The sequence below is a fragment of the Mercenaria mercenaria genome, chromosome 18, assembly GCF_021730395.1.
Source record: "Mercenaria mercenaria strain notata chromosome 18, MADL_Memer_1, whole genome shotgun sequence".
Lineage (NCBI taxonomy): Eukaryota > Metazoa > Mollusca > Bivalvia > Venerida > Veneridae > Mercenaria > Mercenaria mercenaria.
The window spans coordinates 13,055,794-13,199,972 of record NC_069378.1 but is presented as its reverse complement, the minus strand read 5'-3'; the positions used below and the strand labels follow the sequence as shown (position 1 = coordinate 13,199,972).

The following is a 144,179-nucleotide window of genomic DNA, read 5'->3' as shown; positions in this document are numbered from 1 at the left end:
TTCCGTGCATTATTTCATCACGAGCGGGCACCTGGGTAGAACCACCGACCTTCCGTAAACCAGCTGATTGGTGGGATATTTGTTAACCGTTTTCAGACACATACTTCTGTCATACAAATACATGTGATGTATGTTTTCTATGATATCATTTATTAAATAAACATGGTCATTTCATGATCATTTAATCACAGTTTATGTTTATTGATCTCTCCCATAATCGGTCATACATACTAGCTATGCTCCCGTAGCATCGGCGAAATTTATGAGTGGCATTGGGAGGATCGATCTCTCGCGGATGATTTCACAATACCGATTACCCAGAGTCCTGTTACGGTTTATTCTGCTCGAAACCAGTTCATTACAGGGTCGAGAGATACCAAAAACGTTTTAGATTTTACCCACTACCTTCCCAAACACCACTCTTCCTTACATAAAATAAGAGAAGTACCCTGAGTTGCAATAAGTTTGTAAAATATAGAAATTGTTTAAATTATAAGCCATGTTTTATAAATCTTGTTTACTTTCAGGAAAATTTCTTTCATATAATGTTATTTCTAAACAAACGACCATTTCTAAAGAAAACTCAACATTCTATTAACTTTACGTTCATAGATTGATTTCGCTTTCCAAACAACAAATTCTGAAATTTTTTCTCTCAGACATATATATATATATATGCTGTACGTTTTTTTCTATATTATCATTTTTTAATAAATTTCATGACCATTTAACCACAGTTTATGTATGTTGATTTCTAAAATAATCGGTCATACATTTGTTTGTTTGTTTTTGGTTTAACGCCGTTTTTACAGTATTTCAGTGATGTAAAGGTGGGCAGTTAACCTAATCAGTTTTCCTGGCTTCTGTACCAGTACAAACCTGTTCTCCGCAAGTAACTGCCAACTTCCCCACATGATAAATATTTGTTAAAGCAGCATGCCTCCAGATTTGGCTAAAAAATAATCTTTCTTTCAAATTGACGTTTTGGTCATATTATGAACATTAGAATATGAATTTTTGTTTCTAAAATATTTTAAAAATTCCAAATCAAGAAAAAAGATGACCGCGTTGGGAATCGAACCCCGGACCGCCGCGGCAATAAAGACATTTTCCCGTCGTCGTAACCAATAGCGCTTTAGCTGAAGTAGTGAATAATGACTTCAAAATATAGATATTTATAATCGAGACAGTTTACCTGGAGTGAAAGCGTGACAAACGCTTTTCGATTTTCGATTTTCATCGTAAAAAGTAGTAAAAACAGCAAATTCTCATGTGTTTCCGTAACATAAAGTGTGTCAGTAATTAAGTTTTAAAGCCTTCTTAAGAAATATAGCATTTATTTCAAGATATCTAAAAAAAAATATTTTTGTTGTCGAACGATCTGGAGGCATGCCACTATAAAACTTGTTTTTCGGACTTGATATTTTGTGTCAGAAATTATCTATTTTCCTCTTGTTAAAGTAAATAAGTATTGTGTAGGGCGTTTAAAGTAGAGAACCGGTTATGACAATCGCAAGTTTCCATTTCATACGTTTTCTCCATAACATCTGGTTCCGGTATCATCGGGGGATTACGGAAAACACTGCTATCACGAAGGTAATTTACGCCGAATAATGTAATTCGGTGCAAAGAAAATCTCTTATGCAAAACATTCATTGTTTTTTTTTTAGATATAGATGAATGTGTAATGTACCGGTTTTGTCAAAACGGAGCCACTTGTTTGAACACTCCGGGAGGTTTTTCTTGCTCATGTGCTAGTGGGTGGAACGGGACGCTGTGTCAGACTGGTAATGTTATGTCATGATATATTTCTTTATTATAGCTCTCTTTTGCCTACAATGATAAAATCCAATTACCCGAGAAAAAGATATTTTGACTATCAAAAACATTTTCAACGTTTTTGACACGTGACCAAGCGAAAGTGACTGTCAGGTCATGTGACCGCGCTGATATTTTGAATGTCATGTAAGGGCAATTAACTCCTTCAATATTTTAGCCATATGATATCCTCCCTTGTACACATATAGTAGCGACGTCACTATTCAATTTGTACACAGGCGTTACCGCGCTAAAGATGAAGTGATTTTGTCAACCCTCAAAACAGAATGTCACCACTCGGCTTTCGCCTCGGGTGACATTCTACCCTCGGGTTGACAATATCAAGGTCACACACGCTGCCATATGATATTTATATAGTATCCCTTTTGAACGTAGCATGTAATGATTCATGTACTCTGTAACTGACGTTCTTAATTCGCTGATGTAATTATCTTAAAAATATGAAAACAATACAGTAATTGTAAAACCTATGTTCATTGAAACAACATTCAGGTATGATTAACTGTTGAATGCCCTTTGCATATCTGAATACGATTAATATTTTCATCCTTTTTTGTAAATGTTGCCGATTTTTTTTTTCAAAGAATCTTCTAATTCATGGACTATTTTTCTAATATCTAGATATTATGTTATACAATAATTGCCATTTAGAGAGGCCGATAAATCCTCATAAATGAGCCGCGTCATGAGAAAACCAACATAGTGCGTTTGCGGCCAGCATGGTTCCAGACCGCAGTCTGGTCAGGATCCATGCTGTTTGCTAACAGTTTCTATAATTGCAATAGGCTTTGAAAGCGAACAGCGTATGCGCAGGCTGGTCTGGATCCATGCTGGTCGCAAACGCACTACGTTGGTCTTCTCATTGTGTGGCTCATATTCATCGATCCCTAAAGGCCGTACTTGTTTTAATATTATTTAATCCAAAACTTATGCGAGAAAATCTAAGCATTTGCATCGGTTAGTCATTTTTGCAGTAGTGATTAGCTTTTAAGTTCTGCAAGACTCACCTTATTATGACGTCAAAATGTCAGAGCTTGAGGTCATTTTATGTTTAGGCTCCGACGACAGGTCAAAGTGCCTTTTTATCATTAATCATGCGGCTTATTTATACCAATGGAAAATATCTTTTATTTATACTGCTCTTCTATAGGTATTTAATAGCATCATTCTGTTAGTATTTTGCTCGAAAATATACCGTATCTTAGATTATTTTTTATAATCCTCCCATGTATGAGATATGATTAAGCCTGTGCTGAAGATATAAGTGTTTTTCTTGTGACATGAACAATTACTATAATGTATAAATATTGCATATTTTTATTATAGTTCATGAAATTAAATATACATTTTGCATTGCAGTTGTACCAATATTTGAATTAACAAATTATTATAGGACTAAGAATCAGTATATTCTCACAGTAGCTGGGCGCTCACACTGAAATTATCTTAAAGCAGCATGCCTCCAGATTTGGCTAAAAAATAATCTTTCTTTCAAATTGAAGTTTTGGTCATATTATGAACATTAGAATACGAATTTTTGTTTCTAAAATATTTTTAAAAAGATGACCGCGTCGGGAATCGAACCTCGGACCGCCGCGGCAATAAAGACATTTTCCCGTCGTCGTAACCAATAGCGCTATAGCTGAAGTAGTGAATAATGACTTCAAAATATAGGTATTTACAATCAAGACAATTTACCAGGAGTCAGTTGTTCGAAACTTTAACAGTTGATTAAGCTAACAGACGATTAACTCACAGAGTAAAATTTCGACTATTTAGAGAACTTAGAAATACAAATATATGGCTTAAGGATTATGAATACTAAAACGTCTTTACAGCAAAATTAAAACATCATACTAGTGTTTCCCACCAAGACTAGTATTTTGAATCAAAATTTAACAAGCAATTAGTTTAACAGTCTGTTAAAGTTTCGAACAACTGGGCCCTGGAGTAAAAGCGTGACAAACGCTTTTCGATTTTCATCGTAAAAAGTAGTAAAAACAGCAAATTCTCATGTGTTTCTGTAACATAAAGTTTGTCAGTAATTAAGTTTTAAAGCCTTTCGAACGGTCTGGAGGCATGCCGCTTTAAAGCATCAGAACAAACTGGTTCACTAAAAAGTGTAAATATGTATTTTTGAATAATAATGTAAAAATAAAAACATTTAATCTTAAGCGACACTTTTTAACAAACTACAAAAATACTGTTAATTTTTTCACATACTAGTAATATGAGTGAATGTTTTATATTTAACACATTTCCAATCTTGCCTGGTTTTAGAATCATCTTAGTTTAAGTTGCTGCATGTCTTATCATTACCATGACCACCACAATAGTTTTATCTTGGAAGCTGGCATATTATTCTCTTGAAAGGTCAAACAAGACAGAACAACCTGTTATGGGTTTTAACCGATTAGAATACCTCAGCCTTCCGGTAACATTTTGGAGTCACTTAAATAGTGGTTCTGGTCATGAGCATTAAACGAATTACCTTTCGCTGACACGATAAAAATGTTTATCTTTCATTTGTTATCCATTGTGGGAAAAATCTTTTTCCAAGGCAAATGCTTTTCAGATGTCAACGAATGTACGAACAACCCATGCAAACATGGTTCATGTACAAACACGCGAGGATCATATAGCTGTGTTTGTTCTCCTGGATGGACTGGTTCCGACTGTGATACAGGTTAGACTTGTTGAATTACTGTGAACAATGGTTCCCTTCGTAAGATTTCAGTAATAATTATTGCAGAGGGCACATTGTAAATGCAAAATTCTATAAAAATTCTATAAATACATGTAGCAGTAGTTTATTCTTTTCTTCAAAATATATAAGAGACAAACATTGAAAGTTACCACGGAATATTTTTACCATTTACCAAGACAATAGCAAAATTTGCCAAATTTATTGATGTAGTATCATTTACATACTTATTTAGATGAAAACGAATGTACGGGTAACCCATGCAAGCATGGTTTATGTACCAATACTAAAGGATCATACAGCTGCGTTTGTCTTGATAAATTATCTGAATTCTTCAAGAAAATCCGAAACTGTATGAACCAACAAAAAACGGACTCTTATTCACAGTGTGATATTTTATAAAGAGTTGAAAACCCCAGAAATTCCGTTTCTAGTTTTTTGTATAAGTCGACTGTGCCGATAATATGTTAACGAAAAAAAAATAGACCAAGAAAACGCTGCCATTGAACGTAATAGCTTTTTTTTCTGTTTCACGTTTCGTCGTGTTCAAACGCAAAGCACCTATATAGTAAATGAACAAGCTGTCTATCAACCCTACAACATGATATACAACAGTTTTTTAACAAGTACTCTGAATTTTTTACAATATTTTGGTATATGACGTGTGTGCTTCCAGTAATCCATGACAAAATGATGCCAAGGTACATAACTGACCAGGCTGGTCAGTACACGTGTACATGTGTGTCTGGATGGTCAGGTTCAAAATTGGCTTATTTCCTAAATTTCGAAAGCAAATAGTTTTTGCTGTGTTCTTGATTACATTACATGTAAGCTTTGGCAGTACTCAGATCAGATAAGACATTGTTCCCTGAGAACTCTGTGAAACAAGTCAGATTTTTTTTTTAAATTTACCTTCAGATGGTCAACCAAAGGAATGCAACCATATATGCACTCTTGAATCAGTTGTTAAACAGAGGCCAGTTAGCTACAACAATGCCTCTACATGCCCAGGGTCTTCCATTTATGCTTCAAATGAGGCTCTTCTTAGGCAATGTTGCCAACTTGGAGAACAGTCTACCTGGACTAAAGGACTTGAGGTAACGCTTGCGGGAAGGTTTGTAGTTTTCGTTGTGTTTGCCTTTAGCACCCGTTTAACATGACATGTTTGGTGTTTGTAACATAAACACCTCATTAAATTGTTAAAGTATTACAACTTTCATACAAACAACCTCGAAACAAATGTTATCCCAATACTTACCACACTTACTTATGTCCATACATTTGCGTGAGTCAGTGTGTCTTTTATTGATCTTATAAAACGTTCTTAGTTCTTACGATATAGACTTAAGTAATGGTCATCAAGTAGTTTTTATTTCAGACCATGAATCCCATACTAAATGTAATGTTAGGTTTCATTATTGTCGCGTTGAGCGACAGGCGACTTCCACTTTTCATATTTTAATAATATTTATTATAGGTTATGCCGCAATGTAACAGTGGAACAATTAAACCATACACTCCCATTTTTGCCTATAAGAATGGAATGATTGAACCAGACACAGCAGGTGTGCTCACGGCCTGTCTTCAAGACGGAACGGGATTCATTGTACGTATCAATCCGTACATAGGTGTACGTCTATAGCTATTAGTGCTCTATTTTGTGTGAATAAAGACAGTGCTATTCACAATAGTTATAAAAATCAGAGTCCAATATGAATATATATTTGAATAAATAGAAGATCACTCGAACGGTAAATCCATCTCATTTCTTATGCCTACGTTTGCATCCAAAATTAAAAAAAAAGTCTGAAGTCTTGCATGTTAGGATAAAATTAAATACCTATTGAGCGTGTGACACCGAATTAACCTATTTTAAGGACACTATTCATTTGTTAGTGTTTGCACTAAACGATTCTAAAACACAGCCTCAGAGCAACGCATTTGCAAAGTAGGCCCACATCAAAAAGAAGCTGTAACAGAAACATATTACAGATGGGTTGCTTCAAAAATCTAACAAGTACAAATAAATTTATACCAAATATAGATAGAGGGGGGAGGAAGAAGTAAGGTGTAGAAAGGGTGTGGGGGAGGAGGTTGAAGGGCAAAGTAGAACAAGTATGAATATACAAAATGAATGCCACCTTCCTTAATCACTGTTACACTACAACCTAAACCACAATAGCGCAGATCATGCAGACTCATGTATCAAAGATAAACACACAGCAACACCAAACTAACTAACATAAACACCGCTTTAGACACACAAGCACACAAACAAGCAGGATAAAACAATCGTGCACCGTCCCTGGACCTCGGAAGCCAAAATAAAGGGGATACAACCGAGGCGTTGAATGCTTCATGTGAGGAAGCCTTCCAGATGGCTTACGGAAGGTTAGTTGTTCTATCCGGGAACCCGTGATGAAATAATGCACGGGGGGACACCTCCACCACCACAGCTGGAGATTCACCATATGACCATTCATTGTGTCGGTGTGACGTTAAACTCAAATAGAACAAAACAAACCAATGGACGTGTTTCGAATGCCTGATATAACATTATTGTTTTTTTATTGATAAAACACAATATACAGTTAAATGATCATAATTTTATTTTTTGTCAGTGAAAAGGAAGACCGTTGCTACATATAAAAGCTGTAAATAATTTGATCGAAATTGATAAAAATACATAGACACGCAAAAAGACGTTTCATCACTTGTATAATTTATTGAAACATTGACTGTTTTGAAAGCAATAAAAGAAAGTTACTAATAGCTCATCTTGCTTTGTTACATGTGCATATCAATGTTGCTAAGTTGACAACATAAATTTGACTTGTGAATATACATCTTGCATCCTTGTAATGCAATACCTCTGTCGGTATTCAAATAGATTAGATCGTGCCTTCACGGTCTGAGATTCGGACGTGCTGCAATTTTACATACTACATTCGATATACTGATGAATAATTAAAATTATGTTCTTGTATCTAATTTGATATACTGTTAATTTAATGACATTGTGCACCAATGAAACGTTCTTACCAACTTCCATATGCTCACTTCAGATGATACGCCAGGGATGTACATCAACTCCGCACGTGTATAACGTGAATGGCACAAGTAATGGGAATGTGGACAGTGACCCAGCCAACTATTTCGTAATTTTGTAATTTTTGGAAATTAGTTGCATCTACTGAATGTAACTTTGAAGAAAATAAATCAAGCATTTTAAGTAAATTTAATTCTGCTTGGTGATTCGTTCAGTGCAATTTTATTTTTCTATCATAACCTTTTTAAACTTTGTTTCATGTAGTCATTTCCTATATTGAATCTTATACCTGTCTAGTATTAAAGGTTCACGTTTCCCATTGCTTAACTTTTGACAACGGAGCCAACTCTTATTACGGATACAAACCAGTAATATTTAGGTCAAACAAATGATAAGAATGGTCAAACAAATGATAAAAATATGAACAGAAATACTATTTTTGACTTTACAAACAGAAATACTAATATCATAAGTAAAATGTTCATGCTGAAAAAATACTTGCCAAACTTCACTTACAAAATCATGCTTTGTTACAACATACTGAGCCATATGCGGCAGTAAGCCATACATACGGCTTACTGCCGAAGTTCATATGGCTTAGTGCAGCAATATGGATTAGTGCTCAGTTAGGTGTAACGTAGTTCTTCATGGCTTAGTGCATCAGTTATTTCGATATTTCCATAGATGTGTTAACAAGATGCTGCTGCAAATAAAAACTAAAACGGTTTATTTGGCAGTAGTTATATTAAGTTAACCATAGGCTATTGAGTTTCCTTTGTAAAGGACGAGAAATGTTTCCACTTATTGGAAGTTTCAGCTATCGATAACTTAAAAAATATTTTAGAGATTTTTGGTTCACTTGCTAACCCAGTAAGCTATACGAAAGTTTTAAATGGAACTTTTACATATGACTTACTGCATGGGGTATTTTCATGGCTCTCTGCACTGCGTCGATAATGCTGGCAAACTAACTGATCTTATTGTTTAGAGAACTTTCTTACAAGAGTAAAATTAAGTATACAGTTGCTGAAACAATAAAATATATTATAACTAGAAGCAACTTGTACCCACTGGGGTTACGCTTTATATTCCGTATGTACAGATCGATAGATTAAACTTTAAAAGTGTGGGTAGACGACAAAAGTCCAAACCTGTCATGTATGTAACAACTATTTCCAGTCGAACCCACGGAAGTAGTCATATCTACCTCTGCTGCATCCACTCTAGGCCGATATTCTTGGAAACTGATCCAATTTAAGTAAATCGCCCAGTACTGAACTCTGTAGTCGTGATATCAGTCACAAAAATTGCTGTTCGATACAAAAACTTCATTACTGCTAAACATAAAAATATGAGCGAATGAATTAAACAGATGCAATTTATTTATCAGTTCGTATTGCAGCTTTTAAACTGGGTTCAGGTATTCAAATTAAATCAAAATGAAAATTGCAAAATTTGGTTTCTCTTTACTTTTAACTTGCTTTTAAGATATTATTTTTTCAAATGCCTGTAATATTTCAAGTGTTTAATTGAGTAATGAAAAAATTGCTAAAGCCTAAGTGTTGCATTAGGCGATATGTTTCGTGTATAATTATTATTTGAGCCCTTGATAGATCTGGGGCCGTATTCATAAAGCATCTTAAGTATAAGTTTTGACTTAAGTTTAAGATTTTACTTAAGTTTGTGGTGATTTCAACTTAAGTAAAAACTTAAGTTCTAGTCATAAAACAGCTAAAACTTAAGATACGTAAGAAATGACTTAAGTCAGAAAATAAAATAGCGTGGTGAGTACGATTAAAGTGTTGTTTTCAGATAAAAGCACTTTAAACATAATTGTGCATGTTGTATCTGTCTGAAATTAATGTTGTTTTTTTTAAATGTTTTCGTCCTAAATAAAAAACAAAAAATACTTATTAAGTTGTTTTATGAATAACAAATATACTTAAGTAAAATAAATTTCTAACCTAAGTAATACTTAAGTAAATAATCAATTTCTTATACTTATACTTAAGATGCTTTATGAATATGGCCACTTTAATCGTACTCAACACGCTATGTTATTTTCTGACTTAAGTCATTTCTTACGTATCTTAAGTTTTAGCTGTTTTATGACTAGAACTTAAGTTTTTACTAAGACTTAAGTTGAAATCACCACAAACTTAAATAAAATCTTAAACTTATGTCAAAAGTTATACTTAAGATGCTTTATGAATACGGCCCCAGGATTCATTAAGACTGTCAGTGAAAATTATATATCTGTATGTAATATGTAAAATCTTCCGGCTCGATTATTGATATCCATTTTTCAAAGTAAGATATGGATCTGTTTTACCATACTTTTTTTGTAGATATCCCCCTCCCTCAAAATATTCGTTGAAAGTAGGGTAGGTATTCCTTTCAAATATACCAATGTACGGTCTTTGCATAAAATGCATGCTCTTAAAGAAACTATATATTATATACTTTCCTCAAGGTATACATGTGTAGTAACTAAATCACCCGCGTAGGGATTCGGGCGACACCTAAAAGTTGCCCATATTCACCAAACATGATCACAATGTTAATATGCATACTATCCCGGCCAATTTTGATAACCTGCTAGATCTGCTAAGAAAATGTAGAGATTTCGCCATTTTATTGACAAATTTGGACAAATTGGCACTGTACGCTTTCTTACTTGGAATTTAAAACCTTGATTTGATCTTCATCAAAACTTGGTCAGAATGCGAAAAGACTTAATATATCGGCCAAGTTCGCTAACAAATTAGATCGCTGGTACTTTATTTGCCGTATTAAATATTTTAGAGTGTATTGAAGAGTTGTAAGACATAACCATTACTTACGAAAGTTCACGTATAAGGAACTAGAGGAACAATCTCAGTCCGACACAAGCAATTGCAACAATTAAAATAGCAAATATTAAACTTACGCAATGCGTTTTATAGACATAAACACACTAAATAGATGAGTTTTTTTTTCTATTCTACATGTATATAAGGTTAACAAACTTCAAATGACTGCGACAAAATATCACGGAACAGAACGTTATGCAGAGAAGGCTTGACACCAATCACTACATGGAAGTGTCAGTAAAATCCGACAAGGTGTAATGAATCAAATTCGGACGAACAGCTTTACGTAAAAATATATATACAAAAATTGTTAAGCTCTTGCGACGAATATATAGTTGGAAGAATGAATATGATAGCATACTGCCGCATGTCCTCGATAGTTGTTTTTAACTTTTGCAGCATTAAGCTATATCAAAAAGTCGTATGACGTACTGAAGCAGTCATTTCCCAAATATCAGCATAAGCGCTGCGATAAGCCATATGTATGTCTTACTATCGCATGTGATTCAGCGCATTGTCACAATGTTTTTTGTTTTTGTTTTTTTTTTAAGTTTGTCATAATCAAATGCCTAACACACCTAACACGGTAGATAGGGAAGTGAAAATTATACTTTTAAATATAATTGTATTGTAGACAGTTCTAGTTTTGATTTTTTTAACATATAAGCAGACGTCTCGCAACTGTTATAAAGATCAGGAAAATATATTTTGTAGAGCATGTTCTTTTTCATTTGATACCATTTACGGCCAGATAAAAAAGATGCAAAATCGCGCGAAAATGCAAACGTCTATAACTTCGTTCTAAATCGTAACCTTTCTAAAAACATTTCTGGTTCGGATAATTTGCTTACGATTCAGGTCGCAAAAAATGAAACCGTCACCCATTCATGATGACACATGGGTTGAATTTTGCAGTCACTAAGCGGATAAACTATCGGGAGAAGAAGCTCTTACTGGATTGTTTAATTACTGCTGATTTTAAAAATGATTTTATTTCTTATTTTTCGAGAAATACACAATCGGCGAAACATTAAATTGTATTTTCTTGTAGTTTTCGAAATCGAAAGTGATCGTCTCTGTTAGACAGCTTTGACGAAACGAAACAACTTTTATGAAATGATTTAAATAAGAGGTAATATCACCGTAAACTTCAATGTCAGATACTGCCAATTGCTGCTAAACTGTCTTCGTATCATCACAACTTGTAAAAAATATTGTTGAAACTGGAGGTTTTGGCGGTATTAAGAAAAGTGTACGTATCCGGATAAAATATTTTGGGTAAATATCGAGCTGTGTTATGAAATTTTAACGTTCAAGTATCAGACATGATAGATATTATTGTAACAGATATGATTCTAGAATTTATTTTTATAACACATACATAGAATCTATGTCAGACTTATATTTTAGTCCTGTGGCATGACCTGAAAGTAAAAATATGAAATGACTGTCAGTCATACTTTGGATATTGTAATACTAAAAAGAACCTAGGTTATATTTAGAAATTGAAACATAAAATGTTCAGTTAGAAATCGCACCAAAGGCTGTATCAAGGGTGTACATTTTCAAAATTGTCTAGTGGTGATACCCCAAACCCTACTTGCAGGAGGGGGTATCCTCCCACACCCTCCCCCCATATTGCCACGTTACAGTTTGATACATTTGCCCTGTTGGGAAAAAAACAACAAGTAAAAACAAACTGAAACTGGCAGACTATACTACCAGTACATCAATCATTAACCGACCCTCAGGCCCTTCAGGCCTTTGATTTTATCAACCGCTATTGATAGAAATTTATCAGGCTTTGCTTGCATGTTATTAAAATTAAGCCAATCCATGAAGATATTACTTTCACTTTGTAAAGTATGGATTAGGTTGTCAAAATCTGGTGAATGGAAAGATAGGGTGTTATCATCTGCAAAGTTATATAATGTTGTTGTTTTTTTTTCTATGAAATAGAAAATATCATTTACAAAGATGTTAAATAGCAGGGGTCCTAATATAGAGCCCTGGTGTACCCTCTTATTTATTTTGGCCCATGAACTGACAATGTTTCCAGTTTTTATTCGCTGTTTTCTGTTTCTAAGATATAACTGCAGTAGAGTGGAGACAGGCCCTGACAACCCGTATGCTAATTTTGAAAGAAGTATATCGTGTGAAAGGCAGTCAAAGGCCTTAGATAAATCAATTAAATTATTATAGATGCTACGTTTTCATTGTTGTCAATAGCCTGTCTCCAGTCTTCCAGCAGTCTAAGAAGAGTTGTCTGGCAACTATGACCTTTTCTAAATGCACACAGAAAGTTATCAAAAATGCTAGTACTTTTTCTTGATTTTGTTAAAGCATCATTTTTCTTAAATGGGGGTGGGGGTTCTATAGTCAGTTTCATACAACTCTCAATTGTCATTAAGAGGATTTCTTAAAGGGTGTGTTTTCAGTTGTGACAATATATGCTCAGCATGCCCAACATTTGAAAATTACGCATCTGCGGAATAGGTCAAATCAGTGACATTGCTTATAAATATGAACTCCCTGACTACGTTATTCTGCTGTCTGTTCCAAGGGAGTGTCCCAATGTCTTCATATGTTTTAAAGTCTTCACTGTCAATACGTTTTTTCTTTATGTGCACATATAAGCACGCCAGACATCTATGTACTCAATGTAGAAATATTTCCTTTTTGAATCTTCGAACATGGATGTTCCTATAGGATCATTGACCTTGATTAAATGCAAATATTATTTTATTATTAAAAGTATAATCGGATGATTGAAAAACTCCTTTTAAATTAATGTCGTATCCTTATAATTGAGCCGTGCCATGGGAAAACCAACATAGTGGGTGTGCGACCAGCATGGATCCAGACCAGCCTGCGCATCCGCGCAGTCTGGTCAGGCTCCATGCTGTTCGCTTTTAAAGCCTATTGGAATTGGAGAAACTGTTAGCGAACAGCATGGGTCCTGGCCAGACTGCGCGGATGCGCAGGCTGGTCTGGATCCATGCTGGTCGCACACCCACTATGTTGGTTTTCCCATGGCACGGCTCATATTATTAGTAAGTAAAACTTTGGTGCACACAGATTGACCTAATACAGAAACAAAATTGCCTCAAGTTACGAACATTTCTTCCGTGTGCATTACGAATGTATTTTGTGCCATTGTTTTCAAATATGCCACCATAGCTTTGATAGTTGAGATATTATTAATATACATGTATTGGATACTTTTTGTAATATTTATTTCTTCCGCGTTAAAGATGACTTTTGTTGTCAACAGCTATCGCTTACATGGAACGTTTCATGCATCAAAATGACATACAATTGTGCACTAACATTTCACTTAAATGAACTAAAAACGTTATCTATGTATTACACGTCTTGTAACAAAATGTATTGGTCACTTTGTATATAGACATGGCACATTAACTGGGAACATGGTTTGTTTATTATATATTCGTTAGAATTTAGAAGTACTTTTTATAATTATTTTTTTTCCAGGTTTCTTTTTAATCGTTTTTCTCTTTTTTACTTTTTTTTGTGGTAAATATCTTACGTTCTCATGGTTTATACTTTACGCTAAGCCTTTCTCTTGTTAAAAACTTGTTTTACAACTAAATGACATTTTAGATTTTGAAAACGTCTGTTGATTTAAATACTTAAACATTGTGATTCGTATCAAATTGATTGTGAATCACGACAAATACATTGTGGTTTACTTCCTTGTCAAGTCAACAAAATTCTACCGATGTAAAAGAAATCAAATATTTTTTTCAAGACATCCTTAAAGTCTTATCAAAGTGAATAGGTCAATCAGAAACATGTTGATTTGTTGACATTACTGATTAACTTTGATATAAGCAAAATATTCTTGAATTTTTACTTACAAAAAAAAGATGATGATGATTAAAAATATAACACAAATGGCTATAAGCCAGTTCACCATATGGATATATATTTAAATAACAACAATTTAAAATACTGTCAATTAAAATGATGTAACAAACTGTAAAATGAAACGCATGAATTAAAGTAATGTATTTTTGTAACACAATTCAGCATTTATTATATACCTGGTGTAAATTTAAGAAATGTGGCCGGTTAAAGGTAGTAGAAGCTGTTATTTCACTTATATTTCGGGACTGGATAAATCCAATAAGTAAATGTATGTCTTTTTAAAGGAAGTACTAAATGTCTGCTGCTGTTGTTTCTGTTGTAGAATATCATATGCCCACTGCTGATGCTGCTCCTGTTGTACTGCAGGTACAGTTATACAGAAAATGCAGCAGGTAAATATTACTATATAGTCAGATAGCGTTTCATACAACTCTCAATTGAACAATTTTATTGTCAGAAAAGGGATCTCTAAATAGCATGTGGCAAATTGTAATCCTGTGACTTTTTTTCCTATATTTTGAAAAGTTATGTTTTTATGAAAGCTGTGATCCTTTTTAAGAATTCCATTGGTAACATTTTTTTCGACCATCAGTGTGGCGGCCATTTTGAATTTCAAAATGGCAGCTATATTTCAGTTAGTATGCCCTTATATATTCAATCTAGCCTTCAAAAAGAACTGTTTTTCTAATTAAGAAATGGAAATTTATATTTCTAAATAGTAAAGGATTGAATTTATAAGGTTTCTTTAAAGAGTTGTTATCTGATTTTCTTTTCATTTAAACATCATCGTCACTAGAACACTCTTTACATGTAAGTGTGCAGCTTTTCCAAAATTTAATACAGGAAGCCTGCTGCAAATAAAATATGATAGTGTCATCAGTAGGATACTGTTGTAGAAGGCAACACAAATTAGCACTAGCAGTTTTGATTTACTTTAAGTATACCGGTAATAGTAAGATATGACTTTAACAATCAATCTTTCTGCAGCTTTACAAAAACAAGCATTGTTTATGGCCAAATTTCAGCATATGAACTTGTGGGTGTAACATGCATGCGTCTAAATTTGGATAAAGATAAGCATATCTGTATGAAATATGACGAATTCCATCCCACCCCTTTCCCTCACACACTCGCTGTATCTGATAACTCTTTCATTCTAACTGTAACTATTATAGTCCCAGACATCTACAAAATGTATATGAATTAGATATCCATTGTTGTGCTATGGAAGGTATCAGTCCAACTGTAAATAAATACATGCAGTTTAACTACAAAATGATATATTTTTCACACACAGAAACATTTGATATGTGTTCTTTCGGGATCTGATGAGATCAGTCTTATTTAATCCAATATCTTTAGACAACTGAGTATTAACAGTTGCAAAAAGGGAACTTAAGTAGTAGAATCACCCAATGAATGAGTCCTTAATAAGGTCTTATTATAACATTTTTAGAAGAAAAATTGCATTTTTGAGCGCTACCACTTACAGTTAAATATATGTAAACATTTGTTCAACAAAGCAAGCTTAATGGCTTGCAAACTGTAGATATGGCAATAACATTGTTGGACCTTAGTAAGCTTGTAGGGGGATTAATCTTCAAATCTACTTCCTTTCTATATCGTATTTACCAGTTTGGTTTAACTATTACTTGAAATGTCGACTATCTATTGAGACTAGAAAGAAAATGCGGCAGAACAAAACTGAAGTGCCTTTACTTCCTTGACCTAGTGAGGTATTTAGAAATGGTGAGCAACCACATCTAAAAGGTGTCTTTAGTATTGTATGAAATTCCTGGGATGAGGAAAGGTTTTACTACACATGCTGATATGTCTAAATATTTTCATTTCTAGTTAAGATTGACTCTGGCTGAGCATCACCGAGTTTTACACTGGCACTTTATTCTTCCAAATTCAACGCCTTTAGTCCTCTCATTCATCTTGGTCCAGTTAATGTCGAACTTTTTCTACACTTAAAAGGATGTTATTGACATACAAATTGAACACCCAGTTATATGTAAATAATTTACTACCTGTATTAACCCTTATCCTGCTACATTTCTATAATGAACTCATCCATCTTTCAATTTGGACAGTGCCATTAACTGTTAAAAGGGATTTTTACATAAAAGATACTGACTGAATAGCTGACAGTGCAGATCTTGATCAGACAGATATGCAGGCTGATCAGTATCTACACTGGTCACAAATGCAGAATCAATCCTGTCCAGAATAATAAGAGAAACCATTAATGCAAGAAAAGAAGGTAAATATCTTTCTACTTATGTAGAACCTTATTTTTTTAGAATAATCATAATTAACTCATTGAATAACACATTACATTTTACAGAAATGTAAATAGTGTTTTATTTTTGACAGTCTAACTGGTCGTCTAGTACAGTTAGCTAGGTACCTCTGTAGCCAAGTGGTGAAGGATGTTGGTGTCAGATCATTAGACCATAGTCTCTGAGGGTTCGAGCCCTGCTTTGGTCATCATATGAGTCATCCAGCCTGCTTGCGGAAGGTCAGCGGTTCAACCAGGTGCCCACATAGGCCCGAAATAATGCCAAGAAGGGTACATAACTCTTCCTCAACAATTACAGATAGAAAGTTGCCATTTATCCTGCACTGTTTCAATGCGATGTAAAACTTTAAACATATATAATTATGTACAACATAAGAGTTGCTTTCAAGATGTGGGCCATGAAGTTTTGTTTAATTTAAGGGTTTATGTCCCACCAAAACAATTTAGGAATATGGCAATTTTTCAGCTCTGAATGGTAAAAGAAGGCACAGGCGCATTCCATTATAGGCATGGGCAGATGCCCAGGTAGAACCAATAATCTTTGGTAAATACTTTCAACTAAAAGAATTTTACGTCACTTGGAGGATTTCAACCAACATAAGTGGTGGCAAAGTGACTTGAAAGTCAATGTCCAGCTCTGAATGGTAAAGGAAGGCCATTTAAGCACTGAGTTATGCATTACTCTTAGACAGCCGCCATTTATTAAAAGTATAAAACCACAAAATGAACATTTGATAATAATAACAACATTTTACTTTAAAATTACTTCCCGGTATTTCCTATTTATTTTATTAAAGTTAAAAGTTTTATAATTAAGCATTGCATATCAGAACTGAAGTCCCAAAATGAAGAAAAATTGGTACAGTGTGAATGTTCATTCTAAAATTACTGGATATATTTCTCATATTTTGTAATTATCTCCCTTTTAATTAAACCAAAAAGATAAATACTGATAACAACACACAAAGTTTACCTTGACTTATTTAATGTAATAAATGCAATCGCTTTGCTAATAATTGAATAATTTCAATAATATAAGATGCCAAGGAGAAAATACACATTTTTTGCTTTTTACCTCCCTTTACTTTGTCTTTATTATGTTATCGCTTTGCTTTAAATTGGATAGATTAACTTAAAAGACATACAGTATGGTTGATATAGACATATTTTGTATAAAGAAATGTATTTTGTCCATGTCATTTCTGTATTTTGAGGACATTGCAAATTATACTAAATTTATAACATTACAAGCGAATTATCTCCCTTTAAGCACCAATTACTCCACTTTAAAAACACAAGATAGAATTAAATATTCCATTTAAACTCTTGCTTAATACACTCCAGCATAATATGTAACATACGAAGTGCATAGAGTACATTTTAGAGCAAATTTAAGTGTAAGAAAATGGAAAATAGCATAATTTGAGGCGGCTATTTTGAAATCAAGATGGCCGCCAAAATAATGATGACAAAAATGTTACCAATGGATTTTGAGAGGTTTGGTGTTTAAACTTTCAAAAAAAAAACACAACTTCGTAAAATATAGCAAAATAAATCACAAACACTTATTTTCGGACAATTCGACACAGACTAAAAAGCGTGTGTTTTCAATTGTAACAACATATGCTCAGCATAACAAACATTTGAAAATTACTCATTTGTAGGATAAATCAGTGACATTGCTTATGAATATGAACTATAAAACGGTACAGAAGAAACATACATCGGGTAACTATGATCCTTACACAACATATTCGTATATTTTTACTACGTCTGCGGTTGTACAGTTAGGCTTGTCACCCAACCCTAACAACACCACCGCCATGCACCATCCACCAATACCCGAAAACACACATCAAGAACACACGCAGTAACAACATACACACAATGTTATTTATGCACGCACAAATGAAACCCTTAAATCGTGTTCTATTAATTTTTATGTCCATGGTCATTATTTTTTCTGGATTTGAATTGTGTACATAAACATGTTCATACTACTATTAAAGCTAGATATATAATATTTGAGCCGCGCCATGAGAAAACCAACATAGTGGCTTTGCGACCAGCATGGATCCAGACCAGCCTGCGCATCTGCGCAGTCTGTTCAGGATCCATGCTGTTCGCTAACAGTTTCTCCAATTCCAATAGGCTTTAAAAGCGAACAGCAAGGATCCTGACCAGACTGCGCGGATGCGCAGGCTGGTCTGGATCCATGCTGGTCGCAAACCCACTATGTTGGTTTTCTCATGGCACGGCTCATTTTATTTGATCTGCTAGTTTCATGTTGAAGATTAAAGACATCTGTAACGCCTACATAATTCTAACGGTTTTGCTATTGAAAACATGTTAAATATCAAGGTCAACGTTTGGATAAGCGTTAACTCATGGTAAATAATTGAGCTTATGAATTTGCTTGATCTCATGTTCGTTATATATTGTGTGCAGTTACTTGTGTTTATTATTTCTAATTGTATAATATGTGTGTATGGGCTGGAGGACTTTAACGCAATAAACTAGTTTGAGTTTGAGTTTAACTGAGCCACAATTGAAACCAAACCATATATATATGAATACCACTTGGAGGCTTATTACTGTTTATACAAAGTCAACTTGTATCTTTCAGTTGTAAACATTTGTCAGACCTTTAAATTCGAATACTTAAGAACTGAATACATGTTAGGAGTACATGCTAATGAACAGAAGAGTATTATCCATGATTTACGGTATCCTTTTACGAATGACGTTAGATTACGCGTCAATTCCCGTGGAGATGTTTGTCCTTGATATTACGGCTCTAATTTTGTTTACAGTATTAATCCTTTCTGTTTTCTAAGTAATAAACACAGTAAATGAACATATACAAAATGTTGTATTTTGTTCTTATTAACTGGAGGAAATTAAAGAATTAATGTATCTGTCCATCCAGCCACCAATCCATTCATCCTATTATCCGCCCAATAATCTATCAATTAATCTATGTGGTCGAATTTCAATAGAACTGTACGGATCCCCTTAAAACGTTAGTGTTATATTGATATTCCTGAGTGTGTTCATTATAAAGTTCATGTATTACGTAATGGAACAATGGAACGGTCCGAATGTAAGCAGTGTACATTGTTTTTAGAGGCGGCAAAACTTTGCAGGTAGAAGTTATGTCTTAAGCATTTCGTACGATCCGAGCAAGTAAACCAAATTATTCTGTCGTAACTGTTACCATGGAGCCATACCGTCAGTTGATGAGTTGACAGTTTTAGACACCTATCTTTTACAAAACTGTGCAAATGTTTCCATTTTGCATTTCATTTCAGACAGCAGCAGACGATTCATTATACCGGATAATTCCAGACATATGTCCCACATGGAGACAGAAATTTCTCTTTGCAAGTGTTTTAATGACTGCCACCTTGATGGTTACCGTAATCAAACAGGTAAATATTCATCATATTCATTTATCGAACAAGTAAAGCTCTATCATCGAATCGGTAAATTCTACGATCTATCATGGTAATATTATTAGAAACAAGTAAAGCTTTAAGGCGGTTTATACAAATCAGAACAAGAAAAGGTTTAGCACGATTTAAACAAATCACAACAGGTAAAGTTTAGCTAAATTTAAACAAAACAAATAACAACGGGTAAAACTATAACATGACTTTTACATAACACAGCAGGTGAAACTCTAGCACACTTAATGCAAATCACAACAGGTTTAAGCACACGCGCTGTTTATAAAGATTACAACAGGTAAAGCTCTAGCATGGTTTAATAAAATCACAGCAGGTAAAGCTATGGCACGGTTTATTCAAATAACAAAGGCAGAGCTCTTGCGTGGTATTCATTAAACTCACAACAAGTATAGCTCTAGCAAGCCCTATCACGTTTCATACATATCACAACAGATAAGCTCTAGCACGATTCATCTTATCACATTAGGTAAAGCTTTTGCACGTTTCATAAAACACAACGGTTAAAACAAATGTATGAATATGATGTATGTGGTTACATTTACTCAACGTGATCACGTGTTTCAAACCGGGCTGTGCGACAGTTACTCTCGACGTCAAAACGTGTTGACAGAAAGTTTGATTAAGACTACCTGAAAGTCTTCTTTTTTGACTGCTCGACGTTTATCATCTTGTAAATTTATCAGAGAGATACTTCCAACAGGCTAATAATTTTTGCATTCCTTACGTGGAATATTTGAATTTGAAATTATGAAAAAGAGCTCGTAGATTTATACAACATTAGGTTATAGCTCGTACCTATAGAAGACTTGCGTTACGGTTAAGATTACTCATATAAAAGGTTTGCATTTTACATTTGTATTTCATGTGTTTACTTCTTAACTCGTTTACAGATGTTACTGTGTATAACAGGTTATGGAAATATATTGACTGTTCAGGTACGATGTTTATCATATTATAATGGAAACAATGAGGTGCTTTTTTATGCAAATCTGTGCAATTAACAATATTTTACTTTGACCAATGATGAACCAGAAAGCTCAAAGCAATAGTTCTAACATACATACGTATTTTAATGCTTTGTCATAAGGTTAGGTTATGGAAGTGTCATACATACAAAGCTATTAGTATGATGAATATAAAGTGCAATCTATATTGCCTAATTCTTGTTAATTCAACGACTTTTATTAATCTTTGTAAAGGCAATTATGTAGTAATACGCTGAGCAGTATTCCAATATTGGAATTTAGACAACATTTTAAAAGACAAATATTCTATATGAAACATTTATTGTATTTAAATTCCTAAGCATTGCACTGACATTGAATAAATTTAAAGACGGCTATGTATTTACGATGGTTCGCTTTAGTATGACGTAATATATCAGCAAACTTAAGACGATTAAGGGCACTGACTGCTGATTGCCGACGAATGGTCTTTGGTTCAACTAACAGAAAAGGCTTGGGGTGAGAGGTGGGGCCAATGTCTGTAATAATATCTGAAGGAGCGTTTAGAATCTTCCTCTACCAAGATTTGAAAGACGCCGCATGACCCCGGTATGACTTGAAACTCAGCAAAACAAACTTTAATATCATTCACCTTTCAAAACATAATATACTTGTTTTATAGTGATAAAAAGATGTGACCTCAATTCCCCTTGTTTGAATGGCGGAACATGCCAGAATATTAATAATGGCGAACATTTCAACTGTAACTGTAGCCCCGGACATAGTGGAAAACTTTGCCAGTTGAAAGGTTTGTTTGAAAAGCTATTTTGCATCAGGGTAAAACCTTAATCTCTTCAGGCTACGAATTTCAGATAGTTTGATTTTGAGATGACATTTTTAGAATTACTATTTTACAAAATTAATTTCCTATGGTAATAAAAAAATGTCTAATTTAGAGAATTTGCCTTGTTTAAACCAAAGAATTATAAAAGTTAATATATTGTGAACAATTTCAAGATGATCCTGTCAAATGCGCAAATAACCCATGCAAGAATAACGGGACTTGCGATGCTGATTTACACGGGGTAACGTGTCACTGTGCGTCGGGATGGACAGGAAACTTTTGTGATGCTGGTAAGGGTTGTTTAAATCAAAGTCTGTTACATCTAAACGGAATACTCTTGAACTTGAACATTCTATACTTGGCTACACGAAGCATTGCTACGTACACAAATGGAGTCATGCATATACTGTTGTTTTTGCCCGCCTTCAGTTAATGTGCCCGTTTCCTGTCTTGGGGCCCGAGTAACGTAGCAGGAGTCTGTCCTATGTACTTTTTATATGCTTTTTACATTTGCTATATAAGATTTTTTTATAAAAAATGAATACGTTTATTGTGAAATATAATGGTCTAAAAGCTTCCTACGTGTAATCATCCCATGACCATTTTAATATTTGGCCGATGACGACGTATGCATTTTAATATCTTATCTCTATCATTAACTTAACTTTTATATATTTATCATAATTGCTAATACAACTTATGTTTGTATCTTTCAACAGATATAGATGAATGTAAAGAATTCAATCTTTGTATGAATGAAGGAGTTTGTGTAAATGTTCGAGGTCACTTTGAGTGCAACTGTAAAAGAGGATGGACCGGCATTTTATGTCAGACAGGTCTTCTTTCACTTAAATTTAACATTGTGCATGTTAAGATACCAGACCTTAACAGACCCCTTAACCAAACAAAAGGCCTCGTGTGATCTACTTGGACTCAGTGTCATTATAATTTCTTGTCATTTGGGATCATTTTGTCATTTCTATGTTATACACGTTCTCTTAAAGCATATAGCACATACAGATCTATTAAATAGCCTTAATGAAACTGAATCTGCCATTGTTTTCAATGATATCGAAGTATATTTGTATATATTTTTTCGTTTTAAATATATCTGTAAAATAAATTGAATCCTCTTCGAACAATACGACTTTGTAGATGTTTTACCTTTGATTCCGACAATTACTCTTTCAAAAGTTATTAACTTCACTTTACTGTATGACTCACATGTAGGCATAGACCGGTTAAGTGTACAGATGTATGTTTTAAATGTGAAGAAAGACAACAGCTACATGCTTATAGTAAAATAAACCATTCCTCAACAGGATGGGACTTTATTTCTAGATGGTTATGTAATCAGTTAAGTTTTTTACATCGTAAATGTAATGTGACTAGTTTCAAACATCTATACATAGTAAGACTGCACTATTGTGTTTTCTTTTCAGATATAAATGAATGCACAAACGACCCCTGTGGTGACAATGGTATCTGCTCTAATACAGAAGGAAGTTACAACTGCACCTGTTCAAAAGGATGGACTGGGTCAGCGTGTGATAGAGGTGTGTAGCATTATTAATTTGTTTGTTCTTTAACGTAAGTTTAAATCAAACATAACAGTAGAAATAGATATCACGAATTATGTCAACAAAATTTAATAAGTGCACACTTCATGTCATCATACCAATATAGTGAACACTTCGTTCAGCAACCTAGTATTAGATTACAATGTCAACAACAAAAACTCGATAATTTGATTTCGTTGACAATTTGTCAGTTTGCGATTTCAGGCAGACTAACAACGAAACTAGGCAGATATTGTAAGCGCTTTTCATGTGTATGCCATTTGCGATTTGATCATGGATAAAGTGGGACTATAAAATTTTACCAGCATTGGATGAAAAGCAATTTCATAATGTTATAATAAACACTTTGATTGCGTGCAAGGATTTAAAATTGCACTAGGCTTGGGTATTGTGTCAGGTTTGAATAAAGCAGCTACGTTGTGGGTTTGAGTCAGGCTTATAAAGTCAGGCGTGGAACAAGACTTTGATATATATAGCCAAGCTTTGATACTGCGCAAAAAGTACCAGTATTAGGCCAGATTTGAGTTTTGGGGCCAGAATATCATATAACTCTAGTCTTATCTGGGATATCGGAACAAACTTGAATGGAAACCAGTGGAGAAAATAAGCAAGCCAGATGTAATTTGATTTGCAGTTCGCAAGCTATTAAAGTGAGGCTAAATTGAATATGTTTTAGGCAAATTTGCATATTAAGTCTTTTTTTACAAATCTTTGATATTTGCCTTGTTTTGAATCTTGAGCCAAACTGCCTTTTGAGCAATGCTTGGATATAGAGTTTCGTAAGACTGTAACATTATTATGCCAAACTTGACAGCTTGTGATACGGTGAGTTTTTCGTTCGATTCTGCTTGGTGGTCTTTTTTTGTTTTGTTCTATTTCAGACACAGATAAGTGTTCAATGAACCCTTGTAAGAACAATGGCAGCTGTTCTAACACACTAGGTGGTTACCAGTGTAAATGTTCATCAGGATGGACGGGAGAGAACTGCGACACAGGTGTATACAATTGTCCTAATATTGTATGTAGCCAATACTGATATAGACACCGAAAGTTCTAATATCATCCACATTAATAGGTGACCCAGATGAATCCTTTACTACATTGAAAGACATGTAGAAATTTGAAAGTTTTTACGTTTGTCCTTTTTAGCATCCTGGAGAGATTAAGCTTTTTCAGAAAAATATTTTGAAGACCTTCTACCACCCTTATATAATACCGTAATTACAATTAAAATGTCGTTGAATTATCAGATTTAGATGAGTGTACAGCATTTCGTAATCTATGTTTCAACGGGGGTACATACATAATTGCTAATACAACTTATGTTTGTATCTTTCAACAGATATAGATGAATGTAAAGAATTCAATCTTTGTAAGAATGGAGCAGTTTGTGTAAATGCCCGAGGTCACTTTGAATGCAACTGTACAAGCGGATGGACCGGAACTATATGTCAGACAGGTCTTCTTCCACTTATATTTAACTATGTAATGTTGATATACCAGACATTAACAGACCCCTTAACCAAACAAAAGGCCTCGCGAGATCTACTCAACCTCGCCTTATCTGGACTCGGTGTCATTATAATTTCTGGTCATTTGGGATCATTTTGTCTATTTAAAGTTATACACGTTCTCTTAAAGCATATAGCACATACAGATCTATTAAACAGCCTCAAGGAAACTGAATCTGCCATTGTTTTCATTGATTCCAAAGTACCTTTGTATATATTTACACGTTTTTAATATATCTGTAAAATATCCTCTTCGAACAATACGATTTTTGTAAATGTTTTACCATCGACAGTTCCTCTTTCCAATGTTATTGTATGGACTCACATCCAGGCATACACCGGTTAAGAGTGCAGATGTATGTTTTAAATGTGAAAACAGACAACAGCTACATGCTTATAGTATAAGTAAAAAAATTCATTACTCAGCAGGCTGGAACTTTATTTTTAGAGGGTTATGTAACCAGTTAGGTTTTTTTACAACGTAAATGTAATGTGGCTAGTTTCAAACTTTTATAAAGAGTTAAACTGCATTACTGTAATTTGTCAGATATAAATGAGTGCACGAACAACCCGTGCGGTGATAATGGTAACTGCTCTAATACAGATGGAAGTTACAACTGCACATGTTCAAAAGGATGGACTGGGCCAGCGTGTGATAGAGGTGTGTACTCAGTCGATGAGCATTATTTATATTTTGTTCTTTAACGTAAGTTTAAATCAGACATATTTGGTTTTCATCGGCAGTAGATGAAGAATTCATAAATTATGTCAGTGCATACTTTATGTCATTATACCAACATAGTGAAAATTTCGTTAATAATCAGCAACCTAGTATAATTATATTACAATAAACTTTGATTTATATAGCCAAGTTTTGATACTGCGCAAAAGTAACAGTAGTTGTCCAGATCTGAATTTCGGGCAGAATATGATATTAATCCAGTCTTATCTGAGATATCGGAATAAACTCGGTAGGAAAAAAGATGAGTGGAGAAAATAAGCAAACCAGATGTAATATTCTTTGCATTTCGCAAGCTATTAAAGTGAGGCTAAATTGAAAATGTTTTAGGCAAATTAGCATATTAAGGTATTAGGCCCCTAATAGTAATGTTTAAAAAATGGCATTTGCTGGGTATATTCTTACAGTTGACCGTGCTTCGCACTTAATTGCAATGTTTTAAAAACTTTTACCGTGCCGTTTTTTATAAATTTTGTGTAATTTATGGTATTTCCTCAAGCTCAAGTAGAGACAAATTGCAAAGTGGTGGCCTTTATCCAAAACGTTTGCAGAGAATTCATTATACCATTATTTTTTATGAAAGAAACATCAAACTATTGGTAAACAATTATAAAACTTAAAATAAAAACTGTCAGTATCATTATTTCTATGGTGCCTCGAGAAAATGGATTTAATGAGACAGAATTCTAACTCCAACATTGAAAAAATAAGGTCGAATCCTGTGGGTCTGTTTTGAATTTTGCTCCCTTCATTCAAAAATAACCTTGGGGCAGAAGTAAAACCTACCTACATTTCTTCCACAATATGCAATCTAAAGAATGAAGGCAAAATAGAGAACTTTTACCGCATGTAACTCAGTATTTTTAAAGATGTCTAACTCTACCCCTTCTGTTTCAGAGGTAAATTCACTTTGAATAGCAAGAAATAGCTTATCAAATGATTTTTTTCCCACTTTTGTACAATAAATCAATAACAAGTCTTGAAAGAAGTAAAAACTTACAAGAAAAAAAGGAAAATAAGGAAAAAAAATATTGGTCCCAGTGGGGCTTGAACCTACGCCCCCCCCCCCCTTGAAAATTGCAGTCAAAGAAGGTTTATGGTAGAAATTGAATACTCTTCAAGAGGTACTCTATTATGGGCCTGATACCTTAAGTCTTTTCTTTTACAAATCTTTGATATTTGCCCTGTTTTGAATCTTGAGCCAAACTGTGTATTGAGCAATGCTTGGACATTGATATAGAGTTACGAAAGACTGTGAGATTATTATGCCAAACTTCAGTTTGTGATAAGGTGTGTATTTCGCCCGATTCTGCTTGGTGGTCCATTTTGTTGTGCCCCCACCCATGAGTGGTGGGGGCATATAGATTTGGTCTTGTCCGTGCATCCGTCCGTCCGTCCGAAGTTCGTGACGCGCCTAGCTCGAAAAGTATTTGATATAAATTGATGAAACCTTGCATGTGTCTTTGTCATGATATGAACTTGCGCACCTCCTACTTTTTGTCTGGCTCCGCCCCCTTTTTTCAGAGTTATGGCCCCTGAAATAGTCAAAAATGCACATTGTTACCTAGCTCAAAAAGTATTTGATGTAGATTCATGAAACCTTACAACAGTCTTAATCATGATATGAACTTGTGCACCTCCTATTTTTCATCTGGCTCCGCCCCATATTTTCAGAGTTATAGCCCCTGAAATAGTCAAAATTGCACATTTTCACCTTGTGACACGCCTAGCTCAAAAAGTATTTGATATAGATTCATAAAACCTTGCACGAGTCTTAATCATGATATGAACTCGGCACTTCTTACTTTTCATTTGGGTCCGTCCCTATTTTCAGAGTTATAGCCCATGAAATAGTCAAAAATGCACATTTTCACCCTGTAGCATGCCTAGCTCAAAAAGTATTTGATATAGATTCATGAAACCTTGCAACAGTCTAAATCATGATATGAACTCGGCACTTCTTACTTTTCATTTGGGTCCGCCCCCTATTTGCATAGTTATAGGCTTATAGCCCATGAAATAGTCAAAAATGCACATTTTCACCTTGTGACATGCCTAGCTCAAAAAGTATTTGATATAGATTCATGAAACCGTGTACGAGTCTTAATCATGATATGAACTTGTGCAACTCCTATTTTTTATTTGGGTCCGCCCCCTATTTTCAGAGTTATAGCCCCTGAAATAGTCAAAAATGCACATTTTCACCTTGTGACATGCCTAGTCAAAAATGCACATTGTTACCTAGCTCAAAAAGTATTTGATGTAGATTCATGAAACCTTACAACAGTCTTAATCATGATATGAACTTGTGCACCTCCTATTTTTCATTTGGGTCCGCCCCATATTTTTAGAGTTATGGCCCCTGAAATAGTCAAAAATGTACATTTTCACCTTGTGACGCACCTAGCTCAGAAAGTATTTAATATAAATGGTTGAAAACTTGCATAAGTCTTTATTATGATATAAACTTGCACACCTCTAACTTTTTGGCTGGCTCCACCCCCTATTTTGAAAGTTATGGCCCCTTAAATAGTAAAAACATGCACTTTTTCACCTAATTATATGCCTAGCTCAAAAAGTATTAGATGTAAATTCAGGAAACCTTGCTGGAGTCTTTAAGGTGATGTGACCTTGCACACTTGGCATTCTTCTTGAGAATCTTAGCTCTTATTACAGAGTTATGGCCCTTGAAAGAGCCAAAATAGTGGATTTTTGTTTGTGATGCTCATAGCTCAAAAACTATAGAGCCTAAAATAATGAATCCTTTTCATAAAATGTTTGTTGAGGCTATACCCCATTAAGACTGCAAACATTTGAATTATTGCCCCTTATTTGTGACAAATGTACCAGTGGGGGCACACCCTGTGTCCTACAGACACATTCTAGTTTTGTTCTATTTCAGACACAAATGATTGTTCATTGAAAACATCTATTGTGTCTGAGTTCCTTATTGCCTCTCGAAATAAGGAACTCAGACACAATAGATGTTTTCAAAAAGAAGTTGAAAACTTATTATTTTGGAAATTACTTTGCACTTTTTTAGAGACAGTGGCTGTAATTTTTAAGAGATTGAAGTAACGTGAACTGGATGATTTTATTGTGTAAATACATTCGAATATGAAATATATTATAACAAATACAAAATATAGTTGTTTGTAATAACTTCTGGACATGTCGCAATAACCCACTTATTCTTACTTAATAACAAACAGCTGTCTTACTGTATCTTAATATTCTAATATTTTATTAATCTTATCTGATGTCTGATCTTTTTTTAATGCTTGCTAAATAGTTTATTCACAATGATATTTATGCTCATTTATGTTATATGTCATTAAATATCTTGATTTTTGTCGTATTTTTATGTATTTGTAAAACGCCATTGGATATGTTTTGCGTAAAAATAGGCGTTTAATCAAATAAAACAGTTTCAGTTTCAGTATAAAATTGTATGCCGATACTTGGTATAAATAGTGAAATTGTTTTCCTTTTCTTCGAAGCAATGATCAAAATAAAGCTGGACCATAGCAATTTTGTTTGTCATTGGATAACATTCTTCAGTAAAAAAAAAATGGTATCTTGATTTGTCTCTAAGGCTTTATGTTTAATGGTAGTATATGCTGCAAAAACGTAAGCAATTAGTTATCTCTTGGTTTGGGATCTTATTAAAACAAATTTAAATGAAGTTTTAAAATTACGAAAACCTTTCATCATAGAAAAACCTACGTCAAAATGAAGACAATTATAATGTTTTGTTGTATAGCAATAAATATTTTTTTAGTTAAAGAATTTTCTAAATAATGTTTGCCTTTTAAAATTTTTTATTCTTTTATTTATTTATTTTTTTTTTTTTTTATTTTTTTTTGCTGTTGTTTTTTTTTTTGCTGTTGTTTTTTAATTTGCATGTGTAATAAGAGTTATTTTGAATGTCTGAACACGAAGGGCTTTATGATTCGCTAAACATTCTTAACGTAAGTATCAGCCAATATTTTAGAAAGAAGACACTTCAGTTTTACTTGATTGTCACCCTATTGAACATTAATGAAGTGATACAATGCATCACAGGAAAGATTAGTTAAGGTGTTACAACGTATTATATTGACTAATTTGTGTGATTCGTTGCTAACTAATAGAGGTTCACCTTATTTTTTATATTTTAGACGTAGATGAATGTTCAAGGAGCACTTGTAAAAATTATGGCACATGTTCGAACACAATAGGTGGTTACCACTGCAGATGCTCTTCAGGGTGGACTGGAGTAAACTGTGACACAGGTGTTAATTTTCTGACATTTTATGAGTTACAATTTAAATATGGCTGTTTGTTAACATTTCAGCTTTATGGCGGTATGGTAATTTTGTTTAGGGTATGGAATTCACTGGCCTGTTTAAAATATTTATAGCTTTGTTCACTTTCTTGTGCCAAGTTTCATTTGGCCACAGTTCGCAAATATCTTCTATAAACCGTTTTTTCTCAGATTCCTATTGTTTTAATTTTATCAGGTGGGCACACATTTAAGATTATTTCAATCTGAATCGCAATCAGTAACAACTAACGGTAGCTGCTATTCGGTATGTTTCTCGTATCAGGAAGTAAGATTACTATGAAACGCACTCATTCCTCAGAAATGGGCCGCCTTTTGATCTTTAAAGCATGTAATAATAAATTGTAATATATTGATTTTCATCGAATAAAAATGTTATTGTTAATGTAAAAACAATAGCGTTAGGCAGACAGTTAATCAAACATATTTCTCCGCGTTTCTTATAGTACAAGATGCCCTACTCGACCGTAGTCAGTATTGTACACATTATTAAGACAAGGAGATAATGTATTGTACATAATATGTAATATGTTCGCAAAATCAGAATGAAACTTGATTTGTTCAACCTTGCATTTGTTTGGTAATGAAAACTCAATATTCATCTTTTCAGAAACTATATAAAGTTACATATCTTTCTTGTTATTTAGATAATACAAGTTTAAATTTACTTTAATGTTGAAACAACTTTTGAAATTCCGCTTTGACTTAATATAATTGTACATTTACTTGGCAGTATTCGACTATAGATAACAGTTTAATGAAGTACGATTGTTTTTCGTCTCAAAAGTAACCACTTTAACTACGTCTTTATATCGAATAGTGATTTTCCCTCCAGAACATTGACGCAGACATTTGTTAACTTTTAACATCCTAAATTCTTCAGAACTGACTTGTTGCCTTTATAAAATAATTCAATTACACGATTCGGTTTATGTTTGCCATACATAGGTGACTACTGTTGACACAAATAACTGAATAATTATATGGTATTTAAGAAGTATAATTCGTACTACGTTTTGTATTGAAAGTTTAAAGATCTTATTACCTTCCAATACATGTATGATAAACATGCCTTACATATACTTCTCCTACATTCCATTAAAGAAAGAAATAGTAGTTTCTTCCATATCGAATTACAATTCAGTTAGAATATGTTTTAGGAGTTTTGTGTGCCCTTTATTGTCGAAATTTCTTTTCTTTTGTTGCACAGTTCGTTTTTGTACCGTTTTGCAACATACTTTCTTAGTAAAGGACAGCTGGTGAAATAGTTATGTTACTTACATTGATTTCATATACAAGTTTATATTCTATTCAATGGCAATGAACAATAAGTTTTAAAACAAAAGAATCATTACAATACATCTTGATAATTACAAAATATAATAAAAATATCCACTTTCAGATGTATTTGTATTTCAGACGTAGATGAATGTTTAAAACGTCCTTGTAAGAATAACGGCAATTGCTGAACACAATGGGTGGATACCAGTGTAAATGTACTAGGGAGTGGACAGGCGTGAAATGTGACATAGGTGCCAAAGTTTTTACTAATTTTAAATCAGAAATGTGTCACTGATTTTCATGTAAGCTATCTCTTTTTATAGAAGATAATTCTAAATTTGTTAATCCTGTGAACTTTACCATGTATTCAAATTCATGTATTGCATCGCCGTTTGGTTTTGGAAGCAGTCATGGAACTTATTAAAGTCCTTTCACAATATTACTAGCTGCACAGAATGCTCACATCTGGAGCTTTTGATACATTTATACAATATATGATTATGGTCAAAGTGATCTGAATGATTTGATATTTAGCTTTCTCAATGTTGAATATTTCTGTTCTGTCCAATTAACGAAACTGAACAGTTATACACTATTGATATCTTTGTTTATTCCTGTTCTTAAAATAATCACAGAAAAAATTGTAAAATTCTAGATATTGATGAATGCACGAATTCACCGTGCAGAAATAATGGGGACTGCACCAATAATGCTGGAGGCTTTTACTGCACCTGTGCAAACGGATGGGAAGGTTCCATCTGTGATAAAGGTAATTTTTACTGATTTTATGATGAAATCATTCTTAACTGCAAATGTATAAAATTGTAAGGCGATTCTGGGAGTAAAGTGTTTTTTCTCTTTTACTAGTTGCACGGGATGCGCACACCTGGAGCTTTTGACACATATCTACATTTATGATTATGGTCAAAGTGATCTGAATGATTTGATATTTAATTTCATAGCTTTCTCACTGTTGAGTAAAGCCCTGAATAGTTGATGCCTTTAATTTATGTAACATATGCTTGGAAGGTGTTGTATATTTGTTTTCTGTCCAATTAACGAAATTGAACAGTTATACACTTTTGATATCTTTGTTTATTCCTGTTCTTAAAATAATCATAGACAAAATTGTAAAATTCTAGATGTTGATGAATGCATGCATTCACCATGCAGTAATAATGGGAACTGCAACAATAATGCTGGAGGCTTTTACTGCACCTGTGCAAACGGATGGGAAGGTTCCCTCTGTGATAAAGGTAAATATTACTGATTTTATGATGAAACCATTCTAAACTACAAGTGTATAAATTTATAGCGATTCCGGTAATAAAGTGAAATATCCGAAGCAATGATCAAATTAAAGTAAGACTATAGCAGTTTTGTTTGTCATTGCCTGACATATTCAAGTGAAGAAAAAGAAATCTTGATTTGCCGCTCAGGCTTGATGATTGATATTAAATTTACACGTTCAGTATCATATTATATATATTACTTAAGTCGTAAATAAAATATTGTTTCCTGTATACATAAAATGTACATTGTTCACAGTTTTGTTACATGTAAACCATACCAGTTGTGAAACTGAGGGAAAATGAAAACGGGTTAACAAATGTCTTCTTTAACAGGTTTTTTTTCTTGTGTCATTGTTTTTTTTTATAATTCCTGATATTACTTCCCAGGCTGTGACAGAGATTCCCTTCACCGCAGTCATTAATAAAACTTACGCTTTGTCTAAACTACACCTGCAATGACATTTAACCTCTTTCTGAAATAGACTGGTCCATCATTCAATTTGGGCAACACCATTTACTTTTCGAAGGGGTGTTCACTGAAAATTTACTGACTGAATAGCGAACAGTGCAGACCATGATCAGCCTGCACATCTTAATCTGCACTGGTTGCAAAGGCAGAATAACTTCCCACCAGCTGGCTAAATGTTAAACTTACTCTGGCTCTTACAGATAACTCTACGAACATCTTACTATAGGAGAAAATATTGTGTTCCGTTACGTACCCATTAGTTTGTACTGATAATACATTTTATCTATTTCGTTTCTGAAGAGATTGAAATCAAAGACAAAATTTAAGTTAACATTTAACATTGCCGATGTAGATGAGTGCATGTATTTACCATGCAGTAATAACGGAACTTGCGTTAATAACGTTAGAGGCTTTACTGCACATGTGGTAAAGGACGGTAAGGTTCAACATGCGATAAGCGTAAGCTTTGTTTATTTATTACCTAACTTTACATCAGTACTAGACAGTACTTAACATCCTGTACTTTCCAGTCACTTCCCATAGGCTGAAAAGTAGGAGCAAGAGTCTCGATATGTTTTGTTGATATAATCGTTAATCTCTTCTTTGTATTTCAGACGTAGATGAATGTTTAAAATTTCCTTGTAAGAATAATGGCCATTGCTCTAACACAGTGGGTGGATACCAGTGTAATTGTCCTAGGGAGTGGACAGGAGTGAATTGTGACACAGGTGCCAAACATTTTACTTACTTAAAATGAGAAAATTGTCATTGATTTTCATGTAAGCTGTCCCTCTTATAGAAGTTATTTCTAAATTTGTTAATGTCGTTAACTTTACCATGTAGTCCAAATGCATCGTCGCTTGGTTTTAGAAGCAGTCAATGAACTTATTAAAGTCCTTTCACAATATTACCAGTTTACCAGGAGCTTTTGACACATTTCTACACATATGATTATGGTAAAAGTGATCTGAATGACTTAATATTTAATTTAATAGATTTCTGACTGAGTAAAGCCCTGAATAGTTGATGTCTTTACTTCATGTAACATATGCTTGGAAGGTGTTGTATATTTGTTTTCTGTCCAATTAACGAAACTGAACGGTTATACACATTTGATATCTTTGTTTATTCCTGTTCTTAAAATAATCATAGAAAAAACTGTAAAATTCTAGATGTTGATGAATGCCCGAATTCACCATGCAGTAATAATGGGAACTGCACCAATAATGCTGGAGGCTTTTACTGCACCTGTGCAAACGGATGGGAAGGTTCCCTCTGTGATAAAGGTAAATATTACTGTTTTTATGATGAAATAGTTCTAAACTGCAAATGTATAAATTTATGGCGATTCCGTGAATAATGTAAATTGTTTCCTTTTAATATATATCTGAAGCAATGATCAAATTAAAGTAAGACTATAGCAATTTTGTTTGTCATTGCCTGACATATTCAAGTGAAGAAAAAGAAATCTTGATTTGCCACTCAGGCTTGATGATTGATAGTAAGTTTAAACGTTCAGTTTCATATTATATATTACTTAAGTCGTAAATAAAATATTGTTTCCTGTACACATTAAATGTACATTGTTCTCAGTTTTGTTACATGTAAACCATACCAGTTGTGAAACTGAGGGAAAATGAAAACAGGTTAACAAATGTCTTCTTTAACAGGTTTTTTTTTCTGGTGTCATTGTTTGTTTTTATAATTCCTGATATTACTTCCCAGACTGTGACAGAGATTCCCTTCACCGCAGTCATTAATAAAACCTATGCTTTGTCTAAACTACACCTGCAATTTAACCTTTAACCTGCGAAATTTCTGAAATGGACTGTTCAATCATTCAATTTGGGCAATACCATTTACTTTTCGAAGGGGTGTTCACTGAAAATCTACTGACTGAATAGCGAACAGTGCAGAATCTGCACTGGTCGCAAAGGCAGAATAACTTGCCACCAGCAGGCTAAAGGTTAACTCACTAGGTTCACTCTGGCTCTTACAGATAACTCTATGGACATCTTAGGTGAAAATATTGTGTTCCGTTACCTACCCATTAGTTTGTACTGATAATACAATTAAAATTCTAGACGTTGATGAATGCACGAATTCACCGTGCAGAAATAATGGGAACTGCACCAATAATGCTGGAGGCTTTTACTGCACCTGTGCAAACGGATGGGAAGGTTCCATCTGTGATAAAGGTAAATATTACTGATTTTATGATGAAATCATTCTTAACCTCAAATGTATAAGCGATTCCGGTAATAAAGTGAATTTGTTTTCCTTTTAATATATATCCGAAGCAATGATCAAAATAAAGAAAACTATAGCAATTTTGTTTGCCATTGGTTGACATACTTCAGTGAAAAGAAAAGGAATCTTGATTTGCCTCATAGGCTTGATGAATAATAAAAATAAAGTTTACATGTGCTAAAAGGTAAACACTTAATTTTCCTTAAGTTCAGTATCATATCAAAACAAATCTAAATGCAATTTTCAAATTTTGAAAACCCTTCACCATGGAAAAAAATCCCTGTGTCAAAATGGAAACAGTTGTAATGTTTTGTTTTTTAGTGAAAGATATTTATAATTATTTTTGCAAGTGATATAAGAGTTGTTTCGGACATCTTAAGTTTCATTTCCATTTACATTTGATTATAGACAGGATTGGAGTAGTAGTTGAGAGTTATATGCCCCTAATTAATAGCCACAGTGCAATATGTCACCAAGTTTAAACTTAAGCAACGTCTTTTTAACCAGACGATCTCAATTTTGTTTACGTAGAATGTGTTTACATGTAAGAGCTCAGTTCAGTTTGATTATGGCTGAGTTGGTTTAATGTTATGTGCCCTGGATTTACCAAACCATGCCATTAGTCACTATATACACGAAATCACCTTCATGTTTCAACAAAAATAATCCCATTTATTTTAACCGGGTGTTTATAAAAAAACATCAAAGTCAGAATTTGGTTTCATTTACTAGTAGATAGACTGTGTCATTGATTTGTAAACTATACCATAATTGACTATCCTGGTACCTTTATTACCTCACCGATCCGTAAGATATTTAATCCGATGTTAAAAATAGTATTAGTCCATATTGGTTACTTTTATTTGGATAGAACTTGGTACATTTCAGTTGTTTGTCATTGTTTCATAAAATATTCTGCATCTATTCATGATATCACTAAGTTGATTGGTTCCTCACCAGTCCTAATTATAACCATTTATTTTTGAGACCGTCTCTTTGAGTCGTTTTACTGTAGTGAATGGAGTGTACTTTTTTAGAGCAGCTTATCAATGCGCCCTGCTTATTTTGATAGGTAGAGCTATTTAGATAGAGGGTGAAAATCAATAGCACATGAAATAGAGTGTCTAACACTGGTCGTAAAAGACCGCGACTTTCGTACTTTGATGTAACCAAATATTATATACAGTTTGTCTTTTATCAATAATTCACGAATTAACATAATTATATTGATCGTATTTAAATGTCTATGTTTATGTGATAGGTGTCTATTTAGAGGTGTGGTCCGATAATAGGCACCCGTGTTAGTCATTAAGAGCTGCGATGCTCACGCGAGCGATACAAGGCCACAGTAGTCTAGTTAAACAGATTTATTATTAACGGAAGAGTGCTGATAAAATCATATAAAAAAGGAAGTTCGGGTTTACAGCGAATGAAAACAAAAATATGCAGATATCATTATAAGATGTTAATGCACGGATAGAAACTGAAAATCTGAAAGATAAATGTAAAGTAAAGCCGAAAAAAATTGATATAAATCAAAATTTCTTAAAGTAGCCGGAACTAATTCTATAAATGTATTTCTTATGAAAGTTTGGTTAATATTTCATTTGTATGCTCGCGAAAAAATAACAACACTGTCCCCTTGTATGTATTTAAAAGGTATACAAGCGTTACTGTTTGCACTGACACAGTTGAGAACATAACTGAAAACGGTGTTAAGCATATATAGAACTAATCATTTGTTTTCATAATAAATACAATTACCTTTTGTTTTATCGCATCAGATAATTCTTTCAACTTATTTATGGAAAGCTATAACTTTTAAAACTACTATATTAAAGTAAGTATCGGTTACTATTTAAGAGAGAAGTCACTTCAGTTTTACTTGAAAGTCACAACATTTATTTAAAATGCATTACAGGTAAGATAAATAAAAGTGTTACAATGTATTATATTGACTGATTTGTGTAGTTATTTGCATACTTCATGGAAATATATTTGATTTGTTATATTTACAGACATTGATGAATGTTCAAGGAACATTTGTAAGAATCATGGCACATGTTCTAATACAATAGGTGGTTACCACTGCAGATGCTCTTCAGGATGGACCGGTGAAAAATGCGACAAAGGTGTTAAATGTCTAATATTTAATGAGTAACACTTTGAATATGGCTGATCTTATTATTAACATTTCAGCTGTATCTCAGCTTGGTAATTACCTGTAGGACTTGAAATTCACTGGCATAAGGAGAAAATTGTCTCGTTTTCTTTCAAAACAATTCAGCCAAATTTCCTCCGACCACAGAACACACGCCAATATCTTTTTTAAACAGTTTGTTCCTTTCATTGTTTTAATGTTATCATTATTGGCAAACATTTTAAAATATGATTTATCTTAATCGCCACCAGAAACAACACAAGGCACCTGCTATTCGGTAAAATGCATGTTTCTCATACGAGGAAGTAAGGTTACTACGAAACGCATCCATTCCTCAGATATGTGCCGCCCTGTGATTTTTTTATCATGATATAATAAATTGTGGTATATTGAGCTGTGATAAAAATATTATTGTAAATGTAATAAAAAAAAGTGTTAGGCAGACCGTTTATTATAAAGATTTCTCCACGCACGTTTCGTATAGAAGAATGACGAGATGCTCTATTTGACCATTGTACGTATATGAGCCGTGCCATGGGAAAACCAACATAGTGGGTATGCGACCGCGCAGTCTGGTCAGGATCCATGCTGTTCGCTAACGGTTTCTCTAATTGTAATAGGCTTTGAAAGCGAACAGCATGGATCCTGACCAGACTGCGCGGATGCGCAGGCTAGTCTGGATCCATGCTGGTCGCAAAGCCACTATGTTGGTTTTCCCATAGTACGTATACGAATGGTGGCATTAAATATTGGAATCGTTCCTGTATACGTCTTGGTGCTTATCTGTGATTCCATTCTTACTTTGCCTGTCCAGGGCATGTAAGAAATCGACTTCAAACTCAGAATATACATATACATGCTGCTGAGGAAGCATGCAACGTGCAATACTAGTAACCATAAACTCGGTTATATGTTCTCCTTGATTTTACTTATTCATCAGGTTCAGCTTTTTAAGTGCACATGAATAGTTAGCAAACGCGCAACATATTAAGATAGTTCAGGTATATATTTATTTATGTAGGAAGACAGTGCATTGAAAATAGAATTAGATTAGTCATAATGTCGTGTGTCGTTTGTAAAACCCATTTGTTTTCTTCGGCATCCACATACAATAGTGAATCTTTACATACTTTTATGATTAATTTTTAGTTATACGAATGAAAATGAAACTACTACTGTAATACATTCATTGTGTTTTACTTACATCATGCATTTTGCAATAGCACATTTCTACGTATTTAGGTTCAAATACTTTATTATGCCCATCAATGACTGGTGAGTGAAACGAGGTCGTTTAAGTAGTGTTTTGGGGGATTGCGTTCGTGTCTTTGTTCTAACTGGTTTTCGCAAGATACAGCTTGATTTGCATTCGTCATATATCGTACAAACAAATTGAATTTCAGACATAAATGAATGTTCAGGCAACCCGTGCTACAACAATGGTAGTTGTTCCAACACAAACGGTGGTTTCAGTTGCACATGCGCAAATGGATGGACGGGCGCAACATGTAAAAAAGGTTTGTATTAAATTTCTTAACGCGTTCTAGGCTTCATTCCTTATTTGGAAAATATAACTAAAGTGTGTAAGTATACTAACAAAAAAAAAAAAAAAAACAGATAAAAGACTGGTACTGGTCAACAAAGCTTCATACAGTTTTAAGACTTCACAAAAAGTTATATTCATTTTAAAATCCTTCGCATAAAACATATAAGACATGAAAAGCGGCTAATTTCAATGTTGGATCAAGTAGAATCGTGCTCCGAGTTCATGTTTTTGACTGTTTTCGAAAGGCATTACCTTTGATAGTATGGTCTTATTCCCGTCAAATGACAGTGGTTAGAAGAAAGAATGCGAATCATGATTATGTATCCTCTCTTTCAGTAAAATATAATTATGAAAACTAGAGAAAAATTATACGCTATTTTTGAAAAGCCCTCCTTTGCATTTTAATATTGCATTCTTTTCAAGTAAAATGTCTAACCGAATCCTTGTGAGAAATAAATTATCTTTTAATTTTGGACTTCTTGAGCATGTTTAAGGTACCTGAGGTGACAAAAATCAACTGCAAATTTCTTAAACAGCACTTAGCCATATCTTTTATTTACATTTGTTTAAAAGGTGTAACGTAAGTTATAGTTACAGATGAAAATGTAAAATTTATGACTACTAAATTACACTGTGCATTAAAATGAACGTTGCAACAATATTGTCAATGACGATGACAATGACAATTTCTTTATTGATATATAGACCACCGGCCCAAAACAACATAATGTTTACACAAGTATTATTATGCTAATGTTCAGAGCAGTGTGAATATTATAAGAAGGTTTCAAACAATATAATATCAGTCATAGACAATTAATTTCACATCATAGTCGTATCCTTTCCATCTTTGAGTCTTATATGATCTGCGAACTGTTAAGGAATTATAAATTAATAACCATAGTTTCAGTATAGTTTCGCTTTTTAAAATTGCGTTAACTGTAGTGTGTAATTTGTAATACAATTTCCAGTGTTTATTTGAACTTTTACTCAGATAGAAAAAAAGATAGTTGCCAGTTCTGTATATCTCTGTGCTTTAATTCAATCAATGTGAAATTGTAACCAGTAGCCTTAAATGAAACGAAACAGAAAGGCATACTAACTAAACGTAACACACAGCTTAGTAGGTAAAATGTGTACATATTCAAATAGTTAATATCACGTTATATCTTTAGAGACTGCAGTAGCAGGTTTTAAATGCACACAGGCAAATAGGTTGGAATGTTTAATCTGAAATAACACTGATGTACACTTAATCTAGTCATATATGCATTACTTATATTTAGAATGCACTATATAATATATTGCATGACAGTTATATGTGTCAGATCTCTATGCCAATAATTTTGATATGTTAGATAAAGGAGTATTTTTGTGTGTTTTGTGTCAAATAGTTTCCTTTAGTAAAAGATAAACTTTCTTTGGTTGTGGATGACATGCAGCAACACTTTCTTTCCTCGCAATCTTTAATGAATCTTTTTGATTGTATTCCAGCTAAATTTGATTTTTTTCTAATATTTAAAAAAGAAAATATTCGTCGATTATTGTCATTTATGTTTGTTTGGTTTTTTTTGCGAAAGTACTCTTTTAGTGTTTAGGTTCAGATCTGTTCATTCGTCATCCAAGAAAAAGTAAAACTAATTCAGTTTAATTTCAGACATAGACGAATGCTTAAACAACCCGTGCAGTAACAACGGAATTTGTAAAAATACAAACGGCAGTTTTAATTGCACGTGCGCAAGTGGATGGATAGGGACACTATGTAATACAGGTGCGCTTTCTAATTCTCTTTCTCTACAAGAAGAATATATTCTATATTGTAGTAAATCAGTACAGATGAAATAATATCAGTACCGATGAAACAACATTAATGACGTTGGAATTTACATTTGAATTTTTCGTTCTAAACAAAAGGCATTAGAAGCAGTTAAAATTTGAACGATAACATTTAAAAAGAAATAATCAGAAATGGCAGTCAGTGGAATCGCTTAAAATTTGAGATATTATGGCTCTTAAAATGTGTGAACCCACTCTTTTATTAACGTGCCATATTCCTTACAAAAATATAGGTTAAACACATTAAATTTTCTAAGTATTCAATATAGTCTTTATTGTTACCTAGAAGGAAGATGGATACCAACAAACAAGTTTTTTTTGTATCTAATAGTTACAAATATGGTTCGTATAGCTACATCTGTATATCACTAACAAGTGAATTCATATTATCTACTGTTAAAACGTATGCATCAATTGATTTTAGATAATCTTTAAAGTCCAGTTTGTCTCTTCTATTAGCTCTTCCAAAGTGCAAACATTCATGCAGTCTTGATGCTGTAATCACTCAGATATCGGTGAGCAGTCCAAAAGCACAACTGTGTCCTAAAACCGCCACTAGAACACCGGCTCAGGCCCTGCCAATGTCATGTTGCAACATTGATATTCCAACGACATGGCATATAGGAACACAGGTAATTTTTCAGTAGTTCCCACTTTAATTAAGATTTAGGTATTGATATTGGACAATCGATCCATTCATGGTATGGAAATAAGTCTATGCATCATTTATAAAACATTGGTACAACGCCTTGTCACATATTTACGAATTGAAAGAAAAATATAAATATTACGTACGCTGTAATGGAAATGTATATTTCAACAGAACAATCGGTCCCACCAAAATAACAGGTACAATATCAGTCAAACAAAATATCTTTCAAGTGTAAGTACATATTTTTAGTTTTAACACATTTAACTTTCACCTTAACATTTCACGTATTTGATATTATCAGATCAGACGTATTGAGCTATTGAAACAATTAAGCAATTGCTCAGAAATGACATGGTTTCTGAGCTCTTTTAAATAAATCAGTGATGATACGAGTTATGTGTATGTATTAAAAAGCTCGTACTGCCTTGTATAAAATGCAGTTGCTACATTTTCCGTTATGAGCATTTAAAACACATTAATTTCTTGTTATGAATCATTTTTCCAATAAATGTTTTCTTTAACATTTGTCAAATGTTTGAATATTGCTGAATATACTAGTAAGAATGGTTTATTGATTCTTTTGCTTTTTCTTACCTACCTTTATTGCTCTAACTATAGCAGTTCATGTGCAATATCAAAAGTAGTGCTTTTCTAACCATGTAATTACGCATAACATCTATTTGGAAAGCTATTTTATCTGCTTTTTAAGACAAAATCTTTAAGCATTATGGACCTTTAAAACAAGGCTGTCAAAGAGAACAGTCAACAACGTACGAAACTATAGTGCACTAATTGCTAAGAAGACGTTGTTCCATTGTTATACCACTTCACATTCGTACTTTCCTACAGGTAATGCAACACTGTGCTGGACAGACCCTGCCGTCGCACTCACCCGTCGCTTCCTTTAAGAATGGAATTCTCCAGAACGAAACAGCCGGTGTTTTTGTTGAATTTATCAAAGGCAAATGTGACAATGGATTTTTGGTAATACATATCACTTTTCTTTATCAAATGTCCATTTCAGTGATAAGTTTTAAAACTGATATTTGAGAGATTTAAAGTTAAATGGATTTTTTACGCCAGACTGTTTTTACTTAATTATTTGTACATTTAAGACATTGTTTAAATTAAGTTTAAATTGCTCTTTCCTGTTTCACCAACCAAAGTAAAGTCTTTAAATTCCAAATTATTTAACTATCGCATTGTAATTATAAACAAGTAATAAGAAAAATACAACGCAATACCAATCATTCAGAATTGGTATCTGCTTATATGTAGTAGGTTTTTGTGATCGGGAGATGAACCTTTTACTTGTAGATATATGAAATGTAGACACTATCAAAAGTGAAAAAATTGACAAATTAAGCACCTATTAGCTAAATCCGGACATACATTAAAATGCTAATATACTTTTATGTAGTTGATATGTCAGTATCCGATAGGCGTACTTATGAATTTATGTTATGCACTATTGAAAAAGTAATCTTAATTTTCCCATTCTTTCGCACCGAATGCAGCGTTGCATTTAGGTAGAATCGTCATTTGATTACGACTTTTGAAACAGAAAATGCCTGCATCACATCACGCTTTTCGTGTGCAACTTGTGGCTAAATGCAAGTATCTCATTTGACGGCGTGACGTATGTCAATTATCGTACCGATATGATATCGTAAATGTGTTGTCTTTGAGGTCAAAATAATTCATGGGGACATGGAACCAGCAGATTTAGATAACTAAAGCTTTTACTATTATAAACATATATGGACTTTTCAACAAAGCCATTTCAAACACGTTTATTTATTTATTTTTTTTATCATTTCTGTTTGCATTTTATATAGGTAATTCGCCAAGGATGTGATCATTTGCCCCATCTGCTTCATATAGACGGTACAACCGGAGAAAATCCAGATACCTATTTTGCAATCTACTAAAATATTCTGTTTGGTACAAGAATCGAAAATAATACGGCACATCTTAAAAGTTGTTTTGTGTATGTTATCCGTTTGTTTCTTCGAAAATATATCCTATAACAGGAAAACTAAATAGCTATTACTATTGTTCCTATTATTATCACATGTCGAAGGCGGAGATATAGTTTTGGCGTTGTCGTCCGTCCGTCCGAAACATATGACATAGTATGGTAGAAATGTTAACTTCTGTAGGGAAATGCCACCCTGCAACTTTCGATCAGATGGTTGAGTAAGACAAGAGTTATGGCACTTTTTACATACATTATATTGTATCATGTTCCATTTTCTGTCCGCACAGAGTCATATATCTGACATGGATGAAAGGGTTTCACTAAAACATCGTAGAAAAAGGCAGTGCGGTCCTGCAAGTTTCATTTAGATTGAATGGGGGACAAGATTTATGGCCCTTTGTACTTACGTATATAGTACATAAATAGCCTATTTTCTGTCCGTCCGGACTCATATCTCAGACATGGTTTAATTTCAGAAAACAAATATGGTAGAAGTATGAATTGCTATAGGACAATGCGGTCCTACAAGTTTCATTCAGATTGGTAAAGAAGACAAGATAAATTTTATGGCTTTTTGCAATATAGTATATTCATTCAATTATTTGTCCATCCGGAGTCATATCTCAGAATTGGTTTATAGTATTTCAATCGAATGCAGAAAAGTTAATTGCTATAAAGAAATATTGCCTTGCAAGTTTTAGTTTGATTATTTATTGATTTATAGGCCATTGTACTGACATAAATATATAAAACGTCCTTTTCTGTCATATTCCAGACATGGTTAAATGTATTTCAAAATGCTAAAAATGCTAAATGTTTTAGGGAAATGCAGCCCTGTAAGTTTCAGACAGGTTTCCTGAGGAAAACGAGATCTTTATTTTATTATTATTTAATCATTTAATTATATATATTACAAAAATAGTGCCTTTATTCCATTGCCTGTCCGTCTGAAGTCATGTCTCAAATGCTGTTTGAAGGGTTTCAATAAAACATCTAATAGCATTACATGTAATTGTAAGTGGCAAAGATTCAGTCAAATTGCTTCACGAACACATGACATTTTGGATTATATAATGCTTAATATAAAGGCCATTTTTTTGCAAATTCACTAAATTGGCTTGTTAGGCTTAGAGTAACATTGACATAACTTAATTCATACTGAGGCTTGGCGTTGTGCAATGCCTCTTCATATAACAGGAGAAATAAAAAATGAAACCCATGACCAACGTACCTGTAATTTTTGTCTTGTTTCTGATATACGTGAGGGCGTAAATCTCGTAGGACACACCGAATGCATTTCATTTGTTACGTTAATGCAATGTTTTCCCTTAAGATATTCATGGCTTAGTTTGATGCCTTTTACGAAAGCACATGAACTTAAAACAAAAACGCTTAAAACGTCTTCTTTTCATTAACCAATCATGGATCATCACAAAACGTGTTCTGTAGTATTTTGTAGTTTTTTCTTTCGGGTGTATTCAAATGGTTTGGCCTCCTGTAAATGCCACCAGAGCTGAAAAAGGAAAACATATAAATGTCTTTTTCTCATGAAACAGTTGAATATTCACAAAACTTGGTCTAAAGCGTTCTTGTTAGGAAGATGGTTTTGCTTTGCTCCATACTATGGTCGTCAGAGGTAATGATAGATAAAAGATATTAAGAACCAATTACTGGATCTTTTATAAACCTTGTATGTATATACTTCTAAACAACTGATTTTCATAACCACTGGACCGATCTTAATAGATTTTGGTTTGCAGCATTCTTGTAAGTACTTCTTCCAAAATATGGAAAGAAATTAAATGAGGTCCTTATGAACAATTTACTAGAAACTTCGTCGGAAGCATTTTTGTTAGGTCGTCTCTCCCAGTTGTTCGTATGGTCATATTGGCCCCATGGACCAAAACCCTAAAGATAAATTTAAAGAGACCTATTCTCATGCAGAACTAGAAAGGTTTCCTCCAAACATGGTCTGAAGCATTCGTGCAAGGTAGACTCTTACTAATGTTTAGACATTTGAGGGGCCGCTCCAGCCACAAATTGAAAACATTTAAACGTCTGTTGGTCGTAAACCACCAGTTTCATTATCACCCATCTTTATTTTGTTTCAATAAAAGTACAAAAAGAACATTTATCAAAAGGTGTTTATACAAGTGAATACATTTAAGTATATCGTGTGTTTTATTACGCTGTGACTGATATATAATGAAATAATGACTTCAGTGCTCGGTTATTTTGATATACTAGTACGTAAATGACACATAATTTAAGCTTGTAAACCATAAAGATTGCAGTTGGCGTATGGATAATGTCTGTACCAGTTTCAGAAAGTCACGGTTATTTATTTTTATTAAACTTTTTGCTAAGATACGTCTACGATGAGAGTTAAAAATATAGGACTTTTCATCAAATGTGGTTATTGTGAGCTAATAATTGAGTTAAAAAAGTCATGGATTTCAATCAAATACAGATTATTAGCTAGTAAAGCTATCCTTAATTAAATCTTGATTTTTAAGGTCTCATACCATTTAGTTTGGCGCCTTCCATGACATTACGTTTCATTCCGCCACCTCGTTTGGTCCACTTGGTACATGTTCTTAAACGATAATGTTATTAATATTAACATATAGTTTTATTCTGTCTTAATCAAGATTAAACTACCTGTATAGATGTGACAAATTTTAAGAACTTCACTCAATTAAGTTGGTTAAACAAACGGCATACGACAAATTACAGTACATAATACTATTTCATCAATATTTGAATGTCGCACAGTGAACGGCATTCGACGTACGAGCCATTCAAAAATATTCATATTTTCTTTTGACAAAACAATATTCGAATGTTATATATCGGATGTCGGTCTCTTCGCGATCATTTTTTTTTTATCTGATGTCATTTTTGTAAAATTTTCCTGTAAGGTATGTCAAATAATTATCTCTGTATCATAGATTTTGAATTCAGTGTTTCCACCGTCACCAATTGTTCAAATTTCGTATAATATATATCATTCTCTTCACAACCGTCATGTTTATGTCGTACACTGTGAGCCACACCGATGGCCGACTTAAAAGATATACTTAGAGCTATCCCATTCATTCTGATGCATTTGAAACTATTTAAGGCATGTGTTTGGATTTCATATTCGTCACTTAACGCGACTCTACAATTATACCAAATTATAGCGAGGAGAAAATCGTGTTTCTTAAAAGAATAAAAGCGCGATGTATCGATTTCAAAAACTGTGCTGCTAGCTGAAAGGCAACACTCATGATGACCACACTTTCACTGCTTTGTTTGCTTCACCACTTCTTTTTAGTGTATGTCCCAGCTAAAGCTTCTTCCCTTAACCGAGCTGATCAGATAATGTACCTAGTATGCATCGGAGAGAGCTTGTAAGATAGAATAAAATAGTTGTTGACATACTCGCTCGTGTCGTCAGCATGGTAACTCTAGCTCTAGCTCTGGGCCAAAACATGAAAACAAGAGATATTATCTCGCTTTTGACTCAGAAAAGGTCTTGCACAAGGATGTCTTAGATTGCTTTGATGCGGTTTTGATTTCATCTAATCCTGCCATATTTCAAACTTCTTTCATCTCTATAACTTACCATGGTCATCTCGGGGACTGATGTTGTAATGCACGGCGGTTAAAATCCTGTAAAGAATGTCAGCAAAATACCGGATAGTAGAGAAAGCATTTCACGCAAAAGAGAAATAGCAAGGAAAACATAGTTTCTATGTAACATCCAAAAGAAACTGGATTTCAAGAGAAGGGGAAGAATCGCCATCGATAGTGACATGGTTGCCTCTACATGAATGCAACAATATATAGGTACTTTCCATGAGTAACAACCCTTCCGCTAAGCTCATTAGGAAAGGCGCAGATATACAGGTCGCGGGTTTTAAGTTCGATACCTGGGTAAAGCAATATTCTCTGCGACGAACTGAGAGAGGAACTGCGGTACGCTTCGTGGATTTGCTATTGTCTAAATTTGGCTTATATTCATATAAACGCACAAGAACTAATATTCATGTTTTAAATAATATGTAATATTTTTGTTCCTTTCGAAACTCACGACATTTCAATTGTTGTAAAATAATGACGCATTTCAAAGGGTCTTCTTTAATAGTCATAACAACTGTTTCAGTACTTTACTTTGTTAAAATATGGTTGGTTGTTGAACTTGTGCCCTTTGTAATTGCTATAATAGCTGTTTTACTTGTGTGATTTTTTAATTGTCACGACATGGACGACTTAAAAAATAAAATAAAGATCCTACCAAAACCGAGGCTGACTGATTCGATCGTAATTTTCTGATAACCTTTCACACATGAGCTATAAAGCGTCATAAGGAATGACGCATGCAATTGTTTAAAAAATAACTTGCGGACCAGTCGCTATCCATTTTGGAGGTTTTCTGAGTATTTTCGCTTGTGTATATTCTAATATGCAGGTAAGTGCTATTTCTTGCTTATTTTTAATTATTCCCTTTTTATGCGAATAAATGCTTTATCAGAGCCCAACTGCTAAAACTTTGAGATAAATTTTGATACAATAAAAATTAAATAGTACATAATTCTAATCATGTTCAACGCTATCCCATAGGACATCGTCGCAAAAACCGTGTAATAATTGTTATTACATACTCGTTTCTATTCACCGTTAAGTTACACTGGTACCGGAAACGTCAATATTTTTCCATACACTGACACCTGTATTTCATATCGGGTGCGTGTCGTAATTCAGTGTATGTTGTTGCACTATTTTTTCTATTTAGTTCAGTATTGTCAATCCTATTCAGGCTATTGAACATATTTATGATATTTACATAATATTTATACGTGTAGATGCGTATGTAATAAAAATGTTAATATTATCTTTACATCGGGAAATATGCACTCGTTCTTCAGCGGAAGAATATTGCGCTCCTAAAGTCGCGCAATATTTCCGCTGAAGAACTCGTGCATATTTCCCGATACAAAGCTAATAACATATAAATATTAAATCAAACTTGTTATATATATCTAAATACCTGGTATTTTATATAATAGAATTATAAAATGCATCCATCATTTCATAAAGTCTCCAAAACTGTCAAATTGTATTAAAATACATTAAAAAAGAAAATGCTTTTGTTATATCTATCACACACTTCTTAACGCAATATATAGCTTACAGTTTAGTGAATGGCTGTAGATGCTACACTGAAAAATGAACGTGTCTTCTTATAATTTATTAGGTTCTCTTACCGACAATTTGTGCCCTTTTTATGGTTGGTTATTGTTGCTCGGCTACACCAAGCGAGGGAGAGGTTAAAGATGCTCTGTTCAAAGCCAGAAGGATCAACAGGATAAAAGATGGTCTAGATCTACTAGAAAGAGAACGTAAGTGGATGTTTTAATCTGGAACTGGTTTTGCTTATATCAAACAATGTTATTCACTATAGAAATGGCAGATTGATACTATAGTATATTACACAAAAATGTATAATATTTTTTTTTATAGTAATAACACAAAAAGGTCTTCCAGACTTACTTATACATTACAAAGATCATATAGATATATGTACGTATTACAACAGATTTCGAGATAATTTATACGAACTAATCACCACCATAATAGACCGTGTAATAATTGAGAGTGAGAGAGAGAGAGAGAGAGGGAGAGGGGGAGGGAAAGAGAGAGAGAGATAGCTTCTCTGGTCCCAAACAAGTTACAAAGTCTTGAGATTTGAATATATATGCAAATGTTGTAACAGTGCGAATATGAAGTACTATTCGGTTATGTGTATAAAGCAGCATCGAAACTAGTCCTATTGGGTTAATTGGCTTAATTGCTGCGGAATGTCAGCGCTCGTATGTACCACCAGGCGCTTTGCCGTTATTGGTCTGTTATATTGTGGTGGTGATTTAATTCGTAAAAAAGTCTCTATATATTTTATTTATTTATTTATTTATTTATTTATTGCCTCATCAGCATATATATTATATGTAAAAGACGCAATGAGCGCTGCCACTTCATACAGAGTTATGTACTAAGAGACTTTGAATATTTTACATATACACATATTCAATACCAATCGCAACATTTAAAATTAAATTTCTAATTTTATCAAGTATGACCAAGACAGCAAAGTTTTAGGTTGCCTGTTTTACTTGGTAAATGTTTTAGCTAATTCTAAACATTCCCAACAGGCTGTCTAATTATAATGTTTTAGGAGACACCATATTTCTGAAATTTTGCCACAATGCTAAAGGATAGATTGATTTCTTTTATGCAGTTTACGCATGTATATTGTTTCGAAACCACATGCAAAGTCATACAATTTGTATGTTCTAGTCTCCTGTAAATCTTTATAGATTGGTCATGTATATGTTGTCTTAATGTTTTTCTATTGTAAATGTCAATGTTTGTTTTATATATGAATGAGACTTAAATAAACTAATAAACTTTATAATAAATTAATACATCATTAACTGAATCACACAGAAACTTGGCAATGTCACGAACAGTTTCATGTTATTTGGGAAAATTATTTTTATCAAGTATAATTAGAAAATAAAATACTATTCATTCAGGTGACCAAGGATGTGACAGCTAGTATAATGATACCCGCTCTTGTCGGAAAAAAGAAAATTTTATCTTGATTATTGGTTAAATGGGTTAATTCGTGACACCGTTCCACTTAAATGCACAAACTGATTAATATATAAAATAAATATTTTGAGGGTCTCGACATTTTAAAAAGAGATTTATTTCAATTTTGTTAAGTTGGTTTTAAGAAGGAAACGTGACGACGTAAAAGTGCAGTACTTATAGGTTATTAGCGTTGTTTCAATATGGAACGGAAATAATGTTTTATTTATTTATTATTTAAGGAGCGCAGCATCATTCCGCTAAATAACGAACACATATATTTTGATGCAAAGCTAGTGATCTTTTATATTACATACGTAACTATCTATGGGAAAAGCAACATAGTGCGTTTGCGACCAGCATGGACCCAGTCCAGTCTGTTCAGGATCCACGCTGTTCGCTAGCGGTTTCTCTAACTGCAATAGGCTTTGAAAGCGAACAGCATGGATCCTGCCCAGACTGCGCGGATGCGCAGGCTGGTCTGGATCCATGCTGGTCGCAAAGCCACTATGTTGCTTTTCTCATGGCGCGGCTCACATAATAATATTGCATAGATATCATAAATCAGGTCCAGTTGTCTGAATACATTTGATAATACTGGCGTTTACACAACATTATAACGCAACGACACACATTAACATAACGCCACGTCCCTGAGATGTAATTCAGACGTTAATATGGAAAAATGTTGACGTGTCCGGTTCCATCGTAACTTAATGAAGGGTTAAAAAAAGTAAAATAATAAAGCACACTTGAAAGTCATCAGAACATCCTCTATTTTGCAGTTGTTTCTTAACAAAAAGCATGCGAAATGTGATATTCTCTCGTCAACAATTACAAATGTATTTTGTTTTTAAAACCCGACATTGTCAATTCGATAACCCCTGCCAACCCCTTGAACATAGCTGGTGGTTTCTATACCAGATTAACAAGCTTTATTGCTGTAGATTTTGGAGCTGCGTTTTCGGAAAATAGTTATCCTTATTGAATCTTCATCTTTGCTCTTTCTCTTTCTTCCAGCATCACTTTGGCTTTATTCTACCCCCTTTTTTGTCTTTCGTATAATTAAGGTGGAATGCGCCCCAATTTTTTTTGCCGAATTTCGTCCTGAAATTTTTACTGTACAAAATTCAAGATATATGCGATTGAGCTCCGGTTTTACTTTGTCGCCATATTGTTCGTGGTTTTTGCTATTATGTCCGGAACATGGCCCCTGACGTCACTTTTCGTGCAACGCCCGGAACCGAGTGCTTTCGGCATTTTTCCTTTCCTAATGTAATAAATTGAAACATTCAGGTGATAACGGACATGTTCCGAAAAGAGGTATAATTAGAGGCAAGAATTACACTTGCATTCGATATATTTTGTAGAAAGTGTCGAATAAAAATCTTTAAAAGTATCTTAAATAAAAAGACAAATTACTCCCGAAAATATGCCACAAGAGAAAACAATTAAATTTCGTGAAAGTCGTTGCAAAAGATATTATAAGAATAAAAGCTAATACGGTAACACTATATTACATTGAATTTAAAAATGGTCTGAGGTAATTTTGAACCCGTGGTAACGTGCGTGGAAGTCAGAACCTGCCGTTCAGATCGAATGTATCGTGAAATTTTTAATAATAAATACATCTCGTTTTTTAACAGGAACGTGAGTTGTGTAAGCTGAAAGCACATTCTTTTTAACTCTAACGTCATATAGCCTCAAACTATGTGGGGGTAGGGGTAAAGTTATATTATATTGTGAAAAAATGAAGTCGGTGACCCCTAAGTACTTATATGTCTACTAGACGTACACACATTGCGAAACAACATACCAGAATTGTACGTTTTTTAACGAGCCGATTTTTTATAAACTGGATTTTAAGGCAAAATTTATAGCAAAACTTGATGCGAGTTTTTCCGTTCTGACGTCATAATATCGTCTCTGACGTCCTAAGTGTATATCTTATTTCGCTGAATTTTGTACCATTTAGTTGCATTTTCTGTATGCAAAATGAACATTATTTTGTATTTTTCATTTATATGACATTCAGAGCGCAGGAAAGGAAAAATGCCGAAAACACTCGGAGCTGGGCGTTGCACAAAAACTGACGTCAGGGGCCATGTTTGTGACACAATAGCAAATAACAAGAACAATATGGTGACAAACTAAAACCGGAACTCAATCGCATATATCCTGAATTTTGTACAGTATAAATTTCAGGACAATATTCAGCAAAATAATTTGGGGCGCATTCCACCTTAATGGGTATTAAAAGTAACCCGTCGGCTATAACATTCCATTATTGAACGTTTTATCCATCAGTTAAATATGACTGACTAATTAGTACAATGTTAAAAATCATTGTTAGTATTTTTTTTATCTTTAAGTTGATACAAGAACTACAATAAAGTGCCCTTTGTGTCTGGCTCATGGTAAACGTTTGCATAGTAACGCCAAGATGGACCGCAGAGTAAATGATGCTCTACTAGCAACCAGATTTCTCATGCAAGAGTAAGTGAAAAGATTTAGTAATCTTTATAGAACTTTAAGTGCTTAAAGTCATAAACTTATCGTAAATGCTTGCTTATGTTGAAAAATTAGGCAATTAGTTAAAACTGGGACATTATTGAAAACGCTCGTATGTAATAAAAATATACATTTATTGTATTTTTATTTTGTGATTATACATCTTTTGCTGATTTATGTTAATTTGTAGAACTTGCAGTCTAACCTAAATATTACTAAAACGCTCTTAAATAGGTAGTGCACATCTAAATACCTGTCTCCTAAATGTCACTATCAGTAGTTACATTCTCAATGCAAATCATAATATTTAAAAAAAATGTCTTAAAGTTAGCGTGTAATATTAAATGTCTTTAAACATGGACAAATATCTCAAAAAACAAGCAAATGGACAATTGCATTTTATTTCATTTTAGACTATGTGTTTATTTACGACTGTGAGATGTTATTAAAATATATGTTGTGGAAAATGTCTGCTGTAAATGCCTTGTTATTCTTGCAGTAACATAAATATAGTTTAAATCTTTACGTTGTTTTTGCAGCGGAAAATACAGTTTAAGCGAAGTAAGTGAGGTACACGAGATCTTCACCCGTGAAAATGGAGAAACCTGTATCATCAACGCTCCAACTGATTGTAATTTCACCAGTATATATAGAAGAGCTGATGGCTCTTGTAATAACATGAATCATACCGAGTGGGGAATGGCCGGGAGAGCGCATGCGCGGATAGTGGGGAACGATTATGGTACGTTTTAATGTAATCATTAATCTGTTTTCTTTCCTGAGCTAAATAAAGTGAGATCCAAATATTCCCTATTGTTTGAAGACGTCATCGATACGCAGACTTCATATCTGTTAGCCACCTGCCTTTTATCTATAATTACTGAAAATGAATGACTGAACAAAATTAATGCGGAGATTTTTCTGTTGTTTCCTATTAAGATGACAGTGTTGGAACACCTAGAACGTTAGGTTTGCGCGGTGAATCACTCCCGAATGCAAGAACTGTGAGTAACGTAATACACAGGACGGATGGAGGTATAGAATTAAGTGAAAAGCTGAAGCTTTTTGCAATGGGATACGGACAATTTCTTGATCATGATTTCACGCTTACCCCGGAACAGGACGGTATTTATATAGTTTTTATTATTGTTACATTTGTCACAACCGATTTTTAGTTTATTTACGGTTCCAATCCTATTTTCGTGAAAATAATTAATACAAAAAAAAATTAAAAAACGTGATTATCATGGTAGGCTTTTCCATATGACATTGTTCTGAAAAAAAAACCCTAGCAGCTAACAATACTAAAGTATTAATTGTTTGATCATGCTTAATATAAAAACCGACACTATGAAGCAATCATGTAGAATATTCATAGTACGCATGACATGGTGTTATTTTAGAGTCCTGCAGATATTAATCGATAAACGTTATAAAAAAATACATCATTACTTGCAGCTGTCGGGGATTGCTGTGACGAGGTATCTCAAGCAGAGTAAGTATATATCTTTTTCGCTATAGGCGTTGTTGTTTTCTTAGCCCTATTACACCATGAACAAACAATAAATAGTTCAGTTTTTGGTGGCTGCTGCCACCAGTGTTAAAAAGAATACCCTGTTTGAGAATTCGTGTCAGTTCTTAAGACCATCCTAACAGCACAACCAAAAATAGTTCCAGGCTTTTCCAGGGCCGATTATCTACACAACGTGCAGAATATGCAATGCTACAATATATGCCTTAATACCATTTTTAATGTAAATTCGGCAACTAAAATCAATACAAACAGAAGTCAAAGTTTTAATTAAAACAACCACGTGTATGAATACAAATATGCAAATTTATGATCACGTGAATAAACGTTGACCTCATGTCACCTGAACTGAGCGATGATATTGATTTGCTTAGTACTGCCCTAGAGGTCACGTAGCTTATAACGTAGAAAAGGTAGAAACCTAGCCGGGAATCCAGACTGACAATTCAAACATGTTTCCTAACCGCATTGTCACATGTATAACTCCCGAAATATAAGACTGTATTTGATAAAGAACGATGACTTCTAATAGCAATAATCTATAGATTATATACATCTACAGATAATCCACGGCTAAAAATAGAAACGGAATTTCAAGGGAAAAGTTTCCGAACATTTCCGGTCCATAGACAATACCAGTTTGTACCTACCATAGCTTTTCCAGCAAGTTGTAACAATTTTCAAGTATATCAGAATAAACTTAAATGTTCGTAAATCATAGCTATCAAATTATAAGATATTATATGAATGCAACCCTAGTGATCTAAGAATGTTACCGAATTTAAGACAGTATTGTCTCGTTGTCGTTTCAAACACTCGAAAATATGACCACATGTTAATTAGGCTATTTATAGAAAATCGATAATCAGCAGTGATACGGATTTCCTCAGGTGTTGCTACTGCAAATTAACACTAATTAGCGCACTAATTTAGTAAGATGATTCATGAACAGAACAGAACAGGACAGTAATTTATTGATATAACTTGAACATGTACAGTTCATCGTTATATTAAGAACAAAATATAATTAAACATGCTTTGCAATACGAGAGTGAACAAAACAAAAGAATATTCAGTTAACTTTCATTCAATATTGTTTGCAATGTGACCTGCCATGAGAATCAAAGACATGTGTGTTTTCTAAATAGTATTCCCTCACGGATAATCTTCCTTCAGCAAATGTACAACATAAGATACTATTTAAATGCATAGATCAACATGTATTCGGTACAATTTCGTCTAACAAAACACGAATTGTCAACGGGCGCACCGATGATATTAATACTCGCCTTTTTGAAATGGCAATATGTCAGACTGTAGCAAGCCATCGGATAACAGATTTGACCAACTTAAAAATTGAATTGTTTTAAGACAGATTCTGCTCACTTCAGTCGCACCAAGAGTAAACCAACATAGTGCATTTGTGCCCAGCATGGACCTGCGTATCCGCACAGTCTGGTCAGGACCCATGCTGTTCGCTAACGGTTTCTCTAGTTGCAATAGGCTTTGAAAGCGAACAGCATGGATCCTGACCAGACTGCACGGATGCACAGGCTGGTCTGGACCCATGCTGGTCGCAAACGCACTATGTTGGATTTCTCATGGTGCGGCTCAAAATATCTGGATTGATACAAATATGTATAAAAATTAAAACGGTTTCGTTTCGCCAGTTACATAATTTATTTTTCGACTTTTTTCTCGGTCTGACTAAAGTTGTAAGTTTGTCTGACTTAAATGTCCAACATTTTTGCGAAGCCTGCTGTTATGTCTAGCGGACTTTTGAGTATAGCAGATGGAGTGATAATTAATGCGCCTCTTTAATAAACTGGCTGCAGAACTGAAATTCTGAGGTGCATTTGTGGTGCATGTTTTATGCTGTTTTCTTCCACAAAAATCTCATGAAAACCAAAGTTATCCGATAAGGACTAAATCAGTGTGTACATAATTAATGATAGGCACTGTCCAAAAGCTTTAGAAAGAAATCTTAAAAGCTGAATGGTTTGTATAAAAAACTTCATGACTGGCAATGAAAAAAGGATTAATTTTGAAACCAAAGCTGAATATTTTTGCCCCCCCCCACAAAAAAAAGTTCTTCTCAGGTTTATATTAAGAATTCCTCAAATGTCACTTTCTTTGTAATATTTTACACATTGATTAGCAGCCACCATCAGCGCTTTGAGCGCTTTGATTATTATTTAGAAGAAACGTTTCACAGTTATATCAGCCTATATGTGGTCTTCAAAAGCTGCCCTGTTTTCTGCTCCTATTTAGCCACTTAATCTTGCTTGAATACTCAACGATCAATATATGCTGAGCGTTTATGCAATCAAAATGTGTTTAGTTCCATATAAATATGTTTAAACCCATATGCAATTTGTTTAGTTTCATACAAAATATTTTAGTTCCATGTTAAATGTGTTTAGTTTAGTTCCACATAAAATGCGTTTGGTTTCTTAGAAAAAATGTTTGATTTCATGTGTAATGTGTTTAGTTAAGTTACATATAAAATGCGTTTAGTTCCTTAAAAAATATGTTTGGTTCCATGTGTAATGTGTTTAGTTTAATTACACATAAAATGCGTTTAGTTTCTTAAAAATAGTATGTTTGGTTCAAAGTGTAATGTGTTTAGTTTAGTTACACATAAAATGAGTTTAGTTTCTTAAAAAAATGTGTTTGGTTCCATGTGTAATGTGTTTAGTTTAGTTACACATAAAATGAGTTTAGTTTCATAAAAATATGTTTAGTTTCATGAGTAATGTGTTCAATTCCGTTGTTTATAGATATATGAATGTCATATGAATATCAAAACAATGTTGCTAGAGCATTTTTAGAATCACATTGAACATTATCCCCGAATGCAACAAAAAAGAATCGTTCAATTTTACAAACTTAAGTACATTTTGTATGCCGGTACTGCATGAAAAAGTAGCAAATGCATAATTTGTAAATTGAGAATAAAGTATAGAAACGTTATTCTGGAATAACATTGCTGATACTAAATAATTGTTAGAGTATCTAATTGTTACAGCAGCAAATATAGGGCTATTGCGGTAAACTAAAATCCAACCCAGTTACAATTTGAAATAAACGAACCAATTTGCTAATGGTGATAATAGCACTAAGAATACCCAAAATCTACAAAAAAGATCTTGTGGTAAGTATAGAATATTCCCAAGCAAAATAATGGCAAACACGGATTGACAGAATCGGCTTGTGAGAGATCATACTCCTTTGGAGCTGAAAGTACCGACTTGGTGGATAAATTAGGCCTTTCATGGACTATTTCAATGTATTTCTTTTAGAGGTATAATCTTTTCTGAATCTGTTTACTTGCAGCACAGATAATTGCTTCAGTATTATCATTCCGGAGGATGACCAATACCAGCCACTGTTCACAGCAGGGTACTGTATGGAAGTGAAACGATCTTCTCCAGTCCTTTGTGCAGACTGTAAGTTGCATCTTATTTGTATCTATATATAATAATTGTGAACCCAATAATATTTGAACGGGACTACTTATGGTGATATTTAGGTTGCGTCAACCCATGAAAATAAATTCAATCAAACAAAGAGATTTTCCGTCAATTTCATTTCTCAACATTTGGCTCCGAGAATTCATATCCCTAGAAAACATTAATTGCTACTTTTGCTAAAATGACAAACGTTCGTACCCATTAACATTATCACATAATTAACACAATCACGTAATGCGTATTAGACATTTCGATGGTTTACTTATTTAGGAGTGAAGTGTGAGTGTTGTAAAAGAAAGCATACAACAGTAAACCGTTTGCAAACCCAAAAGCATATTTATTATGTTTGTTTGCCATTTGTATAAAACCGGTACACATCGAATAAAGATTGATATTTCATTCACAATTTAGTGCAGTGAAATACTTGTCTTAATGTTTTATTTTTACTGCATTTTATTATATATTTGAGAGAGTCGATATTGTTAACAGGGCTCTGGAATGTAGTTATTCAATTTATTACGTTTATTTGATATTTTTGCGAGGTTAATAATTGAAAACCAAAGATCGAGTGATTAGTACTAAAAGCAATCTTAAGCAATTTAAGGTGACATTAACTTTCATTACAAATTACTAAAATATTTTCTATGCTTGGTTACCTCAGAAAGTGATAACTTTGCACCTATATTTCTTGTTTAAATAGATTGTTCAGTACCACGTTTGTTTAATCACAGTAAACGTTTAAACATTTTTTGTAAACTATCCAAAAGTATATGTAATGTTCTTTATAAGTGACAATTACTTTATATTAATAAGCATCTTAGGATAATTTAAGGATTTAAGAGATAAAGGGTTCAGCATGGAAAATGTTCCCAAGTGGGTAAATGGGGAGATAAGATCAACAAAAGCAGAGCAAAATTACGGGCCATTTATAGTCCTGAAGTATGGGGTCCGCTTACTTTTTTGACTCGTGATATATTGGCAAGTAGACTACTACCAAATGAAGACATCTTAACAACCAAGAGAGAATAAATTTGCAGTGAACGAGAGGTATCATCAGTAGGGTTTATGGAATCCCATAATAGCCATCTTAGTTTTGTGTTGTCGCTCAGAAAAGACAGAACGATACTACACGAGACATTTCCATGCGACTGTATGACGTGCGACAGTTCTCTGGATCTATTGTTGTTTTATTGTAGAACATATTCTATATTGTTTTTAAATTTATGGTTCCTGACGTCTTATGTCGTGCGTATATTCGTTCCATTGCGTATCCTATCTTAACGTCGCGCAACGTGTCTGATCGCCTGATCAAGTACGGTAACCGTGCATTGCAGCGTATCGCCGTCGTTTATTACAAGGTAACATGAGACATGATATTGGTTAGTGTCTCATTATTGTGAAACAATGACGCCTAGATGACCCTTACAGGATTTCGTAATGTTCTTATTGCAAAGCTTCGATCTAAATTGTTTTTGATACTGAAAACAAACTGCGCTATCGATTGAAAACTTGACAGACTTTAAGTACACATGCTACTGTTTTATTTGATAAAAAACAAGCACCAGTTTCATGAAACAAAACAAATGATGAGGCATGTCTTATTTAACTGTTGTAGATGTACATCTCCTATAATAATAAAATAAGTCATCCCAAAACATTAAAACTACCGTCTGCATATTGACACCACATCCCACTTACCAACAAAAATGACAGAATCACGTATTTATGCCAAAACCCATGTAGATGTACAACCCCTATGATAAATAAAATGAGTCGTCCCAAAGCATAAAAATACCGTCTGCTTATTGATACCACATCCCACTTACCAACAAAAATGACAGAATCTTGTATTGACGCCAAAACTCAATTACCAATCAACAATTGAAAGGCTTGGAGAGCTGTTTTTATGCTAAATCCCACGTTCTACTAATAATTGAAATGCTTGAATCCTGTGTTTTGTGAAGTCACACCCCACTTATCCATAAAAGGCTTGATCCCGTATAAGGGTTACATGCAACATATTTGCTAGTTGAATTTTGGAACCAGTTTAATTTGTTTCTTACAAAGTGCACATTTTTAAAAGATGAATATAGCAGCTTTATTGAGATGATTTCTTAATCGCTCTATTACCTTGCTGAGGGCTGTAGCACTGATCGATCCTTCAGTGTAGAACCTTGCTTTTTTAATGAATTTCAGCTTATTATTCAACTGACAATGAAACCATAGGCATACTTAAATACCTGCTCCAGTCCTACCTTTTAACCTTACTTTTCACTGAAAAAAAGCATGAAAATCCTGACTATGAACTATGAAATAAAGTGCGGCGCGTGGCCGTTAACTGTTACCTATTGTAATCTTGGGTTGCATACACACAATAGAATTTGAATAGCCGCGGAGCAGGGCTTTAATACAATACTTCTTATACTCATATCCATACATCGGTATGTGTTGGATTTAGGTTATTACTGCAAAACCTTTATATCTGTTAGGCAACATCCAGAACAGCGAAAAAATCTAAACGTACCTGCAGTGAATATCTAAGTCGTATTTAGTCAACACGACTTAGAGGCCTGTACTGGTTTTTCCCAGGAAAGACGGCCTCGCGTGTATCGGTGCTATACACCGGGCACGTTAAAGACTGTCTTTTCGCAAAGAGCTAGGCTAAGGTAGCCGGACAAGTATGTATCTAAAAGGATTTCTCTCTATCTGTTCTGGGGGCTTTACCTCACTCTGACCCTCTGGTCAGATCACTCTGTGTCTGTACTAGTAGAGGTTGAATTTCGCGCAGTGTGTGGCTGCGTTTGCTGTGAAGCACCTTTTGACGTGTTTATCATGAAAAGGGCGTTATATGAATCTGGTATAGTAATAATAACTAAGTGTACATGACCATATCTTAAAGATTTGAAGAAATAACTAAGTTTAAATAATAATCTGTTGTTAAAGTTTTAATCAAGTCTAATACCTGATCAAAGTGTGATTAACCACTAATAAATGTCAAAATATGATATAAACTACTTTTGAAGATCGTGTTTGTGGTACCTCCGACGCCAACCTTAATGCTATGTACATTTCATTGTAATATAGCGACGAAGCATGTTAATTATAGGTGTTCTAACGTCAGCAGACTCGAGCGGTAATTGTTGTAGCCGAAGCCCGAAGCAGCACGGGATCATACTGTACATATATTACTGATATATCATATTTAGACCTTTTAGAATCCTGCATTATAAGTTTTATGCTAAGATATATAATCTAAATAAACCATAGCATCCTCCTGGTTGAATGCATTTCTTATGCAGTGTCTGTTGGTGTTCTGAAAAAGTTGGCATAAACTATAAATGTTTCCATTTCGCATTTATTCATTTAACATGAGTTTTCTTTAAAACATGACTGTAACTGTGTTTTTGGCGACCTCCAACGGTAATTCAGTACGACAACAGCAAAACAGCATTACGTCATATATAGATGGATCTAATGTGTATGGCTCATCATAAGACCGTCAGAACGAGCTAAGGGAAAACGGCTAGTAGAAATTACGGCAAAATGCAATTTAGTTGTAAAGTTTGCAAATGATATATGGATTAAATCAGATATCAACTCGCCCCTGTATATATAGGGAATAAATGAACTTCACCATGAGAAAACCAACATAATGCATCAGCGACCAGAATGGATTCACACCAGCCTGCGCATTCGCATTCGCGCAGTCTGGTCAGGATCCATGCTGTTCGCTAACGGTTTCTCTAATTGCAGTAGGCTTTGAAAGCGAAGAGCATGGATCCTGATCAGGTTGCGCGGAGGTGCAGGTGCTGGTCGCAAATGCATTATGTTGGTTTTCTCAAGGTGCGGCTCAGATACAAAATGATCAGTCTCAGAAGAAACAAAAATGTTCAAACAGTGTTAAAATTACGTTGATATTAGTTTTATAATTTGACATATACTGGCAAAATATAAGTTATCCGACTCTTGAAAAAAATGTTTTTTAATTCCAACATACACTCTTTGTTAATTACAATTAAAACGCCAGACAAACTTTATAGGTACTAATGTATCTACCTATAATATTCTGTTTCAATACAAGTTATGTATCACAAACATTTTCCTTTTATCTTTCCACATTGAAATTTATACCACTAGCTATAACGAAATGTTTATCATTGATTGTCATTGTATGTTCCTCATGTATGAGAATGAACAGAAGAGGGTAATGTATTTTGCATACAGTTTACTTTTTCTAGAATCTGGCTACCGGATGGCGACAACTCCACGAGGTAATGGAGCCCGGATTCTTAACGGTGAAGATGATAACTGCACGTTAATCCAAACGACGCCGGGCCCCAGACAGTTTTGCTCTGCAGGAGGTACATGCTAGCAAAAAATGACTACAATAATAATTTTCTGTTCATTCAGCTTCTAATTGTGCTTTTAAAAGCATAACTGCGGTTCTAAATCTGTAAATGTTGAATTCTTCAGGCGAGGAAGCCATCCAGTTGGCTTACGGAAGGTCGGTGGTTCTACTTAGGTGCCCGCTCGTGATATAATAATGCACGGAGGGGCACCTCGAGTACACATCTACAGTCAAAGCTGGAATGTCGTCATATGACCTACAATTGTATTTGTGCGACGATACACCTAACAATAATAATTATTAATCTGTTAATTTATTTATGCAGATCACTTACACGTTGTCTTTGACTTGTGTTATAACGAAATTATATTTGAAAGATCTAAATGTTTTGTGTTTGGTTTAACATCACACTAACATAATTACATATCATATGTTACTTCATAATGTAGCGAAGGAGAACAGGTGTCCCTTCGTGCATAATTTTTGACACGAGCAGAGACCTGACTAAAAACAATCGGCCGTGTGTAAGCCAACTGCATGAACTTCTGGCATGAAATAATTGTTCACCCAAAGCGGTGTTTCAAACCTAGCTAGTTGCAAGTGATTCGTAGTCAGCAATTTTTAACCACTAGGTCACGCCAACCCTTCCCAAAATGCTAAAGGAGGAGAAAGTTCCGTATGTCTACAAGGTATAATGCATCTTATTTCAAACCGCTGTTTGTTTATTTAAAAAAAACAACATATATATATATTACTTTTAAAAGTTACCTTGATATATCTTACATCTCATTTGTCTTGTAGGGGATGCAAGGATTAATGTAGTGCCTTCGTTGACAGCTATGCACTACCTGTTTGTTCTGGAGCACAACAGGATTGCAAATGCGATCAAAGGTACTGAAAATACGTATTGTATTTAAGTTCTTAGAGGCATAGTTAGACACAAAAACAATGAATAAACCAAAGGCAGTATTACGTTACGATATATGTACACATGGGACAACTTTATTTTCTACATGTTCTAGGAACGGGCGTTTTTTCTCTTTTTTTACAGGGGGGCGGGGAGACATTTTCAAAATATATTTTTACACATTATATTGCCGCTACCAGTTTTAGAGAATAACAAACTATCACCGAGGATATAACCTTTGGCTGTGATAGTCGTTTTCCGTAATAACACCTCAATAGTATTTATCACGTGCCACAACTTTATGGCTGAAATATCATGCTTATATGGGAATAACGGGTTTGCTATTAATAGCATAATGGTTGATCTTGCACCTTAGAGAGAACACATACTACAGCTATTCCTCTACGTAGAATCAATTAAATCGTAAAAACATTCACAGAAAATGATATTGATCTAACTATCATCTCGATGATGAACGACATTGCAAACTGTATTAATTTTACATGTTTTTGTGTGATATCTTAACCGTAAAATTGCAAAAAACAATGTACTATTGTAAATAGACCGATTAATTGGTGGCAATAAAAGCTTACAATATGTCTCTGCACTATAATCTGATTTAAACATTTAATACACACTCGAAAGAAGCCTGAAAACGGAGGGAGCTAAAGCGTTGCTTATAACAGTATACCAATTAATATTTGCATAATGATATGGTTTACAAATCAGACTTACATTTTTTGTCGCGTTGGGTGGCCTGTGGAGTTCCATTCTTTTTTATTATTATTATTTTATCACTTGAGCGTTGATTCTGCCGTGTGGTGGCCGTAACAAGTCTCCCCATACATTCAGACAGAGCTGCTGCTCTAGTATTTCGATCGTTTCAGATTGTTCAGCATGATTTTTTATGTTGTGTTATTTGTAATGTTTAGTCTTTCATATTGAGTACTTCTAAAAATCCCAATGTCACAGATTTGGGTATTGTATAATCACCCCTTGAATATGGCCTGCTTTTTAATTCTGTCTTTTGACAGTTTCTGTGATATGCAGGCTCTGTAACATCAGATCCCCTTTCAAAATTCCAGTTTGTTTAGTTCTGTCCATTGTTTTCTCGTTTAGGACAAGCTCATTTTCTAACTTGAAACAATATGCCTCTTTTTACGGAATTGCACACATGTGTTTCATTGAAGGTTACATGTGGAACGCCGTGTAAACACATACTGCGGATGTCTCTACATTGTTTTCAGTACCAAGTGTAAATGTTGAGTTCTGCTCATCCCAGGGCTAGAGGGCATGGACGGTAGCATACATTTCCACTTCCGTCTAGGAACAGGAGCAATCAAACCGAGCCTGAAACAATATCATTTTTGCCGTGTTGGGCGCCCTGTAGAGTTTTTCTATTTTAACGTTCTTGCAAATGTTTATTATTTTTTAACAAATTCGCAGTATGAAAAACTTATGCTGATTTTTATAAATGAAGTTTAGAGTTATTTTAACACAGCTGTGATAGGCAAATAGTAAGACTTTACATGTTAGGTTTCAGTAATGCAAATATATCTAACCAACAGTTTGAAAGAAGGTACATATCCAAACATATGAAAACTGCATTAATTTCAATTTTGTTATAGCTTGTGCAAACAATAAAAAGGATATATCAGAAAGTATATTTGCCTCACTGACACTGATTTATATGTAAACATATATACCGTAAATATTACCTGTTAATAATATTATTATAATGTCATTTACACTGTTTTACAGTGAAGATGCAGTATTTTGCAATAAAATATCCCAATAGGGACAATTGTGTTACAGTGTTACAGTTCACCGATGTCTAAGGTTACATTGATCTAGATTTTTTGTAAATGCATAAATGCATGAACAGGTAACTTTGAATAAACATTAACAAGATAAAAAGTGGAAAACTCCAGGTCACCCAACACGACGTTAAGAAAATTGATGCAGACTCGGTTTGATTGATCCTATCCTAAGACAAAACATTTTGTTATATTTTATTTAAAACTGAAATTCTTCTCCACAAAATTGTTAAATAAAAGTGCTATTATTTCACAGAAAAAAATGTTTAAGTGACTCTTCATCTAAATTTCTCTATCAGCTGCATTGGTCAAGGAAGATGTCAGAAGACCAGGTTTTGAGTCAAAGAAAACGGTTATTACATCCATGTAACTCCTTTTGTAGTTATTATCTCTAACAGTCAAATTCCAAACTACTTCATTACTTAACCATTTTGTGAACTGCCTGATTTGTTTTGTTTTCTACAGATTATTACTCCAATAACGAAACAATTTTTCAATTTTTTTTCTTCACCGAAGACTATGCATATGATCCAGTCATGGACGCTACAATAATCAATGCATTCGCAACAGCAGCTTATAGGTTAGATTTTTGTTACTTCATCGCGTTGTCTGTGTTAATGCTTGTGAATGTTGATAGTGTGTTGTCTGACTTATGTATTCCGATTGAAATATATATATTTGCTGACACTGGTGGTCTCAACGTTTACTTTTTTATTTTGCCATGTTCAATAGCTTTTAAGCATTTCATTTTTATAGTATATGCTAAATATGTGTTCGGGTGTGTTCGGGTTTAATGTATGTTCAACAATTTTTCATTCATACACGACGGCGTCTACTTGCCAAACTTTATAGTGCTGCCTCACTAGAACATCATGCCGTGGACACGAGACATGATATCCCACCCAGTCACACTATACTGGTACTGGACTGACCATTCCTAAAACTATCCTCTAAATGCTGAGCGCCAAGCAAGGAAGTATATGTCTTTATTATGACGCGGTCAGTGACTGAACCCACGACCCTGGCACTCAAAGCGGGCACTCAAACGAGGCCTTCTAAACATCTACATGATTAATAGCACAACGTATTCCATCAGCCTTACCATTTCGTATATAGTATTGCAGAAACCAGTGGATCTTATATAACAACTATGAAATAAGTTAAGATGCAGACTAACTGGATACTATTTTATGCTTCAAACGTGCATGGTTAGTATATAATCCAGTTTACTCTCGAAACTGTACTATTTGGTACAAGTGCAGTTTACGCAATAGACCTGTGTACTTTATTGTCGCTTCGTAGCTGTATGACTGTTTATATGTATGGCATCAATAACAGCTTAAATTGCATTGCTTTATAGATTCGGGCACACATGGGTGTCTCAGGGTATGGTTTTGTTTGACAAGCAGTTTAATGTGTGGCAAAATGAAACTCATCCAATTCATACAACATTTCATAATCCAGAGCTGACTTATAAACCGAAGTCGTTTGAGAGGCTGGCTTATTGGCTTTCAGGAGGCAAATCGCCAGAAACAGACGAGTAAGTACGAATCGTAATATGTACCTTTCATGAAAGCTCGTTAACTGGAAATTTAAGAAGGAATTTTGTGTATGAGATTATTTGCAATGCGTTCCTGCTACAGATTCACAAGCTTCCATTTGGATCCTTTTGAAGCATAGACCTCAACCAGGCAAACTAACCGGAGACCCGGTTTGCCTGAGTCTGTTCATCAGAGGTAATTGAATGTGCAACACCCCTCACGCCCTAGCACCGGCTTAAGCGGAACTCTGTTACATAGATATTGAAAGGTCTCAGAAAATATAACAACAGGATGGCGTGGTCGCTTTTCCCTATTTGTACACAGTAGATATTTTGAAACTCTTCTCACCAGAGACTGGCAACCAAATTTTAAAATAGTTTCGCACAAATAAAGCTTGTTTGAATCTCTACCAAGACTGATATGTCATAAACGTGACCGCCGGATTGTGAAGTCATTTTGCCCTATATCTTACACTGGAAAAATCTAACTTCTTGCCCAAATTTTAACAGTAATTTCATACATATAATGATTTGGTGACCCTAAACAAAGGTTGTTCAAATAATTCCGATTCATGAAATAACACTGCTATCAGATCATGAAGAAGAAGGTTTATTGTGAGAAACCCTCAATGTGTAAATTACAAAGCAGAAATTTACCTACGTAATGAGAAACATGGCATGGAAAGACATTTTTGCGAGACAGCACATGCATTTTCACCAGTTACAATGTACGCGGGAGTATGTTTATGATCTAATTTCAACTGCAGGCACGCATAAATACGTACATACATGCATACATACATGCATTATATGTGTTCAGACTGTGTCAGAAGTTTGATAATAAACCCTAGTGCGTTCGGCTTTTAGCAAAATCAAAGTAACCGTAAAAGGATTTGCACTTTAAAAGACAGCATTTGCCAGAAAACAATGGAAGCAGGAAAAATGTTTCTACGGCCATAATTATTTATTATGTGTTGATAACATATGTGTGAACATATAATACCTTGTGCATGGTATGGTGACATCATTATCTTCCATAATTCTTATTCATTTTCAGCTAACATTAACGCGATCAATTTAAAGTATCCAATGGTGTTTCTTGATATAGTTAATGCACTTTATCTGAACATGCTACTTTCATGTATAAAATGTTAATCCTCCTGTAGCATGTTGCCAAGCAGAAAGTTGAAAAGTGGGTATTTCTTTGTAAACAAAAACTTAAGTCGAAAAGGGGGCATCATTTTGTAAAAATGAAAAGTAGAGAGAGTTACGGAATCTGTGCAATGCGTGTCACATCAAATTTCAAATTATTTCTAAAAACTGGTCCTTCGATAAACCTTTACTTAGAGTATACAAATAATTATGATTCGCAAAATAATATGAACAACAGAAGGCAAGGCCACAATTTGAAGTTCAAAAGACCTAAGTATTATTCCGTATATATTCTATATAAAACAGAGCTGTCGCGCACAGCTAGACCCATTTTAGTACACAACCCATATTAATATTACAGTTTTTATAAAATGAGAAGGGTATGGGTCATGTTTCTTTTGAAACGACATTTATTCTGTCACATTTGCTTACTGCTAAATGTCATCAAACCAACTCTGCTAGGATCCAAAATAACTACTCATAATAACAATGTGTGTTCGATAACCAGTTTGCTTTTACGAGACAAGACAAAATAGCTCCCGTGCTGTTTCCATAATAAGTACTGTGCATTTAGCTTAAAATCTTATTGTCAAGCACTACTGTCCCCATTTTAAAATAATTGCACACAAATGATCATTTGTTTACCCTTCACCAGGACTGCCAACATCTACGGAACTAGAACAGATGACTTCCGTGCCGGTTCGTTTAGTACTGCTAGGCTTTCAGCTTAAAAGTCTTCTTGTCAGAAACTGATGTTCCGGTTCTTAAATAATATCACATTAGTGGTCGCCAGCAATGCTAAAAATCATTCTGATCTGTCAAAACATGAGGTCGCCAGAGGGCGTTGTACCAGTATTCATATATTGAAAACCTTCAAAATCTTCTTGCTATAACTTCGGGTCCGATTATAAAATAATTCAACGCAAATATGTTTTAGTTAATGCTACCATGATTGTTTCAATTATTCTTATCGTTCAAAAAGCATGGCCATTAATATACAACAATCTCCAAACAACATATCTTCTAGAGCCATTTGTCCGATTTAGAGATAATGTGAGAAGGAATTGTCCCTGTCTAACAAGACTGTTCATATTTATCAGATTTATTAAAAAGCATGGCTACTAAAGCTAAAATAAGAAAAACAAAACAATGTCACCTCATTGTCCACTAACGCGATTTTAAAATAACTGCACGTATGACCCTTTACTGAATTTTACAAACATGTCAAAACAAGGCATGACTATAGGGTACGGGTCTAGTGTTCCCTAAATATACGTACATGTATGATAATCTTTGATAATCTTCTCTTGTAAATATAATGTTTCTTGTTACACCTGTTTACCTAATGGTGAGTAATAAATGGTCATCATGGCCATCCTTTTGTCACTTACGAATTAGGGACACAATGAAACATTCTTCTCAACTTTGGCCTTCTTTTGCATTTCATAGGGGATCATGGCAGACAGAAGTAACACCCAGTACTTTGATAAAAATGCTTTTTAAACGTATGTGCAATCGCATTGTTATTGTGCTTATATGTCGACATCTTATAATCGATCTTTATTAGTTCCTATTTCAAATTTCTTTTTTAGATTCTTAGTTGATGGTGTTCGTAATAATCTGTTTCTCAATGCCAGTCAAGGTCTAGCATTTGACCTTGCAGCCCTAAACATTCAAAGAGGTCGCGATCATGGTCTAGGTTCATACAACGACTATAGGGTGTGGTGTAACTTGACGCAGGTCAGAAGAAATTGGACTGCTGCAACTCCACTTCCTGACCACGACACTAATATGACAGAAAAGTTAGAGGCAGCCGGATACAAGTGAGAAGCTTTTCATACAAATATAAAGCATTTTACTTTCGGGCAAGTAAATAAAATACCGAATGTTCAACTGACAAGCAGTTTACTTGTCTGAGCCTTAAAAGAAAAGTAAAAAAATATGTATTTGTCAGGATGAAGGACATTTACATTGAACATGTTGAACGGATACTTTGATTAATCTTAACGTCATTCTCTTCTGATCGTATCTATATCTTAAAGATTTTAAACTGTATCGTATATCGTTTGAAAGCTGAAACTATATCTTAAATCGTTGTACTTAGGTTTTAAACCGTTCGAATACACCATGTTACATCTTCAATAGTCCACGCATTACATGTGTCTTAAATTGTTTACTTATTTAGCATCATGTTAAATCGTTTAAGCTAAACCTTCGACGGTTTAAACTTATGCTCAGTCCTTTTAGCCTTATGTTAGACATTTAAACTATGTCTGAAACAATTTAAACTTTATTATAAATAGTTTAAACTACTGCCTTTTAATAGTTTAAAATGATTCTTATCAATAATATGTTAATCTAGACCGATGAGAACGTACCTCACTCGCACCTTCTGCATGTATAACGCTTACACGAATTTTTTATTGAATATCGATCATCCACTATAAAAAAAAAGCCGGACCTACGGTGAGCTAGAGATTTTTCCTTGATTTAACGTATTTATTTTAATTAAGCTGAGTAAAATTACTGTTCAATTTTGTATGACAATATCTGTCTGCTACTTACCTTACACAAAATGCCCTGACAAGCGTTCTTACCTTTGTAACAGCAGGCATTGTAAAATATATATATTTCTATTTAACTTTGTTGTTGTTGTGAAGAAGAAAACTAAGTCGATCATGTCAATGTTATAGACTTTTACAAAATAACGAAAAAGGAAATTCACGCTTTGATATGTGTTCCTCTGTACAAATGTTGATGTCAAGTTTAGTACTTTCTGTAATAAAACACCCGATTCTTATAACTGCTGCATGCAGTCAAATTCCGTTTATTTGGATCTTTAAGAGTTTCACTTGAAATAATCGTTCCTTTTATAATTTGTATTATATCCGATATCGCTTTGTCTGAGTTTTACTCTACATCTGACGAGAAAATCCGATATTAGTAATAAATATCTATCTTAAGAAGATAAAATAGTGTTAAAACGCTTAAAGTAAAACTGTTATTTCTTGTCGTTTGAACAATTTAAACGTTCAATCCTAAGGAATAAATCGATATTAAATTTCTCACTGCTAGTGCTTTTGATGTTAAATTTTTGTTAAAGATCTTTTCTTAGTTATTTCTTGACCTATTCTTGTAATACTGTTGGTATTGAAAAAAAAACAATATTAATTTATCTTCCCTCATGTACCATTTAAAGTTTCACAATGTTTCTTTTCTGAGAGACACTCGGCCTATAATTTATGTTTCTGTCAACGCTATTAGAACAACATGACCATTTGAACGTCTTTAGCGAATGTATTAAAGAACCGACTTTTAAAGAAACGATAAAACATAAAAAATCGTACAAAGTGATTATTCATCAAATTATTGTTGAACGGACGTTACAAAAACATTTATTTTTAATGATTTAATGGTTCCTTTCTATGGCATCCTACCGTTGGCTGTAAGCGGTACCTATGCAGAACACCACAGAGGTAATATCGAATCTCGAGCGTAACTAAGAGCATATGCAACTATGAGCACACTGGACATCAAGAGTCCGATGTGCATGACTGTTTCATATAAGGTCGTCTAATTTAAATCACAAAGCGACTTACAAGAGTTCAAAGCTGTATAATAGGCACCGATGTAAACGTTATCCATGCAGCTAATACTAGTGACGTAAGAACAAACCCGTTGAATTAACAAGAACTGTTAACACTAAATCTTGAAACTGACAACTTATCATACTTTTCGTGTGGGCGTGCTTTTTTCTGTAAATTATGTAACTATTCTGTAGATCTCCAAGAGATATCGACCTGTTTACTGGTGGAATTACGGAAAACTCTGTCAGTGAAGGCAGTCTAGGTCCTACATTCGAATGTATATTGTGAGAGCAGTTCCGCAGGCTAAAGTTTGGAGATAGATATTGGTACCAGAATGCAGACGCTGGGTTTAGCCAAGGTAAAGTTTGGTAAATTGCATTGATTCTCCTGCTGCAGAAGATTTCATTCTAGTATAGTAGCAATTCCATCTATTATTACTGAATTATTTGCTTTATATCTGAATAACTTTGAATATTAATTTTGCAAAAGATAGGCATGTAAATGTTCCATTCTATTTCTTATATTAACATTACTGAGCATTTTCCAGACGCAAATTCCTTATTATGTAACGCTTTAAAATTCCTATAACTCAAAAGCACTGGAACCAAAGGAATTGTGTTTCATAATACCTTCTTCATTTTTTAATCAGAAATTTGACATAAATTGACGTTAAGCGTGGCGTTAAAATACCGAGAAAGGATACGACTTTTAAACTTTTATGCTGTAGGCTAATTCAAACACACTATAAATGAGTTGCAGAGTTTCCGTGTTATCTACCTGAACTTATATATACACATCTGTAGTGCACGTAAACCTTTAAAGTCTCAAGGTAGTTCTGCCTCTTAGATATTCTTGGAGTGGTGGCGTAACAGTAGCTGGATAACGCAGAATAAAGCCAGGACTCTGTGTGCGGAAATGAAAACCGTCTTATGAATAAATGGCAATATGTTAGTCTGAATTCCTGATAATGCTTAGGTTCTGCGAGTTAAAGTGAATAATGACATTATATCTGAAGTATTCCGTCCTCCACTTTTAATGCATTTGGGTTCACAGCTACTTCCTGAAAAGAGAAAAGTAGTTGTCACTTGATTACATTTGAAAAACAGCAGTTGTTACATCCAACTTAAAATCTAATACTGGTTTAAGATTCATGAAAATCTATTTTGTAGAGACATTCAATTGGCAAAAATGTTATGAATGTTATGATTTTCCCTTAGACTCCTATTATGAAAAATTGTCAAGCAAAAAAATGGAGCACACGACCCTGTCTTTTTTATTTGCTGATTTTAAAGTATATACCGAAGTTTTGAAAAATCAGAGTTTATTCAAACTCTACAATGTAGAAAAAAAATCCGATCCGAACGAGCAGAACTACCTTTAAGAACATTGCTGTCTCCGCAAGGGCTAGTTATATCTGCACAATATACTTGTGGAACTTAAAAGGCATACTGTAAACTTCAAAATTACATTCAGCAAGTAATTCAATTAATTTTTTCAATACGTTTTTGGTAGTGTATTGTAATGTTCATTTCTGGTTAACAAAGTTTCTTGTAACCTATTTCAGCCAAGATAGATGAGATCGAGAAATACACTTTTTCGAAACTGCTTTGCAACAACTACAAGTACACAAGTGTGCAATATCCAAGCGCATTTCTACTGCAGTAAGTTAAAGTGTGTTATTCTGTTTTAATTTAATATATATCTATGTGTTGCAAAACATTTAGAAAGCTCGACCGCCTGACTGACTTACTCAAAAGAGCACAGAAATATGTATAAAGAGGTCGCAAGCTCGACCCCTTCTGCTTTGGCGAATATTTTCCATTACGATTTGAGAAAAGGCAATGTATGTATGATGTTATTTGTCTTTCAAATTAACTTTATGTTGGAGTGTTGTCCATAATATGTTTGGAATAAAGTAAACACCTGTGCACAATTCAGAAACACATTATTCGACATTATAATACAATATAATAGGCAGAAATAATATTTTACGGAAATACTTAATCAACTTTCGTTTTTAGCTCACCTGTCACGAAGTGACAAGGTGAGCTATTGTGACCGCTTGATGTCCGTCGTCCGTCGTGCGTCGTCCGTCAACAATTTCTAAAAAGTCTTCTTCTTAAAAACCACTGGGCAGAATTACACCAAACTTCACAGGAATGATCCTTGGGTGCCCCCCTTTCATAATTGTTCAAAGAATTGAATTTCATGCAGAACTCTGGTTACCATGGCAACCGAAAGGATATACTTTAAAAATATTCTTGACCAAAACCACAGGGCCTAGGGCTTTGATATCTGGTGTGTAGCATCATCTAGTGGTCCTCTACCAAAATTGTTCAAATTATCCCCCTAGGGTCAAATATGGCCCCGCCCCGGGGTCACATGGTTTATATAGACTTATATAGGGAAAACTTTGAAAATCTTCTTGTACAAAACCACATGGCCTAGGGCTTTGACATTTGGTTTGTAGCATCATCTAGTGGTCCTCTACCATGATTGTTCAAACTGACCCCCTAGGGTCAAATATGGCCCCGCCCCGGTGGTCACATAGTTTATATAGACTTATATAGGAAAAAATAGTTTAAAAATCTTCTTGTCTGAAACCACAACACTTTGACCTTTGATATTTGGTATGTAGCATTGTCTTATGGTCCTCAACCAAAATTGTTCAAATTGTACCCCTTGGTTGAAAAGAGGCCCTGCCCTGGGGGTCCCAAGTTTTTTAGACTTGTATAGGAAAAAGCTTTAAAAGTTTGAGATTTTTATGCGTGAATTCAAGAAAATTTACGACATTTTTACAAGTGTTCTTACTGCACATAGTTGTCAAGAAGCTCTGTCATTTTAGCTAAAGAAGTTCTCTACTTCTTTAACATACAATCTTTCACATTATTTTATAGACTGGAATCTTGTGATAGAAAAATTCTATTTCATCGTTTCACAAGGATTTCAGATGCTTTAATCATTTCAAAGCATTTTTTGTTATTGTTCAGGAGAACTTTGCCAGAAAGGACCGCTGTCATCAAATGTAGTTCTATAACAAGTTATAACAAATTATAAGATATCTTTTTTGTTGCAAACAATCTGATCGCGTTACTTAAAGCTTCACAATTTATGAACGAAAACTATTTATGGAAATATGGTGTGCGTTTTGTTTACATTAACACATTTTCAATAACTTCTGTCAGGTTATTTTGAGTTTAGTAATTGTATCTTCAAGATTCTTTCAGAATTATTATGAGTTTTAGGCTCTTGGCTAGACTTTCATTTTGAATGTACTGGAAGACAAAAAAGTAATGCAAGTTCTATCAATGTGTTTAATGTCGGCTAAGCTCACACTATATTCTATTTAATGTATTTATCTGTTGCTTTTTCGGCGACGCCGTCTAAATTCGTTTTCGTTACCTATGCCACGTGACTTCAGTTTGCAAATCAAACTACTTGATAACGCATTATAGATAATTTATCAAAATGGAAGATTTATGCAACACTCTGCCTGATTGGACGAGAGTGTCAGTTTATTTCACTCTGTTGATTGTGCTACGCTGAGTGAAATGTAGACAAAGCGTTTATCCTAAACGACGCTGTTCGCAGTTTTAAAGCTCTCTTTGGCTCAGTATATTTAGCAAGAATATTGATATATCTCAAAATGATAAGTAAGTTTAACAAATATGATAAAAACCTGTTCAAATACCAACATATATCAAATTAAAGAAAGAGCTGAATACGGTCTGCGTATCACATGAATAAGGGTGTGATAAGAGTCTTTTATGTAGAGAAGTGCTTTTTAAAAGATTTTCCTTGTTACAATTGTCGTCTGTATATGAAAAGGTTTCTTGCTTTTGTGACTTATTCAGATTGCATATTAAAATGAGTACTTGTTTGCTTTGATATATTTGTTATAAATTATTTAACTGATTTATTATATATGAATATTTTTCTTTAGTATGGTATGCAAATATTGAACTCAGTTGAAATCTGTTTTATTATATATATGCTATATAATGACTGAATCTCATTACATTGAAATGAAGGTACACTGCATACAGTTTATTTATGTGATATGACTACGGTCAAACTTTGCTTATGAAACAGAAACATTGAAATAATTACAATTGTATGTTTTGCTTGACCTTCACTTTTTTATAGGTGTGACGTCATTGTCCAAAGATTCATGAATAGCAAATATGCTATTTGTCAAAGCGGGATCAGTTGGCCTATTTTAGAAATAAATAAAAATAATAAATAAAAAAAATCTTTAATTGATTTTTTCTCATATATTCTAATCAAACTTGATTTGTAGCATCTTTATTAGGCCCGCAGCCAACTTTGTTCCGCTGGGACATTTGACCCTTTTTAGGGGCTGCTATAGAGCTAAAACTAGAAATGCCTTTATACAGCGTCTCATGAACAGCTTGGTGGATCTTTGTCATACTTGGTCTGGAGCATCATTATAAGGTCCTCTTCCAAATTTATTTATATAGGAACTTGGGCCCTATTAGGGACCACTATAGCTAAAAGTAGATATGCCTTTTTTCGCATTAACCACTAAAATGTAATGGATTTTTTTATCAAACTCGATGTGTAACAATATCGTAAGGTCTCCTGCTATTTTGTTACAAATGGGGATAGGGACCAATTTAGCTAAAAATATAAACACGTTTAATGACCTCTTCTCATGAACCGCTTCATTAATCTGCATCAAAGTACTGCTGTAATTATTCGTCTAAGGATAAACGAAACAAAATTGCAACTCTACGAAACCTTTGCGAAAAATTAAAAGAGAACCATTTAAATTGTTAAAGTGCGGTTTTTAGTTTTGCAATTTGAAAAATGTTAGATGAAAGATGAATGTTAGATGAAAAATTCATAAACTTCTTTCCTTATTACAATTCGCCGACCATCATTTTTAAAGATATTTCTTGTTTTATATTGATATATACTTTAATTTGAAAATTCAAAATATGAAGGGAAAATTGACAATACAGGAGAAGTATATTTTCATTTTTTTTTTTGACAGAATTTACTTTACGAGATGCTAAAGGGCGTAGGTTTGCAGGCGGAGGTAGTGGGATGTGTATCACGCTTTATTACCATTCATAAACAGATCCAGACAAACCGACCCTGCTATTATTTTTGCACGGTTAGGTTCCGTGCTTCCCAAGAATAAACTTATAGATTAAATGATATATCAGGAAGTGAAAAAAAAGATGTATACATTTAGTAAATTGGTGAAATAATTGAAAACTAAAAAGCCGAATGTGAAATTTTAGATCCCATTTACAGACATTTTCGTAAATAATTTAAGCTTATTTTATTTCATCTTACAGAGATGCGATGACAAATTGCGGTGATATTGTTGACCTAGATTTTGCAGTGTTTAACCCGAACCCAGCATCTACTACCCCAGCTACAAGACAACTAAAGAAAGTGCTTACCCTAGATGAACGGCTGGAGCATCTCATTGAAGAATTAGAAGGCAAACAGAACAGTAATAAATAAATAATCATCCGAGATTTTTATACAGATACACATGGACATATCATAACTATAATGGTCTGTTTCTCTGTTTTCAAGCTTAACTTGATAAGGAAATTTTAAACTGAATTTGACTTCTACTAAACAATGTTTAAGACTTTTAATTCACTTTTTCGGTATGTTATTGAGATATGACCATGGATTTATTTTATTTCAAACAGTGATTTTTACAGTCACGGAAATGAAAATGAAGGCGAATGAACATGAATTTCAAACGATTGAAAACGTTTTTTCAAAATATGCACCAGTGATATATAATGAACTTAATCCTGACCTGTCATTTACGAGTGAAAGATATTTCAAGCTTACAAGAAAAAAAATCGTCTTTTTATTCCATGATTTTTATACTATTGTTTCAAAATATATTATGTATGTTTTACATTATCCGCGCAACGGCTCGTGCACTAGGCAACGTCACACGTAAAATAATGACGTCAAAATATTAATATTGGTAAAAAAAAATAATAATTTTTCAAAAATTTTAGTTGTTTTAGGCCGAAATACGGCGAAATACTTTTATTTATGTTTTTGTAAGAATTTATATAATATCCAGTATATTTCACTGATGAATATTTTGAATCCTATAGATTGGTCTACAGTTTACTTTTATCAATGTTTTTTTTTTAATTTACTTCATGCGGTGTTATCTAAATCACGATGCCTTAAACCACAATAGTGAAAATTGAAATTACGATGTTTAGAACTCGAAACTACGACTTTGAAACTTTGCACACTTATTTTTTATTTTTTTAGTGACTATGTAGACCAAAAACCATAACTCTAACCAGCATTTTATCAGAATATGGCCTTTTTTGTATTTAGAAATTCTGAACTATTACTCTTTTTTTACATGCTGACCAAACCTTGCAGACGAGCGATGGCACCCGTAGGCGGTGCTCTTGTTAATAGCTCTTTGCATGATTTTTTTAACCTTTAGGACATGCCAAATGTATAGCACGTTATAATTGTAAAATATCTTTTTGGACACCATGTGTATATATGATTATGCACATACTTTTCTGAATAAGTGCACAAATGTAATCAAGATTTTTACTACTCAAGAAAACAAATTGACACATATGATAAATGGCAGGAAAATAAGTAAAATCATGCCATACTGGTTAAGTGCATTCTGACAGCATTATTGTTTTGTGACTAAGCGAATACGTTGTGCGGATATTAAGACACAATCGATGGCCTTGCTGATCTGCTGGATGTATGGGATGCGCATGCGGTGTATGAGAAAAGATGGGCAATGTTGGTACATTGTATCGGTATGAAAATGCATCAAGATAATAAAATGAGAACAATTGTTGATATAGTTTCATTTATACGATTTATTATATTTTTTGGCAAAAGACATAATTTTAAAAAACTCTTAAGCTGTACTGCAGTAAATATGTTGTTTTTCTGGCGTTTAAGACTTAGATGCAAAGTTAGTTTTTGTTGTTGTTATTTTAAAGGATTTCAAACAATCATTGAAACACACTGAAAAAAATATGTCATGTTCCCCTGTGTAGTCTCATATTACGTTCAAACCAAGGGCTCTATCATTGTGTGAGGCTATGTATTATGGTAGTTTGCACTTGCATGGAGTTGATACTCTTCAAAAGTCAAAAACGTTCTAGGATCATTAAGTTAGAGCATTCTTGTTTCTCTTCTAAAGCCCTCCCAACAAAATTGAACCTTTCCGAATTTTTTCATCACACATATAAAAGCAATTATGTTTTTAAGGTCAGCAATCCTACCATACCAGTTTTGTAACTTTCAAGACATAGGGATGATACAGACTATGTATGTAATTCTTCTAGTTGTTTATGGCTGAAAAGGTGTAATTTTAAAACATACATTAGGCAAAGACTTGACTTTTATCCTTAATTGAATTGATATGAAGTTTTTTTTTTTTCGTTTTTTTAAACTAATTAACTGCCTGCCTACCTACTCATCCTGTAATGGTATTAGTAGTTGGAGGGAAACAGGGGTATTTAAGGATGAACTAGAACATCAAAACTGCTTATAAAGGGCAATTGTTTATGTATAGTTTATTTTCTTTCCAAACTTAGATTATGTTATTATTGACTACTCTATTTGACCTAATTATTGATAAAGTAAAAGACATATTATTGTAATTTGTACCTGTGAATAAGGCTATTTTTTAAATGTTCCATCGGACTTTGACATATCGTCAAATTCATATAGGTCAAGCATTTTTCATGTAAAACAGCGTGTTCAAAAGTGCTAAATTAGCTTTAATGATAACGCATTGAATATAATTCACTTTAAACTGGGTTTTAAATTGACCAATCATTTATACATTTGTTTTTGTAAGAATATTGTTTATTAATATTAAATAGAAGTATATCTTATTCGGTTGTGTTGTCTTGTTTTACCATTGATTTCTCTAGTCTGCTATAATACATGCCATAACACTGCATTTGCAACCAGTGGAATCATACAGATAACAGTGAAAGAAACAGAACTATTTGTAAAGTAAGGATTTTTGAAATGCTTGCTCAATGCACTAACTAACTCAACAGAAGGCAAGAACATGAGTAGCGTGTATGAGCTATGCTTATATCACGTAACATCTTAATACTCGCAATGCAATACAAAATCTCTTCCTGTTTTATATCTTAAATCTTTTATGAAAGCTGATAGTTTAGACTATATTGAAACATATTTGACGGCTCACACACACAAATTTAATAACCTATGCTTGAAAGTAAGTAAATTTATACAAAAAAGGATGAGATGGGATATTATTAAACCGCACTGTAAATTTCCTATTCCGCAGCGATTAAAAATTAATATTGGCTAGGAAAAATAAAGAATTTACATCTTTAAAACAACACATCAGTTTACAAAGAGACTAGAATAGAGATTTTCAAATGATCATTTAGGCACACTGAAGAAATATGTCAACTTTTCCCAGTGTGGCCTCAAGTTATACTCAAACCCGAGACATTATTATGTGTGTATTACACCACTGTACAATGAAAACAAAGGCGATACTATTACTTTTGCTATTGATAAGTATCTTTGAATGTGAACCTCGGTATTATGAAAACAATAACACAGGCTTTCTGATGACAGGCTGTCAACTCAACCTTCTAAAACATTTCTCAAGCTGACAATATATAAATATCACATGATATGTATTTGAGCAGAAATTGTGAACCTGAACTAGGTTCACCTTATTTTTCAAGGATTCGCAACATCGATTAGCATACCCAAATTCTTCTGATATTCAGTTTAGTATACAGAAAAGTATAGTAGTAATACAATGTAAAGTATAGTCTATAACATCAAAAAAAAGCGGAATAATTATTAGACGTTTACCTTCTTTGCTATTTTAGAGGTGTACTATCATGATGTTACATGGCTAATATTAACAAATCCTAACGGAAAACCACACACACATATATATATATATATATATTTTTTAATTTAAGTGCTATTTTATGGTGTAACATGACTAACATTATTATTTTCTAAGGGACAACCTAATATCTAACTTATGGGCTGTGTTTATGGGGGTAACATTAAACCTTTATTGAATTCTATGTTTCGAAAGGATCTTCCTATAAATTTTATCATTCGTGCAAGGGAGAGAACTACATTAGGTTTGCCCATGCTATTCCGTTTGTCATCATATTGCAATGAAGCATAGATAAAATATGTGTAACCCTCTATTTATCACATGCTTGATGTCCTGGGCGTAAAATACAGCCAGAAAATACGTTAGGTATTACACGTACGTAACGGCAATATCACGTTGGTGTCGTTTCAGGCACATATGACATTGGTTGAATTGTCTTGGTCTGGAATAGGTAAAGAAATAAGGGACTTCAATGTTTCAGCAAAATTTAACATGTCATAAACAGAATTTTTCATTTGTATTTTCCACATTGGATATATTAAATCGATTGAGTTTCTGAGTTCATAAATTTAATGGGAGAAGGCATTTATTTGATATCATCTAAAAATCAACATAAAATGTGTTGTATAAAAGTATGTGCTTTATAATTGATCTGTAATGAAGAAAATTTCAAACGAATCACCCAAAGACCCAAACAGAAGCAATGCAAACCGCCTGAAGGTGCCACTGCTTGTCCGTAAGATCTAGAATAAGATAGTTAGCAAATGTAATTATATTGTACTAGAATGGAACGACACTTTTTATTATAAGTATAATTATAGTCTCTTATAGTTCTTTCTTAAGATGGCTATGTGTAACGCTGCGTTTCATTGCCATGTAATTGATTAATTGTATTGTGAATAGATGTGACTGAAATGAAATAAAATATGTAAATTCAGTGGGCACTTAGAAATAGATTACGTAAAGGGTATGAATCTTAGCATGTTTTAATTATTCACAGTTTGGTTTTAGAGACAATCATAATACAGACTGCTTATATTTCTACACTCTGTGAATCAAAAACATTTAAAAATATTAATGATTTTATTCATATTTATTTTGTACCTTTATTATGTTTCTTGATTGCGTTCTATGCTTCCATGAGATTTTTTAAGGACTATCCTACGTGTCTCTCCTAAATCTAAGTTATAAGTTATACCTAACTAAAACAACAACAAAAAAACTCGTTAAACTTGTACTCTACTATCTTGCTATACATTATATTTTTAACATAATTCGTATATTGAAGATATGCCTATGGCTCCTGTTCGAATTTTAGCATACTAAGGGTTCTTGAATTATTGTAACCGCTGTAAAACAGACAAAATCAGGTGAGCGACCTGACCATAAAGACCATAAAGAACACTATTCAAAAGGTTCTTTCATAAAAATGAACGAATTTAGGTACATCGTGTCTTTTTACGCCTCCATAAATTATGACTGATACATAATGTAATAATGACTTTAGTACCCGGATATTCAGATATGTAACTCTACATTAATTTCAAAATAATTTGTCACTGGTGATCATAAAGATTGGATCTGACATTATAAAGTTAAATACAGATACGTTATGGCGTACTTTTACATTGTCATGGTTAGTTAAATGTACCTAATAGTATAAATCCTACATCTAGCGCAAAATTAATGTAGAACATGTCATAAAACAGGTGAATTTGAGTTGATTTAAATAACATTCATTATTTCAATGCATAAAATGGTTTTTGCAACAACATATTTTAAAGTAAAATATTTATCAGGCCTCGGTGTGCATAGTTTTATCATGTATTCTCCTTAGGTAAATACTGTTGAAAAATGGCGTTAAACCCAAAACAAACAAACAAAAATAGACCTTTATCTATTTTAATATACTCGAAATATAGCGTCTCAATAATTCAAAAGACAACTTATATGTTACTATGCCCAGATGTTATTACTTCATGCGCATATAGTGTGACCCATGGGTATGTGTGTGTGTTTGCGTGCGCGCGAAGACTTTTGTCAGCAATGAGGTGAGAGGTACGAAATGTAATTATTACAAACGAGAAGTAGCAAGGGCCAAAGGTTTCGAGCGGGAAGCTGGAAATGACTAGGCTGGAGGAAGAATGGCAATCTTTTAGTTCATTAGAACGCAGCCCGCCCGCTTAGCTCAATACGAAGAGCGCAAATTTAGTGATCATTCATTCGTCCCCAATTTCTGATTCACGTAAAGAAGGCGGAGAGAACATGTACTGGACCTAATAAAGAATATACGTACATTGGGTATGTTAAGTGCTCGCCTTTACAAACTCTCAAATTCTGTTGTAAAACTGCATTAAGCCCAACACAAATATACATGTAAACGCCTACGTACGTTCGATATTTGGAAATACTTATATCTTAAATAATTAACAAAAATGTAATGTTTATCATGATTTCAAAAGTCACGACATTTTAATAGAAAAAAAATGACGTACATATATTTTAAAGTGTTGATATCAGTAATAACAACTGCTTCATTAATTTACTTTGTAAAATTATTATATGTCGTCAAATGTCAAGCTGTGTCTATTACAATTATTACTTGTGGTTTACAAAATTTAAATATAAATCCGTTTTAAAATTTCAGTTCGTAAAGGTTTGTCCCATATGTTTTTTGCATACACCAATGACGTTGAATTAAATATGAGTCAAACTCGCTTAAGATATTTGCTAAGATGTTTCAAATTGTATATTGTTATTGATTCTTAAAGACACTGATTCTGGTATGCCTGGTATGTGGCCTATGGAGATGATAAGGTCTGCGTATTGGCGATATGAGCCAATACACAAGTCGGGACCATTGGTAGACTTGCTTCTGTTTATCATAATAAGCTACTGTATACCTACTGTGCAGTAAATAAATTGCAGGTGATATTTCTCGCCTTTATAGCAAATCAGTTCTCACCTTTATAACGAGTTTAGAAAGCTTGACTGAATTAGGGCTAAATAAACAAAGTGATAAGATACAAAAGTGTTTTTATCATATTTTTAATAAAGTAAGTTTTTTAACAATTACATCTCATTATTGCTGTTTTTATTATCAAAAATATAAAAAAAAAAATGCATTCAGGCACATAGCTTTTAAAAGTAATAAATTATTGTGTATTTTGAACAATGATATATCTTTATTGCTGGATTTTATTATACATAAAAGAAAGTTAACATTATTTAGACAACACAAGAGGAATTAAGCAGTTTTAATATATAACATCCTTTTGTCTATATACCTTCTTTATCTATTAAAAATGCAACTGAACGCTTCTTTAATTTCTGATAAAATCCAGCAATTATCTTTTTTTTTTCGTTTTTATTTTGTTACTTTTGATAAAAAGATCATAATCATTGAATAAACGAACTTGTAATTTCTCTTATTAAGTTTTGAAAAATTATTTTATAGTGAGAATTGCTTTGCTATAAGAGTTATAATTTAATGGGCCAAGACATTACTCAACATGACTGAGCAATCAAATTTAGTATCTTATCAATTAGAATAATTTTGTGTACATTCTAAAAAAAAAGACTAAAAAAAAACAACAACATTTCAATTAATAAAATGCAAAACACAGGAAATAACCAATTTACCTGTAGGCAATAAAATTTATGATTCTCTGACAATAATTAGGCTACATGTCAAGTCTACAGGGGTTTTATGGACCCTTACCAGACTGGACCAGACAGGATCTTGTATATTGGGGATTAAAAAGTCTGGTATTTGGGGGGGGGGGGGGGGGGGGTCACTTATATAGGAGATTTTCTTTGCCTTTAAGTGAAGCAGGAAGAAGAACTTGGATCTACTTGAAATGTTTTTTCCCCTTTTTTCTCTTTTTTTGTTGTTGTTACAACATGCCATGCTTATCTGTGTACACCCATCTTCAAGCCAGTGATATTGGAGACTCCTACGGCCTTTACTAAAACAAAGTACACGGGCAATTTACGTAATGTATTTTAGTCGATGTAACATGTTTAAAGTTGAAGTGCTTACTGAAACAACATTCAGTGTAATTCAGTGTAATGGTGGATACGGTGTTGCTGCATTTTCTGGTCATTTAGAAGCATACAGTCATTCATTATTACTATTATAGAATTCCACTTAAGCAGGTGCTATGGGAGGGTGCGTGAGGGGTCTATAACCTTAATCAAACTACTGTTAAGTTGCTAGGTTGCGTTCCATGCTTCCAAAGGATCTTCTCACATATTTTATCAATGAAAATTCACGTAAGCATGGGAAAAACGAGGCGTTATGATACTGATTTTCAGCCTGTTACTACATGAAGATATTTACATTTTAGAGTATTGTAACAGTAAACGTTAGTTCTGCGTTGTTCTTACAAATATTTGTACCAGTATGAAAATTAAGCTTGAAAAGATGAATTATAAACGAGATAAATGAGCGGTTAGATGTATGATTTGAATTATTGTTGTGGTATTCCTTTCATTAATTCAGTATTTTTTTCTTTGGTCAAATCACATCAAATGTTTTCTGAATACGGAATTTCTTTTCTTCAAATTACATTCTGTATTAAATAGTTTACAGAAATCATATAGAAATTAGGAGGATTTTCGGAATCACAATGGACGTTAACACTTACTTTAAAACATATTTTTATTGTTAAAAATGTATAATGCTCAAGTTGCTTTCATCAGAAAATAGAATGTCAAGTCGACAGATTACGGTAAAACATAATTACAAACAAGTGAACGACGAAGGATTCGAAGGTCGCAAAAATGAAATTTCTTTCAACAGTTCAAACGACACTTGTTATAAGCTTGTCGAAACAATTGCAATTGCTCACACAGAAAGCAAGGTAAACACAATCTCAACTGGATTTGATGGCTTTAGTCATTTTCGTTGTTTTTAAATAAAAGTTCTATCGTAAGACCGTCCCGTCAAGACGGACTGGACAGACTTCCAGGATATTAAAATCAAGAGGTATCAAAAGTAATGATCCCCTTAAGAAACCCTTGTTAACTAGTCAGCCGAAATCAGAGCGTTATGAAAGCGCAAAAGATTGCCGAGACTATTGTTATTTCAATATTGCACATAGTTTTGATTTACACTGAATGTTGTTTCAATAAACATTAAAACTTTCCATACCGCTATAAATATCGACTACATTACACTACTTAAATGGTTGGTGCACTTTGTTTTAATAAAAGGCTGTGTCAGTTTCATATACGATGCTCTTGAAAAATGAGTTTCTGTCTGTTTTAATACGGAACTTTGAAGCAAAATCTAGTCAATGTATTTTATGTATATCAAAACTGTTCTACTTGAATAAAATAGTCTGTAACCCCATACTAAAACACTTGATTAACTGATTACATATCTTAGGTATTTTGACACACTTTTCACTGCGACGTCAAAGTGCAAAATTATGAGACAAACCGCTACGCAGTAAACTTTTGAAACGAGCCTGTAGAGTCACGATTTTGACGAGTAATCTAAATCATAAAAAATTATCAAAAATAGATGCTGATTTAGTCAATCGTATTTCACACTTGAGCTATAAAGCGTCACAATGAATTGACGCATGTAATAGCAGTGATACTAAATATTAAAACGGAACTTGTTATTGAGTCGTCACTATCCATTTTTGGAGGTTTCTGGATTGTTGTCGCCTGGGGGTCTCCTAATATGAAGGTAAGTGTGCTTTTCTTCATTTTTCCCCTGAAGTTTAATATACACATTTCATTTTATCTTTTCGTTGAAAGACTGGATCATATCAAAGGTTGTCAAAATATCTTTTATGCGAAATAATATAAACGAAACAAATAGTCGGTAGGTCCTTAGGAAAAATATTTCAAAATAATACAAATTTGTATATAAGCAAAACAGAAAGAGAAATCAATACCACCGTATTAAACTGAAGGAGAAATCTAAAAGTATCATGATGTTACCTATAGCGTTACATATTTTTTTAACGTTGAGGTGTTAACCAGTTTAAACGTTTCTTTGCATATTATTCATGTCCATTTTTTTCCCTTTTATTAATAAACATGGATGCTTTATAAAAGTTCCAGAAAAAGAGTGTTCTCAGTCCACTTGTTTTCAGAGCAAGGCTGAGAATGTTCCGGCTTACGGACGTGTAATTTGTAGTTCACAAACCTCTTCCCTCTTCACAAATATTAAACAAAACTGATGAAAGGAGATGAATACATGTACTGTTTTCATTTTCACCAAAATGAAGGTTTGAAGAAAGGTGTTCCTTAAAAGATGTAATTTCTCACTTTTCATGATCATTTTTTAACTTCCTGATAATACAGAATTGTTTATCTGTGTGCGCTTAGAAGTTCCCGTGTAATTCAGTTGGTTTTTAGAATACAACATTGATGGATAAATATTTTTTTGGTGCTTCTGTTTCTTTTTTTTTTTTTTTTTTTCATTTTACCGTGTAAACGGAAACTGCCGCCTGTAGAAAAAAATTTGTTCTTAACATAATAGCATTATTTCCCTTCTCAATTACGGACGGATATTTTTCTAAATATTTATCTCTGTATTTGAAAAGTCTTATTTCTGAGCAGTAAAATTATACGTAAATGTGAGAAACTACAAAGCCAACTATCAAGATTTTTCCAAGTATAACAGAATTTTGCGCATGTCATACCTAACAAAACCAACGTGAAATTCAAATATACGTAAACTGTATCCCCATATCAGTTGCGACATTAACTACATACTTTTACACCATATTATTTGTGTTTCCATGAAATTAGTAAATGCAATGGAACAACATGGTCTCCCACTCGTTCATTTCTTTAAAAGGCCATTGCGTAATTATGGGTGTCCTAGACGTGTTTTCTTCTACGTTTTAAGCCTTATCATGCTGGACACGATTGATTCTGTCCTTGCGACCAGTGTAGATTATGATCAGCCCGCACATTCGTGCAGTCTGGTCAAGATCTGAACTGTTCGCTTTTCAGTCAGTACCTTTTTGGTAAGCACCCCTTTTAATAGTTAATGGTACTGTGCAAATTAAAAGATGGACAAGTTAATATTATAGAAATTTAGCAGGATAAGGGTTAATTAAGTTATAATTCTAAGTTTCAGACTTAAAACGTTTAAGAATGTTGGCCGTATTATTAATTTCACATCGAGAACTGTATTTTCTCTTAAATTACATCAAAAGGTTTAATCGGTTGATATTTTAAAAATAACATTTTAAAGATTGTTTTAAGTTTAGGATGTGTGTCCCGAAGGATCTGATTAATGCATATTGGATAAATAAACAAAACAAACAAATATAAACAAATCAACAAATAAATAATTAAGTATTACTGTCTGCGAATTTAAGCTCTTCCCCCCCCCCCCCCCACACACACACATACACACACGCATGCACCAACACGCAAACACAGACACAAATCAAATAAACAGCTCCAAAGTTATTATAGTAGTTAGATGTAGGGCTCTTTGCACAGCCGCAGTACCAACTAGGGCATGACGATGACTGCAATGGGGTTGAAAGAATGTAGGATAATAATTATGTAAATAACCACAGGTACACTGTGCTTTTATGATGCACAAGTAAAAACTATTTTCAAGGTTAAATCAGAAATCAGGTGTATAATTTTATCGTCAAATGTTGCAGATAAATCACTTTGTATATAATGTAATAACTTGTTCTTAATCGAAAACGTGACGCAACTGGCACAATATTGTACATCAATATATAGCTGTAGCTATTTCTTTTTATTTCAAATCTCTTTTAAGCTACTTTTACATTGAACTGTGTCTCTGTCAAAGTCAGCCAATCTTACACTGAAACAAATATCCCCTGTATCTTAGCTTAACTCTTACTATGCTAAATTTCTGTAATGAACTTTTCCATCTTTCAATTTGGGCAGCACCATTAACTTTTAAAAGGGTTGCTTACCAAAACGATACTGACTGAATGACGTGCAGATCTTGACCACACTGCATAGATCTGCATGAATCTACTCTGGTCGAAAAGACAGAATCAATTGTGTCTAGCATGATAAGATTAACCGCCGAATAATTTCAGGAAGTTCATACACTCTCCATCGAAATAAAATAATACAGAATTCTCAGCTTCAATGCTTCCTCGTAGGACAGTTCTCGTACAAAAATTGTGCGATCATCATTACAGATTTGAATTCAAATTCATTATAATATCCTTGGATACCTGTTGTTTTTGTATATTATTGCAATATAAGTGTAAAGTATATCCTCACAATTCCGACAGTTTCGCTAGGTTTCAGAAGCAAAAAGATAAAACTGTGTATAAACTATGAAATTAAGAATGTCTTGCTCCTTTACGCAAAGACTTACTCTTTGAACACTGAAACTAACATATACGATCTTATATCTTCATTAGGTTCTTCTTTCGGGCATTTGCGTCGTTTTGCTGACTGGCTGTTGTCACTCGGCTATACCAAGCGAGAGAGAGGTAAAGGATGCTCTGGAAAAGGCAAGTGAGATAAATGAGATTAAAGCAGGACTAGATCTACTTGAAAGAGACCGTAAGTTGTTCGATGTTTTGACTGCATAATTGAATTATTTTCTTAATCAAATTATGAGTGATTGTTGAACTTATAATAAAAAAGTAATTATATAATAATAATGATAATAAGGTATCTGTATTAAAGAGATAAAACATGTGGCTATTAAGTAAGCCTACAGCTAGTCCTCAAAACTGGACAGTGACTGTAAGAATTTAATCATTAATATATATGTACATTGATTGTAAAATGAATTAAATTAATTTTTTTTTAAATCGATCTAAAGTGGCTTGATGATCAAGCAGTACGTAATGAATAAGACAATTAAACTGAATGTGTTTACGACGTATTTCTTTTAATCCGTACACAAAAACCTAGAACTCTTTTAAGAAAATTTGATTATAAGAGAAAAGTTGTTATTCTGTCAAGATAAAATAAATAGAATATTTATAAAGGAATAACAACAACAAAATATATATTGAAATACAAGGACAATATTTGAAGACGTAAAGGGAAATAAATGTGTAGATAATTTATATATAATGTGACACAACAAATATTCAAGGCCTAGATTTTGACACTTTGACATTGTAAAAGACATTGAAAATTTTTTTAAAAAAGATCCTGCTTCAACCACTGGAGGTCTTCAGAATGATGCATAAGTTATATAATGATCCTGCATAGTAAAGAAAATGAAAGTCCTTGTTACGGATTTGATAGTGTACAATAATTGAAGACTCGGTTTAATTGAGTCGGTTTATGAAGGTAATGCATAGTGCAAGTCTTCTGTCTTCTGTCAGACAAGGTCATAGAATTGGCTCTATAGTCCTCAAAGGGTGAAAACAAAAACAATAACAACAAAAAGTCCAGTGAAATGTTTTTAGATCTTTGCAGGTTATTGTTTGTGACTATCTGAGATACAATAAAATACTCGTCCTTCTCCTCTGATTATATGGAGAAGGTGGCAGTAACTTGAGGAGAACATGTTAGTACTGGTACATAATCCAGGAACACTGGTTAGGTATACGTCCGCGGTTACATAACTGAAATACTGTTGAGAAACGGCGCTAAACCTAAACACAAAATATATGAGATGCATGACAGATAAAGGAAGTAGTCTCTCATCTTGCTGCAAGTAATTAGAATCAAAATTAAGTTATACGCGTGTTTTATTAATTTGTACATCTATTATTAAAACTTCAATCATCTTAGTATTTGCACGATTGAAGTTTCCTGAAAAATCATTTTAAATTAGAAATGTGCTTACCCGTATGAAATATCTGCGTTTGTAAAAATATTATTAACTTAAGTTTTATTTATCATTTTAATTTCTGAACTAGATGTAATTATGTTCAATACCTTTATACCTAAAGATCTGTCATGCAGTTTTATATATTTGGGAAAGTAGTTTTTCGTCAAAGATAATTAGAATATAAATCTGATTCAGTCTGGTGATGAAGCATGTGTCGGTTAATAAAATATTACCCGCTTTTGATGCAAAATAGGTAAAATTATCTTGATCGCGAGTTAATGGGTTTCTATTTACAAGTAATGCACTGAATTGTCATGCCTAAAGTGATACGAAAACAAAATGAGTTTAATTTTTAATTGACAATGTGTTAAGTTTTGAAGTTTTGTTAAGTTTTTTCAGAAGAATACCTGACAGCACGAAGGTGCGGGAAAAGTGCATTTTTAAATCGTTTGAAAAGTCACGAGTACTGAATTAAGTAATGAAAACGTGTTACAATTATAAGAGAATGGTTTGAATCTTACATTTGCCATACGTTTATAAATTCAATTGTTTTGATTATACAGTGTTACTTTTTATCATTATTACTGGTTTTATCATTATTATTATTACTTTTATTATATATATATTTACAACAAAACGTCTTGATATCTGCATTTCCTTTGTGTTTCTGCTTTTTTCAAACATTTTGCACACGCTTTCGGTATTTGCTTATTTTTGTTTAATAATGTATGCCCTGCAAAAAGAGATCAAAAATACCCTGCCCGTGTAATACTGAGAATATTGCTAATATAAAAATGAATATAGTAAAGAACTTTTTGTCGGACAGAGCATATCAAACTTCTGTTTATACAGCACGGCTATTTAATCCGTTGGATGTGGACACTAATGCCAATGTCTGTCAAGGTTTTTAAAGCTTAAGTAGGTTTGAAACCCACGATTGGTTTTCGTATACAATTTATTTACCCGTATGTTTATATAATCAGCTAAACAATGGCTGATTATACAACTCGTTTAAATGGGTCAACCGTGTTGTTGTACTTATAAAATAGACTGTCCCGGTTTATAGGTTGGTCAGGGCTACGGATATGTATTGCATTTTACCATCGAAATATTTCTATAAAATGCTTCTTCCACTTCCGTTTGAATCCGTCCATGTTTACAAACACGTTTGTTTATTTTATGGACTGTACACTGCTGCGGAAGAAGGCTGCAGTTGTCGTGGTACGGATTTGGTCACGTTAAGAGTTAAGATGTATCAGAGAGCTGGTTAGCTCGATCGATAGATCACTCGTCCTGTAAACGACGGATCCTGGGATCTCTCCTCGGACTGACTGCATGTTTTTCTCACCCTGTGGCACAGTGTTAGAAAGTATTCTTAGTATTTCTGTTTTTAGTTGATACCCGAACTACCAGCAAGTGTCCTATGTCGCTGTCTCATGGGAAACGTTTGCATAGTGACGCCAACATGGACCGCAGAGTCAGTAACGCTCTACTAGCATCCAGAATTTTGATGCAAGAGTAAGTGACAAAATTTAATAACAAACGCATCCTAATTAGAAGAATTGTTCAGTGACTGCACTTGTAAATAAATGTGTTATGTGGATAATGTATACATTTTGATATGCAATGCTTATTTTATGATTTATTGGTGTCAAAAGGCAATCTAAACGTTAATAACACGCTTATAGAGTATACAACCATACCCTGACTTCCAAAATTGCACTATCAACTTGATCAATGTATTAGGTACTCATTGTCTTATGCCTTGTTTAGTTACCATCATGTTAACAGAACAGAACATACTTCTTTTGTTGTGGATCTTTGACAATATCTACCTAGTCTGTACTCCTAATATTTATAGATGCTTTTTCTCATAATGCATGTGTACTTACTGCCTTGCCTGGGGTAAATATAGTGTACAATATAACCCTTATCATGCTGCAAACGACTGATTATGCCTTTGCGACCAGTGTAGATCATGATCAGCCTGCACATCCATGTAGTCTGATCAAGATCTGCACTGTTCGCCATTCAATCAATCTCTTTTTGTCAAGCACCCCTTTAATCAGTTAACGGTATTGTCTAAATTGAAAGCTGGACAAGTTCATTATAGAAATTTAGCAGGGTAAGGGCTAATGTTCTACCTGACTGCTTTACATTACTGCCTTCTTTAGCAAAAATAATCCAGTTATGTATTTATCTTACGTTGATGATTAAACATTGTTTTACTATCTGATAATTGTTTATGGTGTCAAACATTTATCTGTTTACCTGACATCTGTGTCAGTCTAGTGTCATTCTCGTGTTTAAAATGTACATTGCTACTGTCACGAGTTCGCAGTTGCATAACTTGATTTTCGTAGTGTGGTGTAAAGGTGTATTTAACATTATAAGTAATTCAACGCTGTGCAAAAATCATGTCTGTTATATATAGCCCAACTTGTAAATCCTAAAATACGGCTAAACCTCGCGAACTGTAGTACAGACTTCAAATAATATGTGGTGCAGAAGATAATTTCTTGATATTGGACAGTAGAATCAGGCAACCATGAAAGCCAGGATAAACTGTTTTATGATTATGACGTCATCGCTTAGCAATTTCAATTTGTAAATAATTCATTCATGTTCAGCATTTTGAGTTCAAGTTTGTCCTTTGTATTTTGTGCCCAGAGCACTACTTTTAAAAAGCACTAGTCTCGGTATTTACTTTAAACTTGGAATATAGTTTGGTGGTGATGAGGTGATTTGAGGAGTGAAGCATTCCATAGTACTCTCCTACTCCGGCCCCAACCACCACCACTACCACAAAAATCTCTTTTACACTCTTTCTATTTTTGTCTAAGTATTGAATCACATTAACTTGGTTGTAGGTCAAAGGTCAAGGTCATAATTTGATTTCAAATCTGTCGATTGTATTTTCTGTTTTGAGCACGACGTCAAAACTATTCAAGGTGTTGACTTTAAACTTGGAATAAAGGTGGATTATGAATAATTTACTTGAGGAGTTGAGGAGTGCAACAATACAAATTACTCAGCCCCACTTAAGCATATAAAACAGCCCCCGCCCCCTGCCCACCTTAAAAAGCACTTTCAGTTTCTTGTTTCATAGTATTCCAGCACTGTTGCCGTACTAGTCCCCACTCCCACTGCCACATTACAACCCATCACCTCCATACACCCTCCTGCTTTGATCTAGAAATGCGGACGTATATTGCGTGGCTTTGCAGAGCTGTCGTAAAGAATGTATGAGTCCATAAAATACATAGGCATGTTTTAAGTACTTAAATACTTAAAGGTATGTTAGATTCGAATTTCATGTTTAAAACCCTGAACAATTACTTCATGTAGTTTGTGTAAACATAGAATTTACACGTTAAATATGTTTGAAATAGTACACACACTGTATATATGTATAATATTTATAGATAAAAACAGTAAAAATGTGCTGACTGACTTTTTTTAACAATCAACTGTTACTGCATGACATTTTATATTTCTATATTTATGCAAACTTAATTTATGTATTTAGTAAAGTAAAATACATTTGATCAGGATTTTGTACATTTGAAGTAAATATCTAAATATAAAATACTTTAGTGAAAGAGGACCACTGGATAACTTTAAAGCCCGTAAATGTATTTCATTCCAATATGTAAACGAGGATCACCAAGTTGACTATCTGACAAATTTAAATGTATTGAAGGAAAAATGACATTTGAATATGATAGAATCACACAAAGCTAGAAAAAACCTGTTCTTATTTGGATCTATGACCATGGTGTAAATGAAAATCAGCGTAGCAAAGCCACAAATATATAGACCTATTCTGTGTCGGCCTATAATCTTTTAAGTTATAGAAAAAATGCAAAACCTTGTGTTTACGATTAAAATAATGTTGGATGTTTTTCTTCCGGTAATTTTTCACTGGTACTAATGACGCTATCTTTCTCGCGGAATAATACACAAAACGTCGTAACGATAGTTTAGTGATATACGTACTTAGATATTGTTCTTGCTAGTTATTTTTACATTGTCAGATGATAAGACTATCTCAACTGAAACGCTTGAAAGTGAAGGTCTAAATAAATAAATGTGTATTAAAAACCTCAAACTTCAAAAATCCCGTTCTTCGTGCAATGTACTATATATACTTTAAAAGCCACGATATTCTTTCTAAAACTATACCCTGCTTGTCTTGGCGTGCTAGAAAGTTGCTTTAATTACCATGCTGGTGTTGCATTGATATCAATATACTTTATATGTCATGTTATTCTTGCAATGGAAAATACAATCTAAGGGATATCAGTGACGCGGGATATAATGGATAAAAATTCTTAAATGCCGTATTATAAATATACTTTAAATGTCCTGTTGTTCTTGTAGTGGACAATACAGTCTAAATGAAGTTGGTGATGTGCAGCATATCTTCACTCGTGAAAATGGAGAAACTTGTGTTACAAACAACGCTCCAACTTATTGTAATTTCACCAGTATATATAGAACAGCTGATGGCTCTTGTAATAACAAAGATAATCCTGAGTGGGGAATGGCCGGAAGACCACATTCACGGGTTGTAAAGAACGACTATGGTACATTTCAATATAATTGTTAACCTAGTATACTGTTTCCTTAACTAAGCAAATATGATCGAAATAATTGTTGTCGCTTTTTCCTAGTCGTCAATATATATATATATATATATATATATATATATATATATATATATATATATATATTGTCTTACAGTGATCAACCACCACTGTTCAGCCTTTAATGGCTGGTGTGAGTCATAGGGTTATGTATACATTGCCACGAGGTCTGCCACGAAAGGAATACTCGGGCGCATTGTTTCTCTTAACCCTTATCATGCTGGAAACGATTGATTCAGCCTTTGTGACCAGTGTATATCCTGATCAGCCTGCACATCCCTGCAGTCTGATCACGATCTGCACTGTTCGCTATTCAGTCGGTATGCACCCCTTTTAACAGTTAATGGTACTGTCTAAATTGAAAATGGACACGTTTATTATAGAAATTTAGCAGGGTAAGGGTTAACAGATTCTCTTTATAATTCATTTGAAGATATTATCAGGTTTTGTTTAAATTTATTCATTTTTTATAAGAAAAAAAAAATGAAAATAAATATTATGGAGGTTTTTAACTGTTGAAAGTATGTATGTTTCTATTCAGATGACAAAATTAGCGACCCCAGAACGTTAGGATTGAACGACGGACTGCTTCCAAATCCACGGATTGTTAGTAACGAAATTCATCGGACGGTTGGAAATGTAGCATTAAGTGATAAACTGACACTATATGCAATGGCATTCGGACAATTCCTTGATCATGATATCACACTGACACCGGAAATCCGTAATTATGCTTTTACTTAGTTTTTTTTTATTATTCTTTCAGCATTGGTAGAAACTAAATGTCCAAAATAATAGCCGTCTATATGCTCAACATGTATTATTTTGTTGTTTTAGACTTTAGTTTTAGTTTGCACTTTAACGTCTGAAAAGGTACTGCTCTGTAAACGATACTTTGAAATATTTTCTTTCATGGCATAAAATTAAGTTGAAGTTTTTTTGTTATTCATATTCTAAATAGTTGAAGAAAGTATTCATGCATTGTTAGAAGTGTTATTTCACAGTCGATTACGTTGCATTAAATGTACTCACTGTTTATAGATAAAAAATAGCCAGATTGAATGAACTTTGTTCGCCAGTTGCAAAGTATTATAATATATGGAGATCTGTCAACTATGCATACATCAGTAGTAAGTGTTTATCTTAAGAATGGGTAATGGCAATTAATGTTGCTTTTTTTTTTTACTTTAAGTACGCGCTCCTATTTGTAGTACTAGGATAAAGTCGATGCTACGCAATCAATATTCTGTCAGTCTCTGAACGTAACGTAAGCTTGCTGATGAGTATTGTATGCCGTACACGTATCAATAACTCTATCCTTGCTAAATAATTGTGCTGGCTATTACAACATATTATATGTTCGAGCAAATTTTATATGCTGTGTAAGTTACAGTTATAGCATTAATTAAAAAGAAGATTTCAATGAATTAACAAATATGTACATCATATAAGTTTAAACCTTGATACTTGAGTTAATAGCTGATGAAAAGTGATACTCTTGCAACAAGATGTTTCGATTAGCATGTAACTATTACATTTTCATGATTTAGGTTAACTCACTTATGCAACCTAGCGTGACTAGCCTACAATGGATGAAAAGAATCACTATCAGCTTATTAATTATGTGAAACATTTCGCTGTTGAGTATAAAAACTGTGTAGAATAATTAAAATCGAGTGTTTGTCAAATATTTTTTCAAAAACGAAAGAATAAACAAGAACTGAGCAGTCTGAAAAAAAACAACATGTTTTCATTTAAATGCTTTCACATTAAGATATCTATGTTTTAATATCTGAATGCCATTGAATCTTTATTCGAAAATACGACATGTTTTGCATTATTTACATATATATTATTGTTACAACATAAGCTTATAGCCATTTGGCAATGGGACTAGTCCCATAAAAACTAATTTTAATGATATTTAAAGCTGAAATTAGAAGAAAAGTATATTAAACTATTTATTAGGCAAGAAAATCCAAGAATACAATTTGCATATTTTCCTTAACTCAAAAGTATTTTAACTGAAAATGTATTGATATAATAGTACATATTATTAAATGAACGTATATATATACTGAATTGTTATTATAAATTAAGGATAACTCTGAAGCAAGTGTTTAAATATAGCCTGCTAATTAATGTACAAAATATGTATTGCTCGAAATGAGAACATTTTTATACTTGAAGCATTTTTCCAGCTGAACAAGGGAATTTACTCAAACACTTTTTTAAATAATATATGGTATGTTTTATTTCCCTTGAACTTAAAATTAAAATCGATGTTTTCATCAGATTTACAGTCACTCTTCTGTATCTTTGCTAAAAGATATGAAAAAGAAAACGAATTATATGATATAGAGAAGCTCTTCATAATTTCTCCTTTTAATTTCTGTAATCAGCGATGTATATTAGCTTTTCATAGCTGTTAAACTAATGAGTCGTAGTATCTAGATATATTTTTAAAGTTTACAGATGTATAAAAAAGTGTGTGTGTGTGTGTGTGTGTGTTCCGGTTTAACGTCTTATAAGAGTACAAATATAAAAGGGAAGATGGTATATAATTAAAGGACCGGGTTTTTTGTCTACCAGTATTACCTTGAAATTTGAGTTATTTGTTCTCTCCAAACAGTTCCACATGCCTGTCCCAAATATTCTGAAAATTGTTCATTGTCCGAGATTATTGAGTTTGAAACTTTTCCGTTTTAAAGGGCAGTGGATTGTTTTTTAAACACTGGAGTATTTTTGCAGATAAAGTGATTCTATTTTGATAAATATAATATTTTGCTTAAGACCACTTAGTTTCTATATTTATTATTTGTTTGTTAGCTTACCTGAGCACACTGTCAGTAATTGTCCGTCGCCGTCCATCGTCCGGCAACATTTTCCTTTAACATCTCCTTCTAAACCACCAGGCAAATTTGGATGGAATTTTACAGGAAAGTTCCTTGGAAGGTTTTCTATAAACATTGCTCAAAAAATTGACTTTCGTTCAGAACTAAAAGGGGAAAAAATAAGAACAATATTCTTGTCCAAACTCACAGGGCCTTGGGCTTTTATATTTGGTATGTAGCATCATATAGTGGTCCTCTACAAATAATGTTTAAATTATCCCCGCCCTGGGGGTCACATGGTTTATGTAGACTTATATAGGGAAAAACTTTGAAAATCTACTTGTACTTTGTACAAAACCACACGGCAAGGCCCGGAGATTAGATATTTGGTATGGAGGATAGTCTAGTGGTCCTCTAACGAGTTTGTATAGTAGTTCTTTACCGAGATTGTTCAAACTTTTCCCATGGGGTTAAAAAAGGCACCGCCCCGGGGGAAACATGGTTTTAATTTACATGTATAGGAAAAGTTTCAAAAATCTTGTCTAGAACTGCAAGGCCCAGAGTTTAGATGATTGACACATGTATGTAGGAGTGTCTAGTGGTCCTCATTGGACTGTTTATTGTGGTAGTTTACAAGGATATCAAGTTCGAATGACCAGCTGACCTTCTTCCTTTTGCCATGAAATTATTACTATTAAAGCTGTAAACATTCTGAGCATTTGTGCAGTTTTTTTTAAACTTGAGTAATGACTTTGGAAGAACAACAAAAATGCAGATATGTTCAGATGAGCGATATAGGGCCATCATGTTATCATATTTTTGACACTTTGCAAAACGATTTGTGTTACATGACCAATTATTGATGTTAAACAGCTTTTCTAGAGCATTTATTTTGCAAATTTAAGAGGACCACATTGGAAATAAGTGTTAGACTTTTATTTGCTTTCCTGCATATACATATATTCAGGTTTGTGTGCTGGGTTTTCGACGTCACAAATGATATCAAAAATGGCTAAATTTAAGGTTTTTCTACATTATTTTCTGACAAAAATCCCAGAAGCCATCAACTGTTTTATATTACTCAATAACTGACATAACTCGAATGATAAGGTGTAACACAAGTATGTATTTTTGCCTTAGAGAATTACCAGTAAACTATTTTATAATAAATAAATCATTATTTGCAGATGTTGAGGATTGCTGTGCTGAAACGAATCGAGATGAGTAAGCATAACTACCGTATCGTTATTGATGTTATTTTGTTTGAGCGGACGCAGTGGTCCAGACGTAGTTCACTATCTTACCTTGAAACCTGGGGTCTCCAGATCGATCCCCACCCTTCCAACATGAAAATAAGTAATATTTCGGTTAGAGTCTCGTACGAGGGATGTTCCAAAATTAATGTCATTTGTGTTTTATTTCGCGGAAATCGTGTCATATGTACACAAAACCACCTCGTGTCGATAGAATGATCACTGAATCGTAACATAGGTAAATATCGCGCTCACACGTTCGCTGACCTTGGTACAGTGTACATTGCTTTATAGCGTATTCATTACACTTTACACAAAATGACTGGGAAAAGAGCTGAAAATGTGCTTGAAATTAGGGCCTACATAAAAGGTAGGTCGCTACTCGGCATGAAACTTGTAGATATTCACCGTGAGGTGTGCGACATTTATGGGGAGGGTTAAATGTCTCATAGGACTATTTGTAGGTGGGTAGCTAAACTTAGGACCGGACAGCAGCAACTCAAAGATGCTGCTCGCACAGATCGTCCTACAACAACTACGTCGAAAGGTAACATCGAAAAAACCCTCAATTTGCTAAAAAAGGATGCCCGATTCACCTTAAGGCAACTGGCCCAAATGACAAACTTGTCGTTAGCACGAGTTCATGGAATTTTGAAGAAACACCTAAAACTTAGAAAAATAAATGCAAGATGGATACCCCATTTGTTAACAGATGAACAAAAGAGGACCCGTGTAACAATGGCAAAAAAACTTCTGAACATGTACCTAAAATACAGCAAAAAGGTTTTTGATAATATAGTCACTGGTAATGAAACCTGGGTTTATTATTTTGAACCAAAGCGGAAGTATTCCAACCGAATTTGGGTCACCAAAAATGCGAGACGCCCAAGTATTGCCAAACGAATACGAACGGTGAAGAAGGTTTTGTATGTATTTTTTTCACTAATAAGGGTCCAATCATTCAAATTCCGGTACCAAAAGGCAGTACGGTCATAGGAAAATTCTATAAAAAAGTTGTTCTAAGAAAATTGAAGAACTACTACAAAAGTCGCCGCCCCAAAACAGGACTTAAGTACCTCCGACTTTTGCATGATAATGCACCCGCTCACAAGGCACGCATTGTGACCAAGTTTTTGGAATCAGAAAAGGTTACCGTCCTTCCACACCCTCCGTTTTCGCCAGACCTGGCCACTACGACTATTTTCTGTTTCCCAAACTTAAATATCATCTGTCTGGAAAGAGATACAAATCGAGAAATGCCCTTGGATCTGCTGTTTATCAGTATCTGATGGGTGTTCCCATAGAAGAGTATGAACAATGCTTCCAAAAGAGGATTGACCGGCTCAAAAGGTGTATTCAGGCTGACGGACAGTATAGGAGAACCGATGCAAGTGACATTACTTTTGGAACACCCCTCGTATATTGCTGTTTTTCACATGGTAAGCTAAAGAACCAGGGAAGCTGAAATTTGAACTACTAACATTCTCATTGTGGAGTCACTTTTACCTTCTGTATTGGATACCGTTGGAGACAATAAACTTACATACATGTTGCTTTGCTTAGCATTGCGTCTGTTACACAACACATGTTCACAACACAAGCAAAAAGCAAATACTTCAAACCAGTCCAGTTTTTGATTACTAGGAACAACGTGCCCAAAGCTACCTTTAATCCGCTTCCATTCGTACATTTGTACAAGCTTCATCTTTTCTTTTTCAGCAACCAAACCACATTCCTCAGATATGAATAGTTGATTTGAACAAATGAAATGTGTGTTAATTCCTTTGTTTATTTGTATAAAGTTGTACAGCTTTTCTTTCGGAACTATGCTGTTTAAACGTGCCTAGAAAAGTGTAACCTCACGCTTTCACTGTGTCCAACCAAAAGCTAAGAAATTTGCCAAGAGACTTATTATTGCGTCGGCGTGACTTCAAAGTTAACCCAACAAATCAAAAGGAAAATACTTGCATTTCAATATTATTGACTAACCAACTGTTCATTTATTGGGAACGAACTATCTTCTGTACGTCCAAAAATATCAAATATCACAATTATATCTGCTATTTCGCTGGACTTCGTAAATTATTCCGTTACGAGTAATATTACTCATAATTTTCTCCTTATGTTCCTTCTTATTCATTATCTACATTTTGAATATTTGACTTTCTAAATAACCAGTAAATAAGATTTATGAGAAAGTCCTTTCGTTTAGTGCGTATGGAAAACAGTGTAGAAACGGTTTGACTGAGACATATATATGAGAGGTACTTTAAATGAAACTCAATAATTCATCTCTTAAAGAAACAACAGTCACAGAAGACATAATTATTAGCACACTCGGTTTGATTAAATCTGCTCAAGAGAGGTAAAGACGTGTGCATCGCCACTCGTTCCCGCTTACACCATCTTAAGCGGAACTCTATTTTACGTAACCCTTAGCCTGCTGGCAGCAAGTGATTCTGTCTTTGCGACCAGTGCAGACCAAGACCAGTCTGCACATCCGTGCAGTCTGATCATGATATGCACTGTTCGCCATTCAGTCAGTATCTTTTTGGTAAGCACCCCCCCCCCCCACCACCACCCCTTTTGTTTTAAACATATTTATTCCCAACAATATACATAATTATATATATGTACTAACATTACAAGTAAAGTTAATGGAAAGGATTAGAACGTAAGACAAGTCTTACAGAGTTCTTCTCCTAAAGCACCCCTTTTAAGGGTTAATGGTAAAATCGTTTACTTGCAGCACGGATAAATGCTTCAACATCATTATTCCGGAAGACGAAAAGTACCAGCCATTATTTACAGAAGGGTACTGTATGCAAGTGAAGCGTTCATCTCCACTCCTTTGTGAAGACCGTAAGTTATTCCATTTGACAGTGTGTCTTCACAATTATATACTGCGGTGTCATTAATATTCATAGGGGAACATTTTATGGATATTGTAGGAGGTCAATTAACGAAATTAAGTTCTAAAGAGCCGATAAATAAAATCTGGAAAGTCATCCCCATCCATTCCACTATTCAAGAATTTATATCCTTACGCAATGATAATTTTATGTGTCAATTATTGAATTTTAACAATAATCTTCGGATAGGTAATGATCTATGGTCACACTTATACGCTTCTTTCAGAAATAAGGAAGTTATCGTCGTTTGCCGAATATGACTGATACCGGTTTCACTGAAATACGCACATGAATACTAAAATGATGAACGAGGAGTATGAATTGTTTACTATTAATGATTTTTTTGGCAATATCACATATCACAAATACGTTAAAAATAAAACAGAATTATATAACATTTAAATAAAATGATAGATTTTGAATGCACAGATTAAAGACATATCGCAGATAAGCATTCTAAAATAAGTACATATCGCATATTAGTATTCTAAAATAAGTACATATTGCAGATTAGCCTTCTGAAGTAAGTACATATCGCAGCTTAGCATTCTAAAATAAGTACATATCGCAGATTAGCATTCTAAAATAAGTACATATCGCAGTTTAGCCTTCTGAAGTAAGTACATATCGCAGATTAGCATTCTAAAATAAGTACATATCGCAGGTTAGCCTTCTGAAGTAAGTACATATCGCAGCTTAGCATTCTAAAATAAGTACATATCGCAGATTAGCCTTCTGATGTAAGTACTTATCGCAGCTAAGAATTCTAAAATAAGTACATATCGCAGATTAGCTTTCTGAAGTAAGTACATATCGCAGCTAAGCATTCTAAAATAAGTACATATCGCAGATTAGCCTTCTGAAGTAAGTACATATCGCAGCTTAGCATTCTAAAATAAGTACATATCGCAGATAAGCATTCTAAAATAAGAACATATCGCAGGTTAGCCTTCTGAAGTTAGTACATATCGCAGATTAGCATTCTAAAATAAGCAACAGGAAAACTGATTTCTAATTATAGCAGTTAATATTAGAAATCGAAAATGATAAACCAGTATTGCCTTGAGGAGATATCATGATGCGTATCATATTAAAATCCAGCTAAATCAAGAGGTTCGAACCAGAACGTCGTAACTATATATAAATAAAGAAAGCACTTACTAACCCTTTGAAATTCCTTTTATTATCCCCCGCCGAAGGCGGAGGGATATAGTTTTGGCGTCGTCCATCCGTCTTTCGGTCCGTGCGTTCTTCCGTCACTCTTCAGTCCGTCCGTCCGTCCGTCCGGAGCAATATCTTATTGCCCTTTAGTTGTTTAAATATCTACATATTTGTACATTTTAATAAACTAACCAATTGGTAGAATTTCATCATACTTTATTCTTTTTTTTCCCATGAGCGTTTATGATCAACATGTGAAGTTGTGCACCCACACCCGGTCACCCCAATCGCCCTGGTCACCCCCTCCCCCCCCCCCCCACCCCCCTCAACATTTTTTCTTTTTTTCTTTTTTTGTTCTTAAGCCATTCACGAATATTTACCAACATGCAAAGTTGTACCCTCTCCTCACTTCGCTCTTTCACCCAGTCACCCCCACCACCACGATCATGGACCCCCTCCCGCCAACAATTTTTTTCTCATTTTCTTATTTTCCATCAATATTTATTGTCAACATGTGAAGTTTTGTACCCTGTCCCGGTAACCTACCCCCCACCCACCCCCACCTCCCCCTACCCACAAAAAAAGAAAGAAAAAAATATATATATCATCAAACTTCTTTCATGTACATTTATTATCAACAAGTGAAATTGTGTACCCTTACCCGGTCATCCCCACCGCCCTGGTCACACCCCCTCCCCCTCCTCAATCCCCCACCCCCCTCCCCGCAATTTTTGTTCATGTTTTTCTCTTTTTTTAATCTTAAACCTTCCATGAATATTTATCAATATACAAAGTTGTACCCTACCCCTATTATTTTTCCATCAATAGTTATTGTCAACATGGGAAGTTTTATTCCCTCACCCGGCAACCGCACCCCCTCCCCCTACAAATACCCCCGCAGAAAAAAAGAAAGAAAAAAAGAAAAAAACACATTCCTATTTTTAATTCAAACCTTCCATGAATATTTATCAACATGTGAAGTTTAAAACCTTCACCCAACATCACCACCCATGTTCCAAAATTCTTACTTTATTGTGCTTTCTTAAGGACTTCTCTTCTTTTAAGTTCAAATGTAATGAAATTATTTGCTTCTTTGTAACATCCTTAACTTTTTGCCGGATATATTTCTTTGCCATTCCTCAACACAGCCATCCGGCGGGGATACCAATTCATCGAATTTGCTTGTTTTGAATCACATTTCAATAGCTTTACTAATGTTTTTGACAGCTTTCTACATATTTTACTAATTAGAAGAAGAAAAGTTCCTAAACTACACAGAATCAGTATATATTTTTTATTGTAATTACTAACTACTGAAAGCATTTTCTAAATTTCTAAAAACAAGTGGAATACATGTTTAGCTTTGCAGCTTTAACGCTATTCTAGCGAAAGAGAAAACGTTTAAACTTTTCAAACGAATATATGTATATCGATAAGCTTTCATCTCTTTCATTTATTAACAATATGTGATAGAGGGTCGTTATGCGTTTGCGTTTCGCCAAGGAACGCCCATGTGTAAAGTAGGGTGTGTTAACACCACCCAATCACCTTGTCAATACACATTCAGTCTTCTGTTCACACATCTCATTAACAAAGGCCAGCTATAATTATGACAACACTTTTAATCCAGGAATAAATACTATTACATAAGATATAGTATGTAAGTTTATAAATGAAGCATTTGCAATTAGACAAAGTATAATAAATAGTCATAATTAGACATGTATTTACTGCCAATTTTCCCTAACCGTCGTTTACATGCCCCACTTTTATCATTATAAGCCATAATAGCATGTAACCTTAGGATTATATTGTATTGTTTTTCCTTTTTATATGATAATATATGTGATATACGTAGTCCATCCTCATGTACATGCTTATATCTAGAACTAATATAAATGTTGTTGTATGTAGTTTTCCATGTCCTTGTATATATTTGTCATGTTTGTATGTTACGTCTAGCAAATTATTGTATCATGTAACAAAAAACGTTTTTATGTTTACGTTACTTAATAAAGAATCTTGAATCTTGATATTTTCGGCTCCCTATTATTTAGTGTCAATTTTGTTTCTGAAAGAACGACACGTGCTGTAATGATCTGCTATTCTGTTTAATTTGACTTGTAGTTGGTACGTGATTTTTATTTTTGTTTAAGCGTTCTCTAAAGACAAAGTCCGACAACAGAAGAATGCCATAACGTCATTTATTGATGCTTCTAATGTGTATGGTTCATCAGAGGAGCAACAAAAAGAGCTAAGAGATGAAAGTAAGTCGAAACAACATACCTTACAATAATGCAAGTGATCTATAAGTAAGATAATGACATTTGTTTTAATAACATGCAAATGAGGTAATATTACATCAGTTTGGAGTTTCTTAATGAAAAATTTTAGATTTACATCTATTCTTGTAAGCTGATACATTATATATGCAAACTTTACAATCATTTTAAGTATGGCACATAATCTCCTTTCTTGTTGCTATAATCTGTTCCTGTCGAGATAACAATGTAAGTACTTACTTGAAATTTTTACCTGATTACCTCCCCTTTATAATATTAACACTACATTGACGTTGTAGTGTTAAAATATTAACACATAAAACACCTATTATTTATCATTCTAGATAAACCCCATCTGTTGAAGACAAGTATGGACGGTAATCGAAGACGAATTCTAGACGGCAACGATGCTGACTGTATAACTGGAGGAGGGCAGCATTGCTCTAAAGCAGGTACATATCAACAAAGCTTGAAAAATTATCTTGTACAGCGTCTATTTTTAAAATTATAAATCCGGTTCTAGACTTCTACTTATGTTGCAGTTTAACACCTTCATGTTTTTTTCCGGATTAGTTCTGTAACGTTGAGCAAATCGTATAGAGAATTAAATGCTGAATGAAGATAAGTTTTAAATTTGAAACATGACATTTAAATAATGTTTGTATCTGATTTTCTTGTAGGAGATGCACGAGTTAACGAGGTTCCAAGCCTGACATCTATGCACTACCTATTTGTTCTTGAGCACAACAGAATAGCACGGAATTTAACAGGTACTAAACAAACAAAATATGTAAGTCCACTGGGGCGTAGCTATATGTAAGAGCTTGTAATGTAAGTGTGTCCGGGGTCATCGACTTACAGAAAAAAAATCTAGGGTGTGCGTTCTGGAAGTGTTATCAAGGCGTATATTGACCCAAACAAAAATACATTTTGAAAACATTATTTCTACAAAATATATGCAAACCCGGGCATTCAGTGTCTATGTAAATCTTCCAGTAGTCCCCTGGTCAAGATCGATTCTCCATTAAAGCCATTTAAACTCATTCTTTTTAATTAAAGTATTATGTAAGACCAAACGAAAAGAAATCTCAGTCTCAATATTTATGCTGCTAATATCAGTTTGGATGCATTTAGCAAATTTTCACGTAGAAAGCAGACATTTGGAACTCTTTTTCATGGTTTGAGGAAAATCTTTTTTCTGACGAACACCTTACATTGTTGATCAGGTGACGAACGGTAACATCAGAAAATAAAAAGTCAATGTTTGCCATTAAAACAATGGACACTTATTTGGATAATATATTTTCAATTAGATTATATTTGTATTTATCATACGTTAACGGCAATACTAAAGTTGCTTCTTTGATAAAACCACTTGTAGAAATATTGCTTGTCGTATTCACTCACCAAACGCATATTTTCTGTACAGTCGTACGGAATTAGCTTGCTTAAAACTGGCTGCAAAACCTTCACCTGTAACTGGGCATTTCATACAAAGAGACGAAAATAAAAACCTCATTCATGATGAAAACTTGAATTTTCCGCTTCTGATCTACACAAATGATTGAAAGCGTCGTTAGTTTGTATTTTAAACGAGCTGCAAAGAAATACATTTCTATATAAATTTAGTCTTATTTTAGATTAAAAGGGAAACGTTACCTTTACAGCACCAGCGAAGATATTGAGTATGAAAGTGTAATTGTACAAGCTGTTTACAACTTGCAGTTCCCAATAATTTCGACATATTGTTGCGGTTTTATACTCTAGCGTTTCAAGTCGAAAGTGAAATGGTCTATCAAGTTATTAAACTTTGCGGAAGGTTAAATGCCGTACCAGATAGAATGTACCAATGGCGGGTTGCGATCATTGTAACTTGAAATAGTTTATTTCACTATCTACATACATCTTTCTCTTCAAATGATGCCAAAGTCACGAGCCCAAGAAACTAAAATAGGTCCGGAAAATCAGTGGAAAAAAAACGTGTCTCACTGCCGTGAAAATAAAAAAAGCATGCAGTGAAAAATAAGTACAATGACAATATGCATTAATTTATAATATAAAATTATCAATTTTTGTCAATATTTCATTAGAGAGTAAATTGAAACTTCATTAACCCGAACCTTTCTATTCCGAAAACCTCTCTAAACCGAACGAATTATTTGGTCCCTATATTCTCATTCATTCTGTATTGTAAAAATACCCTTGTAATCCGAAACCTCTGCACTCCGAAAACCGCACAAACTTTTTATATCAAATTACTTTAAAATTTACTCCTGTAATTCGAACCTTAGTCATTATTATCACTGTTTCTGTTGCTGATCTTGCACATATTTGACAATTTTGTGCCTGTTTACAATTTTAATTATTGCTCTTTAAAAATGTGTCAACAAACAATAGGCCCAAAACACTGGTAATCACAGTTGGGTCAGATTTTTGCTTTGTAGATGCATGCAATAAGCACAGGCCTGAAAGCCGCAAATAGTTTTTGAACAGAAATTTATAACAAAAGATGTATTTGCGATAGATCCTGCCAATGTTAGAGATGCCTTTAAAATTCGTTTGTCCTATACCTTCCCCAAATATCATTTTGCAATCTGTTAATTTGAAGCCGTTAATTGATTTTCTGCGAGTGATTCTAAATCGGATCGTCAGAATAACTGTACAAGTAAAACATGCTCTCTGCTAATATAGGAATGTTGAAATCAATGTTTAAAATCGATATTGAAAAGTTAAATTACAATTTGTTGGGTTTAACGTCGCATCGACACAATTATAGGTCAATAATAGACTTTCCAGTTTTGTATGGTGGAGAAAGACTCTGGTGCCCCTCCTTGCATTATTTCATCACGGGCGGGAACCTGAGAAGAACCACCGACCTTCCGCAGGCTAGCTGGATGGCTTCCTCACATGAAGAATTCAACGCCCCGAGTGGGACTCGAATCCACATTGGTGAGGGACAAGTGATTTGAAGACAGCGACCTTAACCACTCGGCCATGGAGGCCCCTTTGAAAGGTTAAATATGTCCCTAAGTGTGACATTGGCCTGTGAGATAGGGGCCTGAGGTTTGAGTGTGGCATTCCATTTCATTGAGGCAAACATTTATATCTAATAAAAAAAATTGCTCGATTCATGTCAAAGTTATTGCCCGAACAAGCTGTAAAATGTCTTTTTACTCCTAAGAGTGACCTTGACCATTTAGATAGGGACTTGTGTTTGCGCGCCACAACGTCTCGTACAGGTTGTAAACATTTATGCTTATCACAGTTGTAGCACAGGAAAACTGTAAAATAATACTTGACCCAAAATTTGACATTGACCTTTGAAATAGGGACCTGAAGTTTGCGTGCGACACTCCATTTAATAGAAGTTAACATTAATAAAAAATAAGATGAAGGTTGCCGCATGCATTCAAAAGATCCGGACAAGATCTGATATGACTTTTGACCACTATATGTGACCGTTGTGATAGGTATCTAAGGTTTATGCGCGAGACAGCGTCTCATTGAGGTCAACATGACTGAAAAGTATAGACAAGATTGGTCCATGCATGCCAGAGGCATTGTCATGACAATATCTTTGTTTTTGTTTTCGGGTTTAACGCCGTTTTTCAACCGTATTTCAGTCATGGAACGGCGGGCAGTTAATCTAACCAGTATTCCTGGACTCTGTACCAGTACAAATCTGTTCTCCGCAAGTAACTGCCAACTTCCCCACATGAATCAGAGGTGGAGGACTAATGATTTCAGACACAATGTCGTTTATCAAATAGTCACGGAGAACATACGCCCCGCCCGAGGATCGAACTCGCGACCCCGAGATCCGTAGACCAACGCTCTTACCTACTGAGCTAAGCGGGCGGGCTCATGACAATATCAGATAGACGGTCGGACGCACTAACGTTCATACGCCGAGCAACCACTTTAACGAATATGTCAAACTCACCGCAAGGTACCCCTCCTGGCATTAATTCATCATCGGTGGTTGCCTGTATGTACAATCATGAAATGTCTGTCATCTTGAAAAAAGACTTATACTTTTTGATTTGCTTTCCATTGGGCAGGTGATGATTTGTTGTAAATGTTGCGCTTTAATTCTTTATACCCCACTATTTAAAAGTAGGTCTGTCATTTTGCAAAATGCCTAGAAATGAAATTCGAACCATAATGTAAGCCGAATGGTATCAGGATGCAAAGATATTTGATATTTTTAATTAAAAGCTACTTTATTTTGTTTCCTTATTGCAAACATGAAGATAAGGTTTCTTTATAAATGATTAAAAGTTCTTAAAAATTTTCGAAAAAGTATATGACATTGTACTCGTATGGTTGACTGAGTACATCAACCCTACCGTTTTGCATTTCATTCAGTGTCTATCATTCAATGTACAATGGTCATACATTAGTGCATACTATCATGTGTTTCCTATTCGCCGTCCTTGTATCGTTCATCGCTATAGTATGCCCGCACATCATCTTCGTGCAACGACATCGTATCTTCTCATATCGCGCATCGTAATTGCACGATCAAACATCGCTATCGCAATTTCTTCATGGAATGTAGGTCTTTAGTCAATGCATAAAAAACAGTGATAAAACACGAATGTGTACTGGTGAAACGCGAAATTCAAGGTTATTTCCAAGATGACCCTATAAGAGAAATACAAAACAATTTACTGTACCAAGGACGAATGGCGTGGGCATGAGGCGGACCCCTCTGATAATTTGATGAATAGACCTTATGCACAAGGCCGAGACGGTAGACAAAAGAGGGCTATGCACAATTACTGTTTTCGCCCTTTCTCGACACTCTGTTTATTCACAATTTACTTCATTACAGAGGATGAATTCTTCTTAATGGTTATCTGAAAAAAAAATTAAGTTTTCTGAAGGAGCATGCCCTCGTACCATCCTATACTGCACAATAATTTGTCAGTGAACTGAACTGGGTGCAATGTCCTCAACCTTGCCTCTTGGAATATACATAATATTGACAATTTGACTATTCAAAATGACATTCCAATATTAAAGATAAATCCCCAATTATTGGATACCCCAGATTAAATGAAGAACAATGTATACTTGTGAAGGATTTATAACGGGGTACCAGAGGTAAACTGTCTTAATTTTAAAGTTATATATTTAACCACTGTTCAGTACGCATTCCTCCGTGGTGTATTGGTCAAGAACATAGGAAATGGCGACCCGAGTTCAATTCTTAATTTGACATTTTTAACAAAAATTCATGTTCTTATATTCATCAATTTTAAAGAAAGGTCATTTTTTACCAAAATCTGGAGGTCAGTGCCTTTAAAATCGTCTTAATTTGTTACTTAAGAAGTAGAAGCAGTTTTGTACATACATGCAAAATAAAAACTCACGTGTCAGTCTTTTCAATCTTTTCTTTGGCACGTATCAACATAACAAATTAGAACATTATGTCTTCTTTCACACCAGAAATATTTTCATTCCAGTAATAGTTTTGAAACCGTATGGAGATATAGCATCTAAAAGAAAACACAAAACAAAAGAACGGTGTTAAATTTGAATAAAAGAGTTAAACAGATAAAACCAGATACTTCGTTATATAAACACAATCAGTCTGCATCTAAATCTCTGTATTATCAACTATTTGGCATATAGCTACATGTATATTGCACTCTATTTAAATTGGACCTATGCACTCTTTAATCGCTGTATACTTAGTAGACACACTATTTGACATGAATTGCTAAAGGGTACACTATTTGCCCAAGAAGGCACATAGGATACTAGAGCCAAAGAAAACTTATTTCAACGTGTTATTATACTTCACAGTTAATATATGTTAAAAATTAATTTAAGTTTTAATTTAAAAGATGTAATTTTTTAATTTAAAAGATATAAACTGTTTGGTTTGCTTTGTAGAGTTTTACGAAGACAGCGATGTTATATTCGAAGAAACAAGAAGGATTATCATCGCCATTATGCAAAAAATCACTTACAACGAGTTTCTTGCTGCATTTTTATCGACTGACGCATTGAAAAAATACGAATTACTTAGCTCCGTAAAATACAAATATGAGAAAGACACAGACCCTACAGTAATCAATGCGTTCGCAACAGCCGCTTATAGGTTAGTTTATTGTTTTAATAGTTTTATCCATATTAATGTGCATAGTGCGCCTTAAAACAGAAAAAATGAATGCAATAGTATTATCTCTTATTGGAGGACTCCTAATGCTTATTTCCTATTTTATTTACCTATGTCATATTAGTTTGTTAGCACATTTTGTAAGCTAGCTCATCGTGAGCTTTCGGGATCTTCGGATATCCATCGACTGTTCTTCACAATTATCTTTAAAGGTAATCTCTTCCTGAACCATCAGATCAATTTCAACTGATAATATTGGATGATATTTTTTTCACATTTTTTTCATGTCTATGTCATCCATGCGTAAGAGGAAAACTTTAACATTCATATTCTGAGGAGTGACTCTATATATGTTTTTTCTATGTGACTGTATATTAAAAAATAAGTAATAAAATATGCACAATTGTATAATGTCGATACAAACTTTTGATCTCTATTTTTCTCAGTGTACTTCATTCAGCAGTAAAATGTATCTATGTTTTCGTTTTATTCTATGAGCCGCTTATCCTGCACATAACTGATATTTTGCATATATCCCTTTTCACATGATATACATGGTAAAACCTTACTTGTTTTATATCAGGTATTTATGCTGTCTGAATTATTTATAGGGTTAAATAGGCATAGTGTGTGACTGCCAGCTGTGTCGGTGAAAAACTTTCCAAGAAAGCAAAAGATGTGAAAAATATGCAAATAAGAAATATATCATCGTTTTAAATTACAACGTTGTCTTGTTTAGCAAGCAAACATATTACCGCGATATGGATATGATGCGATCACAGACACTTCATGCAAACACATGGATTTAAAGTAAACAAGAAAACACTTTCTGCATATGATGAAGGAAATATGTATCACCATGATAGAATTACGTTATTTATATTTGGGTATCTGGCGGAACACTTAGCAATTCCTCTTTCAAAGCCTGTCGCCCGCCCGCTTAGCTCAATAGGGAGAGCGCAAACCTACGGATCGCTGGGTCGCGAGTTTGTTTCCCGGATGAGGCGCATGCTCTCTGTGACGATTTGATAGAATAAATTTTGTTTAAAATCATTCGTCCTGCACCTACAAACAAACAAAACATATCTGCGGTGCTGGTGCGTTCAGATAATACACTCGGCTGTATTTTGAAATGATCTGATGACGTACTTTGTGAATATCTACACTTCGTGTTGGATTTTGGCTTTGCGTTTTCCAGCACTTCTTGTTCGCCCACTGACATTCGGACAAATGGCTCTGTCGGACTTTCTTTTTATTACTGGACGGTACTTTTTCGACACTGCGTTAATTGCCTTTACAACGTTGGGTAATCTCTTAACCTATTGCCTGTTTCCTTTTTTTGTGTGGATTTTCTGTTTCCTTAGCACACTGATATCTTAACAGTGTTTCCGTCAGTATTCTATGAAATTACTCTACTAATGCTTGGTCTCTTTGTGAATCCCTTTTTTCTCATCAATTGTTCACACTGTGTTTCTCAGTCAGTTGTGACACTGCTGCCCAAAACTCTCTTCCCGGATAAATTTGCAACCATATGTTAGTTTTCTCTTTGAATTTTACTTTCCAAACTATTGTGAAAATTCTTTACTGTCCTTGGAGGTCAGTGGCTCTGCTTTCCTTATATTTACCTGCAAAAGCAACCACAGTCAAATCATATGCATGTGTCTCAAGTCCTCGACAAGTATAAAACATTTCATATGACAGAAATAATAAATCAGCCTTATGCACTTTATTGTCAGAGGAGAAATGAAAGCGTGGACCAACAATTTTGTTTGGTTCAGGTAAATCTATTTGCCCTACTGCGTGCTTTGTTAAAAGAAATCATCATGCTTGTTTGATGCTGACCTTAGCTTCCCATGCCATTTGTGTTTTCTTTTTGACTGTAATAAATGTTTCCATTATGTATTGTTTAGTCATATTAGAGGTAAAAGAACTAATAAGTGTATGAAAAAAAACGACGAAATTGCAATTACACAATTTTCGGGAAATCTAGCAGCTGAGAAAAATCAACATGGCACACAAAAATGAACAGACTGTCTATTCCGTTACAACTGTACAGCAGGTGCCAACACAAAGAGCCAGAGAGCCGTGCATCGCAAAGCTATAAGAAATGCCTAATTGCTTTAAACACAACTGTAAACAAAGCCATATCCAGTTGTCTGGTCTGTCCGTTAAATTAATCTACCATGTTTCGTGTTAGATAATTATTTTCTTATCCTGTCTCATTCATTTTCTCTTTGAATTTTTCTTAAGTTTTACCTTTCATTGATATAACCACCTAATCCTTCTTTTTGATAAAACAGCATACGAGTTTCCAGCAATTCAAAATGAAGCAATGGCTTAATCTGTTTGGTGGCTAATTCTTCTGCGGTGCCAACTTTGTGTTTTATCGCGGTGTGTTTGATCCTTTGATAGAATAAAAATCAAACAAGCAACATAATAGCAGACTCGGTTTGATTCAGTCTGTTCATGAGAGGAAATGAAATGTGCAATGACCCTTATGCCCCCTAGCATCGGTTTAAGCGGGATTCTATTTTAATGAAATTAAGTGCTCTTTATAGGTTCCTAAAAGGACCTGACAATATATACTGGGTCCAAGTACGGGGTGATCAAATTTAGCCTTTCGTTTGGATTGTTACAAAGGCCAACGTAGGAGTAATATTCATGGACATCACTTCATTAACGCTTATTTTTATTTTCACCAATTTTCTGATATAATAATGTACTTTCATCCCAAATCAAACCGAACAGTACGTAGTATAATGGCAACATTTTTGCGACGACTGGGAAATAGTTCTTATAATGGTTCATATACAGTAATTGCTCGGACCGTTAGATATCACGACACCTTTGGGGATACCCTTTACCCTGTCAGTTTCTCTTAGTTCTTTGTAATAGTCTAGTTTTCTTATGAGGACATGTTTTAAATGGGATATTTGTTTTTAATTTGCGAGTATTATTTATAAATGGCGGAAAGTGGATTCGAACTCCTTGGAAAAGCGGTAAGTATGATAGGATAGAAGATTAGAAAAAAAAACAGCTTAGCAGTCTCGGTGAATTGTCTGCAAATCTTGATGGAAAGGCTGCAGTAGCTTTTCCTAGCATGTTTGGCAGCATTGTGTCATGGTTGCTGTTTACTACAGCTCAAGGAGTTTTCGGACCAAAGTTGGCCAATCGTCTCGGCTGCAGGTCGACGTAAATCGAGTACATTAACAGGCCAAAATTTATACAAAGCTGTTGCTCCTAATCCAACAGTAATTGAAGCTTCATGAGATATATATAGGTTCGTTGCAACTATCTCAATTGCTGATTTTTTTGTCTTTTGATTATAACGGTAGAAAAGTTGCTGTGCCGGATACAGTATCAATAACGAGAGGTGTCAAGTTCACATCATTTTTAAGTCAAAGTCATTATTTCCGTTGCGATGAATATTTCGTTGTTGTAGCCCTGAACAACCGCAGTAATTTGAAATTCCAAATTGCTGGCATACCAAATACATCTATTCTGGCTTATTTTAGTGAATTTTCGTATCTGGGACTTGGCAAGTCTACTGTACTATCTATAGAGTCTTCAAAATCTTTAACTGTTTTTGAGTGTCAAATGCAGTTCAAATTCTAAACATATCTCCTGTTTTATAAGACTTTGCACCAAAATTTGTCCTACAAAATGTTCTTGTACCGTTGTTTATTATTTCAAAATATACTCTTCTAAAACAATTGATATATATATTCTGGAAAATACTGGCATAAAAATATCATTAGCTGTAAATTAATTAAATGGAAACGTACATGTAACATTGACAGATCCAACTGAGTATCAGCTTTAATTGTCTGACTGCGTAACGTAAGAGCTGAAACTTGGAGATGAGGACATGGTAAACTGGTAAAAATGTGTTTATAAGAATCTCTTTCTTCGATTTACCTAATGTAAATATAGCAGAAAAACCTTTCTGTAGGGAGTACGAAGCACTGTGATCAGAGTCATGACAATACCGGATAAGCCTTTGGTGATGCTATTGCATTACGTTATGGCAATTCCAAATTCAGGCACTTAACAAATTGAACTATCTCTGAGTTAGATCTGTGTAATGTCATTTTTTTCTGTGTAATTTGATAAGTAAATGATGTTATTCGTCAGTCTAAAACAAGTAGACTATAAAATAATCCAGTTTGTGTTTATTTGTAGAATTGTCTGTATTTTTACAACATTTATCAGTTATCAAAACTGTGATAACTTGGCGTGTTAAATAAACCGTTATATATGTATTCCACATTTGTCAAAAGTTGTTTTAGCATTTTATATCTCATGTCTTCAATTTTATCCATTAGCCCCATTTTCAATATATATCTATGTACCGTTGCATTTTACATATGTGTGTTTCATGTGCATAGCCGATTGTCGCGACGTAGGCATATGTTCTCGTGTTTAGTAGTTATCAGAACACATTTATTTTATAGAGCTGGGCATACGTGGGTGTCAAAAACTATGGATTTGTTTAAAAAAGACTTTCACCTTTGGAAAAACGAAACTCATAAAATTGAAGAAACATTTCACAGACCGGACCTTACGTATTTACCACAGTCGTTTGCCAGATTGGCGTACTGGCTATCTGGAGCTAAATCCCCTGATACGGACGCGTAAGTATGTATTGAAAGCTCTACCTCCTAGGCAGATCTGTGACGCAACAGTGGAATATGAAATTATATGTTTATTACTTTACTGCCACCAGTAGCAGAAAATACAGCTGTAACTTGATAACTATCGACATTACAGGAGAAATTAAAAATACGTGCATGCTACATATTACAAAATACTTTGAAATGGTAAGTGCGGCTTTAAGTTATTGTTTTACAAAAAACGCAAGTAAAGCTTATCAAGATCTTGAAGCCACAATCAACACTTGCCATCCCCACTTCCCACACGTGCTGCAGTCTGCCGCTTTCATCGTTCAACATTACGTTTGCGAAATAACGCAAAAATAGTTTAGGCTGAGACAACAACTATTTTCTTTGCACTACATTTTATATAAAAATACAGGAAAGATTAATTTATTATTTTGTTCGACTCACATTTATGTTTTGCAGCCGATTCATACCCGAAATCTAGAAATACCTTTAAAATGTACTTCTTGAGGTTCATATACCATCCTTGAAAAGTTAGTCATAATTTGTTGGATTCCAAGTCACGTTGGAATCAGTGAAAACGAGGATGCTGATATTATAGCAAAGACACCGCTGTCTTTACAACAATCTAACTTGAAATTACTACCTTTTACAAGATCTAAAATCGAGTGTCAGTTCATATGTTTTGTGTACAAATGTTAATTTTCATGGAACAATGCTTCTTTCAATGACGTATATGTAGTTAAACCCGATTTAGATGAAGATGAAGCCAGAGGTACAACTGTGTTCGGAGAAAGAATGCTGTTCGTTCTCGCTTCAAGCTTAACTCATTCAAAAGACCAACCTGGATCTATGCTATTTCAAGAACCACTTACCATTTAACAAATTTTAATAAATTGAGTGGACTTCATCCTACTGCGCAATGGATAATTTAATGTTCGATCTTTGAAAGAGTTATTTAAAACAGTTTATGTCAACAATATTTTATCCTGTCTGAAACTGACAGGCAGCTGTCATACATTCTAAACGCAAACTATCTAAATATTTCTATTTAGATATTTCTATGTTTACAATTAATATTGTAATACTGTATATTATTCATAGATGTATTTCATTTACGACTCGACGATTAATTCTTTTATCGGCGATATGTTTGTGTCGATTGATCGTAAAATTCAACACGTTCACTCACTGGTGTTTTTTCTTGGCTTTTCTTGTGTGTGTGTGTGTGATTTGGTTTTTTTGCGATTTTCTTTTTTTTTTTTTTTTTTTTTTTGTTTTTTTTTTTTTTTTTTTTTTTTATTGTTGGCTCCATGGTAAGTCTACAGGTCAGTTTTCAATTTTAAATCGACATATTTTTTCCTTGTTATATCTGTTTGAGCTGAGAAATCATAATGATCAATATAGGGCCATCTTGGCACTCTTGTTATCATGTACTCAAAGTTAAGACCGCATTTTGAATCCCTAAACTTGTTTTGCATTTAAATGGGCATTTAAAGAGTCAGTGTCAAGTCAAGTTATCCTTTCCTGAAACATATACTGGCAAATAATGTGCTCAGACATCAACCCGTACTATCCACTATTTCAATTTTCTTTTTTCTCAGATTCTTAGTTGATGGTATTCGTGATGACCTGTTTCTCGATATGAGTGAAAAAATCGCATTTGACCTAGCTGCGCTCAACGTTCAGAGAGGTCGCGATCACGGTCTAGGCTCATACAACGACTACAGGACTTGGTGTGATATAAAACCACCGGTCAAAAGAAAATGGGGAAGTTCTAGACCACTGCCGGGCCATACCGATGAAATGACCAAAAAATTGCAGACTGCCGGATATAGGTAAGAAAGCTTTGCAAAAACTCAACCAACAAGTAGTTCACTTGTATGAACATTTCAAGGAAACATCAGTTTTGAGACAAAACTACATCATTTTATTAGTTAGGAAGAAAGAACATAGGCCTTTTATTAATAAGCTATAATCTTTAGAACTTAGACCCGAAAAGATTATACCGTAATTTATTGTGGATACGTTTTTGTAACATTATCTAACATTTACTTAAAGGCTCATAATGCCTTTGTTTAAAATGTGGCTGCCACATTTTCCGTTATGAACATAAAATACACTGATTTCTTTTCAAATCCTATTTCTGATATTAATTACTTTCTTAAACATTTGTCAAAGGCTTGAATATTGCTGGATATTCTAGAATGTTTTATTGAATCTATTGTTTTTATTACCTCCTCTTATGTCTCTCACTATAACAGTAATGTGCAATATTAAAAGTAGCGCTTTTCTTACCATGTAAGTACGCATAACATCTATTTTGAAAGCTGTTTTATCTGCTTTTAAGATAAATCAAAGCCTTGAAATGTCTGATGGTTGCGGGTTTTTGGTAGATTTTTTCTCTGTTTAAATGCCAGTCTATGAATATACATGAATTAGAAACAAATACAACTTTAATGTGCCTCATATATAAGATGAACTCTGCCTGACCTAGCTTGTGATGTAACCATTGACTGGAATGCCTTATCATTGATAGATCTTATATAATCTAAATGGTCAGTTGGAGTGGATACAGATTGACTAAGAACTGCTTGTTCATTGATAATTCATCCGCATTGTTCATGAATGGGACTATTTTGTGTAGCACATGAACATCCTTTGGATGTGATTTGGAATTAAATAACAATGATATGATTGTCAGAAATACACTTTAACCCGCAACCAAAAATTAAAACATTATATGGACCTGTAAATGCTGTTCTACAGATCTCCAATGGATATTGACTTGTTTACTGGTGGACTGAGTGAAAAACCTGTCGTCGAAGGTAGTTTTGGTCCTACTTTCGAATGTATTTTAGGAGAGCAGTTTCGCAGGCTGAAGTTTGGAGACAGATATTGGTACCAGAATAAAGACGCCGGATTTACCAAAGGTAAAGTTTTGTAAAAACATAACTTCGTATAGACAGTTTTAATATAAGGCTAGTAGCATATAGCATTATTGTTATTATTTGTTTTGTTTTATTTCAGCCAATCAGCTCCATTAATTTAACTTATTAATATTCTCCGGTAATAATTCGGAAAAAGCTGCACATAATGGACAATTTTAAGATCAAAAAAACAATTCAATGAGATACTAGTAAAGGAAAGTACTTAAATGAAGTACTTTTTTTCAAAGGTGACACAATACAAAAATTCAATTGAAGTTAATATAGCATTAAATGTTTGCTTTTATGCCTTTAAATATAACGAACTTTCAACTGTATTACAAATATTAATTCAATATTCCATTAAATGTGTGCTTTTATGCTTTTAAATATAACGAACTTTCAACTATATTACAAAAACTAATTCAATATTCGATATTATTTTATAAATTATTTTATTTGTCCAATCGTGAACGTTTATTTGCAACACGTGGCCGTACAATATATTACCGTATTGGACGCACGTGCGTACAATTTTTTCCGTATTTGGAAGGTTCAACAGTCCCATGGTAAACATACGATAAAGCCGGAAACGCGTGAAAATATTCCGAAAGTAAATCGGGTGAAGTAGGCGCTCTATGTACAGAGGTTGATTATGCGTCTTGAAGTCAGGATTATTTGTCGTTTGTTTGTAAACACAAAAACGAAAGTGCAAGTCATGGCAATGCTGTCCGATTTGGATATAAACACATTTATAAATGACCAAAACCCAAAAAAACACGATTAAAAATACAACGTTCAATGAATCACGTATATTTCTAAAATGAATTAAAATAAATATAGACTAAAAAGATTATTTAGGGCCTAACATTGCTCTGTATAATATATATTTGCACTCATACCAAGCTGGGAAAATACAGAAAAGGCAGAAATATAATATTCAGTGAATCGTTTTCAATTAAAACTACAATAAAATAGATATAGAATAAAAAGGTTATTTAACATTGTACTGTTCAATACGAGATACATGTGGACGAGTATCCAGCTGAGAAGACCATAAACGTCCGTCCGTCCGTCCGCATTATGCTTGTCCGGCTTTCACAGGTCAAACTGCTGGCCGGATTTCGACGAAACTTCCCAAGAGTGATCAGTACCAAGCCTAGTTGTGCATATCGCCGGCACGTTCCGCGTCATATCACAAAATGGCCGCCAGAGCTTAAAATAGAAAAATCTTGCCCGGCTTTCACAGGTCAAATTGCTGGCGGAATTTCGACGAAACATCACAGGAGTGATCAATACCACGCCTAGTTGTGCATTTCGCCAGAATGTTCCGCTTCGCTTCACAAAATGATCGCCAGAGCTAAAAAAATGTCTTGTCCGGCTTTCACAGGTCGACTGGTGGCGAGATTTCGGCAGAACTTCACAGGAGTGATCAGTACCAAGCCTAGTTGTGCATATCGCCGGCATGTTTCGTTTCGCTGCACAAAATGGCCGCCAGAGCTAAAAATAGAAAAATCTTTTCTGGCTTTCACAGGTTAAATTGCTGGCGGAATTTCGACGAAACATCACAGGAGTGATCAATACCACGCCTGGTTGTGCATTTCGCCAGCATGTTACGCTTCGCTTCACAAAATGATCGCCAGAGCTAAAAAAATGTCTTGTCTGGCTTTCACAGGTCGGCTGGTGGCGGGATTTCGGGATTTTGACGAAACAACACAGAAGTGATCATTATTAAGCCTAGATGTGCATGTCGCCGACACGTTCCGCTTCACTGCACATAATGGCCGCCAGAGCTAAAAATAGAAAAATTATTTCCGGCTTTCATAGGTCAAACTGCTGGCTGGATTTCAATTAAACTTCACATGAGTGCTCAGTATCAAGCCTAATTGTGCATGTCGCTGGCAAGTTTTGCTTCACTATACAAAATGGCCACCAGAGCTAAAACAGAGCTAAAGGTATACATAGGGGTGAGACATATGTTTTTGTGACAAAAACACCTTGTAGTATTATCTATACTTTTGAAATATTAATTTTGCACGCTTCTACATTCTATTTTGTAAATAATAACGATTGTGGCAAATCGTGTTCTTAACTAATGTAGGACCTTTGAACCTGAATAAACGGTATTTTGTACTGCCGGTGCGTTCTTCATTAGTGTTAACTGATTTCATTGCCAAAATTAATATTAAAATGTCGCGCTTTATTAGTCCCACCGATGTACGAGCAAACAAGCGCATGTTTTTATCAATACCTTGACTGAAACAATAACTGCAGGTTCTGTATTCGTAAAAGTATTACTTACGCTTGTTTTGTTTGGTTTCCTTATGACATATATGTTATGAAAATACAGATAATAAGACAAAATATTCCAAAGTCTAACTTTCAGACTCTAAACGTTGATGAATACGGGCCCAGGACCCGTGTTGATAGAGGTTTAAAGTCTCAAAGTCAGTCTTAGACTTTAAATGCGGAATTTTTGTTTTGCTGCATCATTATTAAATGAATATATATTGAAACTCAACAACAACAGTTTAAATCGATGTAACATGGTGTGATATAGTTATTATAGTACAGCTATTAAGCAAAGGACAATATTCACTTAATCATGTTAAGTCCGATATGTTCTACAACTGTTTGGTAAATGGGCATTTTTTGGCTTATTTCGATCACATAGGAATGGATATTTTAGTGATTTCAGTCAAAGACCACAAAACTATTTTGACCATTAGTTTAGCTTCTTTCACAGAATTCATGGTCAGTTTTTATTGTGGTCGACAGTTTTGCCCATATTGAAAATTCTAGATTTGTTTGAAGGTATATTATATCCTAATAATGTTTTATCCAGGTGTATAACTGGTATATTTTGCAATAAAAAATAATTTTTCAAATTAGAATTGTTTCTTCGTACCAAAACTACACTTGAAGATCTTTACGTGATAAATTTTTAAAAATCAGTCAACTGTGAAGTCAGTAGTCCCACAATAGCCGTTTGAAAGGCTATATCTTCTGCGCGTCAGTTGCATTGTAACATCCCAATTGGGCTCTCGCGCTAAATTTGATTCAGTATTGCGAAGCAACCAACAATATATTTTAAACATTATGCTGTTTTTCGAGTTAGTCAATTATAAATATTTCCAGTGACAATAAGAATTAAAAAAAAATAATTGTTAATTACTGGCGCACGTGAATTTCGTGCAAAACGGCTATTGTGGGACTACTGACTTCACGATTGATTGATGCTTTTAAAACAATTTAAACGTTAAGTTCTTCAAGTGAAATGTGATATGAAAAACACAAGTGATTTATAAATTAAAGATTTTTAATAAGAAATACCCCAGTTATAAAACTGGATAGTTTCTTTTGCTGTTCAGTATAGTTTATGTAAATGTAAAATGTATTAACAGTACTATGCAATAGGAATAACATAACACACACTTATTACATTTATATACAAACACAGTTTAAAGGCTCATAATGTCTTTGTTCATAATCTGGCTGCAACATTTTTCATCATATTCATCATTAAATATATTAATTTCTTGTTAAATTATATTTTCAATACTTGTTGTTTTTTTTCTACTTTCTGTCAAAAGCATATTGTTTAAAGTCTTGCTTGTAGATCAGCATGTGTTTCCCTCGTGATTTAATAACAACCACCGGAAAAATGGATACTTGTAAATTCGGAATGACATGTTGCCATCAGCTTTCAAACAGCAGATTTACTTTCGTTTCATGTTTCATATACTTGATAAAAAGGTTAACAATGCTTAAAGCCTAATGCAAGGCATTTTTATCAACTTTAAGTCCCCTGTGATTTTATGAGTCCATTTAAGCAAACTTTGTCAGATGTTAAAATACCTTGGAAACGATAGTTTTCGCTTTCCGTAACTTAACAAACTGAACATTTTCTTTCATTCATGATGTTAGTAGACTAATGCAGTTTCATGATTGTACCATAGTTTAGATAAAAAACAATTAATTGTACTATACATGTATTTCAGTTACAACTAGTTTATTGTACCATATATCAGACAAAAATCGCTCATTGTTGTATATTTTAGATGAAATCGGCCTACTGTAACTTATTTCAGAACTGTGGTAACATATTTTAGGTAATCATGGTAATGGACGTTTCTGCGACATATTTTAAGCGAAATCAGCCAGTTGTAACATATTTCAGGTTAAATTAGTTTACTGTAAAATATTTAAAATTAAAGGAGTTTCATATAATATATTTCAGACCAGATTGACGCGATTGAGAAATACACTTATTCAAAACTGCTTTGCAACAACTACAATTATGAGACAGTGCAGTATCCCAGCGCTTTTAACCTGAAGTAAGTTGACTTACTAGAATCATTTAATACTCTACTTTTATGTGATGAATTACTAAGTGTTACAACAAACTGAAGACCCGCCTGTCTAGCTGACTTTGGAAAGCAAGCATGAAGCTACGAATAGAGAGGACGCAAGCTCGAGCCCCGGGTCATGCTTATTTTGTCTGAGGTCATTCACATCTCGTCTCAGTTTTATGTAGAGGCGTTTTCCATTACATGTGTAAAACATGTTATCGACACTACTATATATTCCAGAAACACTTGATAAAAATATGCTGCGGAGGTATTCAGAAAGTATTAAATTTTGTTTTATTTTACATGTTTCATGTAAGTTTCCTTAAAAGATAGCAATATTTAATGTTCATTACAACCCAACTTCGTTACGTGTGACACTACGACATTAAGGTTAAGAATTTTCAAAATTTTCATTAATCAAACCGGTAAGCTTTCTGTTTTTCATTACAATTGCATTTCTGAGTGGGGAGGAGGGGGGGGGTGGGGGGGGGGGTATTAAAAAAAAAGTTCACCCCGAGAAGTATGATCATTAGACTGAAGTAGAATAGTTACAAAATCAAGCAGAGCAGTATGTATGTAAATGAAAAAAAATACCACATATTATAATAGCCAAATGGATCATATGAATAAGACAATAACACCACGTGCGTACAAAACATAAAATGCTCTTGTGTATATGAGATATAGATAACTGGGGACTATCGTTACGTGTAAAATATTAAAAAGAAATTATCACATTTGCAGAAAACCAAAATAGCTAATAGCATGAAATAATACATTACTAGGGAATATCATAATGGTGATATGAAAAGAAAGTATCACATATGAAGAAACCAAAACAGCGCTTTGGCGCATGCGACGTTAAATTATTGGGAAATGTTATACTGGATTGTAATAGAAAGAAAGTATCACATGTATAGTAACCAAAACAACGTTTGTGCGCATATGATATTAAATTATTGGAATATCAAGGAGTGATATGAAAAGAAAGTAGCATAGACTACTAAGTAAGCGCATTGGCGCTTCAGGTGTTTCATCACTGGGGAATTATATATTTTTAAATATTATTCGAGATAATTACTTTAAACGAAAATTTCACGAACAATTTACTTTTCGTGGGGTATGATAAATCTAACTATAACACAACGTCGTCGCGGAGTTGTTAAGGTCATCTGTTCATCACTTGTCCCTAGTGTCTCTGAAATTCCTTTTGATGAGTAAATTATTGTCCCGTGAGGGCAGACAATCCAGATGCCTATACGCTCCTAAAATTACGTGGAGTCTGAATCTATCTCGAGAAATTTGAAAGTAGCTATATGTAGGCGTGAACAAAAATCAAACATAAACTAAAACGAATTGTGACAAACTTCACTGACATTTCAAGTCACAATTACAGGTAGTCGTTTCTCTTTACAGAGACGAAAAGAAAGAGTGTGTTGACATTCCTGACCTAAAGTTTGATGTTTTCAATCCGAATCCGAATCCTGAAAAGAAGGTGCTTACCCTCAATGAACAACTGAAGCGTCTCATAGAAACACTAGAAGGAAAATAGAAAAATGAATAATAGCCGTGTTTTCACATAATCATGCAGATACACGAGAGAAACATGCCAATATCATAATTAGTCTGTTCTCCATATATTAAATCGGCTTAACCTAGATAAACTTGTTTAGTTTGACTAAAAATAAATTATTTCTCTTGACCTGACATATCAACAAGCATATTATAGACTGTATACTTTAATTGTTTCCTTACTTTATTGAAATATAACGGTGATTTTACTTTTTTAAACAGTGGGATTTCCATTTTATGATTTTAGCTGGTATGGAAATAAATTTCAACGCAAAACAATTAGAATTATAAAAAAAATTGGAATTTGTTTCCGAAATATAAATCAAAAATATAAACAAGTATATAAATTCTTACAAAAACATAAATATTCGCACATATTTAAACGTAAAAGAAATAAAAACTTTTTTCCAGTTTTGCGTCTGACGCTACCCCATGCAAGTGCCCTTGTGCGGGAGTTGCTGATCTAAAAGGCATGTGTTAGTTTTTAATTATTTGTCAGATCGACATACTTTTTATTCGTAAACAGCAAATTTAAATTTTCACTTGTGGCCCAAAAAAATGTATCTGATGTTCACTCGGAGTAAGATATGTCTGTCATACATTGAAACAAATAAAATGTTATTCTAGCATTGAACTAGCAGAACGGTCGTGGTACATGTAGCTCTTGTTTTATGGTAAAACAAGAACTGTGATATCTTGAAATTAGGCCAGTTTAGATTGCATGTGTGAATATATATTACTCAAATTACACACACAAAATGTAATTTTGCTATAGTTAAATTGACACAAAGTTATTTTGATTCTCCTTTGTTTTCTTAGTTATTTTCATTTCCTTTTGTTTTCTTTGGTCATGGGGTCCGAAGACATATGTTCCAATTTTGCACGTCTAAATTGTCTATATCAATAAAATCTGTTAGATACTGAACGATTATAGGTTATCGTAATTAATTGTACTGAGACTTTTGTGAAAATTTGTGTAACAAAACTGATAATTATAAAATCTACCAAAAACGCTATTATGCAAAGTGTAATATTTGCTCCGTTATGGTTTCCATCGGAATATGCTTTACTTATTAATATTAGAGTGGGAAAAAGCAGAGCCACATCATTGAACAGACAGCAGTTGCCTAGATTTAGATGTTTAAACAAAAAAATACCCAATGAAACCCAATGTAAATAGATACGAGCATGTCTTCAAAGGCATAACTTGCAATTGTAACAGAATGTTATTTTGAAGATGAATTATTTCGGGTACTTGCCATATACACAACAAGTTCCATATGTCTTTGCAATATTACCTTAGCTACAAATACGCAACAAGTTTAATATTTCTTTGCAATATTACCTACAAATGACTGTAAGTTAGAGCCAAATGCGCGCAATTGTCTGTAATATAATTTTTGACAGAGCCAATTTAGAAAACAACCAACAGAAAAAATATATTTTTCTTTTAATAAGTAATACTATCCATCTACACTGTGTTAAATATGGAGCGTTGTTTTACCTAAAAGTAACGCGAATTATAATTTGAATATATATTTTGGGACACCCTGTATATAAGATTTTGCACATACCCTTCTTAATACATGCACAAATGTAACCAAGATTTTCTACGATAAAAGAAAGCCAAAATGACACATATAACCACTGTCAGGAAAGTTTATAAAAGCATAAAAAGAGTTTTAGGCAGCCAATGTACATTCTAAGGCTTGGTTTTAGCTAAAATATTATTTTAAGCCGTTTTCCCACAGCATTTTATTGATTGTGGTTGAAGTCATTGGTTACCGTGTACGAATTATTTAGCAAATGTCTTATTTCAGAAATATTTTAAAACTTTTATGATGCTTTATTCCAACTGCTGTAGACTTCATTGTAATGGTACTTTTAAGGTTCTAAAGAATCATGGAAACCCGCTCAAGAAATGTATCAGTGTCCCCCTGTGTGGTCTCGTGTTACATTCGAACCCAGGACTTTGTTCAATATGTGAGACTATGTATGTGGTTGAGCGTGCTCAATCAAAGAAATATTACACCGCAATAACCATAGAAGTTCATTCTTTGTTTACTCTGCCACTACCTGCCTTCAGTCATGTACCTTTGCAAAATATTGTATCACAAATATGAAATAAGTTGCACTTGTTTTAAAAGAATACTTTAACTTTAGTTTTCTGATTCATGTAAGTCAAACTTATGAAACAGTCTACATCACATGGTACATCTAGTTGTAACAATGTAACAATGTAAATTATTTCCTGAGGAAAAGACGAATAGTTTAGCACTAAAATTATTATAAGTGTACAGTAATATGAAATATATTAAAAAAGTGACATTTTTTCGCCTACCCACGTACCTATTTAACTAAATACCACGTACGTACCTACATCAAAACCTAACTCCTACCTTCCTATAAGGTAGACATAGTACCTAAAATTTTAAATTATGAAAAGCAATTAAAAAATTAACTTTGGTTGTTTAAATATTACATTCAAGACGAAAGATAATACATAAGTTTTGATCTTATCATATTGAAGCATGTTGTTTAAGATTTTCTTAAACTTTTTATTTAATTTCTATGTATCCCCTCTTGCAGATAGTCCTACATATCAAGTCATTGATCCATATTTAATCCCCAGTTATACCTGGATTACTGCGGGAAGAACTTGACTCAATGCAAACAAGAAATATCTTTAAAAATGATAGTGGGCGAATTGTAATAAGGAAAAAAGTTTATGAATTTTTCATCTAACATTCATCTTTCACCTAACATTTTTCAAATCGCAAAACTAAACACCGCACTTAATTTAAATGGTTCTCTTTTAATTTTTCGCAAAGGTTTCGTAGGGTTGCAATTTTTTTTCGTTTATCCTTAGACGAATAATTACAGCAGTAGATTCATGAAGCGGTTCATGAGAAGAGGTCATTAAACGTGTTTATATTTTTAGCTAAATTGTTCCCTATCCCCATTTGTAAGAAAATAGCAGGAGACCTTACGATATTGTTACACATCGAGTTTGATAAAAATCCATTACATTTTAGTGGTTAATGCGAAGAAAGGCATATCTACTTTTAGCTATAGTGGTCCCTAATAGGACCCAAGTTCCTATATAAAAAAAATTGGAAGAGGACCTTATAATGATGCTCCAGACCAAGTATGACAAAGATCCACCAAGCTGTTCATGAGACGCTGTATAAATAAAATCTGGAAAGTAGATCCCTCGGAAGCACCGAAAACAAGGCAAACAGTGAAAATTGCAGACTCGGTTTGATTGAGTCTGTTCATGAGCAGTAATGGAAAATGCAACACTGCCCACGCCCCCTAGCACCGGCTTAAGCGGTATTCAATCTTCAAATCTAAATGAATTGAACTCAGTGATCCCGAAGAACCAGAAAATATTACAGCACTGAGATGAAGTCAAAGGCATTTCTAGTTTTAGCTCTAGCAGCCCCTAAAAGGGATCAAATGTTTCAGCTGAACAAAGTTGGCTGCGGGCCTAATAAAGATGCTAAAAATCAAGTTTGATTAGAATACATGAGAAAAAATCAAATAAAGGATTTTTTATTTATTATTTTTATTTATTTCTAAAATAGGCCAACTGATCCCGCTTTAACAAATGCATATTCGCCATTCATGAATCTTTGGACAATGACGTCACACCTATAAAAAAAGTGAAGGTCAAGTAAAACATACAATTGTAATTATTTCAATATTTCTGTTTCATAAGCAAAGTTTGACCGTAGTCATATCACATAGATAAACTGTATGCAGCGAACCTTTGTTTCAGTGTAATGAGATTCAGTCATTATATAGCATATATATAATGAAACAGATTTCAACTGAGTTCAATATTTGCATACCATACTAAAGAAAAATATTCATATATAATAAATCAGTTAAATAATTTATAACAAATATATCAAAGCAAACAAGTACTCATTTTAATATGCAATCTGAATAAGTCACAAAAGCAAGAAACCTTTTCATATACAGACGACAATTGTAACAAGGAAAATCTTTTAAAAAGCACTTCTCTACATAAAAGACTCTTATCACACCCTTATTCATGTGATACGCAGACCGTATTCAGCTCTTTCTTTAATTTGATATATGTTGGTATTTGAACAGGTTTTTATCATATTTATTAAACTTACTTACCATTTTGAGATATATCAATATTCTTGCTAAATATACTGAGCCAAAGTTAGCTTTAAAACTGTGAACAGCGTCGTTTAGGATAAACGCTTTGTCTACATTTCACTCAGCGTAGCACAATCAACAGAGTGAAAGAAATTGACACTCTCGTCCAATCAGGCAGAGTGTTGCATAAATCATCCATTTTGATATATTATCTATAATGCGTTATCAAGCAGTTTGATTTGCAAACTGAAGTCACGTGGCATAGGTAACGAAAACGAATTTAGACGGCGTCGCCGAAAAAAAAATGTTAAATACATGATTATTGTATGACATCGGAAAAAGTTTTAAGTCTAATAAAATATTCAGATCCACTATTTAAGCTGAAATTTAGATATTATAATGTTATTTCTACCATATCACACGTCATATTTAAAAACAAGTAAAATCTCTTTAGCATTTACCATGAAATTTGAAATTACAATGAAATGACTTATCACTAAGTTTTTAACCATACAGTTACTTCATTTTACTATTAACTGGTGTCATACAGGTGTACAACTAAATGCAGAAAAGAATTATCATTTGTGTCATTGATTGATCTCTAGTACTATGTCTGTATAACGGTATGGGTAGTGTGAGGGGGAGCAAAGGTACTTAAATGGATGACAAAGAGCTTAGCACCATAAAGAATGCAGAGGCTTAAGTATAGTTTATTTTATATCCCGTGTATGGTTCATTTTATGGTTATTCACACGTTCAGAAATAGTTAAATAATCATCTTTACTCCGTTAGTGATTTGATCTGTGGCATAGTACTATTGCAGACTGTACTAAAAATGCTAAATTTTGAAACTTTATATCAAATTGAAATTATTATCGTAACGGTTATAAAACATTTATATACGCCAGGCACTCTTTTCTGTAAAACAACACATTCAAAACTGCTAAATTTGTATTTAATTTAAAGATCTGATTGTTATTTCTCTTGATAACATTGTGTATATTTGTTTATGTAAGAACGTTATAAATATATATTAAATAATTACATAGCTATTACGTCAGTTTTGTCTTCTTATCTATACACTAGTTTGTATCTTTTGCTAAACGTCATTTCAGGTCCACTATGCTTTCGTTATAATGCTGCATTTACCAACGGATGGTACGGTGCCCTGTTAGGACTATCACCGCATATTTTGTTCTCGATACAACGATAGAATAATACTACGATGTTGAAAAGTCGTAATAACGAAACTACGATAGTGAAAAGTCGAAACCATGATCATGATGAAAATATGGAACTTGGATGGTGAAAAAGTCGAAAATATTTTTTACTTTCGTCATCGTAGTTTCGACTTATCACCATTCTGGTCTCCTTATTTCGCATTTTCAGTATCATGCTTTTAACTTTTCCCCATCGTGGTATCGCGTTCCTATTACACAAGTCATGCGCAAAGGATTGAAAACAAAGGGCGAATACAAGAGTAATAAAGCAACTTTATCTTCAGTCGACATGATCACGTTCCACCCCGTGTAATGGTTAAAAGAGAATGTAGAAAACTCGAAACTAAGCTGGTTAGCAGTCGAAACTACGATGGTGAAAAGTTGAAACTCGAAACTACGATGATGAAAATTGAAACTCGAAACTACGATGGTGAAAAGTCGAAACTGCGATTGTGAAAAGGTCGGAAGTTCGACGATAAAAGTAGGAAATTACTCCGACTTTTCACCATCATATTTTCGTTGTTTCGACTTTTCAACATCGTAGTGTCGTATTTTCGCAGTTTTAAAACTCACAGTATGGGGCGATGGCCCTACTGGGACACCGCAGGATGGTTCTGAAATCAACATTCTTGCATAAAAACTACTTTTTTCACTGGATCCGCCCATGTATTAACTGGAGAAAAATCATGTGCAAATAAGGCAATTCACGTGCTGTTAATACCCGATTTTATTTTTGAAATGCTTCCCCAGGGACGTATATGTATTTCTGCTCAGATTGACATCTGGTATCTGCGTCTTGTATCTTTCATAGCAATAAAAGATGCAATTTAAACCATAGAATGTTTAATGTTTTGCTGTATCAGTAAGTAACGCCAAATGTGGAGAGAATTACTATAAGCCCTAGCAGCTTTCAGTTCAATCCACTTGTCTTGATATTTGTACTGTATGGATGTTATATGTATGTATGTTATATGTAATTTATATCTTGATAAATAAATATGTTTAAACTAACTAACGCCAACAACACCCTCAACAACGTTCGTACTCGTTTCTTCCCTTGTTTACTCCCCTTTTAGAACTCGGCGTCGATACAGATTTTGTAGACAACCGTGAATGTTAAAGAATCACGTGTAACCTGTGCGATTCTTTGTTTTTAGGAATCATATTTATGATTTTGGTAAGTATCAGTCGGTATGTTTTATCTAATTTCTCGAAGAATTTATATAAACAGCTTGGAAGCTTGACACTATATTCGTACACATCCGTACTCCAACTGTGTCCGTACTCGATATAACTCGAATGTAAAGTTATTATTCTTGATATTGTGCTCGAGTGCACTAAATTGTGAAGTGATATTACCACTTATTGGTAATTTTATGTTTGTAATAGCGAGAGATAAAAAAAAATCGTTTAAAAACCTTCAGGATGCGCTTTTGAAAGTGTTGTTTATTTCTGGGCCCTGGATACGGATATTTAAAACATGTTTACCGTTTCCAAGAACAACAAGAATGGTAAATAAAAAATGTACCGGAATTGTCAAGTCATCACATATGAAAGCAATACATAAAGTCGTCGTGTAATGTTTTTTTTCGGTCTCGGTCACAAACAATCCCGCGGGCTTCTGCAGCCGTTAATACACAAAAAACGTGTATTATCCCTACAATATAACAAACGATTTGTGAAATAAGAGTTTAGTGTGAACAAACTCAGCAAAAAGCAACAAAGAAATGAAATATAATTTATGTTCTACTAGAATGTTTATATCACGTATTGTCTATATACTCCCAATACAGGAAAAAGGGGGTGTTTTTCTCCCAAATGAAACAATCAAAGACAATTAAATATCAAACAAGTTTAAATAATATTATGCAACAGACAAGCCAGGATGATATGGGATGTTTTCAACCAGAGAATTCTCTTCGAAGGGTGACAATATCATGTCACCCGAGCAGACCTGCGTTTTATAATTATGATATCAAAAGTCTCATATGGAGGAATATACCAAACGGAAAATTTGACTTAGAATATTCAATAGCAATGTGTCTGATTTCTTTGGGTAATGGTATAATAAATAACAGACAAGACTTGTACGTTTTAGATACAAATAATTTAATTTATCACATGTTCGACGTCGCGTGAGTGAAATAAAGCCATTACATTTTTTACATTAAAATGATAAAACACTAGTGTAATAAAGCTTTGACGTCAACGTCGTTTAAAGTATGGGAGACTTTAGACTTGTTTATAATAGCTAAAGAAAGTAGACTTTTTATGTTTCAGAAGGAAAAGCTAACATGAGATAAAAAGAATATTACTTTTGTGACTTTCCATATTGATTTATAAAACTCCTTGAATAAAATTGATAAAATGATCGGCAGAGCCTCGCATTTTATTATTTTATTCAACCCGTTTAATACATTCAATATGAAAAGACACTGTAATATCCTCTATTAGCGTTTCAGTTTGATACACTCGTCTTGACTCCTGTCGATACACGGTTTTGGAAATGAAATGAATTACACCGGGGACGTTAAATCCATCTTCTCGGTCGCTGGATCAATACATAGGTACTAAAAACAATCATTCCAGATAGATAGTGTTAAAACTGTAGTATTCAAAATAAAACCTTGTTAGAATCTCCCCTTTAAGAAGTTTCAAGCGGCCATCAACTTTCCAGAAAGAGTCTAACCTTCTGTAGTCATCTGTTTTTGTGGGGTTTTTTTTTAGGTTTTTCTTGCTCATGAAGACATTGTTTTTCAATTTCCACGCCTTGATTTTACATATTATTTGTGCACTGCCATCTTTTAAAAGAAAACTATGTTGGGCCTTTCAAATATTATCGGAAGTAATACATTTTTTACATTGCAAATTTTGACTATTTCATTATCAGTGTTAAATTGTTATAGTTCACCTGCCACTGGCACTCTGTGATAACTTTGGAATGAGCGGCTCCCATACTGTTCAGCTTCATCATGCTTCCTTTCGAGGCTTTCAATACAATCCCGGCTTCCTCAAGTTCTTGTCTTAGAGATGTATTCCAAGCTTTTAGGTCATTTATGACTTTGGTACTTTGGTTTGTTAATCAAGTTTATTGTGCAACATAGCCAGCTCTTTGCACTGATTTCCAAGCTTAATATTTATTGACTGGAATGAGAACCTCTGTTTGCGCTAAACATAATATTTTCATCAAACAATTATTGTTACCTATATAGCATGTATTATGAACGTAACATGTAAAATGTTTCTTAGATGGTTTAATGGCACTAAATATCATTCCCGACATATTTTGTATAAAACGTAACTCTTCGCAGAGTTGTCAGAGAGTATAGACCCTTTTCAGTGTACCAGACGTTAATGACATAAATGGAACAAAACATGGGTCTGGAACATTATCTTCTAAGAAACATTAAGTGAAACTTTGCTTACTGCAAAATCATATCAAAATTACACTGCTATGACCGGTGTAACAAGTCATACTAAAATTAAGACATAACCAAATAAAACACCAGCTCTCATTATTTGCCACCAAAAGTTCTAGAATACAACAATGAAATTTGAACAAAAACAAGCCTTAATTTATACCTAGGTGACCTCCTTCAAGTGAACAATAAGTGTTCAATAACCTATCCACTATTACGCAACTAAACCAGACGGTTTCCGCGCTGGTTTATCTAATGCTGTTAGTCCTATGTTTAAACCTCAACTGCTTTAACGGGAATGGAGAAGATTCGACAGCGAATAAAATTTTAACGTTCCTTTTTGACGTTACACCTCTGACGCGACGTCACTAACATGATGATATGCAATACCTGAATTCGGATTAAATTAATCAGAAGGTTTTTATTTTTATAAAGAGCCGGTGTGTTGCATTTAATATGCGGTATACAATGTAAGGAAAAAGAACATTTAGATGGAGACAACTACAGTACTAGTAGGGTAACTAAATAGACATAGTTATTTCGCTTCATGTGTTATAGCAGATCAATATACAACACAAAACTAATATAGGCCAGTGTATGTAGAAGCCTAAATTTCTAACATCTAGTCATTCTCACACACCAGAGGTCTATTGTCAACAGTAATGGGCAGCGTAACATTTATTGTATTGTTGCAGATATCCACAATAATTTGTTCTATGTTAAGGCGATTTATTTGTCGCAGATTGAGAAATTACATTAGTGAGGCTGATGCTGCATTAGTCTTTTCTTGATGATTCTTGTTGGTTGAATTAAGTATCGAGGTCCTACGTCCATATTAAGTCACAAAGATATTAAATCAAGTTTGCTTTTTCTGTGTGCTTTCAAGTTCTATTTGGTTTTTGTTCTATTAATCACTTTTTGTTGTTATTGCTGTCAGTCGGTTACATTAATAATCATGTTTTATTTTTAATTTACTGGTTGAACCATTTTTTTCAAACATGGCTCCAAGGGAGGGATCAGCTGCAGCAGAAATAACTTTCTTTACTTCGATGCTATAGACAACCAACTTAACAATGTCTCCAAGTTCATATGAATGGTGCGGAGTCATTGCTGGGTTAGTCAAGAGTGATTGAGACCACTGATTGGTTATACAACTTAGCCGAGATTTTATGCCCATAAATATTATGACCAAATTTGGTGAACATTGCATAAGAACTGTTCGAGTAAGAGACCGGACACTTTGACTTCGTAATTTTGAGTAATTCAAGGGTCAAAAAGAAACAACACATGTAAACTTTCTGTTTGCTCTCTATTGGTTGATTAATTCGTGGCCACGAAATAAATATCGTGGGAAGGAGATAATATGTCTTTGCCACGAGATTATATATCACATTTCTACTCTATACTGTCGTAGACAACTTCGTCATTTTCGTGTTGTTTTTTTTTTTTTTGTAGAAAAGGAAAATCATTAACAGATTGATATGTTTGTACTTGCAAGTGTAGCATTTATACATTTGTTTAACCAAAATGATACGCAATATGGCTGTTCTTAATAGAATTGTGTTTTAAAATGGACAAGACAAATATTTACTGTTTATCTCGAAAATTCATCAATTACGGGTTTTACGTTTGAACTTTTAAACTCAGACAGAGAAATTTATGTACATTAATAGAACAAGATATCCAAAAATGCCAGTTCATAACATGGAGTGTCCTTAATGATATAAGCAATTTACCAGAGTATCATGAAAACCTTTCAAGGGTTTAAGTAGATTTGACGGATGCACAGAAAGATGAACCCACTAACAGACGGAAGAATGAGGTTAAAACTGTATTCCTCCATTTCGACCGAGGATGTTGAATTGTCATAAATATTATGACCAAATTTGGTGAACATTGCATAAGAACTGTTCGTGTAAGAGACCGAACACTTTGACATCGTAATTTTGAGTAATTCAAGGGTCAAAAAGAAACAACACATGTAAACTTTCTGTTTGCTCTCTATTGGTTGATTAATTCGTGGCCACGAGATAAATATCGTGGGAAGGAGATAATATGTCTTTGCCACGAGATTATGTATCACATTTCTACTCTATACTGTCGTAGCCAACTTCGTCATTTTCGTGTTGTTTTTTTTTTTTTTTTTTTTTTTTTTTGTAGAAAAGGAAAATCATTAACAGATTGATATGTTTGTACTTGCAGGTGTAGCATTTATACATTTGTTTAACCAAAATGATACGCAATATGGCTGTTCTTAATAGATAGTGTTATAAAATGGACAAGACAGATATTTACTGTTTATCTCGAAAATTCATCAATTACGGGTTTTACGTTTGAACTTTTAAACTCAGACAGAGAAATTTATGTAAATTAAAAAAACAAGATATCCAAAAATGCCAGTTCATAACATGGAGTGTCCTTAATGATATAAGCAATTTACCAGAGTATCATGAAAACCTTTCAAGGGGTTAAGTAGATTTGACGGATGCACAGAAAGATGAACCCACTAACAGACGGAAGAATGAGGTTAAAACTGTATTCCTCCATTTCGACCGAGGATGTTGAATTGTCAACCTAAAAGCTGTGATTCATAACACTCATTGTGTTGTGGGAAGAAGAAAAACGTGTTTGCCGAGAATAACCCATCGTGACGATTTAACATCGTATAATAGATCTGAAGAAAAATTAAATCATTTGTCCACAACCCTGATTCAACTGAGGAAATTCATAATTGCCTGCAGAAAACAGGCTAGTGTTATAATTCTAGGTTAAGAACTCATACTGATAAAGCTTAAAACTTAAATCGAATTATCAAACAAACTGAAAAGAAAATATCAACGAGACTTTGCATGAAATATGAGATACATTTTGAATATCCAACTTGAAGGTTTATCAAATGGCATGGTTTCAATAAAAATACATTTTTTTGTTTGTTTTAATTTTCTTTTTTGAACATAAAGTAAACACGGCCTTATAGCAAGGGTAATAATTTGTTACTATAATAAAACATGAAATACATCGTTCAGTTAGAGTTAGATAGCTTACATAGTTTTAAACAAGTGAAGGGTGGGACGTGCTACCAGTCAAGTATGAAATCATTAACACTCATTTCTAACAAAGACAGAATTATACAAAATAGAATAAAACTATTAAATTGTATTGTAATGAACACATATTGCAAAACTGCAAAATATTATTTTGCAATTACATGTGCATTAAATTTTACATGTATAATAAATTCACAGCGGATATTTATGGAAACCCTGGAGGGACATTTGACTTCCGTACTTCCTACTTTTAAATTCTGACTTCTGCACTTCTCACTTGCAAGTTCTCGGCTTCTTTCTTCCAAGTTCTAACTTTTGCACTTCTGACTTCCAACTTCTTCATTTCTAAGTTTTAACTCCCACGCATCCGACTACTGACTTTCAATTTCTACACTTCTAACTTATAACTTGCGAACTTCTCATTTCTTACTTACAGTTTCCACGCTTCTTATTTCTAACTTATTCATTTCTTACTTCTGATTTCTAACTTCCACATTTCACTTCCAACATCCCATTTCTGACCTCTAACTTCTACTCTTTTAACTTCCAACTTCAGACTTCTGAGTTCTAACTTCCTTATTTCTGACTTCTAACTTTCAAACTTCTTATTTCTGACTTCCAACTTTTGATTTTCGACTTCCACACTTCTGAATTCTGCACTTCTGACTTCTAACTTCCTAACTTTCTGCTACCAACTTCAAACCTTCTGACTTTCAAGTTTCCCTCTTCGGAAGTCGGCAGTAAGAAGTGTGGAAGTTAGAAATCAGAAGTCGAAAGTCAGAAAGTTGGAAGTCAGAAGTATGGAAGTAAGAAGCCGGAAGTAAGAAATGAAGAAGTCGGGAGTAAAACGTGTGGAAAATCAGAAGTCAAACATTAGGAAGTTTGAAGTGAGAAGTGTGGAAGTTAGAAGTCAGAAACGTGGAAGTTAGAAGTAGGAAGTAATAAGTCAAAAATTTGGAAGTGAGAGAAGTGCAAAAGTCGAGGTTTGAAATATCGAAGTCAAATGTCTCTCCAGGGCTTCCATAGATATTGGTATTGTTGGTATATATATAAGTTTTGTGTCTTGAAACTGTTGACCTTATATCTATTATAAATTCAATATAACAGTCAGATCACGTGATCGGTACACTGAAATGTAATATTATCGCCGTGGTGTTTCGATTTTGCATGTCCGGCAAATGTACCGAACCGATGTGCGCTTATGCCACTAGCCCGACTGAAACAAGTGAAAATCGGGCGAAATCATACGAGCTATTTTAATTATATGCAATGTACAAAATTGGGTAAGGTGTAGAATAAGGGGTGGAGTATTGGGGAATGTGGAGAAAAGGAAGGGTGAACATTCAACAGGGAGAAAATCTTTCATTTCGGACATCATAGATTATCAGTACTTAAACTGATTCTTTATGAAACAGTCTAATTGAAAAGCTACATGATTCTTTCTATTTCTACATCAATATTTTAATGCGTGGTAAACACGGAAGTCAGCTTTTTTAGAGTATAAATTTCGTAAAGCTATAGAAATTAACCGAGTGGAACAGAATCACCACTTAATATTTTATTAACAATGACTCGCAAATAAAATTTGAAAATAAAAGAAAAACAGTTCTATAATTTTATTTGTATGGATTATTTGAAGACATTTAAGTACCCGGATGCGATGACACCTGCAGTTTTTGAAAAGATATGCGGATATCATAATGAAATATAATTCTGGGAATTCTATTTGTGTGAACAAAAGTAATACAAACAACGCGTCTGATCAAAAAAAGGAAAACCGCCACATAAAACGCTTAAAGAGAAGTTTACTACTTTTAATCATAGATAAATATCTCATAATTCATTTTTAGACAAAGTACGTCTCCTAAAACATTCATATCCTGGTTGAACGCAAACATTACTTAAGATCTCTACCCTTTTCTCACATTCATTTCATGTGACATTAAGATAAGAGATTTAGTGATACATTCAATGATGAAAATAATCTTACCACTTGTGTTGAAACTACTGAACAAGAATCGCTGAATAGAAGTGACTCTCTAATGGCAATAGATTCTCAAGTACATACAACAAGCATACAAAGTTGTCCTCAAGCTTGTTCCATAAGTTGACATCGAAATACAAGAAGAACAAATGTCTCAGAAAATAACCGTGTACATTACCCACAATAACCGTGTACATTACCCACAATAACCGTGTACATTACCCACAATAACTGTGTACATTACCCACAAAACGAGATGTAAAGATGATACATGCGCTCGTACGCAAATATTTTTCAAGCTTACTTTAATAACAGAATTGTTTGGTTTGTATTCAGTTATTTCGTTTAAATCTTTGGTATGCCTTCTCTTCCGCTCAGTCTCCACTTTATTAACACTCGCTCATATATTTCATACCCAAATCTTTGAATCTACAAAAGAGCAATTATAACTAATTACAGTGTTCGCATATAAATACGTTATGTCTTCAGAAATTATGAGATGCTTGTATTTCAGTTTGCCAACCAACGAGATAAGATGTCGGGCGCTCGAGATAAGATGTCGTGCGCACGAGATAAGATGTCGTACGCTCGGGATAAGATGTCGTGCGCACGAGATAAATGTCGTGCGCACGAGATAAGATGTCGAGCGTTCGAGATAAGATTACGTGCCCTATGGATTAGATGTCGTGCGCACAAGATAAGATGTCGTGATCACGAGATAAGATGTCGAGCGCACGAGATAAGATGTCGAGCGCTAGAAATAAGATGTCATGCGCTCGAGATAAGATGTCGTGCGCACGACATAATTCAATCTAAAAAAATAAATGCATGTCCTAAACAGACCACTGTACAAATGTTATTTACATTTAGATCAAAATTATTACGCCATCATAGCGTCAAACGTTTTTAGCGGGGTGCTAGAAAAGAAACCTGGACAAAACAGGCAAATATTTTGTGCATTTCGTCAAGGATATACTTGATAATAATGTGTTAGAAATATAATATTCCAAACAGTAATTTACTCTTGAATAAAATAATGTTTATCATTTAATTGCATATTATCATATCAAAATTATATAATTGAATTTCGTTCGCACCTGAACTCACAACAATGATTTTATTTAACGAGAAATCGTTTTTGGAATATTTTATGTCTTAAACATTCAGTACAAAGAGCTAATAATGTGTAAAATAAATTTTAAAAGAAAAAAAAAACATACATTAAAGCAACGTATTTTTAGCAATCTAATCGTTAAATCGTGTTCACAAGAAGGAAGAAATGTTTACACCCTCACATGATAGGCGCAGATATCTATCAGGAAGTCGTGCATTGAATGTGTCTTAATGTAAATAAAACTCGTATTATTTGCAATATTAAAACTCATAATTATTGGATAAATTGATATTTCTTTTTATTTATTAAACATTATATTGATATAAAATTAATGAAATATCCGTAGCGCCATCCAGCACTGTCTTAAACGGATGTGTTTTTTTTTGTGGTCCAGGGTCAAAGATAACTTGCATTTTCATTGGAAGTGATTAGTAAAACCCACACAATACAGCCTTGTCAAAGAAAATTCCTGTACTTGAGGCACATACACATTCTGAGTAAACCCAAAGCCACATATCCGTTTAAACTGATTTAAAAATATGTCTAACCTATCTACACGTGTGTGAAATTGCATTTTAATCAGCTTTACAAAAAAAAAATACATAATTCACATTTTGCGTACAAATTCCGTGCATAAAACGAGTTTCCTTTTAAAACATACGGGCAAATTCGTTCCACTCAACCACAGATATGCCGGTAACGTGAGGAACAAGGAAAAATTCATATTGGTGCAATCTGAAGCATAGAAAGATGTTGCAATCTCAAAAGCAACATTCTGAAGACTAACAAGGCTTTAAAAGCTGACTGATAAGGAAAATGGCGTTTTGCTGAATAAAGGTTTATTATTTCTCATTTGTGTGGGTGTTACCTTACCACATATTTTAATCTTCCAGGATATCTATAACAATTGACCTTGATAAAAACTAAAATATCAGTACATGTAAACAAATCCCACCTTAAATAATTTAGCAAAAAAAAGTTCTTTATCCTGGTTTTAAACTAATATTACAATTATTTTGTCTTTTTATGGTATTTTATATCCAGTTCGAAAAAAACCGCCGATGTCTCAATAACTTTTTAGTTAAAACAAGTTATAGAGATTTGGATAGGATGTGGTTTAACTAAATATAGTATTGCCAGTTTCTTTTTATAGATAACGTATCATAGTAGTAGGAAGTAAACTAGTTCGGACAACGTTGCGGTAAAATGTGATTATACGATGCGATATAATGGCGCGATAATTGTTGCAAACCTGTAAATAGACTTACATTAATATATATATATATATATATATATATATATATATATATATATATATATATATATATATATATATATATATATAGACTTACTGTCACTGTGACTATCTTAATTTAAAGACAGTTTTGCAATACACTTCAAGACAAGATATATAGTGACAGAAGTTATCAAAATTTCCTTCACATTACCTCCCCTGATAATTTTGGGTTTTCATGAATTATCTCCCCTGAAAAGTTGAAAAAATGATTTTCTCCTTTTTCCCTACGGGGAATTTTAGATTTCTTTTTGATATTTGTATCAGAATCATAGAATGCAGCTTTCTATCTCAAAGGTTTCTCGAAATTCAACTTCAGATTCTCATAATCAAAGAAATTATATATTTCCCATAGGCATCAATGTTAACTTCAATATCGATTATCTCCCCAAAAAAATGATAAAATTTGAAAAATCTCTCGGTGAAACATTTTTAATTTTGAACGTCTTTAAAGTGACCAAATTTCGTTAAAATATTACTATCCAATTACAAGATACGAAATAGGCTATTACACCATGTTATCATTAAACCTGGTTAGGGGAATGGGGGTCAGTAATCCAGGTTATCTTTTTGTGCAATGGAACTTTGGGGAGTGGTATGGAATGAATTGTTATTCTTTACTTAATACAGAATGATGTTGAACAAAAACTATAAAAACGAATAGCTTTCAGAATCATTTTCATAATGTTTTCTGGCTAAAACATACATGACTGTAGGACTGAGCCATGTGAAATCAGCAACCTATGTATAAACAAGATAAATTAGAGCTGTGCAGAACGATCTTGTTATAATATTTAAGCTGCTCTGGTGAGAGATTTAGCTTAGTCTTTGACTTAACTTGCAAACATTTTTTTTTGTTTTATGCCGCCGCGATTGAGTCGCGGAATGGCATATAGTGTTGAACTTGTATCAATATCCTTTTTATAAATATAGTGTTATAGTTGTTTGGTTTGTCGTGCATGAATGAATTTTTAAATCATAAATGATTACAATAATAAATCGACGTGTCATTTGCATGAACAGTGTCGCCAGCTCTAAGGTCACAGTGCATCGTTGAACTAAGTCAGTATTCACTATTTATATATAGTGTTGATAGTCGTTCGTACCCGGTAGATAAGTTTGTCATGCATGAGGGAATTTCAACATATTGGGCATATGATCACCATACCAGGCGTGGGCACCCGTGTGCTATGGACATATTTCTTGTTTCAATTGCAGATAAACCACAACATAGATGTGACAGTTATGGCCCTTTGAATAGATAAAAATGTTGACTTTAGAATTGTGTGCATTTTACCACTTTCATTTATTCTATAATTGAGTTTTTGTTAGATGTAAGTTGGATACTAGATCCTGTATTCACAATTTGGCTCGATTGGGTTGTTTTAGTTAATATGCACCCTTGAAATATTGCTTATTTTAAGTTTTTGTGCACAGTAGCTCTTACTTTTATTATTTGATTGAAATAAATTTAGTCTCTTGCTAGGCTGATGAAAGATCAAGGTTCCTGACATAGTTTGGTACAGTCAGAAAATCGTCACTGATGAAATGCTGCCTCCAAATCACAGCAATTTGGTTATTGTAAGCTAAGACATGGCCCATAATTATTCGTGGTTGGAGGCAAAGGTCTTGGAGCAATATAAAAACAAATCCAGAGGATGGATTTTCATGATGTCCTAAACATTGCAGGATCCGTGAGGATTTTTTTTTCAACAAGTTTTGACCCCTATATTGAAATTTTTCAGAATTTGTCAATATTTTAAACAATATTCGGTTGATGCCCATGAAACAAATAATGATAAAACACATGTACAACTTGTTCCAGCAATGCTCTGTAACAACAACCAAACATCAAAGTTCAAATGCGCTCTATTTTCCTTTTCACTCGGAACATGAGGTATTAATAAAAAAGTCAAGATTAGTATTACTTAATAAAACCATCAACCAATTCATCTAATCTGTACTTGTTTTACCAATGATTATTAATGATAATTTGCTGTTGATGTTAATCATTATGTAATAAAATGTTCTCTCTAACTTTGCTTCTGAATCTTACTTATAATGCATTACGTAGGTGCAATGGCTGTCAATGACAGGAATGAGCACTACGGCAGCATATGTTTACATTCTGAAAGAGAAAATTCAGTCGAGCGCAATAAAAAGGCAAAGCAAGTACAATGCAGGTTTGTCACTCAGTACTTGACGGTGGTGCGGATTGTCCTCTGTTCGGAGCAATTGGGATTTTTATGGCAATTCTGGTCTCCTTAATCATACAAATCGGGCAAGACGAATGTTACAAAATGCTGGTTATAAGTAAGTAAAAGTTGAAATTGAACTTTGTTCATTACGAATGTATACATGTAGGTCGCGGAATCCATTCGCTGAACTTTTACAACTGTGAAATCATTTATTTCTATAGGCATAACACTTCGTGACTTTTGCCTAATCTACTCCACGGGGACTAAATGCATGGTAATCGTTACTAAACTTAAAAGATAACGAAATATATAGGAAGGTCGTGTATGCTGGCATTTAATTTTATAAAATGCATGTAACCACAACAAATAGCATCCCCTGCAAAAAATTATCTTGACTGTTGCCAAAAAGATTTCTCAATGGGTGTCAGCCAGTATTTTTTTTTTTTAAAAGTTATATAATATTTCAGTGGTCAGCCCCAGTTTTGGGGTTTTTATAAGCTATATAATATTTATGGTCAGACCCAGTATTGGTGTTTTATAAGTTATATAATATTTCAGTGGTCAGACCCAATATTGCTGTTTAGTAAGTTTTATAATATTTCAGTGGTAAGAACCAGTATTGGTGTTTTATATAATATTTCAATGGTCAGACCCAGTATTTGTGTTTAATAAGTTATATAATATTTCAGTTGTCAGACCCAGTATTGGGGTTTAGTAAGTTAAATAATATTTCAGTGGTCAGACCCAGTATTGTGGTTTAGTAAGTTATATAATTTTTCTGTGGTCAGGCCCAGTATTTGTGTTTAGTAAATTGTTGAGTCGGCTAAAGGCTGAAAGCCTTTTGACGAGTCTTTGCTATCCAACGATTCTCTAAACGGACCAAATAACACGGTGAAGGGATGTAGTTCCATTAGATTTCTCAAACTTCAAACAGTTCACTGCATGAATGAAGTTAAGTTGTGTCAATTCCTTTTGCTCTGACCAATATATGATGTAATCTGTCATATTTATGACTTGTAATTGTGCAATTCTCGAATGTAACTCATTAAGCATAAATGTGCATTTTTAGAATTGCGCAGGCTTACAAAGCTTGGGTAACATCTAGCGAAAGACAAAAAATAGTTCCAGCAGGGCTCCAGATAAGATGCGTATTAGCGTAAATTACGTATAGAAATAATGCAAATACGCATGTCTAATAATTTCTAACCGTATAAAAACGTATATAAAATTACAGAAACGCACACAATGCTTTTTTAAAAACAAAATCTGAATCGTCTGGATGCGTTAGGTAACATAGCCGATCAGCCTTAATTCTCCCACATTGAACGTAAACACGCATCGTATGATTTCTATAAACTTTGCGTGGG

The 144,179-nt window shown here is 33.8% G+C and overlaps 3 protein-coding genes across 3 annotated transcripts in view; all 3 read left to right on the top strand.

Annotated features, from left to right (window-relative positions):
• LOC123537965 (neurogenic locus notch homolog protein 1-like) overlaps positions 1 to 43,582 on the top strand; it is a 64,765-nt gene extending 21,183 nt beyond the window's left edge. The window contains exons 9-37 of the mRNA XM_053529667.1: positions 1,671 to 1,787; positions 4,415 to 4,525; positions 5,462 to 5,640; positions 6,021 to 6,149; positions 7,609 to 7,701; positions 14,658 to 14,727; positions 19,952 to 20,071; positions 21,001 to 21,045; positions 21,737 to 21,862; positions 22,072 to 22,188; positions 22,618 to 22,734; positions 23,341 to 23,454; positions 24,309 to 24,473; positions 24,821 to 24,937; positions 25,537 to 25,650; positions 29,889 to 30,002; positions 31,472 to 31,510; positions 31,555 to 31,584; positions 31,989 to 32,102; positions 32,476 to 32,589; positions 33,709 to 33,822; positions 34,267 to 34,380; positions 35,179 to 35,292; positions 37,363 to 37,476; positions 38,909 to 39,022; positions 40,709 to 40,822; positions 41,347 to 41,519; positions 42,389 to 42,523; positions 43,378 to 43,582. Coding sequence (XP_053385642.1) covers positions 1,671 to 1,787; positions 4,415 to 4,525; positions 5,462 to 5,640; positions 6,021 to 6,149; positions 7,609 to 7,701; positions 14,658 to 14,727; positions 19,952 to 20,071; positions 21,001 to 21,045; positions 21,737 to 21,862; positions 22,072 to 22,188; positions 22,618 to 22,734; positions 23,341 to 23,454; positions 24,309 to 24,473; positions 24,821 to 24,937; positions 25,537 to 25,650; positions 29,889 to 30,002; positions 31,472 to 31,510; positions 31,555 to 31,584; positions 31,989 to 32,102; positions 32,476 to 32,589; positions 33,709 to 33,822; positions 34,267 to 34,380; positions 35,179 to 35,292; positions 37,363 to 37,476; positions 38,909 to 39,022; positions 40,709 to 40,822; positions 41,347 to 41,519; positions 42,389 to 42,523; positions 43,378 to 43,470 — 3,230 coding nt within the window. The 3' untranslated portion in view covers positions 43,471 to 43,582. The remainder of the gene's footprint in view (positions 1 to 1,670; positions 1,788 to 4,414; positions 4,526 to 5,461; positions 5,641 to 6,020; positions 6,150 to 7,608; positions 7,702 to 14,657; positions 14,728 to 19,951; positions 20,072 to 21,000; positions 21,046 to 21,736; positions 21,863 to 22,071; positions 22,189 to 22,617; positions 22,735 to 23,340; positions 23,455 to 24,308; positions 24,474 to 24,820; positions 24,938 to 25,536; positions 25,651 to 29,888; positions 30,003 to 31,471; positions 31,511 to 31,554; positions 31,585 to 31,988; positions 32,103 to 32,475; positions 32,590 to 33,708; positions 33,823 to 34,266; positions 34,381 to 35,178; positions 35,293 to 37,362; positions 37,477 to 38,908; positions 39,023 to 40,708; positions 40,823 to 41,346; positions 41,520 to 42,388; positions 42,524 to 43,377) is intronic.
• A 4,388-nt stretch (positions 43,583 to 47,970) lies between these two features.
• Positions 47,971 to 78,906, top strand: LOC123537966 (peroxidasin homolog pxn-2-like). The gene is made up of 16 exons (XM_053529666.1): positions 47,971 to 47,976; positions 48,763 to 48,907; positions 52,532 to 52,655; positions 53,210 to 53,412; positions 53,610 to 53,795; positions 54,129 to 54,165; positions 57,538 to 57,650; positions 61,104 to 61,161; positions 61,899 to 62,035; positions 62,824 to 62,913; positions 65,263 to 65,326; positions 66,107 to 66,286; positions 69,031 to 69,261; positions 71,220 to 71,383; positions 72,590 to 72,686; positions 76,353 to 78,906. The coding sequence occupies exons 1-14, from the start codon at positions 47,971 to 47,973 to the stop codon at positions 71,311 to 71,313; spliced, it is 1,668 nt and encodes a 555-aa protein (XP_053385641.1). The 3' UTR covers positions 71,314 to 71,383; positions 72,590 to 72,686; positions 76,353 to 78,906.
• A 6,621-nt stretch (positions 78,907 to 85,527) lies between these two features.
• LOC123537741 (peroxidasin homolog pxn-2-like) lies at positions 85,528 to 128,320 on the top strand. Its single transcript, XM_045321507.2, has 16 exons — positions 85,528 to 85,640; positions 88,336 to 88,480; positions 91,106 to 91,229; positions 94,095 to 94,300; positions 94,902 to 95,084; positions 98,382 to 98,418; positions 101,197 to 101,309; positions 104,677 to 104,787; positions 105,147 to 105,254; positions 105,483 to 105,572; positions 110,707 to 110,914; positions 115,387 to 115,566; positions 117,156 to 117,389; positions 118,321 to 118,484; positions 122,719 to 122,815; positions 124,247 to 128,320. Exons 1-16 carry the CDS (start codon positions 85,635 to 85,637, stop codon positions 124,380 to 124,382), a joined length of 2,142 nt encoding a protein of 713 aa, XP_045177442.2. The 5' UTR covers positions 85,528 to 85,634; the 3' UTR covers positions 124,383 to 128,320.
• The last annotated feature ends 15,859 nt before the right edge of the window (positions 128,321 to 144,179 follow it).

What these genes read in the sequence shown, in the direction of transcription:
- LOC123537741 (XM_045321507.2), top strand. An exon ending in GCTGAAACGAATCGAGATGA is followed by an intron (nt 98,419 to 101,196) that starts GTAAGCATAACT and finishes GTTTACTTGCAG; the next exon opens with CACGGATAAATGCTTCAACA. An exon ending in AAAAGAGCTAAGAGATGAAA is followed by an intron (nt 104,788 to 105,146) that starts GTAAGTCGAAAC and finishes TTATCATTCTAG; the next exon opens with ATAAACCCCATCTGTTGAAG.
- LOC123537966 (XM_053529666.1), top strand. An exon ending in GGATCTAATGTGTATGGCTC is followed by an intron (nt 61,162 to 61,898) that starts ATCATAAGACCG and finishes TTTTGCATACAG; the next exon opens with TTTACTTTTTCTAGAATCTG. An exon ending in TTAGAGGCAGCCGGATACAA is followed by an intron (nt 69,262 to 71,219) that starts GTGAGAAGCTTT and finishes ACTATTCTGTAG; the next exon opens with ATCTCCAAGAGATATCGACC.